Below are 122,145 nucleotides of genomic sequence, written 5' to 3'. Positions count from 1 at the left end.
AGCAGATGGCAAAGGAGACTACTGCTGCTCGTAAAACCTAAAGACCTGTTACTGGCCGTACTTCGCAAGACCTGGCCAACTCCTAACTAGTACCTGGGGAAGCTATTTAAGAGCTGCTCTTAACCCAGATGCAATGGAGAAGCAGGGAGGGCTCTTCACCCTTTAGGGGGCGGGAAGAGACCCTGGGCTCCAGGGAGGGACGAGGGGGAAGGTCCCTCCCGCCAGCAAAACCTTCAGGGTGGTGCGGCCAGGTGGGCGGGACGGCCCGGGGGCGGAAGGGGGGCTGGAGGGAGGGTCCCGGGGCAGGTAGGCGGCGTCCCGCACGGAGACTGGGAGAAGGGGCAAAGGGGACGTGGGCACGCCCGGGTCCCCGGCCCGCCCGGCCTCCCGCGGCCCTCCCAGCCGGCCCGCCGCCACTCACCCCCAGCAGACACACTTTGAGCTCCCTCAGCGCCATGGCCTGGGAGCCAGGGGCGCGGGCCCGCCGCCGCCCTAAGTTAAGGAGGGAGAGGCCCGGCCCAGCACGAGCATCCCCCAGCGCCGCCGCGGCAAGGCCTAGCCCCGGCCGCGGGGCGCGTAGAGGCGGCGGCCGCCCGTTCGCCGGTCCTCGGCCTGGCCCGTCCGTCACCAGCCGTGCGGGGCCCGCCTCAGCAGCCGGGACGGTGCCGCGGGTTCCCAGGCGCCACCGCTGCCGCCATCTTGGGACGCCAGCCGGGTCACCTGACCTCCCCGCCCACCTCGGCAGCCACCTTCGCTGCGAGGGCGGGGCCGGCTGGCGCCGCGAGGCTCGAGGCGGGGGCAGGGGGGCGGGGCCGCCGATGAGGGGCGGGATCCGAAGCCAGATACCCCGCCCCTCTTCCTCTGGCCCCGCCCCTCGCGCGCCGGGCCCGCCTCCAGGCCCATTCCAAGATGGCGGGTGAGTGGGGCTGGACTCCCCTACCCCCTACCCCCAAGCCGGGACCACCCCCTCGAGGCCCGGGGACCGCCCCCGCCCGCCCCTGAGGCCGCCTGCCGCAGCCCCCTTGTAACTCCTTATGTGTCTCGGTTTTCAGGGATCCCCCTGTACTTTGTGGACTTGCAGGATGACTTAGATGATTGTAAGTAACAGTTCGGGCGTCCCGCCCCTCCCTGGGAACCTCTCATAGAATTCGGGGTGCACGAAAGGCGGGGGTGGGACCTACGGGCTGGCCTCTCCGTGTTGGGCCCAGAATAGCGGGACCCCCAACTGCCTTAATCACTTGTGGTGGTCCCTCCTCACTGGGCGGGGCGGCCGAGGATGGGAAGGATTTTTGTTGCTGGGAAACTTCTGACTTCCTGTCACTTTCTTTCTCTTCCTCCTCCTCCTCCTGCTGCGGCGGCCCGGGAGGGGTGGGAGGGCTAGGCTCTCCTCCTAGTGATTCCGGGAGGGGGGAGGCGTGGCCACCTTGGGGGCCGGGGGCTTCCCCCCAGGGCCTCCACTTTTTTCCCTGGGACTTTTCAGAGTGCTGGGGAGTTTAGGAGGTTCGGCTCCCCGTGTGGCCGGCCACAGACTCGCACAGACTTCTCCAGTGTCCTGGCCACAAGCCCAGCTCCGTTCTCATCCCTAGGAGCCCATTGGGTGGGTATCCTTCACCTGTCCCTTCCTGCTCTTTCCTTTAGAATCACGTTAAGGACTGATGGCTGGGGAAGGTGTTCCTGGAAATGCAGGTTCGCATTTGTGGTGACTGAAGCATTTCCTTTCCATTCAACAAACATTTCTTGAGCACCTGCTGGTTCTGGGCCGGCCATGCGCGGAGCCCGGGACCTACAAACTCGAACCCGAAACGGTGACGACTCTCAGGGAGCTCACAGTCCAGGGAGAGAGCCGACAGATAATCACCAAACGCCGGGTTGCCTGCTGATGAAGGAGGCCTGTACAAAAAATCACAATAGCCAACATTAATGGGGGCTTACTGTGCGCTTCCCTTCCCCATCTACAAGTTTCCTACTAACAAGAACTGGTGTTTACAGAAAACACCATAGGTCAGGCGCAGTTTAAACCCTTTATACACATTACTTCTTTTAGAAGGAGGCAACTTTATTAAAGTAGAATGACACTTGAAGTGGCCAGTGTTTAGGAGCATGGGTCCTGAAGTCAGATGGCCAGAGGGTGAAGTCCTGAGCCACTCTTTACTGGCTGTGTGATCCCGGCCAAGTCACTGTACCACTTGGAGCCTCATTGCCTCATCTGTAGAATGGGCATAATAGAAGTCCACCTCAAAAGGCTTCCGCGCAGGTTAAATAATAAAAGGTTTAGCGTGAAGCCTTGTACATAGGACACGCTGGGTAAATATTATCTGCCATTATTATTGTTGTGATCATTATTCATAATTATTTAACACTGTGGGGCAAAGTACAGTGTTGGCCCCAGGTTTACAGAGCTGAATGTTTCGGCCAGCAGGCATCTTCGAATGGAAGGAATGTAGCCTTTCTCTTGATAAACAACAGTAACCTGCTGTTAAGGCACCTCTCATTCATAGATTCGATATTTGGCCTGGCTGGAAAAGCTGATTTCTAGCTATATCAGTTATCTAACAAACCACCCCAAAACTCAGTGGCTTAAATCAACAGCATTTTGTTATTTCTAACAATTCTTTGCATTGACTGGGTGATGCAGAAGCTTCGTGTGTTCTTTTTGAACTCTGGGAAGATAAGAAGGTCCAAAATAGCTCTCTTCACATGGCTCTTGGACAGGAAATCTGCTGGGACTGCAGGTCAGGGCCTCAGTTCTCTTCCAGGAGGTTCTTCCACTTGGCTAGCTTGGGCTTGTCACAGTGTGGTGACGGCAGACATTTGGACCTCTTTTCTGGCAGCTAGCTTCCTTTTGTCTTTTTTGTATATGTGTTCAAAAAGGAAGAGATTATATAGGAAAAAATAATTCTGATTTTCCTTTGGCCCTGTTTGTGCAAATATTGGGTGTTTGAGACTTGTGATAAAGAATGCCATAAATACTCTTTAGCAGACTGCTGAAGACTCGTCCCAGTAAAGAAGAAAACCAGCACTGTGGCTCTGAACACACCCATGCCATGGGTAGGGCAACTCTGGGAGCCTCCTGGGGCTTTTTTTTTGAGCAGGGGTGGGGGCTTCAGGGTGCTGTTCCTATGAAATTACAATATAATTGGTTTGATTAATAGCCATAATAGGAGGGCCTGTCCCCCCAGTCATTTATGCAGCCCTGGGTCCCACCTTTGCACTGTACTGAGGTGGTATTTGGGAAGCATTATCGTGCTGTGATTGATAGCAAGAACCCTGAGGTCCTGTATCCCACTTCCTGCCTTTAGCTGAGTCAGTGTGAGCAGATCACTGACTCTGTTCACATTCTTCATCTGGAAAATGACATAAGAATTGGAGATGCTTCATAGGACTGATATGAGGATTAGATGAAACAATACACATAAAACATTTTAGCCCAGTGCCTGGCATAGAGTATTCTATTCAATGATTTGATTACTGTTCTTATTTTAACCATCATCATTATTGCTAGGCACTCGTATACGATTTTCTGATTCGGTTTTAAGGGCTGCTACTCTGTGAAGTAGGTGGGATTATTCCTGTTTTACAAATGATGAAACTGAGAATCAGAGAGGTTAACTAACTTATCCAGTGTGGCACAGGTCATAAATGATAGAACTAGCAATCCAACTCTGTTCCTCTGAGTCTTGTTTTTTTTATTCCATCACACAGATTGACCTCACAAATATCCTTAAGCTAATGGCAGGAGCATGGATGTTGGTTGCGGTGGTTCTCCATCTGTTGTCCTTTTTGGGCATTTTTTGTCTAAACGATGGGATAACCGCTCCATTTAGGCTCTAAGTCACTTTGGGCAGGAACATAGGTCGTCCTTTTTCATCACCCAGTGTCCTCCATAATCTAGGTGTTCAATTAATGTCATTACTGGTAGTGATAATGGATGACGAGTCTTGTCCGATTTACTTTGTGATTTCTTGATTAAATTGGCTAACTTCAAAACGAAGCCATAATGAAAGGCTGCTCTGTCTTTTAAAATCATTCAGAGTCTTCGGGTCATTGCAGCACAGAAAAGATTTAATTTTAGTGAATTAGCTTGCTGAAGCAATCTAAATTCCTTCTCTTGAGAGCAGAAAGTATGTGGGATGGTCTGGCACAGTGGTCCTGGTGGTGGATTGCACGTAGAAAGTGGAGCTGGATGCGTCTGTGCCTCAGGGGCTTAAAGTCCTGTGACCGTCTGGGTTGCTTAAAGCAGGTGGAGGCTGAAGAGGTATTACTCCTGGTAAGGTTTGCTTGGCCAATTGGAATTTAAGTGTGTACCAGTGGTGGGTGAAAAAAAAGGGGAATCTGTTGCAGATATAAAGAGACCTAAGAGACCTATCAACAAAATACAATACGTGGTCATATTTGGATCCTTAGTTGAACAAATCGGCTATAAAAAGACATTATTGAGACAGTTGGGGAAAATTAAACTTGGGCTGGGTATTAGGTTATATTAAGAATCATTATTTTGTCAGATGCGATAGTGGTGTCACAGTTTTATTCAAAGGAGAAGGACCTTATCTAACAGAAACAAATAAGCATTTATGGGTGAAATGATTTAATGTGTGAGGTCTGCTTTGAAAATGCTGCAACAAACAATAAATCATAAAAGTTGGGAAGAAGGATGAGTGGGAGAAATTGGCAGAATGTTTACACTTGTTGAAACTGGTTGCTAGGGGTGTGGGGTTTATTATACTATTCTATTTGTTCACGTGTTTGAAAATTTCCTTAATAGAAAGTTTTTAAAAATGAGGAAAGTTTCATATATGATCAAACGTCTACATGAAGAGTTTAAAGCTGGATTTCAATTCTGAAGTCAGCTGCCATGTTATTGTAAGATGCGTTTAGCTTCAAAAGACAGACTTGGAGAATCTGTTAGTATTTGAGGGACTGTGTATTTCTTTTCAAATGTTTAGTTTTTGAGGTATCTATGAAAGAAGTTGGAAGAAAGTATACTTCTGTTGATGAGAAAAGCTAGGTGCCAACAAGTAATATCTGTTGAAAATGGGATTAGCTAAGTCAGAGGGATACAGATAGACTCTTTGAATCTTAATGCTAGAAGGAGTGGTGTATGTTCAAGCTTGAATAAAAAACATCCTCCAGAGCAGAATGCATTCCATTTCACCTGCCCACATTGGTCCAGGTTTGTAAAAATGTTCTGCTTGAGGACCACAGCCAAACAGAGAAAATAGATTAATTTTAGCCCCAAACCAAACCATTGAACCTTCTCTCTGAACTATTATATAAACTCAAATCAAAGATTGTCAATTTTTTTTTAAGGTAATGACCTCCCTGTTGAGTTAAATAGTTTGAACAGCAACTTGAATGTGCTTATAGTTGGGAAATAGAACAAAATCCAAACATCAGACTATTCTCCAAGTCAGAGATGGGCAAATTTTTTTTTCTGTAAAGGATCAGATAGTAAACATTTTAGACTTTGTTGGCCAGAAGGCCTGCTATAACCACTCAAGTCTGCCACTGTAGCCTGGTAGCACTCACAGATATACATAAATGAATGAACATGGCTGTTTGCTAATAAAACTTTATTTACAAACACAGGGCTGGATTTGGCCCTTGGTTCTAAACCAAACTTGATTTCATTTCTTTCCCTTTTTTTTGGGGGGGGGGATTTTTTTTTTTTTTAATTGAAGTGTAGTTGATTTACAATGTCGTGTTAGGCTCAGGTGTACAGCAAACGGATTCAGTTGTATAGCAAACGGATTCAGTTGTATATACATATATTTATATTCTTTTTATTATATATTTATTATATATATATTCTTTTTTCAGATTCTTTTCCATTATAGGTTATTACAAGATATCGAGTATAGCTCCCTGTGCTCTACAGTAGGTCCTTGTTGGTTAGTTATCTATTTTATATTTAGTAGTGTATATATGTTAATTCCAAGCTCCTAATTTCTCTCTCCCCCCTTGGTGTAACCGTAAGTTTGTTTTTTATGCCTGTGTGTCTGTTATGTAAATGAGTTCATTTGTATCCTTTTTGTAGATTCCACAGATAAGTGGTGTCATACATTTGTCTTCCTCTGAAACTTGATTTCCTTCTGTCTGCACCCAGAAGTCTGTCAATTAGCTGAGCCACCCTGAAAGGCTGCCTTTCCCACTGGGCTCAGTTTGAAGAGCTGACTTTTGCCTGCACAGCCCCTGCTTTGCTGAGGAGCCCTTGACAAGTTGTTCAGCCTTCACGTCTCCTTTTTCCTGTTGGCGTGTTGGATATTAAAAGCCTGTACCTATCTCCTCCCAACAGGATGAGGGTGAGCAAGGAACAAAAGAGTCAGCATGGTGTGGGCCGAGGCAACTGTGCTTCCCGGCTGGTAATCGTAATGCATTTTACTTTGGTTGTTCTGTATTTTCCATTTCCTATGAGACAACCAGATGAACATTAGAGATTCCCTGAAATTGTCTCTGTTTAAAAAGAGAGTTTTATATGGCTTTCTACCTCACAAATGAAGATTTTTTTAAGCAGAAATTTTGCAACAAAACCTAGCTAATGAAAGAGAAAGTGGTTTTGAGCTTCAAAACACCACTTAGCCTAATGAGGAGAAAAAATAAGAGATGAGAGCAAGTGGCTGCTTTCCCTGTTTGGAAAGTCGTTCATCCATGTAGCAGATGTTTCTCCAGCTCCTCCCAGGCACCAGCCTGTGGGAGGCACTGGGGACTGAGGGATGAAGAAGCCCTGGGCTCCATCCCAGAGCTGCTCCCACCTAGAGGGAAGGTGTGCGTAGAGATGGCACAGATGGGAGGTGCCGGTTGAGTTGGGTCAGGCCAAGGAGGGCAATGGGTGAGTGACCTCAGTGAGAACTTTTCCAGTGCAACCAGGGGCCAGAAGCCAGGCCAGAATGAGTGGCATCGAGAAGTTGAGGATATGTTGCCTGTAGTCCATGCATCGAGTACCCACTGTATTCCAGACACTGGCTGCCCATTGGGCATTTTGGGGAATGGTCACTGTTCTTGGGAGCTCCCAGTGTAGCCAGGAAAACAGACCCTTTTGAGAAGAAGCAGCTGGAGGGGTTGGAGGGGTTGAAGTCAGTTGCTTTTCTTCCTGGATAAGAGAGCCCAGAACACCTTTGCATTATTTATATCTACTCTGACAACCTCAAAAAAAGAGAAAAAGGATTTGGATGGCCCAGCCTTTCCACTCCTGGTTACTTGCCCACAAAACGTGAATACATATTTTAAAAAAGACAGGGTCATAGTTGCACTATCCTTAATAGTCGAAAACTAGAACCCACCCAAATGTCCATCGTGAGTGAAATGGATTATAAATCGTGGTTATGTTCACACGATGGAAAACTATGCAGTTATAAGAGTGAATTATCTACAGCGTCACTCAGTACTATGGATGAACTTCACAAACATAGTGGTTGGTGAAAGAAGCCAGACACAAAAGGGTATAGATTGGATGATTCTGTTTACACAGACTATGGAAACAAGCACAGCGATCTAGCTGATCTGATGTAGAAGGCAGGAGAGTGGTCCCCTTTGGGTAAGGCAGTAAGTGGAAGGGAGCATGGGGGGCTTTTGGAGATGCCGGTTCAATTGTCTTTCTTGAGGTGAGGACTCGTTTCACAGGCATATTCAGTTAAAAAATTGGTCACTTACTTTCTGTGCACTTTTCCGTGTGAATGGCATACTTCAGTTAAAAAAATAAGAATTGCTTTTTAAGATCAAGGCACAGGGGAGAGCATAACCGTGGATGGGGGGAAGGAGTCCGTGCAAAGGGGAAGATGGCAGACAGCAGGAGGGGAGGGTGATGGCGGGGTTGGACTGTGTAAGACAGGCATGGAACTCGGTGCATCTGCGGAGGAGTTTGCTTCTTTCCAGAAGGAGGAAGGCGACCTTCCTGGCAGTTTGGCCAAGGTGGTCACTAGAAAAGTGGTGTAATGTTGGCCAGCATTGCTTGATTGTCTCAAATATTTTGAACAGTAGGAAAATAGAGTCCCCCACGCGCATACACTCACCCCAGGGGCTGTGGGTTTTGTTCTGCAACCTTTTTTTCCTTTTCGAATCTGCCTCAAGTCTGAGTGGAGAAGTCGCTGCATTTTTCAGTAGCACTCTTCCGTCCATCAGACTGTGTAGAGTCTGGCCTCCTCACCCACACCTCCTCCAGCTCTGTCGCCAGCTGGGTGGGTTGGCAGGAAAATTGAGATGTATAATATCACAGTGGAGCCCACGAGCGGCTTGGAGCTGCAGAGTGCTTGCCTATCAGGTGACCCGAGTCAGTGTTTCCCGTTGACCGTCAGTGTAAAAGTCAGAGTCATAAATAATGACGGGTTTTGGAAGCCGTGATTAAAGCCACAAATCAAAGAGGAATTTCCATGTATGCATGGCCTAGAAAGGACGGCTGCTCATGAGCTGGGTTGGTCTCTTCAGCCAGCAAACTGCGTAGTGCTAGTAATAACCATCAGTAGCCCTCAAAGATTTGCGATAGAAAACATTATGCACTGGACGGGTCCGCTCATACAGGAGCTAATAAATCAGCGTGGGTCTTGTTAGAGAATGGCATTTACACAGAGAAAGTTTGCCTGCGCAGCTTGCCATTGAAATTTAGTTAAGTCAACAAAGACCTGCCATGGGGAGGGGTCAGTTCCACCTTCCGCGCCCCCCCCCAAAGTCAGTGAAGAAGCAAGAACGTTCTTTATCATTCGCCTGGGTTGGGTTTGTCTGGTGTAGCTTTTAGAAATAGTCCCAATTTAGGAATCTGCATTAGTATTTATAAGCCTGTTAGCAAGAAAGATGAAGCCACTTTAAATAATACATTAATGGATGGTTTACTCTAGTGTCCCCCCCAAATCATATAAGGCCTTGCAGAGACTTGGTTATTGTTCATCGAAGAGTGGCTAATGAGAAGCGCTAAGAATGATCAATTACATAAGCTCTACATTAATACAGATTTCTCTCTCTCTCTCTCTCTTTTTTTAAGTACACATTTTGCAAATAAGGCTAGACTCCTTCTCAGCCACCATCAACCAATCTTCTAACATTTTGAAGTGGACACAGACAGTGGGTCACATCTGTCATGTTTTCTCCCAACCAATGTCCCCTAGTGCTGTGTTAGAGACAGAATATTGGATCTTATGGATAATTGGGCTGGCCCAGGGTGGCGTATCTCACACAGAGTTATAGTGACAGGATGACATGTTGAATGGAGAATCGTAAATATTGGGAAAGCCTGGAGAACGGATTCTTAATGAAAATGCTTGCCGGGATAGATGTGCTCTAACATTCTGCCTCCGTCTCTACCTCTGTTCATGTCTGGGCCAATAAAGTTATCTCACTGGACATGTTTTATTGTGTTTATTTTTTCTCACCTTTCCACTTCAGACCAGTTCTGGGGTGGCTGCTCAGCTAGGGCTTGGTGGCTTCATGAGAAATCTCTGGCTTCCCGAACCCCTCGAAGGCAGCAGACAGCCAGTGCACTTTCCTCTGCTGTGTTCTTCCCTTCCTCTGGAATGTTCTTTTTCCCTTTACCAGATCCTCTCTCTCTTCCTGTGTGGTAAACTCCTACTCGGTCTTCAAGGCCCAGCTCAAATATTACTGCTGTTGTAGGGAAACATCTCCCACCCGCTCCTTCCTCCTCCAAGCAGAGCTGGTCTCCTCCCTGTCTTGTTTATACCTGTACCCTGTGGCTCTTGCCACCGGGGTATTGTGGGTTGTTATGTGTGGGAAGATCTTTGTTCCCTTGGGAGCTATTGGAGTCTGGGGACCATGCCTTTGTCATCTCTGAACCGCCAGTAGTCTGTCAAATGTTGAGTTATGGTTTACTGTTGTCACCTGAAATTAACCCTTGTGGGTGGGGAGAGGACGTTTGAGATGGGTTTGCTGTTAACACGCCTTCTGTTTTTTGTACTAGATCTTCTGATCCTTTTTGTGATGCAAAATGACCTGTAAAATTTCTTTTCTTTCTCTCTTTTTATTAGATCGTATCTATTGTATTTTGAACCTGTAAAGCACCTTCACCTAACATTATACTTAAAGCGTTAATTCATACTTAGCCTGGTTTAAGACAGATTGGTGTCTTGTGAAAAGCACTGACACACAGGCACGTGCTCAGGGTCCCCTGTGTGTTTTCGCCAGAGCAACCTCATCCAACTTATTTTGCGCCCCAGCCCGTTTTATTTATTTTTTATTTTTTATTTTTTTATGTATTTTTTTGGCTGTGTTGGGTCTTTGTTGCTGCGTGCGGGCTTCCTCTAGTTGCGGCGAGCAGGGCCTACTCTTCGTTGCGGTGCATGGGCTTCTCATCGCGGTGGCTTCTCTTGTTGCAGAGCACAGGTTTTAGGCATGCAGGCTTCAGTAGTTGTGGCTCGCAGGCTCAGTAATTGTGACACACGGGCTTCGTTGCTTCGCGGCATGTGGGATCTTCCCGGACCAGGGCTCGAACCCATGCCCCCTGCATTGGTAGGCGGATTCTTAACCACTGTGCCACCAGGGAAGCCCCCCCCGCAGCCTGTTTTAAATGATGACTCTACTGACGGTGTGCATTTTGTTTGGTAGATAACCCTTGAGTAACCAGTTAGTGTTGAGGAGGATCTGGGAAAGGGAAAAACGTTTTTTACCCCACAGTTGTAGCTTCCAGAAACACATTTAATGCGGGAAGAGGTTTTTGTTTGTTCGCCTGTTTTTTACTTAGTCACCTAGCATCAGGGTCAAAGGATAATAATTCTGTTGTACTCTGTAAACTGATCAGTATCATTGAAGTAGAGGCAGCCTCACCTTCGGTTGGGTGAGCTTAAGGCTACTGCTTCAGGACCACTCTGGTTTTGGTTGGATGGAGGTGAGCTTTATATCTCTTAGCTGGTTAGCTGGGTTTTTTAACTTGGACCATCCCCCTGGAGGGTAGGCAGCAGCCACAGCTGCTGCCTGAGATGCACCAGGGCCACGGGGACGTGGACCCTACGGTTCAGGGAACATGTGGATACATGGGTGTGCAGCTGGGGACAGGGTGCTGAGCAGAAGGTGTGGCCGGAGGGGACCCCTACCCCTACAAGTCAAATAGCACTTCTCAGCCTTTCCCTTGCTGGTCTTTGTTAGGTTTAAATTATTAGTCATTTTTGGTAAAGGGTCAGTGATGTCCTGTGCAAACTTGCCAAGGAAGCTCATACGTGGCAGAAACTTAGAAAGCAGCTGCTGCCAAAAGTCCATCATCGCGGAGATAGCAAATGAAGCCGATCATGATCAGTATTGTTTTTAAAATATTTTAAGTGAGCCAAGAAGGCTTGAAGGTATTAGAGACTATTTTCTTAAGAAGGCTTTGCTTTTCTGTATTATATTAAGCTTTCTTGAGTGGAGTAGGTAACTTTTTTTTTCAAATGTAAGAAAATATAATGAAAAAATTTGAACAAGGCATTATTCATACCCTACTTCATATTTCATTTCTAGCTTGAATGCTTAAGATTCCTGATGTTTGTGGATGACCTGGACTTGTGGATCCTCAGGATAATCCACTGCTCCTGATATCACCGTGTCCATAGACCTTTGTTCCTTATTCTGTGAACAGTTGCCTGTTTGCCCTCTTAGCAGTGGCTAGAAATGTAAATTCTAGATAATTCTTTCTGAGAGCAGGAGTCATTTTATGTGTTGCTGCCACTGCCAGGAGGCATAGCAAGCTAGCTTGACAGATCTTTGCCATTTATTCATTCAGCAGCTCTTACTGATTGCCTGCTGTGTGCCAGGCATATCAAGGAGTCAGTAAAAGGTTTTTGCCCTGGGTGCGATGGCGGAGGATTGGGGGTGGGCCCAGCTGATAAACAGTAGACGTGGGAAGAAAACGTTCTGTGTGTCAGAAGGTGATATATTCTCTGGAAAAATAGAAAAGTAGATCAAGGTACGGTGGGGTGTAGGTGGGAGGCATGCAATTTCAAAATCAGGTGGTCAGGGTGGACCTCATTGAGAGGATGAGTGAGCAAAGCTTTTACTGAGAAGAAGGAAGTTATCAAAGGGGACGTCTTGGGGAGCAGCGTTCCAGGCAGAGGGAAGTGCTGGGCTGTGTGATGGCCCTCAGCCAGGGAAGTGACTGGGGTCATGGGGAAGCAGCAGGGAGCTGCATGGCTGGAGGAGAGGGCAGGGGTGGGAGATGAGGTCAGAGAGGCCACGGGGGGGCCAGGTCATTCCTGCCGACGCTGACATGAAGCCCCTTCCCTTACGGGACCATCCACTCACCAGGGGCTGCTCAGGTAACACCTAGCTTTTATCTTCACAGTGGTTCCCAACTGGGGACCGGTGGCTGTGTCTGGAGACGTTTTTGATTTTCACAAAGTGGGGAGAGGATGCTCCTGGCATCTAGTGAGCTGAGGCCAGGAAGGCTGTGGAATGTCCTGTAATGCACAGGACAGCCCTGCATCGGGCTGTTAGAATGTGGTTCAAGGGCCAATCATGCTGAGGCTGAGAAACCCTGCTCTGTTATTATATAGTTCATCAGCTGTTGATCGATTTAGTTTGTCTTTGAAGACTTAATAAAAAAAAAAAACAACATTAAAATGTCATGGGAAGAGGTTATTAATCATGGTATCCGGTTAGAATACTGTCGGAGTTGACGTTGAAGATAATGCTGGCTGTTTTCATTCACTTTGTGGCAAGGGCTTCCAAATCGGCCTTGGATGTACATTTTAGTAAACTCTGGTGCTTGTATGGAGAAGTTCAAAAATTTAATACATCATTTACAAGGAAAGAGTAATAGTGTCACTGATAATCTCATCAATTTGGATTCAAGTAGGATTTTGAAAGGGGCCAGGATGTTGATCCACACAAAGGACAGTGTTTACCTATATTTGGAACTTGGAGTAAAAGACACTGTTATTCATAAATGAATGGGATGCTCTTAGTGGAGCATATTGTCCTTGGATTATACCAACCCAGTGTTTTTCAGAAGTCTGTCATTTGTGTACCGCTTTTCCTATGTCTGCTGTATCTATAGACCACCTGTATTTTTCTTTGTATCAAATAATTTCTTTTATTTAAACACATTTTGGGGAACTTGTATGAATTGCTCAACATGAAACTTAACCAAACTATCATAAGACAGAAGTAAAATAACATGATAAAATTCTAGGTAGACACAGTTGTCTGCTGAGGATTCTGAGTGTGAGCCCTGCTCTGTGTTCGAAAGGAAGATGAACTAGTTTTAGGGAAGTGTTGAAGACACACTAGTCGAAACGAAACTTTCTTTGATTAATCAGAGAATTGAGAAGAGAATAACTTTCCCACTGTGTGGTTTAGTGATATTTAATGTCCCTTCCCTGTGCCACACTGGGGGATGTGCCGTCCTGAGCTGTCCATAGTGAGGCCAGGTGACGGCTGTGCATTTGCAGACACGCCGGTGAGGTCAGAGCTGCAGTTGGAGAGTATGTGACCAACCAGGGATGTAAAGGAGGCGGGTCCTCTTTGGCTCTGACTGGCCACCAGCGGTCTATTAATGCAGAACTCTCCCAGAGAGGTAGCCGTGAGGTAACCTGGTTCTTTGTTCTGTACAGGACTAAAACTGTAATTCCATTTCTTAAAACAAAACAAAAATCCCTGTAATTCAGATTTCTTACTATTTCCAGTGAATTTTATACGTCTTTCTTCCCTCTGCCCCTCTTTACCTACTTAATATGAATTACCAAAATTTAATTCTACTGTATTCATTGTTAGGATGGTGGAATACTTTTGAGGAACTATGCGCTTTGTATTGGATGTTGAAATGTATTCATTTTATCATAGCAGTTATGTGATAGTTTTGACCTGCGTTCTGTCCTGAAACTAAGACCTCTCATTTTTGCAAGCAGAGGCGAATGAATTAATGTCTTGGTTTCTTGATAACTTGCTGTGCGTGCGGCTCCAGGTGGCTTTAGGCTAGTTGCTGCACCTCGTGTTTCTTTTGGTGGAAGCTAGATTTTCTCAGCTTCTCAGGGGCTGTTAGACTCTCATGAATTGAATCCAGGTAGTCAAAGTCTTGGGAGACTGACTTCTATAGAAACTGCTATGTATTAAGTGTAGGTTATGTACCAGGCATTATGTGACGTGGTCCCAGGGCATAAGGGCCTCCAAGTCTAGCCGTGGAGACAGAAGCAGTCTACTTAGAGTTAATAATGCACCACTTTACGTAAGATGTGGAAAACTGACAACTGTATAGTTCCATTTCTTACCCTCCTACTTTATGTTGCCGTTTTTATTGCATAGTACATCTATGTGTTATAAATTCTCCAATACGAAGTTACAAGTTTTGATTTGTATTGCTTTAAACCATTGTGTGTCTTTTGAAGAAATCAGGAGGAAAAATCATTTTTAAAACATTTACCCACACATTTACTGCTTCCAATGCTTTTGATTCCTTTTGAAGGTGAAGTTTCCAAGTGGTACCGCTCCTCTTCAGCCTGTAGGACTTCATCGAGCATTTCTTTCAGTCCACCGTTGCTGGCAATGTTTAAAAGGGTGTGTTAGAAAGTAAATTCTCAGTGTGTGTGCTTTTTTGGTTTCTTTTTAGTCTGACAGTGTCTTTCATTCATCTTTCTCCCTGAAAGGTATTTCACTGGATGTCAAGTTCTGGATTGACGTTTTTTTCTTTCAGTCCTTTAAAGGTGTGCTTCCACGGTCTTCTGCTTCCACTCTTTCTGCTGAGGAGTCAGGGGACATTCAAATCATTACTCCTTGTATGTAATTTTTGTTTTTCTTTGCTGCTTTCAAGGTTCTCTTTGGTTATCAGCAGTTTGACTGTGATGTGTCTAAGTGTGATTTTCTGTGTACCGTTGACTCTTGAAGAACTTGGACTTGAACTGTGCAGGCCCACTTATATACAGGTCTTTTTTCAGTAAGAAATACTTCAGTGCTACATGGTCTGTGGTTGATTGAATCTGTGGATGCAAAGGAACCACGCATTTGGAAGACAGACTATAAGTTATACTTGGATTAACCCCGGTGTGGTTCAAGGGCCAACTGTATTTATCTTCTTGAGGTTTGCTGAGACCCTTGATTTTATATATTTGTTTCTTTCACCGAGTTTGGGGAATTTTTGGCCATTGTTTTGTCATCTCCATTCTGTTAAGTCTGCTCAGTGAATTTTTAAATTTCAGATAGTGTTTCAATTTTAGAATTTTTATTTCGTGTCTTTTTATAGTTAACATTTCTTTGCTGAGATTTCTTATCTTTTCACTCATTATAGGCAGATTTTCTTTTATATCCATAGGCATTTTATAATAGTTGTTTTAAAATCCTTGTCTGTAATTCTAAAATTTGGATCCTTTCAATATGCTTTGACATTTTCTCTTTTAGCTAGTTCAAGTTTTCTGTTTCTTTGTTTACTGAGTAATTTTGGAGTGTAACCTGGATATAGTGAATATTATGTGCTGTAAAAATCTCTGAATTCTGCTATATGCCTCCAAAGAGTGTTGATTTCTTTGTTCTGTTTTGTTTTATTTCAGTAGGCATTTAAATTGAGGTCCAACTGTTCCCACTGTCTCTCCTGTAGTGGATAGCACCCCAAATCTCATTTCAGTTCTAGCCTCAGCTATGCTGGAGTTTACCACACAGGGGCATGGTTTAGGGGTCAAGCCAGAGTTTGGGCTGAGTTTAATACGAGGGCTTCCCCTCATATTCCCCCCGCCCCAGCAACACGCTTTCTAGTTGCTGTGGTTGCCCTGAACTCTGTGGGGGGGGGGCGGGTAGAAGCATAAACAATACCAGTGACATAATGCGCTCAGTGGCTTAGACATACGAACAGCAGCAGCTGACATTTCTAAAGCGCTTATGTGTGTCGCATGCTGCATAACTACATCTATCTGTCCATCTACTGTCATTTAACCTACCCTACAACAGTCACCTGAGGTAGGCATCCATTTTACTAGAGTGAGAAACTGAGAATCAGAGAGGTGAGACATTGACCTGGAGTAGGTACCTTCTAAGAGGCAGAGGTGGATTTCAGAACCAGCTCTTTCAACTCATACATTATGCCTCTGACATCTTTTAAGTGCGAGGTCTGAGATTTAATCTTTAATTTTTCTCCCTTTTCTTTAGATGCTCTTCTTTGCCATTGGTGTTCTACAGTGCTTCCAAGTATGGATTTGTTATTAATCATTCAGTTCAGGATTTGTACTTCTTCAAATTGAATAGTCATCTTTTATATTCTGGAAACTTGTTAGCCATTATCTCTTTGAATATTGCCTCTTCCTATTTTCACTAATCCGTCCTGGAATTCCTACTGAACTTGTCTTAGACCTTAGCATTCCATTCTTCATGTGCCTCAATTGCTGTCCCGTATTTTCCAACTCTTTAGTTCTCTGTGCAGTGTTCTGGGTGATTTGTCAGATCAATCTTCCAGCTCACTAACTCTCTCTTGAGCTGTGTCGAAACTGCTGTTTAAGCCAGCTACTGAATTTTTAATTAAATTGTCTCTATTTTTCATTTCTGCTTGGTTCTTTTTCAAATGTCCCTGTTCCTCCCACCCTGCACTCTCCTCTTTTTTCATTATGGTGTCTACTTTAAAAGTCCTATTCATTCTATGCATAATTATGTGACAGTGTACTTCAGATTTTTTTATGATATCTCTAATCTTGGGGTGCAAATTCTCATTTGTTGTGTCTGTTAACCCTTCCTCTTGATGGTTTGTAACCATGTATAGTTTGAAAATTTTTACTGCATATTTATCTTCAGCAGGGATTGTTTTATGAAGGTGCATGCTTATTGGATTGTAAGTCTCTTTAGAACAGCTTGTTTGCTTCAGCAGGGATGCCTGGAATTGGAATAAATCTGGATAGTGATCCTCCCAGTTGCTCAGTGTGAGGCGCCTACACTTTGCAAGTCGTGTAAATCGGTCTCTACACCCATAGGTCATGCAAGGCTGTGGTTTTGATTTCTCAGGAGTGAGCGTCCTTTACCCTATTCCCACCTTAACTGTAGACCCCTTTCCACAATTGTCTTATATTGGGGGCTTGGTTTCAAATTCACCACCTGTATTTTTTATCCCCGTATAAGCATCAGAAATCTAGTGCCTTAGCCTTAGCTGTATGTAGGTCTTAAATGTTGACCATAGGGTGTCAACTTCTGCTAAAGCAGTTGTTTCCTAGCAACACACAAGTGGTTTATCTTCCGGGGGCTGCTGTGCTGATCTCTGCGGCTCCCTCTTCTCCCCTGGCCTCCTCACGCTTCCTGCTCTGCAGCTGAGAACCCTCTAGGCGGTCAGCCGCTGCCACCTCAGGGCTCTCCTTGTTTGTGACAAGGAGAGATCTTCTCTGGGAGATCCTAGTGCTGGGCTGCTTGTTGTCCAGTGCCTGGAAACTTTTGTTTCATTGATATTTTTCCTGGTTTTCTAGTTGTGTAAACCTTGCAGGTCTTTTACCTTCTCGGCTGGAAACGGAAGTCTCTCTCGCCTTCCTTCAGTTGCCTCAGGGGCCATAACCCTTGCCTTTGGCTTTGTTGTGCTTTCAGCCTTCATCTCAGTAGGTCTTTCTGCACATCTCTTGAAAGAGCGCTGGGCTGGAATGCAGAACATTTAGGTTCTAAGAATTCCAGTTTTTGCTGCTGGCTTTGGGGGCTCTGAATATAAAATGAGGGAATTTATCAAGGCATGTGCTAGGGTTCCTTCTTGCTTCTTTATGATTTTATATTATAACATTCTTTTTTTTTTAATTCAGTATTTTCATTCGTTTCTTTTGGTGTTCCTTCACGGCACTACTTTTTATTGAGCACCTGTTACTTGTCAGGTGCTCTACTGGGTGCTGGGGTTACAGCCCCTCCGTGGAGCGGGCAGAGCTGCTGGGAGACAGACATGAGCAGCCACAAAAGCTGGTGCCAGCACCTCTGTGGCGGCGTCAGGACGGGAGAGCCACAGCTCCAGGAGAGGCTGTAGCCAGGGACTGGCCTTCCGCCAAAGGTCAGGGAAAGGCTCTTTTGGACAGTGACACCCAGGCTGGGGTAGGGCGGAGTGATTAAGGAGTGATAGTGTCCCAGGCAGTGGGAACAGCACGTACAAAATCATCGAGATGAAGGCTTTTGGTGTGTTTGAAGAACTAAGGGAACGCCACTGTGGCTGAATCCCGGGCAGGGAGGAGGGAGGGATTTCTTTGAAAGTTAAAATTAAAATTTCGGTTTCCTTTCTGGCAGGACAGCATAGTGCAACATCTAGAGTCTGACTGTTTGCGTTCAGATTCTGCCTCTGCCACTCTGTAGCTGCGTGACCTTCGGCAGCCTTCTTAGCCTCTCTGAGCTGCAATTCCCTTAACGGAAACATGGGCTAATAGGGTTATTGTCAGGGTTTAGTGAACTACTGCTGTACAGAAAGCTCTTAGCACAGTTCCGGCCTATAGGAAGTAACCAATAAAGTTTAGTTATTATCCAATATTTTATGGCTTATGGCTTTTATTTCCATGTATATAGTTAGTGTAGTTTTCTATAGTTAGTGTAGTAGAATCATTCATGTTCTCTAATAACAATTATTCTTTTGTAGAATGAATTGCTAAGTTCTTTAGGTCTCTGATAAGCAGAGTTTTTGTTTTGTTTTGTTTTTGGGTTACGCAGGCCTCTCACTGCTGTGGCCTCTCCCGTTGCAGAGCACAGGCTCCAGACGCGCAGGCTCAGTGGCCATGGCTCACGGGCCCAGCCGTTCCGCGGCATGTGGGAACTTCTCGGACCGGGGCGCGAACCCGTGTCCCCTGCCTCGGCAGGCGGACTCTCAACTACTGTGCCACCAGGGAAGCCCATAAGCAGAGTTTTTTGAAGAAATATTTTCTTTTACTTTTAAACAGGAGTTCTTAACCCATGAAGTACACGGTTGGGCCTCAGAGGATGTTTTGAAACCTGATCCTTATGAAAGGTTGTATATGTGAAAAGGGCATGTATGTCTGTGGACATCATCAGGTCCCAAAGCTGTCTGTTTTGAACTCGGTGTTTTAAAGCCCACTCCAGGCCGGGTCTGCAGTGCTCCGTGACTGTCTGTGGGTTGGAGATTGCATATTCTTCCTGGGTCCCGAAAGGTACTGAGAATAGCCCATGCCACGTGACTGTGGTTAGGGGCCTGGTGCTCCCAGGAGGGACCCTGCAGGAAAATGACGTCGTTGATCGTGGCACACACATTTGTTTCTAGAAATGTCTAATTATGTGTAAGAATTATCTGGGTAACTGTTATACAGTGTACATTTTTAATAGGCTCTAATTACTAGCCTAAAAGAAATTAGTTGAGAAAAAAAATGTGGTTAATGTTTCAAAGAAGAGTAAGCACCTAGGTGCAAACTTGTCATCTCTTGTTTTCAACTATTATCAGTTACTGCCTAAATTAACCGTGGTTTTTCTATCTGCCACGTAGGAACCCTCTTGCTTTTTTTCAGTAGCGCTTCTCGCCCAGCTATTTCTGTTCAGGGGATAGGAGGGAAGCCTTTCCACCCCTGACGCGTGGGTGCGTAGAAGGTGGTGGCCAGGGTCAAGGCCAGGTCATGAGGGGCCAGATCCCGTTGGTCTTGCCGTGCACGAACTCATTTGTTCCAACATCTGGACTGGGCAAGGGTAGGGTTTTGTATGCACCCTACATGTTAGAATATGGGAGCATAGACAGGTGAAGTCACTTACTCTCGTCACGCAGCTAATACACAGAAGTTGGGGGATTCATTCCATTCCAGGGACGTATGGCGTTACGTTGGAGGGAGGGGATGCCTGCCCTCAGCTGGGGGTATGGGGGAGCAGGCTTGGAGAGGAAGAGGCAGTGTGACAGCTGGCTCACTTTTGGCCAGAGTGAGTTGGAGGCACCCGTTAGACATCCATGTGCAGGGGTCTGGTTGGGTGTTGCCAGGCCAGGGCTGAGGGTTGATGGGACTCGATGTCACGGAGTGGGTGAAGCTGCATAGTGAGGACGTTTAGGCCACGACAAGATACGGCGCCGAGGACTTGCCGTCAGATTCTCGCTTAGGGGTCAAACTTCTTTTTCTTTCGGCCGTTTTAAATGTGTTTGCGTAGAGCTCCGTGGCCAGTTTTCATAGGGGCGAGCGCTTTGTTCACTTGCTCCTGTGTCCCAGAAGGCAGAGAGGGTCCTATCCACGGTGGTGAGAGTGCATCAGACCAGCAGCCCTGAAGGGAGGGCGTTTGGCCCTTCTTGAAGGCTCTGGTCTCATCACCCTTCCCTTGGTTTATTAACCTGCCCCCTGCATTTTCCATGCATTGTCAAGTCTGCCATACTCAGAGGCTTCAGCCGGGAAGGCCTGTGAAAGTAGAAGGCGTGCGACCAGCCCCGTCTTGCCCAGGTGTGACCAGTCCCAGTTGGTGCGCACGTACGAGTGTGGTTCCCCTCTTCCCCTCTAGATGGATTTGAGGACTACGGTCCCTCATGCGACGGCAGGGGGATGACAGCCTTCTTGGACGTTCTGGGCCAGGAAAACCTGCCTACACTTGCTCGCCTGGAAAAGTACACTTTTTCAGCGACAACATCTTCAACTGGTAAGCTGTGCCTGGCCTGCGTACGGTTAAGGGGCCACTGGCGGCCACCTGTCTGTGACAGCCTTGCAGGATGCATGGTGGAGGTGGAATACAGGCTGTCCCCTGGATGCTGGGAGTCTGCCCGAACAGCACTGCGTTATTAGGGTTTCCCATTATTCTTGTTGTTGTTTTACTGACCACCCGGTAAGCCAGGAAGGAGACGGTGGTGAAATTTAATGGGATTTAAATAATCAGGATTGCTAACTGGCTTTCCTTCACATGTACGGTGCTCAGAAAAGTAAAACGTGTCCCGCAATTGAGAAGCATCGGTTGGTGCGTTGCTCGCCCGTCTTGTGTCTTGACGGCACTGGGCTTCAGGGACCTTTGTGCCACTTGTCCTGCACATCCTGCTGTCACACCTCACGGTGCTGGCAGGACCCTCCTCCGGGCTCAGCCCACGCCTCTTCCCTTCAGCAGACGACCTTGACTCTTCCTTCAGGAGGAAAGCAGAGACTAAGGCATCCCTTTGGGTTCCCAATCCGCCCAAACCTCATCTGCCGGCACTTCCCTCCTCCCTCAGAGGAGAAGGCGCTCTCTCGTCTCCCGTCTCCCTCCGTCTTCTTGTCTCTTCCTTGTCACCCCTTCTACGGGCCCTTTCCTTCCACTTAAAAACCCTCTCTCACTCTGACAGTCCTGCGGACTCTACCCGGCCCTCCCCGCATCCCTTCCCTGAAGGACAGGTTCTGCTAAGACTGGTTCCTACTCACTGTCTATTCTTATTACTCCTTTAAAAAATTATAGTCTCTGCTTTTACATCTGTTAAATCATAGAAGGCTCACAGCAAGTGCTACTGAGCGAGCCCAGTTAGTATCCCAGAGCTACAGCTGGGGAAGTGAGGGTGCTGCGAGCGGCGTCTTTTGATGAGCCGCTCTTCATTGAGGCAGGTAGTCCACGGTTTAGCAACTTTCTCTTTTAGGGTCTCTGCTTTTCATGTCCTGTGTAAGAGATGTCTGCCTCCCCCCAGGCCACTAGCGTATTTTCTTACACTGTCTTCCTGAAGTTTTGTTGTTTCCCGTTCACACTGGGAGCCACAGTCCACTTGGAATTGCTTTTCTTGTTTGGTATGATGTGAGGGACAAGTTCAAGTTTCATTTCCCTCCTGTGGTCTCCAGTTAACCCAGGGCCATTTATTGAGAGTGCTTTGATCTCTGCTCTGCATTGCCACCTTTGTCTTCAGTCAGGTGTCCGTTTCTGGACTCTCTAGTCTGCTGCATTGGCTGTGTATCTGTCGTAGCACCAGGACCCCACCGTCCTCATTACTGCAACTTTGTCATCAAAGTCTTGGTATCAGAGAGATTACCTGATACCTTGCTATCCCACTTTGTTCTTCCAGATTGTCCTGGCTGCCGTTGGCCCTTTGCATTTCCAAGTGTATTTTAATACCAGTTTATCAGTTTCTAGAAAAAAAAACCTGCTGGGATTTTCACTGCAATTGCATTGCATCTATAAATCAATATGTAAAGAATTGATATCCTTACAATATCTAGGTGTCTACTCCTTCCATTTTTTAAGATTTTCTTCACTTTCCCTGTGTGTGTGTGTGTGTGTGTGTGTGTGTGTGTGTATACACATATATACATATACATGTATAAACATACACATAAGTAACTATAAAACTATAATACATGGTTTTCTGTTGTAGAGATCTTTTGTATCTTGTTAGATTTAGTTCTAGGTATTTGATCTTTTAGGCTAATGTAAATTGTATCATTTCTTTTTTTTTTTTTTTTTTTTGCGGTACGCGGGCCTCTCACTGTTGTGGCCTCTCCCGCTGCGGAGCACAGGCTCCAGATGCGCAGGCTCAGCGGCCATGGCTCGTGGGCCTAGCCGCTCCGCGGCATGTGGGATCTTCCCGGACCGGGGCACGAACCCGTGTCCCCTGCATCGGCAGGCGGACTCTCAACCACTGCGCCACCAGGGAAGCCCTTAAGTCTTTTTTTGTTTGTAGTTGTTTTCCTTTTGATCTTAAATCTCTTTTACTCTCTAATTGATTCTCCCTGTCATCTTCCTCCTACATCATTTATTTGTTGAAGGGGTCGTTAGTCTTTTGTTTTGGCTGCATTGGGTCTTTGTTGCTGTACACAGGCTTTCTCTAGTTGCAGTGAGCAGGGACTACTCTTCGTTGTGGTGCATGGGCTTCTCATTGTGATGGCTTCTCTTGTTGTGGAGCACGGGCTCTAGGCACGCGGGCTTCAGTAGTTGTGGCATGTGGGCTCCGTAGTTGTGGTTCACGGGCTCTAGAGTGCAGACTCAGTAGTTGTGGCTCGCGGGCTCTAGAGCGCAGGCTCAGTAGTTGTGGCACACGGGCTTAGTTGCTCCACGGCATGTGGGATCTTCCTGGACCAGGGATCGAACCCATGTCCCCGCATTGGCAGGCAGATTCTTAACCACTGCACCACCAGGGAAGTCCCTCTTAAAGGGGTCATTAGTCTTGTAGAATTTTCCACATTCTGGATTTGGTGGTCATTATTCTCATGGTGTAATTTCATGTGTTCCTTTGTTCTCTGTATTTTCTGTAAACTGAAAATTAAACTTGGAGACTTGATTAGATTCTGCTTCAATTTTCTTTTAAACAATACTTCATATGTTGTCTTGTGTACTTTTTATTACAAAACATCAGGAGGCAAGGTCTGGTCGAGATGTTAATATTGAGCAGTGGGCGCAGGTGTTCGATTCTTTCACTACAAAATTCCTTACCAGCCTTTCTTCTAATGATTTTAATGGTCACAAATAATCACCACTTAGATCTGTTATTTCATTGTCTGTTGGCAAATGGTAATTTTCTTTTGTGTGTTGGAAAATGGTAATTTTCTTTTTATTGTCTGTGAAATCTGTAGTATGGCCCCATTTTCCATCCTGTTGTTGGCACTTGTTGCCTTTTCTCTTTTTTTTCCCTAGATGATTCTTACCAGAGGATTATCAATTTTATTAGTTATTTTGAAGAATCAAGTTTTGTCTTTGAATTCCTCTGTTATATGTTCATTTTCTAGTTCAGTAATTTTTACTCTAATCTGTATTTTTTTCTTCCTTGGAGTTTTCTTTTGGGGGGGAATTTAATTGCTGTTCTTTTTCTTACATCTTGTGAGGAATGCTTAACATTTTACTTTCTTGGCCTTTCCTTTATAACATCTGCATTTTACATTTTAAGATTGCTATTAAGTACTATATTAAGTATTATAAATACTTAAATATTATATTAGTTGCATCCTCAAGTTCTGATAGGCAATATTTTTCATTACCTTTTATTACAGAGTATTTTTAACATCCATAATGATTTCTCCTTTGACCAATGAGTTATTTAGAAGTATATTGATTAATTTAGAAATATTTGATGATTTTTCAGGTATCTTTCTGTTATTTGGTTCTTAGTTTAAGTCTTTTGTGGTCAGAGAACATACTTTGTATTATTTCTCTTCTTTACAAGTCGCTGAGATTTGTTTTGTGGCTCAGAAATCTACTCTAACTTGTTGCCTGTTTCATGTGTGCTTGAAAAGAATGTGCATCCCAACGTTTTTGGGTAGAGTATCCTATCAATGTCAACTTGGAAAGTTGTTTGAAAACATTATTCAGGTCTTCTTTATTCCTGTTTATTTTCTGTCTTCTTGTTCTGTCAATTACTGAGAGAGGAATGTTGGAATCTGTGACTATAATCATGGATTTATCTGTTTTTCTTTCAATTCTAACAATTTTCATTTTGTGTATTTCGAAGCTGTGTTCACACTTAGTATTGCCCTGTGTTCTTGAATAAATTGATCTCTTGATCAGTGTGAAATGTCCCTCTTTATCTCTAGTAATATTCCTTTTTCTGAAGCTTACTATGTTTAATATTAATATATATACTCCCGCTTTCTCTTGATTAGTGTTTGTATGGTATATTTCTGCCTATACTTTTGTTTTTAACCTTCCTATGTCTTATATTTAAAGCCTGGTTATTGTAGAAAGCATATAGTTGGGTCTTGCTTTCTTATCCAGTTTAACAATCTGCCTTTTAATTTGAATGTTTAGCTCATTTACATTTGTTACTTTTGATATGGTTCAGTTTAAATCTACTGTCTTGCACTTTGTTTTCTGTTTGTCTCAATTTTTCCTGGTATTTTCCTCTTTTCCTGCCTTTTTAAGAAAAATCGAATGAGTTTTTTAATAATTCCAATTTATCTCCACTATTGACTTATTAGTTATACCTCTTTTAAAATTTTTTATTGGTTGTTCTAGAGATTATAGTATATTTCTTTAGCTTATTCCAACTGTTCAAATAAAATTATTCCATTTTATAATAATAATTATGATTCATAATCCTGCAGTGCAGGATGCAGTATAAGAACCTTACAGCAGTGGACTTCTGTTTCCTCGCCCCCTATTGTCTTCCTACATTTTACCTCTGCACAAGTTACAAACCCTACAATACCTTGTTACTATATTTGCTTCAGATAGTCAACTATCTTTTTAAAGCAACTAAAATGAGAAAAATATTTTTTATATTTGCTATCATTTTTACCATTTTCATGCTTTTTAGTTCTTTCTGTAAACTGTCCATTTCTGTCAGATATCCTTTTGCCTCAAGAACTTCCTTTAACAATTCTTGTTAGCACAAGACCACTGTCAATGAATTCTCACAGTTTTGTTTTTTGGGAGGTTTTTATTTCACTTTAATTTTTTCTTTAATTAACAGACTTTATTTTTGTGAGCAGTTTTAGGTTTGCAGAAAAACTGAGCAGAAAGTACAGAAAGTCCCCGTATTCCCTAACTGCCCCAGCACGTCCAGCTCTTCCAGTGACCTGCAGCACGTGAATCAGACTTATTTTCAAGTCCTCGTCTGATTGTTCCCACATCGGCGGCCGATGACCTCACCCCTCCGCGTCTCCCTACCCAACACCTGCTCATCCACACGCTCATCTCCCTGCCTCGTTCCTCCACGTCCTTCTTCTCTGTCTTTAGAATCGCATCACTGTTGGTCATCATCGATTTTCCTGCCTCCTTACAGGCCTCGACTGTGAGCTCCTTCACAGCAGGACCTGGAACTTGCTGGTCTCTGCACCCCAGGCTTCCTGCCCCTAGTCCAGAGCCAGTGGGGCTAAACTCATGATCGTAACTGCATGAGTGGGTGAGGGAAAGAAGGGACAGAGACACCACGGGTTCCTTCCGTGGTGACATTTCCAGGGAACATTGCCATGTGAAATCAAGCCACCCTCTTTCTTCATGTTTAAAAAAAATTCACAGAAATAATACATGCTCTTTGGAATTTAGCAATTTCAGGAGTTAAACAGTGAGAGTCTCCCTCCCTTCCCCCCATAATCTTAGATAGTAACCATGAGCCGTTCAGTGTATATCCTTCCACACACTTCCTACATGAGTGTATGTATATGTGAGTGTGTTTATATGTACATGTATTGCACACATATGCATAAACATAATTTTTAAGAAATGGGTTCATACTGTATGTAAAATTCTTCCTCTTGTTTTTTCATTTCATGTATCATGGGCATCTTTCTAACTCAGTGCATTTCTATAGGTACCTTTAAAAATGGTTGTATGGGGGCTTCCCTGGTGGTGCAGTGGTTGAGAGTCTGCCTGCCGATGCAGGGGACACGGGTTCATGCCCCGGTCTGGGAAGATCCCACATCCTGTGGAGCGGCTAGGCCTGTGAGCCATGGCCGCTGAGCCTGCGCATCCGGAGCCTGTGCTCCGTAACGGAAGAGGCCACAACAGTGAGAGGCCCGCGTGCTGCAAAAAAAAAAAAAAAAAGGTTGTATGGTATGCCAATGTATAGCTACATCATAATTTATTTTAGCTTCCATCTTTTGATAGACATTTTGATTGTGATTCTTTGCTTATATCGTAGTATGGTTGATGGCTGACGCACTAGAGGACTCACTGTGTGCCGGGTGCCATGCTCTGAGCTTCACGTGCATGATCTCATGATCTCATTAAAGCTTCCTCACACTTTCCTGAGGCGCACAGTTGTCCACTGTTCTTTCATGTCATTAGCACAGCTGACAGAAGTATCGACTCTGATGCTTCTGGACTCTGCTCATCCGCTTTGACCTCTCCAGGTCATTCCAACATCAAGCAGCCAAAGTGTTGGTGCCAAAGCGCCAACCTGTTTGCGTCTTTAGCTCTCTCTCATTCTGCATTCACAGCGGTGGATGTGTCCCTGCTTCAGGGCCCTCTCTTACCCCTTTCCTTGCTTTCCTTAAGAGGGCAGGCCTCCTGTGACCACTTGAGGCTGGATGCAACTCTGTCTATCCGTTCTATGGCCCTACAAGCAGATTGGGGATCTTAGTTGCTTGATTTCCCCTGGGAGGCTGCCATGAATGTGGTCCAGTGAAATGTAATCAGGGACTTTATAGTGTCTGTTCCGGCTTCCCCAAACCTCCTGGCTGCCAGATCTCGACCTTTCATCCCAGGGGTGGTATAAGTCTCTCCATGGGCAGGCTCGAGCTGATGGATTTCTTCCCGTAGTATGCTGGGCCAAAAGATGCCTCTTTGAATTCCACGTTTCTAGTTATCTTTTTCTGAAAATCAAGGTGGGTTTTTGACTTCAGCTCTTCTCCGGATGCTTGGCCAGAAATGACACAGAGACGTGTATTATTTCTAGATTGTCAGGTACCCAGAGGAGCAGACAGAGGCAGACAGAGGCTCCTTTCCATTTGCTCCAAGACACCCATCAGGAACGCCAGTCCCTCTTTGCGGGCACACCAAGGCCTCCAGGCCACCGTTAGCCACTGTTGATCCCACTGACTTTTCTCCTCATCAGTGTCTTTGAAACAAACACCTTTATCAAGGCATACTTTTCATGCAATAAAATCCACCCACTTAGAGCGTCCAGTGAGGTGAACTTGGGGTAGACGCATGCGCTCGTGCAGTCATCCCCATGGTCAAGTTTGAACATTTCCATCAGCCCCTCGTTTCCTTGTTGGCCTCTTTGCAGTCAGTCTCCCCCTCTCTCACCACCACTGGCCCAGGCAACTACTGACCTGTTTTTTGATGCTAAGGTTTTGCCTTTTTAAGAATTTCCTATAAATGGAATCATGTGGTATGTAGTCTTTTCTGCTGGCTTCTTTTACTTAGCAAAATGCGTTTGAAATTCCTCCCTGTTGTTACCAGAAGTTCTCTCCTTTTTATTGCTGAGTCATATTCCATTGTATGGATATTCTGTGTTTTGTGTGTGCATTCCCCAATTGACAAATATTGAGATTTGTTCCATCTTGTGGCTATGATGAATGATGCTAATATGAACCTTTGTGTACAAGTCTTTGTGTGGACATATGTTTTTATTTCATTTGGGTACATACCTAAGAGGGAATTGCTGTGTTGAATGATAAGTGTGCATTTAACTTTTTGAGAAGCTGCCAAATTGTTTTCCAAATAACAAGTTGCATTCCAAATAACAATTGTGCTGTTTTGCATTCCCACAAGCAAAATCTGTGAGTTCCTGTTGCTCCATATCTTTATCAGCACTAGGTATTGTTATTATAATTTTAGTTCTTCTAGTGAGGGTCATGTTACCCCATTGTGGCTTTTTTTGGTCTTTGTTTTGTCTCTGAACCTTATTTTGAAGTAACTTCAGATTTACAGAATTGCTGTAAAGATGGTACAGAGAGTTCCTTTATGCCTTTTGCCCAGCATCCTTTAATGCAGTGGTTCTCAACCAGGGGTGATTTTGCCCCCAGTGGACATTTGGCAATATATAGAGACATTTTTGATTGTCACATCATGGGGAGGGGGCAGCCAGGGGGCTGCTACTGACCTCTAGAGGGTAGAGGCCATTTGAGATTGAGATGGCCATCAGATGTCCCTTTGGACCATTTCCTTCTGCATTTTATTGGTCACTTAATTCCCTCCCGCTGTCATGGGACCTCTTTTCCAAGTCTATCTAGGCCTGAAGACTCAGTCAGAAAAGGAGAAAAAGGTTTTCTTTTGTGCAGGTGGACAGTTTCCACCTCCAGACTGGAGGATATGGGTCCTCTTCTTATAGGATGTTCCTTGACTGTGTCTTCTCCCTCTGGGCGGAGGTGGCTGACTTTCCTTTCCCCCATGATTGTATTACCTGCTCGTAGCACATGCCGGAATTAGCACACATAACTGTATGGATCCTTTCTCGCTTCCACAGTCAGGTTATTGCCAGAGGGCTGCTTGATATCTTCCGGGACTTCAGTAACAATGAAGAAGACTTCATAACGGTAATGGAGATCGTGGTCAGATTGTCAGAAGATGCAGGTTTGTACAAGGATTGTATACTTTTTTTTTTTTTTTTTGCGGTACGCGGGCCTCTCACTGTTGTGGCCTCTCACGTTGCGGAGCACAGGCTCCGGATGCGCAGGCTCAGCAGCCATGGCTCACGGGCCCAGCCGCTCCGCGGCATGTGGGATCTTCCTGGACCAGGGCACAAACCCGTGTCCCCTGCATCAGCAGGCAGACTCTCAACCACTGTGCCACCAGGGAAGCCCTGTATATAAGCTTTGATAGCTGATTGGCTTGCTTTAGATTTTGATCATTTTAACCGAAAATAGAAAAATAAGCCCTTCCATATAGCTCCCATATTAGTTTAAAATATTCATATGAGTATGACACAACGCTTTTAAAAAGGCCCAAGTGGATGTTTTGAGTCCTTAAATGGGTACTCTTTGTAAATGAGTCACCATTTACAGTGCTGAAGCAATTATATATTTGTGTTAAATTTAATGTGGTATATTGGAGGTAGAGCCGCTCTTTTGTTTGATGCTTTGCCTTAGAAATAATTGGGGTGCATGGATTGTGGGGGAGTGCATTTATGAAAGAATTATTTATAATGTATACATTCTGGCTGGAATTTAAATAAGCACAACCCATAGGTCTCGCATGTATGCCGTTAGTTGTAGTGGGTTTTGGACGCTGGCCCGGCATGCAGACCTCTTGCTCCCTCCTTGATTTATATATGGCTTGTTATAATAGAGTTGTCATTCTCTCTTCTTTTTATGTTTTTATATTGCCGTATAGCTTATCAGCTTTTTAAGCTCATCTGTGGCATAAATACCCTAAATGGGAAATGATTTTTAACCTGCATTTGTCTAATTTCCTTGATGAAGTATTTTAGTAAGAAAAGCTAGAAACTATCAATATATACTCTATAAGATGCTTGGCTTATTCTTATATAATTCTTTGTCTCATTTTTTTATTGCTGCAGAGCCCACAGTGCAGGCTGAGCTGCTGGAACAAATTCCTCCTCTTACCATTTTTCTACAGGAAAACAGATCCGATTTTCCTGTGGTGCTCTCTGAACATCTCGTACCCATCGTGGTGCGGTGCCTCACAGATCCAAACAACCAGGTGTGAAACATTATAACCTTAGGGTCTTTGTAGCAAATTCTCTTTCGTCTTATCTTAGCTGACATTCATAATTCAGAAAACAGCTGCTTAGAGTTAAGTGACTCAAGAACAAAAGGTCTTTTTGTGCCCACTTTCTTTAATCACATAGGAAGGTAGATGGCGCGCATTCTTATTATCATATTTCTTTTTGTTTTTGCGGTACGCAGGCCTCTCACTGCTGTGGCCTCTCCTGTTGCGGAGCACAGGCTCCGGACGCGCAGGCTCAGCGGCCATGGCTCACGGGCCCAGCCGCTCCACGGCATGTGGGATCTTCCCGGACCGGGGCTCGAACCTGTGTCCCCTGCATCGGCAGGCGGACTCTCAACCACTGCGCCACCAGGGAAGCCCAAGGATGGTTTTAAATAAGGAAAGAAGTCATCCTACCTCCACTGTCCTGTCTTCAGTATTTTGATTATTTTCGCATTTTCTTCTCCGGGTGCTTACATGTTTTCCTACATAGGTCTAATCATAATGCGATGCAGTTTCCTTCATCCATTCATTTGTTCAGACAGCTTCTGAGTGCCCATTATGAGCTGAGCATGGCGCTTCGTGCTGGGGATGAATAGATGAGTAGGATGGATTTTTCTACCCTAGGAAGCTCGTCTGTGTGTCATAGACGTTGTACATCTTCATAATCTTCATATTTTTAATTTTTTTGAATGCTTAGCTTCCTTTCAGCTTTTTTGTTCTGTAGATGCAGTGAGCTTCACAAAAGTTGCAGTTTTATTTTTCTGTCGGCTTTTCTTTTTCCTTTGGATGCATTCTTAAAAATGAAGTTATGCTGGGTTGGGGGACGTGACACGTCCTTTCTTGAGCTCTCACGGTGTGACGTACCGTGCCCTTGTTTCCTCCTCCTGACCATCTTGGGAAGAACGGGCATGCTGGTGAGTTCATCCTTGTTTTAGAAGTGAGGAAGCCGAGGTGCAGAGAAGTGTGGTTGTGTGTGTTGGGAGCCCGGGCTCCTGAGGCTCATCTGGTGTATGTATGTTTTGGGATTGCCCAGGTCTACTGGACATTGTAACCAATAGTTTCTCTCCCATTCTAGACCCTGAGCCCCTGACACTAGGACCTGGGTCTTCTTTATTTATCTCTGTGACCTAGCAAAGGGTCTGGTGGCTGGTAGGTGTTTGGAACTGCACTGGCTGTAAACTCTCCCTTTGGTAACGTAGCTGTCCTGAGCTCCTTGCCTCTGTCTCAGGGGAACGGCCGTCCGACCTCTTTCTCCAGTCTGATGTCTTCCCTCCCCTCTTTGGTCCCATCTCTTGTTCATAGCTTGCTTATTTTCCAGTCTTTCTCTTTTCTCTTTCAGTTATAATCATGCCTAAGTCTCCCTCATCTTTGGTTCCCTGGCCTTGACCCTGAGCGCACCATCACTCCTTTTCCAACTGTCTGCACTGTGGCCTTGACCCTCTGTGGGCTCCCGTTCAGGGGTCAGCTTGTACTGCAGCTGGTGGTCCCGAAGCCAGTGAGAGGTATCTTGCCTGGACTCAACTAATCTCATTGTGAAATCTGATGTTTTGGTTTTTTTCAAAAATAGTTTTAATTTATAAAATTTCATAAAATATTTTAATCACATGGGAGGATTATGTCATAAACACCCATATCCCTAACCGCCTATATTTGAGAAATGTTTAACCTTTTGAAATTTTGCTTCAAACCTTTTTATTTTTATTTTATTATTTTTTAAAGTTTTCTACATACAACAGCTTTCTTTTATTAATTAATTTATTTATTTTTGCTGTGTTGGGTCTTCGTTTCTGTGCGAGGGCTTTCTCTAGTTGTGGCAAGTGGGGGCCACTCTTCATCGCGGTGCGCGGGCCTCTCACTGTCGCGTCCTCTCTTGTTGCGGAGCACAAGCTCCAGACGCGCAGGCTCAGTAGTTGTGGCTCACGGGCCTAGTTGTTCCGCGGCATGTGGGATCCTCCCAGACCAGGGCTTGAACCTGTGTCCGCTGCATTGGCAGGCAGATTCTCAACAACTGCGCCACCAGGGAAGCCCCAAACCTTTTTATTTTTATTTATAAGTTGCAGATATGGTGAAAACTGCATGGGGCCCCTCCTCCATCCATTCCCCCTTCTCCCTTTTCTGTAGGAACCTGCCACCCTGGCTTGGTGTGTCCCTTCCATGCCGGGTTTTATAGTCACACCGCCAGTGTAAGTGGCCCTGAATAAGAGAGTGTCTTGTTTCAGGTGCTTTAAAACCTTACATAAATGACATCAGGCTGTATTTTCCCTTCTGCCACCTACTTTTATTCTCCCCGTTTTTAAGATCTATCCCCGTTGATCCAGAGAGCTCTTGGTCACTCACTTGAACTATTTTATGGTGTTGCATTTCTATTTTTTTCACCATCGATTTGTCCAGTGACTTCCTTTTTCCTTTGTTTGATCCTTTTGCCCCATTTGCCACTGTTAACTACTTTTGTGGTTTTGAAGAAACCTTTCTTGGACGCCCACTCAGCAATTATTGTTGCTCCATCCCGATATGCCCCAGACACTGTCCTTTATGTATATGAGGTCGTTTCATCCCCACAGCCACCTGTGAGATAGGTACTATCATTGCCCACTTCTACAGGTGAAGAGATTGAGGCTCAAAGAGGCTGATCCCCTGCCCAGGAGGCCCCACTGGTCATCATCGCACAGTGCAAGTCAGGCACAGCATTCGCACCACTGCAGTGTCACCTGCTGGGCTCGGAAGTGTCCCCCCCGCCTTTCCCTCCCTGCCTGTGTCTTCACCAGTCTCCATCACCAGCCCTGGTCCCCGCCCACCCTTCAGGCTGTTGTCTGGTCTTTTTCTCTTGTGGTGCCGGGTCTCATCTGCGCCCCTGGGCCTGGGGAGGTCCCTGTGCGTGCGAACACCAGGACGCCGCGTCTCAGCTGGGCCTCCGGAGTCGGTGCGTCGCTGACCTCCTCCCCCAGAGCCCAGTGGCTGGCTGTCCCTAGAGATCTACTGCATCAGATCCGCAGAGTTCAACTCTTCCAGCACCCAAACCTGGTCTCTTTACCTTCAGTCTTATTTTCTCTGTTTTATTTACTGGTGCCTGGAGGCAAAGATCCCGAGTCATCTTTGATTTTCTGTGACCACGTGCATGCAGGGACCCCCTCTCCTCTGTCCCCTGCCCCCAAGCCCATGCCTGGTCACAGCCGGAAGCGTCGCTGCGCAGGAGCCCCTTGCCTGCTCTCAGCATTTAGAGCCCTTCGAGGTTTCTAAACTGTCACCCTCACTGAGGCCAAGACGATCTTGTCACTCCTCTGCTTTTCCACCCTGGGGCTCCCACGGTGCCGGAGTAGCTGCCAGAAGTCTTAGTGGGACCTGTAAGCCTTTCCCACTCCCACCTCGCTGGCCCTTCAGGCTCGCACTCCGCCATCCACCCGCCGCCCCCATGCTGTCACCCGGGACTTCTCCCCAGAGTTCATCTCTGTGCTCATGAGCACGCTGTCCTCTCCCCTTTTCCTGCTTGCGGTGTTAGTCTCCTGGGGCTGCCAGAACAAAGTACCACAAACTGGGTGGCTCAGAACAACAGCACCTGTTCAGAAACTTCTCTGCTGGCAGGCCTCCGGGGTTCCAGTCTCCCAGGCTCGCCTCTTTATAACCAGTTCCTGTCTTATCACCTGCGACTCTGCCTGCACATTTCTGGGTCCCGTTGCTATTCCCCTGCATCCCCATCACTGCGATGAGCTGCCAGTCTCATTACTTCCTCTACAGATTGGAATTTCCTGTGCTTTCACTTCCCCAAAACGTTCTCTCTCTAGCCTCTTAGGAGCCCTCGAGCTCCGGCGGTTGCTCACCCGGTGCAGACGGTGAGGAGCAGGCAGCTCCCCAGCTTTCCGCCTCTGTCCCCAGGAGCCTCTGTGCGCGTGTCCCGCCTCGCAGGGCAGGTCCTCCCCGCCAGGGCTCTACAGAGTGTCGGGAGGACAGCGCCGCGTTTTCCCACCCCCTGCCTGCGTGGTACCCGCTCTCCAAGTTCACTCTCTGCGGTGGGAAGACAGACAGCAATGTGTCATCATACAGGAAAAAATGCGTGTATGTGTGTGTGTGTGTGTGTGTGTGCGTGTGTAGAAATCTGGGGTAGGCTTTGTGAAGGCAAAGTGCAAGCCTGGTTGCGCTGTCAGAGTGTAGATGGGGAACCCGACCCGAGTGGGGAACGGGATGTGTGGCCTGAGCGCAGAGGAACAGTCGGTGCCGTTGGTGGCCTCATCTAAGGCCTGGGGGAGGAAGTGACCGGAGGGCCAGAAGATCCGTGTGGTGGGGCGGGCGGGGCCGGGGGAAGGAGGCAGGGGCCGGCCTGGCACTCACCGTAGGGAGTTTGGTCTTTGATCCTGAAAGCACTCTGGCTCATTCTGTGTTTCACCTTTGGCCTTTTCCAGGTTAGAAAATCAAGTCAGGAGGTGCTGTGGATTCTTCTGAAACAAGATCTAATTTTCCAGCACGATATTGAAAACAAAGTGTGTCCAGTCCTGCTGGCACTCTCTGCCCCTGACAGTGATGATGAGTACAAAGCAGAAGCCGTGAGTGTAAGTCTGTTGGGGAGTGACAGCCCCAAGCCTCGGCAGACTGTCCCATAACTTGACGTGTGCGGGACTCGGAGCGTCACTTGCGTTCAGTGCTGATCGGCACTGTTCCCATAAACAAGGCAGCTGGTGGTGTGGCCTCCATCGGAGAAAGTTCTCAGTTCAGATCCAAGCTTGTCCTGGAAGTGATTATCCTTATATCCAATTGTTTCAGGAAGGCAAAGCTTGGGAAATCAGAGTGATTGGGGCAGAGGTGAGGCAGCTGGCATGGACTTCTGCTGGGCAAGATGCTGAGATCTATTAGGTAAAGCCTTGAGCCAGCTTGGGTCATGGACCCTGTTTCCCAAAGTAAGGAACCAAGTGTGGTATGGGAGCTGCTTTTAGGTGGTACTTGGACAACTAGAAAAAAAAAGTCGAATGGACACGTGTGTCTGTTTTATAAATTAACATGAGACTAAACTAGGTATGTCAGCAAATAAGAGAGAGTCTATGTGAAGAATGTGGCCATCACGTTTACAGCAGTTTGGGAAATGCTGGGTTCAAGTCTCTGTGCTCTTGTCAGTTAAAGGTATATGATGAAAGAAAGAGTGTAGGTACTGAATGTCTTCTACTTTTAGTAGTTAATTTTATGGTATCCTTGGGTCTGTAGGATTCTGTACCCATTATGAAGTGATTATGCAAGCAAGGACTTCCTACTTGCTTCTGGAACCCTTGTTCACAAACTAGCTGTTGGCGAGCCAGTGCCGGCCTTCACGTGCTGCCCTTAGACTAAGACCCAGCTTGTCCTCGGGCTTCTCCTTCATGGGTCAGGGGAAGGTCATCCAAGGCCACCTTGTGTTCCGTAGCTGCTGCTCCCTCCCCAGGGACCGAGGCAGGGGTTGCTGCACCGGCCGGCCCTTTGTGTTGGCATCACAGAACTAAACAGCTCCAGGAATGTTCCAGCATTTTAGGAAAATACATAAGGATTTACAAAATCTTAAGCCTTAATTGTGAGTACAATAAGATAGAGTTGTTTTCTTGGTTGAGAAAGAATGATGTTCGAAAAAGGAATTCTTTTTCAAAGTGGAAACATTATACACCATGGAGCTAAAAATTTGTAATACAGCATCAGAACATTTGGTCATTATTCTTCATTTATGTAAAAGTTGTCCTCAACTATGAGTTAAAGGTCTGGCTTTTTTAACTAATTTAATTTTTTGCATATTCCTTATGTTTATAAGATGAATCAGGCTGAAGAATAATTGATTATTAAAATTCAAATTCTCCAGGGTTCTTTGAGAAATTTCAAGTTTCCCTGTAAGAAATTAAATTCATTTTGCAGAATGAACCTGGATAATATCATTTAGTTGGGATACTTGGCAGTTGAGTGGTAAACTTTGCCAACTAGATCTTCTTTTTCATTTGAAAGTTGGTTAGGCTAGTTTCCAAAGCTACTACTGACAACTAAATATCTTATCCCTAAAGACTGCCAAATACCATGACAAATAATTTTAAAGGCGTTTTTGCATGATTCTTATTTTGTTTTGTTTCCAACCACTCCATTCTTGTCAGCAATATTCTTCTTTTCTTTTGGTGAAAATATTTGGCAAATATAACAAGTCTTCAAAAAGCTCTCTTCACATTTCACTTGCAGAACAAATTAGTTCACGTAAATTGTACTTTTTATTCAAAGTGGGTTGCCGATTTCATTACTTGAAATGCGCAAGCTTTTAAATGTGGCTGCAAAGAACAGAAATGGTCTTGAACCCTCCCCAGGTAGAGGCACATCTGCGTTTCAGGGCACTTCTGGAAGATTGCCACTTCTCCTCCCTTAGGGCCCCGAGGGAAGCAGGATTTGGGGCTCCTTGCCTGGCCCGTGTGTGCTTGGGTCAGACCCAGAAGCTGTTCTGTCTTCCCTGATTTCCTGGAGGTCAAGGAGTCTTGGAGGGGGTCTCACTCCTTGGGCCCCCAGAGTCCTGGAGTACAGAGGGTGCTGTTCTCTTTTCAGCTAGGAAATGACAGTACGATAGGGAGTGGATTTCATTCTTCAAGGGACAGAGGCCACGTGTGGGATTGGCAGAGCTTCCCCAGGAGGACAGCGCTCTCATTTAGCTGGTCTGAGTGACACCCCAAACACTGTGGCTACCAACATGTATGTGTGAGGAGGTGACAGGTGAGAAAAGAAGCCAATTGCACTGCTCCGATGCCCTTGTATTTTGGGCTTTCTTTGCAGCCATATGGTGTGAATGTTGCTACGTCCATATGTCCATAAGCACACACTCTCGGAACAGTGCTGTTTTGAAGGAATTGCTTCTTGCTCCGAGGAAACGGCGTGCCTCTATAGACAAAATGTGCATCTATTCATTAGCCTTTGCATTCCCTTTGGAAGTTACAATCAGTTGATTCTGATGCCAGCCACCCTAGTGTATACATGATTGAGAGAATCGGAGCTAGCCAACTGGACATGTCCTGGACATTTTAAAATTGAGTTATGCAGTGCAGGTTATGTGTATTATGTGTTGGTTTCTTATGTTCTGGTTTCTCAGATAAATGCAGTTTGTTCTGCGAAGTCTGTCTAATATGCCAGGCGACATTAGCGACTCCCTCCTTCACGCATCCCGGAGGCTTGGTTCATAGCTGTCTTCTGTCATTTAGCAATCGAACTGCGAACTTCATTTGTTTGTTTATTTCTCTTTCAAAATAGTGCGCTTCTTAAACAACAGGTGTCTTTCTGCCCTCGGCACCCAGCACAGTGCCAGGCCCAGAGTCAGTACTAAATAAATGTTAGTTGTTGAATGAATGAATTGGTAAAACCTGGAAGCGCTGTATCCTGTAATTATATCTAGACAGCATAAACAGGCCACCGGAGACCAATTATAATTCCTCTCGCTTGCAGGAAGGCCATTAGCATTCTGAGATTATAACTAATTGTCAGAAGCCTATTTTTCTCTCACAACAGGTTTTCACATTAAGGCTTCCTCATTTTTTTGTTGTCATTCCTAGTTTTGAGCTCATTTTTACTTGTGCATTTATTTAAAAAGAATGTTGTGGTTGTGTGCTATAAAGAATAGTTGGCCCCCAGCAACCGAGTGAAGATCGTCATTGCATACAAGTGGTTCCCAGGGCCACGGGAACGTCATTTCTTGTCGCTCGGAGTGCTGACTTTTTAACGATTCTGGATTTGTTGCACACGGGTAGTAATAAGGTCGTGTGGGCGTGGCATATGGAGAGGGTGGATAGAGATGCCGGGCCCTCTTTAGTTGCCCGTCACCGTGGATACGAAGCCTCGTGGCTCATTTATGTGGCCGTCACTCTATGCAGTTCTGCCGAGCATCATATCAGAAATGTGTGTCTTCTAAATTCGGAAGACACAGCCTTTCCCTCATTTGTGTTGTGGGGATAGTTTCCTTTTCCCCCACCCCCGTTGGTTCTCTTTTCCCTCTTGTCTGTGATGTGCAGATTCCACGTAGAATAGTGGGTGAACTGCTAACCAGGAGCTTGCTCTGCTGTTTAAAAAAAAGAAAAAAAAGGCAGTGCTGTGCAGTGGGCAGAGTGAGGGATGGGAAGTCCTTCCTTCTTTCCTTTCTTCTTCCCTTTTTCTTTTTTTTGGAGGGGGGTGGGAGAGTTCTTTAAACATATTTGGGGGTAACTTTTCATTCTGTCTTAATTTTAAACTTGTAGAAAAGTTGCAGGAGTGAACTCCTGTACATACTTTATCCCACTTCTCCAGCGGTTTATACTTACGTCTGTCTGTTTAATCACATCCTCTCTCTTTACACATCTGCACACACACACAGATATATACATACACATATGTGTGTATATTTTTCTGAGCCATTTGAGAGTAAATTGGAGACATTGTGCCCCTTTACTCCTAAATAATTCAGTGCATATTTCTTTTTAAAAAACAAGGAAATTCTCTCCTAAACAACCATAGTACACTGATCAAGATCAGGAATTTTAACCCTGATACAATACTAATATCTCATCCATGGTTCATGTTCAAATATTTTCGTTTGTCCAGGATCACACATTGCACTGAATTGTCGCATCGCCTCTGTCTCCTTGAACCTGGGGCAGATCCTGAGTCTTCCTCTGAATTTTGTTAACATTAACATGTTGGAAGAGGGATGCCCTGGAAGTAATGTTGTGTCCTCATGTGTCATGTTAGGAGGCCCAGGACTTCAGTTCGTCCTGATATTGATGATGTTAACTCTGGTGACTTAGACAGAGGTGGTGTCTGCCAAGTTTCTCTGCACCGCTTTTCCCCTCTGGACATAATAAGGGGAGTTACTTTGCAGCTACACAAGTTTGCTGTTCATTAAATTTTCACCCACTAATATTAGCATTCACTGATGATTCCAGCTGTCATTCTACTGTGAAGAGCGTTCCCTTCTCCATTATTTGCTGACATTTTGTTGAGATTTTCACATCTATATTCAAGTGGACTATTGTAAGCAATTTGCTTTTCCTGTTATGTTTTTGTCAGCTTTTAGAATCGGGGTTATTCTGGCTTCAAAAAATGAGTTGGGAAGTATTCCCTGCTCTCCTATTTTCTGAAAGATTTTTTTTTTTAAGATTGGTGTTATTTTTCCCTTAAATATTTGTTAGAATTCACCAGTAAAACCTCTGGTTCTAGGGTTTTCTTTGTGAGATGGTTTTTGATAACAGATTCAACACAGATACGGGCTATTCAGGCTTGTTATGTCATCTGTGTTATTGGGTAAGTTGTATATTTTAGGGAATTTATTAATTTCATCTAAGTTGTTAATTTATCAAGTTGTTGGGATAAAGTTGCTTACAATATTCCCTTACCTCTTAATGCCTGGAAGATCTGTAGTTTTATCCCTTTCATTTATGATACTGGTAATTTCTACTGTTTATTGTTTCCTTCCTTCTACTTACTTGAGTTCAATTTGCTTTTAGTTTTCCCGTTTCTTAAGGAGGAAGCTTAATATTTTTCAGCCTACCTTCTTGTCTACTTTAAGGGTTTAAAGCTACACATTTAGTGTTTATATCTTTGTGATGTATTGACTCTTTTACTAAGAAGTGACTTTCTTTACCACTAGTCGTAATCTGTATCTTGTAGTCCACTGTGATATTACTGTAACCACTCCAGCATTCTTATGCTTACTGCCCATCATAGTATATTTGTTTACATCTCTTTACTCAAAACCTTATATGTCTTTACATTTAAAATGCTCCTGCTTTCATTAGCATAGAGTTTGGTCTTCCTTTTATAGCCAATCTGATAGTTTCTGCCTTTTAATTGGAGAGTTTATTCCATTTATGTTTAATGTAATTATTGATATATTTGAATTTAATTCTGCCATTTTGTTATTTGTTCTCCATTTGTGTCATTTGTTCTTCTGTTATTTCCTGCCTTTCCTCAGGCTAATTGGATATTTTTGTATACTGCACTTTAATTTCTCTATCGAGGATTTTCAAAAATGTAGGACCTTGCAACATCGTAGCTCCCTCACCCTCTCCTCTCTGTGCTGTGGTTGTCATATACATTATGACATGTACATCACATGATGATCCTGGTAATGTGGTATTATAATTTTAGATTTGAACAATTCTATCTTTGGGAGAAAGTAAGAAAAGAGAAAACATGCATAGCCCTTTATACCCACATTTTTACCATTTTTGGTGCTCTTGCTTCCTTTCCTAGGTCTGAGTTTCCATCTGGTATCATTTCCCTGCAGCCTGAAGAACTTCCTTTAATACTTTTTTTGAATTTGGTTGGCTGCTGCTGAAATCTCCCAGTTTTAATCAGAAAATGTCTTTATTTTGCCTTCATTTTTGAATGATAGTTTTACTGGATATAGAATTGAGGTTTGTTTTTGTTTTTCCTTGCAGCACTTTAAAGATGTCATGCTGTTGTCTCCTGGGGAAGTCAGCTGTCATTCATATCGTACTCCTGTGTAGAAAATATCCTTTTTTCTCTCTCTGCTCTTGAGATTTTTCTCTTTATCTTTGCAGAGTGAATGCTTATCCTGCTTTGCATTTATTAAACTCCTTGGATCTGTGTACTGATGCCCTTCACTTAATTTGGGCAGTTTTTGGCTATTGTTCCTTTAGGTGCTTTTTCTCTCTTTCTCCTTTCAGCCCGGGCCTTATAAAGTTGGGACCCTTGATATTGTCCCGACAATAAGTCTTTGAGGTTCTGTTTTTGTTTGTTTGTTTTGTTTTTTTAAGTAATTTTTGTCTCTGATGTTCAGATTTAGTGATCTTCATTGATCTGTTTTTAAGTTTGATGACTCTTTTTGTCATCTCCAATCTGCTATTAGCCCTTTCCATTAAACTTTTTACTTCAGTTATTGTCGTTTTTAGCTCTAGAGTTTCCATTTTGACCTTTTAAAAAAATTTTATTTATTTATTTATTTATTTATTTATTTATGGCTATGTTGGGTCTTAGTTGCGGCACACAGGATCTTTCATTGTGGCAGGTGGGATCTTTCGTTGTGGTGTGCGGATTCTCTAGTTGTGGCGCACGGGTTCCAGAGCGCATGGGTTCAGCAGTTGCGGCGTGTGGGCTTAGTTGCCCCACGGCAAGTGGGACCGTAGTTCCCTGACCAGGGATCACACCTGCATCCCCTGGATTGGAAGGCAGATTCTTAAACACTAGACCACCAGGGGAGTCCCCATTTTGACCTTTTTTTATAGTTTATATATCTCTGTGATGTAGAGATTCCCTATATGTTCTTTTTTTTTTTTTTTTTTTTTGTGGTACGTGGGCCTCTCACTGTTGTGGCTTCTCCCGTTGCGGAGCACAGGCTCCGGACGCGCAGGCTCAGCGGCCATGGCTCACGGGCCCGGCGCGCTGGCATGTGGGATCTTCCCGGACCGGGGCACGAACCCGCGTTCTCTGCATCGGCAGGCGGACTCTCAACCACTGCGCCACCAGGGAAGCCCTCCCTATATGTTCTTTATGCTTGTATTTTCTTCTCATCCTTGAATATATTTATAAAAACTCCTTGAAATTGATTGTCTGGTGGTTGCAACATTTGGATCATCTTGGTGTTGATTTCCGTTGATTGCTTTTTTCTTTATTATGGGTCACTTTTTCCTGTTAATACATAGTTATTTTTAATTGAATACTGGACATTAAAAATGATACACTACAGAGATCTGGATTCTGTTTTATTTCTCTAAAGTGACTTTTTACATAGCAGGCAGTAATCTTGTCTGATCTCCAACTCCCAGCTGTCTCCTTTGTGGTGAGCAACAGCTGACGCCTCTGCTCAGTTTGTTTAGTTTCTGGCTGCTGCTTTTCTGCTGGGCCCCTGGGGTCTTCCCCATATATGTGTAGTTTAGCAGCAGCCAAAGATCTCAGCAAAATATAGACCCAGATTTTGGACCTTACTTGCAAATTTCTCCTGTTGCAGTTCATCTTTTAAGGACAGCCTCCGCTCCAGTTCCTGCCTTTTGGTTGCTCTCCAGTACTCTTTTTTTTTTTTTTTTTTTTTTTTTTCGGTACGCGGGCTTCTCACTGCTGTGGCCTCTCCCGTTGCGGAGCACAGGCTCCGGACGCGCAGGCTCAGCGGCCATGGCTCACGGGCCCAGCCACTCCGCGGCATGTGGGATCTTCCCAGACCGGGGCACGAACCCGCGTCCCCTGCATCGGCAGGCGGACTCGCAACCACTGCGCCACCAGGGAAGCCCTCCAGTACTCTTAAATGATTGTTTTTTTTATGTTTTTTTCAAGATTCTGTAATTGTTATCTGTAAGAGTGTAAGTCTGACCAAGCTACAGTGTTATTACCAGAAGTCTTGATTCTTTTTTATAGTTTCCATTTCTTTGGTGAGATTTCCTATATGTTCATTTGTTATGACTCTATTTGCCTTTTAGTTCTTGAACATATTTATAATAGCTCTTTAAAGTCCTTTTAAAGTCCACTAATTCTAACATCTGGATCTTCTGTGGATTTGTTTCTAGTGATTGAGATTTTCCTTGAATATAAGTCACATTTTCCCATTTGTTCTCACGTCTGTGACTAATGTATCTTCTCGATGAAACATTGCAGAAACTCTGGATTCTGTGTTTTTCCTCTGAAGCGTGTTGACTTGTTCTAGCAAACAGTTCAGATTCTGCTTCCTTTGCAGTTCTCAGCAGCTGAAACCACACAGATCCTTCTGCCTTCAAGCTATTGCTTTGCTCTGTGAAACTCACCATCTCCCCTGTGCCCACGTGGTGCTGAGATCAGCCAAGGATAAGAGTAGGATTTAATCAGAGGTGGGGGCTCTCCCTTCTTTAGCTCCCTTCCTCCATCCTTCCCTCCCTCCCAGGATTTCTACCCTCACTTTCCAGCCTTCCTGGCCACTTCCATCTCTGTCCTCTGACTTCTCAAGCCAGTAAAACGGTACCTTTTACTTGGAAGTCCAGCTACCCCACGTGGCTGTACAGAAGGAAGGATGCCCCAGGCAGAAAGGCAGCAGCAAGCAGTGCATGTTGTACCCAGTGTGGTTTCCCCTCTCAAGGGTCTGCTTCCCTTTAGTCCCCACCAGTGTTTGGTTAGTCTTTAGAGATCGCCTGTGAGCCGTCTTTTATGCTTTGTCCAGCTGTTACTGTATGTCCCACCTCACTACTCTTTGGTTTTGGTAACATGACTTAACCTCTTTGAGCGTTAGTTTCCTTATCTGGAAAAATGAAGATAAGTGATACTCATGTCATAGGGTTTGAGGAACATGAAAGAGGTAATGCACATAAATTGTTCATTCACGTGTTGGGCACATGGTAGGCACCTGGCAAATGGTAACTCTTCAGCTTTAGACAAACCATATCTGAGTAAAACTTGAAAACTATTGGCCTTCTATTGATATAACTTGACAAAATGCAAAAGAAGGTGTTCTCTGTTTTGACCTCTTGGGTATTTTGGGAATATTTTTGATACTAGCTTTCGGAATCCAGTTAGTGATACGTGGGACATTTATGCTTTGGTATTCCAAGTGACCCAAGTTTTCTTGTTATTTGTAGATAATCTGCAAGCTGGCGTCAGTGCTGAGCAAAAGCACAGTTGAATGCCTGCTGCTCCCTCGATTCTGTGAGCTGTGTGCTGATGGGAAGCTCTTTTAAGTTCAGAAGGTGGGAATGTACAGTTTCAAAACTTGAAAAATTCAAAAGGTTAAAAAAGATTCGGGCTTCCCTGGTGGCGCAGTTGTTGGGAGTCCCCCTGCTGGTGCGGGGGACGCGGGTTCATGCCCCGGTCCGGGAGGATCCCACATGCTGCGGAGCAGCTGGGCCTGTGAGCCATGGCCGCTGAGCCTGTGCATCCAGAGCCTGTGCTCCGCAACGGGAGAGGCCACAGCAGTGAGAGGCCCGTGTACCGCAAAAAAAAAAAAAAAAAAAAAAAAAAAAGATTCAAAATTGATTCCTTTAAAGTGCCTGGACTTCCTCAGTAGACACAGTCTGGATGAAAAATGTGGCCAGTGTGAACTGTGTAAGGAAAACAGTGAACACTGTTGCCAGTTTTCCCTGCCATCCGGGCATCTGTGGAGACGTAGGGTTAGGCTCCGTGAGGGTAACCCTCTCGGGCACAGGAGGAAGAGACGTTGCTGGCTTGTGCTTCAATGCTGGGGCCCAGGCGTGCAAGGCCTTTTCATCACTGGGGCTGACTGGCTCCAGGACCCTCGCATGTTTGCTGTACCTTCCAACTGCACCCCCTGCACTGCCCTCCCCGTTTATCGTTTGTCACTCTGTTGTCATATTCTTCCTTCTGAAGACCATTGCCAGCCCCTCCCTGAGCAGCCTCACCGTCCACCTTGCTGTGCAGCTGCCCATCTTCCCTGTGGTCTCCCCTCGTGACGCAGAGGCAAGGAGCTGGGTCTCATTTACCTCACAGAGGACATTAAGGGTCTCTTTTGCTCTAGTGCTAACCAAAAGCATTATGTATTGAGATGATTAGGAGCCACAGTGTCCTAGCGTGTGGTGCTCTATTGTAAATCTTCTGTTTCCAGTGCAGTGGAGGCACCCGGGTGGTGCTGTGTGGGCATCGGGCTCAGTAAGTGCTTGTTAGCTGCCCGACCAGAGGAGTCGTTGCTCTCAAGGCTCCTGCTTGTTAGTTTTCATGATTTGTTAAGACAAAAAGAAATCGGAGGATGATGAGTATGCCTTTTGCCTTTTTAAGGTATGTGCCACAAATTTTGGTGATATTTGTCATGCTGTCAGACAAGAAGCCACTGAGGAATTTTTGGTATGTGACGTTTTGCCAGCTGTACTTGCTGATGCAGTTCTTAGGGCACTTTTGAAATTAGTGGTGAAGTTTTGTACTTATGAGTCTGTTACTTTGGAATGGCAGCTCAGTTTTGCATCCATCAGTTTCAGGTTTCTTGGCTCCCGAAGTAACATTTCTTATAAGCCTCAGGCAGCTGGTGTGTGGGATGCTGCGGGAGCAGCCCTGCCCTCTTCCCTGGGGACTTCTGCTGTCGCTTCCTCGCCGCTCGCTTTCCCCCTGGGCTCTTCTCACTGTCTAAGCCACCCTCTGTCCCTTCTCGACTGCTCTTTCTAGAACACTGCTCCACCACCTCCTCGCTCCTGGGTTTCAGAACCTGTGGGATTTTTTTCTTGGTTTACAGATTAAAATCCAGACCCTTGTTGACCCCTCAGTTCCCTTCACAAGTACCTTTCCTGCCTCACCTCCAGTCGCCTCCTTCGGGTCTGAACGCCGCCCTAACCTTCGGTCGTGCATCTGAACTGCAGGGAGGGCGGAAGGGGGCACGGCCGGGGTCTGTATTTTTGCTGACGTCCCTGGTGGTTCTCGGCACAGCAGTCTGGAGAACGACGTCACCAGGCAGCTGGGGGCTCTTCAGGGCCTCGCAGCTCTCTGCTCTCGTGCACCTCCCTGCCCTGCTCATTACTGCCCGTCTCCTTCCAGAGGCTTCCCTGCCTGGCGGGAGGACCCTGCTCACACTTCACACCCAGCTTGCGTGTGCATTTGTCTCTGTCAAGTTCCTTCCCTGTCTGGACTCACCTACCCGCTGGGTCAGAGAGACTTAATCTCTCCCTTTTCAGCATTCCATGACGTTCTGTTCAGAGTACTTGCATGTCCCCCACCGCACCTCATTGCGGCGTTGCTGACGGGCACTTCACTCCATCACGTTCATCTTTGCTTCTCCACTGCCCACCCAGTACCAGGCCCCCAGAGAACTGTGCTAAGTAAGCACTTGCCACTTTTACATGACAGGGCGTACTACCTGTGTGGCTGGAATACAACTAGTTTAACTGAAGCGCCGCACATTTACAGTCACACCGAGGAGGGCCGATGTGAACTTGTGAATGGACTCACAACCGTGTATATCCAGGGTGATGACAATCCATTGCATTCCACTGCACACAGTTTGCGTTCGTTCCGTGGACTGGAACTGTTTGCGGTACTATCAGGTTTTAACAGTATGCCTTCTTTCACTAAAGTACCCCAGCCAAAGACTGTGGCACTTGGGTGGGGCACTAGTTGGGGAATCCACAATTTCAAAGTCATTCACAATTCTTCTCTACAGTTCACAGACGCATGTCAGTCATTCAGCCTTTGGGGAGGTTTTCTGTATTATCTTGTTGAATTTAATGCAGTCATTTACTAGGATTAAGAGGTAAAGGAAGTTACTTATCCTAATTTCTGTTTGTTTAGACGATCCCTTTTGGACTCATAGCTTTTGTGTCATTAACTTATGGCTCTGCCTTAACTACGTCATTGAAACAGGTCTACCCTTTCTTTGGGTGACCGAGTCTGAGTGGCATGGTTTTGTTTGCTTTGGTAGTTCCCGAAGTTTTTGGAGCTCTGCTCAGACAACGCGTGGGCGATGAGGAAAGCCTGTGCGGAGTGCTTCATGGCCGTGTCCCACAGCACGTCCCCCGAGGGCCGGCGCTCTTGATCACACTGATCAGCGACCCCTGTCGATGGGTGAGTGCGGCCACTCGCAGGCCTCGGTGTGGCTTTGGACTTGGCACTGTGTACTGTGTCTTTTCAGTAACGGGTTGGCGTATTTAGACTTTGTGAGGATTATTAGGGCACCTAAAATCTCAGAAGTCTGGTGTGCAGTAAGAAAGTGGCACACACCTCAGCATTCATAGCAAACGAATATCACAGAAATGAGAAACGAGAAGGAGAAAGCTGTAACTGTATTGTTACCTTTTCTGTTATGATCATAAACATGCCCGTAATGATGAATAAGGTTTGTTCAGACGCTTGACAAAGTCTGGAATTATTTGAGGTAGAATTAATATTCTGGAAGCATACAAACTACATGGTGGCACTAAATTTTTCCTGATTTTCTGTTGAAAAATAGTTTATTTGGAACTCAGCGACTGCCTTAGAAAGCAATACATCTGCTTAGACATAATGTGGCGGACAGTAAATTGTCTGGTGATCAGCCATCTGTTCAGCCTGGGATCAGACCTGGCCGACACCGCGTCCACCGCGCCCCTCGTCTCTGGTTTCAGGTGCGCCACGCTGCCTTCCAGTCCCTGGGCCCCTTCATCTTCACCTTTGCCAACCCCTCCAGGGCTGGCCTTTATATTCGAGAAGATGGCACACTGAGCATCCGACCACCGGCTCCGGATTTGGACTCGGATTTCACCTCCGGGTCACCGGGTGCAGGCAGCCATGGTAACATGTCCTCAGCCTGGTAAGTTTTGGCTGGGATAATTATCAGGATCCCGGCTTCACCTCAAGCATCCACCTAAAATTCTAGCAATTATCTTGTCTGGAGTTTTAGTAACAGTGACCTTCTGGGCAAGATGGATTATTAGAGCTTTAATTATGTAAAGAAGCAAAAAGTAATTGCAATAATGATTTTGAAACATGACTACTGGGTTATAAATAATGAAGCTACTGTGTCTCTTAAATTTAGATAAAATATTCATTCAGAGTTGTGATTAAATAACCTATAAAGAAAATTTTGTCTTACTTTTTGATTAATGAAGTTCTTTGGATAATTTACACAGGGAAAATGTGACGTCTCCCCAATAGAATTTTGTGCCGTAGGATTTTTCATGCACATGAAGGTGACATTTCCTGACTCACCGTTAGTAAGCCCACACTGTTCTTCTAGTAAGTTCTAGTGATTGATCTAGAGTTCTGAGTTTGAGTTCTTTCCTGTTTCCTCAGAAGACGATGGGTACGTAGTAAGCAGGCCATTCGAGGTAGTTTACAAGCATCTCTCCATTGCGAATGTTCCTCCTCAGCAGTGTGGGAGGAGGTGATTCACGTCTCGGATGGCACGGATGCTTCGTAAGATGGGTACATCCTTCTCTCCATCTTTCTCCACCAAAATTCATTGAGTTCTTGCTGAAGGTCAGGCCTGTGTGCCACATCTTCCTCCTCAAGACTTTCCAAGTGGTTCACAAATAGCCAGTTCTTAGCGGCTCTAGCACCTTTTATTTTCTAATGCCTCCACCCCCTGGTGGAGGTACTGATGGGCAGTTAGTGCATGGAATCTCGCCACGGAAGGGGTGCCCGCATAAGCCGGGGCTAATGCCCCACTTGACTGTGATGGAGGGATTGGGTGAACCTTCCTGTGGCATTTTCAGTGCTTGTAATACTCCCAGTGGGGCAGAGGGCACTGATTGGACCTCTTATCCTCTGTGAGGTTATTAACTTCTGGCACCGGAAGACATGGGAGGTCGGATAGCCAGGTAGAGAGGAGGACCGGGCTCGCGAGGATGGGGATCTGATGTTTTCCCATTTTACTTCCAGTCTATTACACGGTGCTAAAAATTTGCTTCCCTCAATTTAAACTAGTTCAACAAAGCCGGGCCACACAGAGCCAGCTCTACCCATGGTAGGCACATCCACGGACACCAGCAATTTCCTGTGTGTCCGTAGCTCCTCCAGTGGCCTGATGGAGAGCCCAACGGAAGACTCTGTCTTGGCTGGAGCCGAGTTGACCAGGCTTTCCCCCGAGGCCACGAAGCTCCCCAGTGTTTACGACCTGCCCGTCAACAGCCATCCTGGACCAGACTCCTGGGCCCACACGGGGAGTCCTGAGGACGTTTTCAGTAATTTCCTTTATTGGCGAACTCCTCTCCCTGACATAAGCAAGGACTTAGAGCTGCTCCTGAGCGAGGCTGGCCCGCAGGAGGAAGGTGGCAGCACACCTGAGGCCGTGCATAGGAGCTTTGTGGCTAGGAGCGAGATTCAGAGAGTCCTGGATGGTTTGCAGGAGCATATGATGAACGATCCAGATGTGCAAGGTAACTGTTGCCCATGGTAATGAAAGAGAAAACGGGATCTTTCTGGATTGTGTGTCACCCGGGCCCATGTGGCTGTCCACGTGTGCGTACTTCCCTCGATCGACCCTGCGCACCCACCACGGGGGCGCCTGGCCCAGTCTCCCCACAGCCCTCACACCGGGGATCCTGCTGTTGCAGGTCTCTGCAAGGGTTTTGCCTCCTTGCTTTTCAGCCGTGTGACCTGGTTCTCAGATTAAAGCGGCTAGTTCTCGGGCGTGTCTGGAGCGGTGGAAGTTTTATTAGCTCCTTGGACACGGTTCTGTCTCTCGCCGTGTGACAGTGCCCTTTCTAGTTATGGACAGCCAAGGATGGTGCTCCTTTTGGAGCCTGTTAACTTGCCTAAACCTTAAGGTTTTTGCCTTGTACAGCTAGGAAAAGCACAACTTCTTCTTTGGGGTCTTTTTCATTTTGTGACTAGTGTTCCCACTGAGTGCCTGATCTGGGAGCCAGGTCTTGCAGTCCATATCCATCACCATGCCTCTTCTTTCTCTAAACAGGGCTATATTTGTATTCTTCCTTGAGTTGGGGAAATTGGAAAAAAAACAACACTTGCTGCTGTTACCGGGCAAAGATTTGTGAAGCTTTCGGGAAAGGAAATGTGAAAATCCAGTTAGCCCTGTGATTATTCTTTGTCTTTAAATTTGTAAAGGAAATTAAGTCAGTGTTTGCTGAAGGAATGAGCACATGTAACATATCGCTTCTAATTGTTATAGACAAAGGTCTGTTTTTGGAAAACACATTTCTAAAGCTGCATTATTCAGTGCTTGGACCCGGGCTGGGTGCCGGGGCAGTAATGCCCAACATGTGAAGCCCTTAGGGTCTGGTTGAGGGGATTATGGAAACAACCACCCAGCATAGGGAGTGGCACAGGCTGGGGCAGGGGTGGGCGCACAGGGCAGGAAGCCGGTCCCTCCTGGGGGCGGAGGAAGCATCTGGGAGAAGACCTCTCAGAGCGGCTGACATTTGACGCGGGCTTTAGGCAACGGCCAGGACCCCATCATCTTGAGAAGTCGAGGGTTGAGTTTCAGAGGTTTCTTCCAGTTTCCTGAAATCGTTGTTTGTAAAATCTTGTGTGCATATGCAGACTTAATTTCTTTGTAAGGAAGGACCCGCAGCTTTCATCAGCACTCAAAGGGATCTGGGACCCCAAAAGATTGAGAAATAAACTACCCGTTGGGTATTTGTGAACTGGCCATGGCTGAAAATGTCACTCAGACCCCTGGGAAGGGCCTCGGGTGCACTGAGGAGGTGGCACCTTGCCCTGGGCCCAGTGGGGAGCCCTCGCAAGCTCTAAACATTTTAAGGACTCTTGTTGAATTGAACTAGTAGAAAACAGGATGCAGGCAGTATTGTGTGTGTGTTTGTGTTTGGAGGCTGGAGACATGGAAACATCGGTTTGTTTTACAGAAAGACATGTGAACGATGTCGTCTTCACTGTTAGGAGAGTCTCGAATAGCCGTGCTATGGACAGAAAGAACGGATAGTGCTCAGGGCTGGGTGAACGCGGTCTTTACTCGTCGGTGTGGATGGGGATGGATTGATCCCAGCACGCACGTGCGTGTATGTGCGTGTGGCAGAGCATCGGCCGCCCTGGTTTATAAATGGGGGATGGGACCCCCCCCCCCACCATGTCGCTAGGCCTCCCAGACAGCAGCGTTCAGGAACATCGTGTTGTCTTTCTGTGAAAGATGATGGACTTGAACTCTGATTTTCCTGACTGAGGCTTTTCGAGTTCAGGTTTGATGCTCTGTGTGTGGCTGGCGTTTAGTTGGAATCAAGTTAATGGCCGTAAACATCAGCACCTGGGTGAGAGCTCGCGCCCGGCGACCGACGTCCGGGAGGGGAGGGCTTGTGCGATGCGTCCACGTCCAGCCCGTCTTGTTGGGAGTGAATCCCCACAAACCAAATAAAGTTATTAAAACTCTTGGAACTTCTCTTCCTGCAGCTCAAGTTCAGGTATTGTCAGCTGCACTGATGGCTGCACAGCTCGACTCTGTGACTGAGCCCGAGCGCCCGCCGACAGAAGGGCTCAAGGAGGTGTCCATTTCAGACCCCAGCCCAGCCTCTGGCCGTCGGGCGGCCCCGTCGGCTTCACCCCCGCACAATGAGCTCGCCGCGCCAGGATGTTGCAAAGCACGGTGAGTCTTTGCCCTCTCCCTCAGCCACCGAGGAAGTGACAGAAATCACGAAGCTGCGTTTTCTTTTATTAATATATCCTGGCAGAATTGATAAATGGCACATTTAATTTTATTCTTAAGGTCATGTTTCGGATAACTAGACAGCGAATCAATCAGGTGATTGATAACCCCGACTCTCCTCCACAAAACAAACGTGGGGAGACCAAAACACCTTCCCTCTTCTCCAAAGACAGCCTGGTTCTTCGTGGGGATTAACCGTCTGAATGCTCTAGTTCACTGCTAAACCTACGCTTACATCTTTCAGTAGCAAGGGGAGGTGAATTCATGCAACTCCTAGAATGTAAAGTTGACGGTGACCTTTGAGATTGCGCATTACCTCCAGCCCGTCCTGTGGGCCTCCTTTAACCCGTGCTTGCTCAGGAGTGGTGCTGGATGCCGTTTCTAGGAGGGGAGCTTTTGAGAAGACAAGTAGCTCACTACTTTTTCTCCTTTAGTCTGGAACCAACCCCCGTGAGGCTGGGACTCCGTGTTTGGGGTGAGAAGGAAGCCTGGCACTTATTTCTCACCTTGAGTTTCTCTAGCTTTCCAGCTCGCTCGTGGTAGGAGGCTCTGATGCCTTCCTAATTCCTACTAAACTTGCACATGGACCCCTTTGAGCTGGGGTCCTTCACAGGTAGTGGTGAGACTAGCGAATTAAAATTCGCTAGCAAGGGGTCTGTGCTCATAAAGTCATGATGTGCGGGCACCCTCTCATTCTCATGTGCCACGATGGAGAATCTCTTCAAACTTGTGGTCTCCAGGGTCAGAATACCAATTGTTTCTCCATTCACACAGTTTACATTCTGATGTCCGTGATTAAACTAACTTATCACCTCCTTTTACCCCTTGGTCTGCTCCAGTGAAGCTAAACAAAAGACGAATTAAAAAAGCCTGAATATAAAATGTTCAAGGGTTATTAAGGTTGCCTTTGATTAGTAGGGAATGAGATGATATCCTGTTTTGCTGATTTGCTTCAAAAAATAGGCAAGAAAGCTCACGTTGTTACCTTTGTTACCTGGAGTATAAAAACCACCCGTGTTAAGTGGGAAGGTGTGGTCACGTTTACCTTGGTGGGAGATGTGATGGTATTCGGGCTTCTTTGTCATATACAGAAGTGAAAAAGGAAAAGAGAGAACAGATTCCTCCAAGTCGGCTGTCTTGAGTGAAGGACCTTAAAAGGGCCTGTATAATTGGGCTTTTGGTTTATGGCGGGGGATGTCAGGGCTCTTGAATTTGACTCTTAGGTTCCTAAGGGATCAGTCAGGATGCTTCTAGTTGCAAAAGAAGGAAAAAGTAACAAAACAACTCAGAGCTTAAGCATTGAGGACAGAAGAGGAGGTGAGGAGGCTGGTCGCCCTCGGCCCTTGCGTTGACCTTGGTCCAGCTCCCACTCTGCCATCTTCATGCACCAGCTTGGTCCCGAGGTGCCCAGGGGAAGGAGGGGCCTGTTTCTTCCCACTTGTCTCTTTTGACTGCCAGGTAGTTTTCTGGGGAAAGGCCTCCCAGTTCCTTCTGGGGTTGCCTTGACTTGGGGTGGTTTACTTAAACCTTAAGTAAACCTTGGTCCTGGAATAAGTGCTGTATGTAACTATGGCACTGAAGACTTTGGAATAAAATTAATTCCTAGAAGAAGAATAACGATTTATTATTTATTAATCTATATGAATTTATTAACTTGGAAAAATTGGAGTCTTAGGTTATCATACCAAAATATTTCTGTTTTATCATGTCCTCTGTTAAAATAAGCAGTACATTTCAGTGAAAACCTTGGGAATTGAAGGTTCTGGTAGTGTGCCTCAGAGCAAACGAAGCATCTATCGGTGTATTAATCGACTTTCCCGGATCATATATTGAGCTGATTTGTCAGAATCCATTAAGCTGGTAGACAGTATGACATTTCAAGTGCAAGTAGGAAAATCCATGTTATGGTTGAAGGAGAAGGTCAGGTCCATCTCAGTTAATGTTAATCAATGACCAGAGACCAATATGTCACCGCTGGATGGTCCTGCTCGTTTTAATTGTTAACCTAATGTAAAGGTTCATCAGCAAACATTAGAGGTATTTGTACATGTGAAAATTGAGAACAGTTTTCTAAGTAAATACCCTTTCATCAGCCATATCTTTTCACTCAGATTAAATGGGTCCCCCCACCCCCCCGCCTCTCCGTCCTCTGTCTGGGGTCCAGGGCGCTGTCCTCTCTCGTCCCTGAGAAATGCTGGACGTGCTCTTCAGCGTTTCTTGCAGACCTCGCCCTGCCTTCGGGAGTGGCCTCTGCTTTAGACATGCGACCGTTACCTAAGGGCATCAGCTAGCCACACCGGGGACCCTGGGGCCTAAAGAAGGGTAAATACAGACTTGAGTTGTTGGTACTCACCAGCAAGCACCTGTCTTTTGTAAGGGCCTCAAGCAGCCTTGAAACTAAAATGCACTTGAAATGACTGACCCATACGGTATCATATACAACTGTGCAAATGGATTCTTTCACATCTGGAGGGATACCATTGACTTCAGGGGAGCTCTGGTCTTGGTCTGCAGAAGTCATTTTTGGCCTTGAAAGAGGATTCTTTGAAGGGGGAGTGGTAGGACAGCTTCCTCCTTTGGACTACGTTGGTAATGTGCCTGATCAACTCTGCAGGGTCCAGGCGAACCTGGCGGTGGAACCAGTGACCATTTGGAGACCGACCAGAGAGGCATGGCTGCAGCCCACTTGAAGAGGATAAATCTAAATTACAGGTTCGTTCCTTGAAAAGAAAAGCAACTCAAAACTACGTTTTCTGGAAGTTAAATTTAAGAACGGCTGTTGGAACCAAATGTTTTTCTTCCATCAATATTAATGACATATCTTAGTTCATAATCTGTGTTGCTGATATTTCCTCTCTAACTTAAAAAAAGTAAATTCTCAAGTATTGTTTAAAGTCTTCTGAACAATCTCGAAGGTATTTTAATAAAGCAAATCAAATATGAGAAAAGAATTTGGCATGTATACATTCATATTTAGTGTCTGTTTATACAAGCCATTTAGCTCCTTTTTTGTCTGAAAAGTTTTCGACAGCTTCCTTTATTGAACTGTGTTTGGTTTTGTTCTGTCTTGTGGATTAGCTTCTAGTGCTATGGAAGTTCTCTTAAAGGTTTTTAATTATTGTATCCCCTTGTCCTTGCAGAGAAAAAGGTAAGTGGGTGATGTCTTATGAAGGCAGTGTCCCATCAGTTGGAAAAAGGTAGTAGTGAGCAGAATGTAGGGGCTCCGGCCGTAGGTGCTGGGGGCAGTTAAGAAGAAAAGAGGAGCTAGTTTGCATTCTCCAGAGCTGCGTGTACCAGACCAGCCAAACGCTGATGTTCTAGACTGTGCTCTGTGATATCCAGTATTGGACCAATTTAGAAAAGATGAGCGTGGCCACTGCTTTAACTTTAGACAAAGCTGACTCACTACACGCCGAACAAGAAGTTCGTGCACTCCAGAGCCCCGAGCTTTGGGAAGCCTCTTGTTCCTCTTATACTCCCGCTTTGCTGTTTTCACCTCCAAGTTCCAATGTCCTCGTCTTTCATGAGTGTTCTCCTTCTCTACTGCAAGCATGATGGTCCTCTTTCTCTCCTGTTTCCCAGGATATAATACCTCAGCCCCTGCTAGATCAGTATGTGTCCATGACCGACCCAGCTCGAGCCCAGACCGTCGATACCAACACAGCCAAACACTGTGCCTACAGCCTACCGGTGGTGGTGCTGACCCTGGGCAAGCAGAATTGGCACTGTCTGAAAGATATGTACGAGACGCTGGCTTCCGACGTGCAGGTAAAAGGAGCCTTTTCAGGGCAGGCACAGAATAGGATGGGTCATCTAATTAGGGAGCAAGGGAAGCTGCGGCAAGGCTGCTCACTGACCTGTATTTTATGTGGCCGCCATTGGCTTGTTTACTGGTCTCTGGTCAAATGAAGCTTTAAGTGGTCAACCCCTGGCAGTATCAGTTTGGCTCCACAAATGCCACTTACGCTCTTGATAACACTGAATTATGCTTGCCTTTTGTGGTCCGTATGTCTCTGCGCACCCCCAGTGGAAGGTCCGTCGGACCCTAGCCTTCTCCATCCACGAGCTGGCTGTGATCCTTGGGGAACAGTTAACGGCTGCCAACCTGCTGCCCATCTTCAATGGATTTTTAAAGGCCCTGGATGAAGTACGAATAGGAGTTCTGAAACACCTGTATGACTTTCTAAAGGTAGGAAGAAGGATGAAAACAAAAAACAAATCTCCCCTCTTCAATACAATTTTTATATCTTTATTTGGCTGTGTCGGGTCGTAGTTGCGGCACACGGGATCTTTCTTTGCGGCGTGTGGGCTCTTTGTTGCAGTGCCCGGGCTTCTCTAGTTGTGGCACGTGGGCTCCAAAGTGCGCGGGCTCAGTAGTTGCGGCGTTTGGGCTTAGTTGCCCTGCGCATGTGGGATCTTAGTTCCCCAACCAGGGATCGAATCCATGTACCCCTGTGCTTGAAGGTGGATTCTTAAACACTGGACCACCAGGGAAGTCCCAATACAATTTTTTAAAACCCTGGATATGTAAAGTATCAGTGGAAAAAAAACCAGAAACAACTGTCTGGGTTTCTTCAGTTGAAGCATATCATCCACAATCTTAAGGTGAGCGTTCTTTCAGTGATGGGTAAATATCTTTATCTTTCCTCCTAATCTTCCTGTCCCTTAGAGTTCTAATTGCATGGAGGATGGTAGACAGATGGCCCAGCACACTCTGAGAAGGGAGGAACCGGGCTCCCGGGTGGCGGTGGCTTGTGACTTGCCTGGGGTCACCTAAGGGAAGAGCCCAGCTGAAATCCAATCTCAGTTCTGCATGAAGGGCTCTTTCTTGCAAGATGTTGCTGCTTCCCGTCTTGCCTTCCCCCCGCCCACCCCCGCCCCAGAGGAACGATGAGCGTGAAACTAAGAGTTTAAACATGACCTAGAGAAACGAATTGCTCACGTCCACATGACCAGGAGCTGTCCTTGACGGAGTCTGGCGCATGCCGCATCGCTGGAGATTTTCCTGTCTGGTGCAGGAGCACACGAGCAGTGCCGCCTCCCCGGGAGGCAGCCGGGGCATTATCTTCCAAGCACACACACGCTTGGTTTTTTTTTCAGGCAGGAAACCGTGCAAGAAGGATGAGTAGGGGGCGTGCAGAAACACACAAGCACATCCACGAACCAGGGGAGAGAGTGTGGAAGCAGGCAGGGACGCGTTGGATGCCTGTTAACAGCAAAGCTAATTCACAGCCACACTGGGTAATGGAGTACAAGGCATCAGGGAAATGAACGGTTCTGGCCGGTGACCAATGTATAATAATCTGAAGTGTAATAAAACAGTCTCTTTGGGGACATTTTGAAGGATTATATATTTTTATTTATATATACATTTTAAAAAAATAGTTGCTTCCTGAAGACAAGAGGAGAGCATATCTTTTCTCAGCTTCCAGAATTTGTAGTGACCGATAGCAGCAGGCATTGGAGGTTTCGGTATGGACTGGCAGGGTACGTAAAGCCTGTTTGGGGTTGTGAGAAGGCCAGCTAGGTGGAATAGTTCTTCATGTCCCCACCTTATAATTGATTTCCAAAGTAGCAGTAGGAGTGTTCTTTTGGATAAAGAGATTATGTTTTTATTAAGGGATAAAATGAATTCCAAAGCTCTAAGTTACAAATACCACTGTCTCTGGGGAGACATTCATTTTCAGAGGCAGGCAGGGCGAGAGTCACTTTGGAATTAGAGTGTTGTGCTGTTCTGTAAGCCAATTTATCTGAACCAAATGAAAGATGAATCACCCACTCTTCAATATTTTCCTATTAATCGGAGCAGTTTTTGCCAAAGCTTTCTTGAACATTCTGAGTGTAGCCCTTTGTGTAAGGGCACAGCGCAGTTTATACACTTCAGCCTCTAAGGAAAATTATGTTACAGTGAGAGATATGAAAAGGTCTAACCCAGATGAAGCGATTATTTAATAAAAACGTCCCCCAAGGTGGCTCAGATCTGTACATCATTTTGTGTGTGAAGGCGTTATTTAATTCCCCATTTTGTGCCAGCAGGAGGAATGTTCAAGGTTTTAGTGATTCTAAAAGAGTGAAAGTGTCACTTTAAATAATTCTCCGTCCCGAGGTGTATAATGTGCTTCCCGCAGTATTGAGTGGATTTGTTTGTGGTGTTGTTGTTTGGGTTTTAGTTTTCACCTTGTCGAGATTTATTTCAGTATCTCTAGTTTTCATTTTTCTTGCTCTCAACTGGAAATCTCTCAAATAATTGTCTTCCCTGTAGAAATCCATCAGGCTTTTGCGGCTATTCAGGATATGATTTGGCCGATGCCAGGGGCAAACTAAAAGATTTTCTCTTTGCTGTGATCCTTAATCATTATGCTTAATTTGAGAGATTGAGGTTTCAGTCATTATGCCATGTTCCCGGCGTATATTCTCAGAGAACCGAGGAAAAACAGGCCCACGTTTTTTCCATGAAGGCATCGCGCCCTCTAGCGGCTGAGTGCAGGAACTCGGCGAGGTCCGTCTCGGGCCGGGCTGACCTGCTTCCCGGGGATGGGGATGGGGTCGGGGTCGGGGTCGGGGTCGGGGATGGGCATGGAACCGGGGACTGGGGACCCCGGGGTGGGGTTGGGGCCGGAGACCGGGGATGGAGTCGGGGCTGGGGACCGGCTGACTGGCTTCCCGGGACCGGGGACCAGCGACGGGGACGGTGTGGAGCCGGAGCCGGAGCCGGTGCCGGCTGCGATGACCTGCTTCCCGGGGCCGGGCCGGGCCGGGCCGGCTCGGCTCGGCTCGGCTCGCTTCGCCCGACGGCGTTATCCCCGAGCGCGGGCTATCTAACTAACATCTCTGCGATGGTTATTGAAGCCAAAGCCACTGATATGAATTCTGTGCTTCCATGCCCACGATATTGGTATCACTTTTCTAAAAACAGTGCTTTTTGATATGAAAGTATTCACCGGCACTCCTGGCTTTTGGTTCTAGCTTCCTTCCAATCTCTTTTTCATTTCCTTTCTTTGCCAGTGTGGAAATAATGCCATTTATTTTCATACCCTTCTCCCCTTCCCCGTTTAGAAAACAGTGAAAGCTTTGGTAGTAGGTTTTTCCCACCAGCCATCTTATGAATTTTTCCCTGGGGTTAAAGAGCTCGTGCTCCCGTTCTCCAGGTGGACCTTGTTGGGTTGAGAAAGGCTCGTGAACAGTGCGTGAACCGGCCAGCAAAAGCAGAAAATTTAATTTGCAGCTTCAGGAACACTGTGGAGACAGTGGAATCTCATTTGTTTTCCCTTGATCTGTTGATCTTTGGGAACTTCAGCGTCCTGGCTATTTTTATGTTATCTGATTTTTAAAGTTTTATGTGCTTTCGAACTGATAACCTAAAGTTGAAATATTAAATCCCTATTCATAAATTTCTCAGCCTCTATTTTACAAAGTTTAATTTATTTCCTTTCTGTTTGATTTGTGTGTGAGAGAGAGATGAAGAATTAAGATTTTTTCCCCCAATTTTCTTTGCGCGGCCATTTTCACTCAGCTTTCTGCTTCCGTTGATCTCCCAGCCTGGCTATTTTTATCTATAAAATGAGATGAGAATAAAGAGAGGTTGATAATGTGTTTTTCACCCCCCAAACAATTTCTTTCTTTCTTTTTTTTTTTTTTTAATTTCAGACAGCTGATGTTGATTTTGGAACTCTATAATCCCAATGATGTTTATGATATTTAGTGCATATTGCCTTAAAGTTGTGTGCAGATAAAGTTTCTGAAGTTCGGTGGATCTCCTTCAAGCTAGTAAGGAACCATGAACTTTTCTGTTTATGAGTTTTAGAAAAAGGAGTATTTATGTTTTTTCCATTTTAACTTCTTTATTTTTTCTGGGCTTAATTTCTCCATTTACCCATGAAAGCAGCTTTTAAGTTTTTTTTTTTTTTTTTTAAAGAAGATGTTGGGGGTAGGAGTTTATTATTTATTTATTTGTTTATTTTTGCTGTGTTGGGTCTTCGTTTCTGTGCGAGGGCTTTCTCTAGTTGTGGCAAGCGGGGGCCACTCTTCATCGCGGTGCGCGGGCCTCTCACTATCATGGCCTCTCTTGTTGCGGAGCACAGGCTCCAGACACGCAGGCTCAGTAGTTGTGGCTCACGGGCCTAGTCGCTCCGCGATCTTCCCAGACCAGGGCCCGAACCCGTGTCTCCTGCATCGGCGGCGGACTCTCAACCACTGCGCCACCAGGGAAGCCCAGCTTTTAAGTTTTGAAATTAGGAACTGTATTATAGTTTTATCAATATGTAAGATAGCTCTTTTGTTAAGCAGTATGCTTGAGTGATGAAAATTGTGGACAAATCACCTTATGTATGAAACTCTTTAAACAATGGCTTAGTGTTTCTTTTCAACAGAGATTGGGTTGACTCTCCAGCACAGTTTTGTAGAAAAGTAGTTAGTGAGCAAAAACTCCAGGAAAGAAAAGCCGATCCTGTTTTATGTGGGCTTGTACCAGCTGAATACTGAGGAAAAAAAATCTCATTTGAAAATATTTACTAAGGTACTCTGATGGTGCTAAAATTTTATAAAAATGACATGTTCTGAAAGGTAATGATTTAGTTGTTATGCAAGGGGACATTTTCTAAAATTTGGAATCTTAAGGTTAATAATGTATTTTTCTAATGCCAGTCCCTTTTTACATTTCATTTTATGAAGGGTTTTATGGGTGTGAGTGTGTGTGTGTGTGTGTGTGTATCACCATATATTTAAACATCTTTTTTCCTCTGTGTTCTAATGATCACTGTGACAAAAATGACTCTCTCCCGTGCTTATAAATTCGTTTTAAAGGTGGAAGGGTGCATCAAAATGTCCAGTTTCCGTGTAGAGTAGTATTCATAATCCAAGTAGATGGCAGCCAGCATTCTAAATTCGCTCTTCTAATATTTTTCACAGGTTGTAGCAATTCTGCAGAAGTTCTATTCCAACAGTGAAAGTGCGTTGGGGTTAAATTTCATCAATGAACTCATCCTAAGGTGCCGGCACTGTTCTAAGTGTGTCGGAAGGCAAGCGTTTGCTTTCATTTGTCAGGTTAGCAGGGCCTGGGGGGAGCATCTACCCTGCGCATATGTTTGCCGTGTGATATCAACACACAGCACCAGGCAAAGAATCTCAGCCCCAGAGGACTAGCCAGGAGAGAACAGAGGACTGAACCCCCTTATCTCCCAGGAGACTGTGACAACACAGTTTGGAGAAGGGACTTGCCCAGGGTTACCCAGCCCTTCTGTGCAGTCATCCTATGGATAGTGACTGAGCACCTGCTGTGTGCCAGGCCTGCCCTAGATGCTGGAGACGGAACAGGAACAACCTCCCGCTCTCCGGCACTTTCCGTCCAGGGAGGTGGGGGCCAGGCCCAGCCCGTGCTCCCGTCCTGTCCAGTGCAGGGCTGCCCACCGCAGTAGGGAAGGAGGAAGGTGGGATGAGGAGCACAGCAGCGGGGCGGCTCAGGGACCTTTCGTCTCTTTCAGGTGAAGGTCAGCCCCTCAGGTCGCCCTCTCTACGTAGCATCTTGGAAACGAGGGCGTGACTTATGTTTGGCTGGGGAGGATGGCTGACATTTTTTTTTTTTTTTTTTTTTTTTGCGGTACGCGGGCCTCTCACTGTTGTGGCCTCTCCCGTTGTGGAGCACAGGCTCCGGACACGCAGGCCCAGCGGCCATGGCTCACGGGCCCAGCCGCTCCGTGGCATGTGGGATCCTCCTGGACCGGGGCATGAACCCGCGTCCCCTGCATCGGCAGGCGTACTGTCAACCACTGCGCCACCAGGGAAGCCCCTGGCTGACATTTTTGATGGCCTCTGTGTGCCGGGCCTCTCATCCTACACCTGCTCCCAACAGTAAAGTCTGCCAGGCGTTGAGCTCGGGCACCCGTGTATCAGCCGCTGTTGTTACCCTGTAGTGGGAAGAGCTACAGGATGTAGAATCCACATTCCTGCAGTGGAATCTCCACCTTGCTGCTGCCTGTGGGTCTTGAGCCTTTGGGTATCACCACAACACTGGACTCACCTGCAAAACTAGGCTCAGTCTGATTTCCATGGCTGGCTATGAGAATGAAATGGGAGAATCCACACACGACTCTTTGTAAGTAGAGCAGCAGTAAATGCTGCTTGTTCACGGAGGGCCAGGCACTGCATTGGGGTCTGGGATTTGGCTGTCATGTGATAGGCGTGGCCCCTGTCCTCAAAGCCTGAGCTCTGGTGAGTAACAGGCGTGAAGGTTCCCAACCCTTGTTGGCGGGCGCTACGCTAGCCTTTGCAAAAATGATCTGCCATCCCCATTGCTACTCCATGGTACAGGTGAGGAAACCGAGGCCCGGAAAGGTGAAGCCACTTACTCATGGCCACGAAGCTAGAAGTGACCAGGTTAGGTTTTGAACCTGGACCTGTCTGACTCCAAAGCCTTTGCCTTCCCCATCAAATATTACACCACTTGTACCCCAGTGCTTGGTAATGAATTATAAAAGTGTTGACTGTGTTTCTAACCAAGTTCGGTGGTTGAGATTTTAAAATTCAGACACACACACACACACACACACACACACACACACACACTCCTCAGACCAAAAGATCCTGAAATTACTTCTTTGGAATTACAGAAGTGTATGTTTTTAGAAAAACCGTGCTCATCACTATTGAAAAAGGTCCGTTTTTTGGCTCTGGCTTTCTCTTCATCACAGGCAGTGGTGAGCGAGGGGTGTATCCCTGTGGACCAGTTTGTTGAACACTTACCCCCCAGCCTTTTAAGCCTTGCATCAGATCCTGTGCCAAACGTAAGGGTTTTGCTCACCAAAGCTCTAAGACAGACACTGTTGGAAAAGGGTATGTGGACCATTTTTCTGAGCTTACAGACTTGAAACTTCATCAGGCAGCAGCTAAATCTCCTCTTTAGGGAATTGTGGCAAATTGTGTGGTAGTGTACTTCAGATCTATTATATAAATTGATATGTTAATTTTTATGCATAAATTATGTTATTTATAAAATGACTAAGAATTAAGATAGCTCAGTTTTATATTTAATAAACATGCTGAAATGCAAAGTATTACATAGTCTTCTAGAAATGCGGGAAACTTTTATAAACTTTAAGTTATGACAGAGAAAGATTATGAAAGGTAGTCAATTTAAGCATTAACTATGGTTAGGTTTTAACGGTATTAATTTTGTAGTCAGTCGGAAAAAGTTTATACCCCAACCTAGTCAGTTATTTTAAAGCTGAACAGGACTTAATATAAGACTGTGTCCCTTGTATAGTTCACTTCTACACCACATATTCAGGAGAACATCTTATCTCCTGCCCTGCATATCCCTTTGTTGCCACTTCCCTCCCATCCTCCACCCCATCTGGCCAGCAACCTGCTCCCCCCTTCCTGTGTTCTATGTTGCCAATTCTTTTGTACTGGAGGGAAGAAAAGATAATATTAAAAGATTTTTAGTTATAGTTGAAAAAATATGCATGCCTATTCTTAGAAGTTTGTCTTTAAAATTTAGGAAATACTCTTTGATTCAAGCAATTTTATCATTTTAAAGGACTTATTCTATGAAAAATGGGTTGTGGTTAAAAAAAGACAACCCAAACCAGAGTATGTTTTTGAACACAGTTCACGGTACATGTAATTCAATTTCATGTTTTTTTCCTCTTTAGTGTGTTTTAGAAATGCCGGTAACCCTCATCTTGAAGTCGCTGAAGAGACTGTCTTAGCTTGGCAGTCCGACCGGGACCAAGATGTTTCCTTTTTTGCCACCCTAGAACCAAAGCGGCGGAATAGTATAGACGCTACCATGCTAGGAAACCAGAATCAACGAGTCTGTGATCGCTCACAGTCTGGTCATTTCATGTGTGGCATATGCTGCTCACCATACCTTGAAGGGGAACTGATTGTATCATACCTGCCCAGGGAGGACAGATTCTGAAACTCTGATGCTGTGCGTTCAGATGACCCCGTTCCCGTCTGCACTCACGGGAACTACTGCTGGGACGGGCAGGAGTCCCAGGTGGCTCGGCCTGTGCTGCGCTTCTGGGCCCCTGCCTGCCTGATCAGGAAATCTGTGAAAAGGCTGTAGAACCAGGTGGGTCACTGAGCGGGTTGGGGTGGGGGGACCTCCATGGCATCAGACTGCCTGTGAGTGGTTTGTTTTCTCTATTACAGACTATATTATTTAACCCCCCAGCCAACACCTCCCCCCCCCCAAAATAAAGTACATTGTTGGAAGCTTTTAAGTCTTTGACAGATGTGTATATTTGGCTTACCTCATGCTTTCCTATAAAATATAGTTTATGGTATTTTATTTTTAACTGAAATACTGTACATACGTAAATAACTCGTGACAGGAAGAAAATATATTAATGTAAGATAAGCCTCCTATCAGTGAACAGAACAAATACATCACTTAAATTTATGCTCCACTTTGAGTTGCTGCAAATATAGCCCAATCTGTTTACTTTTGAAAAATGTGATAGTTAAAGAAATCTACTAAAGACTGATTTATGGCAGTCTTTCTAATATTGTACTTTTGTTGTAAACTGTACTCGGAACTTTTCCTCAGGCACTCTCCCCCTCCTCTTCTTGCAGGAACTGTTTCCATAAAGATAGGTACTGGCCTTTGACAGAGGCATAAATAGCAGAAAGATTTTCATTCTTATATGGATATATTATCATTTGTTTAACAACTTGGGGGTGGGGGGAAATTGATCACTGAGACGCATGGATATTGACTTTATATCTGATGCTTTAGAATCTTAACAAAAAATAGGAACTCATAGTTCTGATCCCTCTATATAGTTGGCCACAAATGCCAGTGATTTGGGAGGTTAAATTATGATACTCTTCAAATCTAAGTACACAGAACTTAGATTTCGTGCTTTTAAAATTCAGACTAAGGGAAAGATACTCTAGAATATAAACAGGTTTTGCATTAATTAATAACTCAAGGCTCTATGAACAGTTGATTAAATTCTGCGTACATGTATGCTGAAGTTATTTTTCTTGTTTCTACTTGTATCTTCTCAAAGGCAAGCATAAGGGAAGGAAAGGGCAGCCCACATGGGGTCCCAGAGCTATAGCTGCAAAGGGCGCGCCAGCTGGCTTCACTCTTCCCTTGGATCTTTTTCTTATCTTTCTTTTCTTTTTTTTTAAAGATAAAATTTCTGGAGCTATATATTGAATTTCCTGGTATACAGGATGTTTTCCCCTCCCCCAAATTCCACTGGGCTGACTCTTTAAAAAGAAAGGAAGGAATCTATACCGTGCCAAAGAAAATAAGGCACATGTATGAGAATTTCACATTGCAACCCAGGATAGCATTTTGACAACTTCAGCAAAGAGTGAGTTAATACATTGGAGACTACATATTAAGAAAAAAAAAATCAATCTATCTTGTATTTAGTACTTGCCTAAAGTCAATAGATGGAGGTATTGTTTTGCTTCAGTAACAAGCAATTTTTAATTTATTTTTATTGCCTAGAAATTGAGATTATCATGTTGTAAAATCTGTTGATCTAGCAGCAAGTAAAATTACTCAACTGGAATCTTGTATTCTGTGCAGAGCTTCATTTTCCATTAAGGAAAAAAACAAATCAGTTGGTGTTGTGATGTGTAGGATTTGCCTGCTGAATCAGATGTGATGGTAGAGATTTGTTGAGACTCTTTGGTAAATAAATAATCTAACCTTTAAATTTTCAGTTTATGTGTTAAAATTCTTCTATAATGCCTTTCCAGTGGAAAGCTATTTTTATGATTAACTTCTCTGCAAAAAGTATGTTGAAAGTTTGCATTTTATTCTTCATTGGTAACAACTGAGATTTTTCTAAGCTTGTTCTGGTTGCCCTTGCTGTCCTCTCCTGTAGCTTCTCCATCAGTTTAGGTCTTCACATATTAATTGTTCTTAGGTGCAGTGTTGAGTGTCTGTGATTTGACCACTGAAGGTAAGCTTCCTGTTTTCTTGAGCACTCGGTCTCCTCCGGTGAATTAATGGAAAAGCACGAGATAGTTTCTCACAGGTACAGCTGCCTTGAAAGGCATCTCAACAATAGAACCATCTCATCTTTTCCCCAAGTGGACATTTCCTCCTTGCTAAGTGTTTTCATTAGCACCTTTCTCACTTCAAGAATTCGAGAACGTTTTCAACATGGACGGATTTTGATGTAGCTTTGCAAATTTTCAGGAAGGTCTGTCTCCCACTTCCGGAGTGGCCAAGTATCAGGTTTTTTCACTGTCAAGTTGGGCCCAGATCGGCTTGAAAGGGGTCATATTTCTGCAATGTTGGTTTTTTTCCTTCATGCTAAGAAATAACGATTTTTAAGCATGGCTAAAGTCTGCACTTTACCACCCTCTGTAGACGACGCATGCAAAGATGATTTAGAGCATTATTCACGCATAATTCCTATAGGTAGTTGGCCCCGAATTGTGCAATGATTGTATTTTAAACAGACATGGAGAGGAGGTCACAGTTGCCTAACAACGGCCACGAGCCGCCTCGTCTTCCAGTTTCAAGGAGCTGACGGTGAGAGCAGCTCGGAAGCGGCGAGGAGGAGTCGGGGCTGCGGCCCAGCTGGGTCTGCGGGGCGCGCGGCCTCGGCGAGGCCGCTGGATGGATCTCAATACATCCTCCCAGTGTTTTAGAAGCGCCCGGGCCCTTTCCCCGTATCGCAGACGCGTCACCCGCGTCCACGTGGAGCCCCGCCTTGGTTAACGGCGGGCCCGTCGGCCCACTGAGGGCGCTGGGAGCTCGGCCGTCCCGGAGGGGCCACCGCGGCGGGGGCGGCGATGACACGCGGCAGGCCAGGCGGCGAAGGCGGCCAGGCCGCCGGGGGGCGCCCTTCGCCCAGACGCCACTGCGGGCCGGCCGGCCGGACGGACGGACGGACGGGGGGCGGGCTCGGCCGTTCCGCGGCCCCTCCCCGCGCAGCCCCGCGCCCGCGCCCGAGGCCGGAGCCGCGTCGGGGACCCGCAGGCTGTGATCCTGGCGCTCGACTTGGCCTCAGACGTCTTCGTCATGCGGGTGCTGCTGGAGGATTCCTGGGAGATGGTTCCGAGGGACAGGCTGCCGCAGCGACATGACGGTGCGGGAGCTCAAAGAGGAGCTGGACCTAATAGCCGGCATCCCCTTCCACCTCCAGCGGCTCCGGTACCTGGACCAAGGTGGCTCCTGCCCGACCCCTTTCCTGGCCCCGCGTACTCCCTCGACCCGGGGCACCCAGTCCCCTCTGAACCCGCAGTGGGGGAAGGGAAGCCCGCCCTGAGGAGGACCCCCAGATGTCAAAATAAACCCCACCCCCGTGAAACCCTGGGTGGAAAAGCTAACCCTGGACACATAGGGACTTCCCAGCTCCAGAAAAGCCGAGCTTCACGTTAGACCCCAAATCTCCAGGCAGACCCTGTCCACAGCAAGACCCTAATCTGCAAACAAATCCTGCCTGTGCTGGGACTCCAGGCCCAAAGCTAGCTGTCTAGTTTGGCCTGCCAACCTAAGCCCAGCCCTGTCCACGTCAGGACCCCAAATCCCGAAACAGACGGTGCCACCGCAGGATCCTCCAACACCAGACCCTCAAACTCCCACGTGTTCATCAGGGACCCAAGTCCCAAAGCCAGCAGTGCCACACAAGACCTCCAGTCTGAAACACCTGTCCTCAGCGGGACCTCACAACCTCGGGCAAAGCTGCTCGTGTCAGGACCCCAGATGGAATTAAACGTCAAGTCCCTGTGCTGGGCTGTGGGACACCAGAACCCCCAGCCCTCCAGCCAGCCACGTCCGTGCAAGGACCCCAAGTCCAGAACAAACCTGCCCAAGACTGAACCCCAACTCTTCAGGGTTGCCATGACTACCTCAGAACCCTGAATCCTTTACAGCGGTGTCCATGCAAGGACTCTAGAGCTCGGAACAAGCTCTGCCCACTTCAGGGCCCCCAAACCAAGAACAAACCTGCCCAAGACTGAACCCCCCAATCCCCAGGCTAACCATGTGACCATCCGAACCCCAAGTCCTCCCAGTAGTGTAGACTCAAGGACACTAAAGCCTTAAGCAAACTCTGCCCTCTTCGGAACCCCATATCTCTGCACGAACCATATGCACGTTTGAACCTCAGACACAATCCTCAGGTGACCTCGGCTCACGACAGAAACCTAAGTCCCAGGGTGTGAAGCCTACTACCCAGATCATGACCCTAGATCCCAGAGCAGGTACACCCAATTCTGAGCCCCACTCTCTGCTTAACTATTTGTGCATCTGAACCCCAATCCATCAGCCATCTCTGTCTACGTAAGGGTGCCAGGGCCCAAAGTGAACTCCTCCCACATCTGGACCCCCAAATTCAAAGTTAACTCTGCCCACACCTGAAAGCTAGTTCCCAAGCTCACCATGACGACAGCAGAACCCAAAGCCAAGTGTCATCAGAAGGGCTCCAAGACATGAGACAAACTCTGCCCACACTAGGACCCCAAACTCAAGTCCAGTCTACCCATACCTGAACCTCCAACCTCTACAGAAACCACGTCCACACTGGCACTCCAAGGTTTAAGCCAGCCGTATCTGTGTAAGGAAGCCAAAGTTCAAAATGAGCCTTGCCTACATGAGGGCCCCCAAACTCAAAGCAAACTCTGCTTGTATTTGAAAACCCCAATCCCTCATCAACCTGATCCACACCAGAACCCCCAGTGCTAGACCAAACCCACCTATATTAGGACTCCTAATCTCAGAGCCGAACCTGTCACTATCAAGACCCCCGAACCCCGGGGCAGACCTGTTTGATTCCTTACCCCCAGTTGCCACACTACCCAGGCCTACATCAGACCCCCAAACCCCAAAACAAGTCCTGCCCACAGAAGGACTCTGCATCCCAGAACAGACCCTTCCCATACCAGGACTCCCAGACAGAAAGCAAACCTTGCCTTCATCAGAACCCCAATCCAGAGCAAACTCTGCCCTCATTGGGACCCCAAATCTCAAACCCTGTCCACGTTTGAACCCCGAATACTGGCACTGACCCAGTCCGTATCAGAACCTCGAATCTCAAGCTGTGCCCTTGTGATGTCAGGAGCTCAAAGCTAGCCCAACTGGAATCGAAACCCAGTGCCCGAAGCTCACTGTGATTGAATCAGGACCTCAAGGCCCCCTGTCCAGACAAATCCCATGGGGGAGGCACCCCATGGTGGGCAAGGGCCCTAGAGCCCCATCTCTCCCTCCATCGGTCTCCTTCCCTCAGCCTGAGGACCTGGCTGTCCCGATCTGATCCCTACAGTATTTAGGGTATGAGAACAGGATCAAAGCCCCCAGGCTCCAACATCTCCCCACCCGGTTGAAATCAATGCAAAAACACTTCGAGAAAACGAAGATATAAAAAACTCTCTGGTCTGCTGCACAGAGAAAGTGAACAGCCGATATTGCAGAGAGACTGCAGTTATACTGCAGGGGCTGGGAAGCCATGGAGACAGAGGTCTGATAGCAGCCAGTCTCCACGAGAATCGTGTTCCCAGGCCCTGTGCTTCCGGGGCTCAGTTTCCTAATCTGTAAAGCAGAGCCCCGTTAGCTCTAGGATTCTCAGTGCCGTGTCCCCCTTTAGGCAGAAGTGACTCGGGAGACTCAGAGGGTATATTGAAGGCCAAAATCCTTTCCTTTGCCCTCTTGGAAATCGGTTAAGCATTTTCCATGATGTATTTGCTTTGCTATAGGGGTATTTGGAAGATGCTTTGGAGCATTTTTGAGGCTTTATCGGGAAAGAGATGTACCTGTGCTTAATGTGTTAAAAGTGAAGTGAGCTATGGAAGAACTTAGTAAGAGTTCCAAAACAAGTACTTCGAAAATTACGTGTCCTGAACTACAGATGTCTGCCACCCCTTCCGTTAATTTATTTTTGCCGATGAGCTATGCTGAGCAATAAATTCAAGAAAGCTAAGAGGGAATGAAAGGGATGGAGTGCCTTAACACTGATGTCACAGTCCTATCACTCAGCAAGCACTTAGCAACTATTAGGAGCTTGACCTCTCTCAAGCTTGGTTGCCATCCTTACTGTTGACGCAAACAAGGAGAGAAGGTACACCACGTCAGTAGAAGAAATTTGGGCTTCTGCGGATAAATAACCAGCCTGATGCCTCTTCACCCACCTCAAAGGTTGCCAGCGAGGATCAATGGGATAATGTGTGTGAAAACCCTGAGAGACACGAGTCTAAAGGGGGGTGAACATCTTCCTGGAGGCGGGTCACCTTTCCATGTCTGTTGCCAACTCTAATAATTTATTTAGCTGATGATAATTAGTATTTGTCTAAGCTGAAGGCAGTTGCTGCCTGCCTGTAAAAGGAGAATGTGCTCTGATTTCTCTAAGAGCTGTTTAGCATGTGTGAATTGTGCTCTTGTCTTTCTCAGGGAAACACACAGCCTTGCTCCATTTTTTTCAAAGTTGTTAGGAAGTCTTCGAGTTGTCTTACTTAGACTAATTACTGATTATTCTCTGTGTTCGAACCACAAATAAGACCCTAATTAACAGATTTGCTAATCACTATTCCGCGTTTACATCCACCATCTGGAGTTGCTGGGGACCAAAGGGTGCCAGCAAAATCTAGAGTGAGCATCACATGGTGCCCGAGGAAAGGCAGGTCTGGAGTCCCAGCGTTGCCGTTCGCTGGCCATGCGAGCCTGCGTCCGCTCCTGCAGCAAACGGAGAGGACGAGCTTGGCCCTTCGTGAGGTTTAAAGCATGTGGGGGCTGGGTACAGGCACTTAGTAATCACTCAATCATGAAACCAAAAAGCTCATGAATTCTACTCGGAATAAATGATAATCCAACCTGGGCAGAGTTGAGAGGTTCCATTCTGGGCACTGCTTATTGGAGATAGCAAATGACTCTGTTAGCCTTCAGCCAGGTTACAGGTGGCCACGTAGGAAGAAGTGTGTGTATTTTAAAAAGTAAACTAAAAACAACTGCGTTTTTCTTGCAATTTTCCACAATCCTCTTCTACTAATTCTGATGGTCTTCCCCAAAGGGTCTGAATTTAGGAAGTGTGAGTGGATCCACCCCCCGGCCCCCATTCTTTCGTATGAGGAAGGGGCTGTTTGGGGAGAACCTCCCAGAGAAAGGAGCTCTTCCGTCCCACGTCACTGAGATGCTTATGTTACCATAGGGTCTCCACTGGGGCAATTTTGTCCCCCAGGGGCCATTTGGCAACATCTAGAGACATTTCAGTGGTCACAGTTAGGTGAGTGGGCGACTGCCATCTCGTGGGTAGAAGCCTGGGATGCTGCTAAATGCCCTGCAATGCCCAGGACAGACCCCACAGCAGAGGGTCATCTGGCCCCAAATGTCAGGAGCGCCAAGGTTGTAGTCTGCCACAGACTACAATTTGAAAGATCCAACAAATTTTTGTCATTATTACCTCTTTAAGCTAACTAATGACAAGATTAACCAGAATTAGTTAGTATTTTAGTTTAACATCTATCACTTGTATAACCGCATTGCACCACATCTGTAAATATACAGTCACTTCAAGTTCAAGTAACTCTACTTAGGGTTTGCCTCCTGAAATGACTTTTATTCACTCATGTATTTTTTTGCCATAGGTCAAGTTACAATTACAGAATCTTATAAATCGTTGCCTTTTTTTTTTTTTTTTTTGGTTTGGCTCCTCTTTGAGCTAAGCCAAATTAATTTTCTAAAAAGCATCAATAACCACAAACAGGTGGATGCGGGGTCATCAAATGAGAGTAGTGCTCAAGGTTCTCAAATTATCCTTGTGATACCCAAGGTCAGGTAATCTCTTAACTAAACCAATGTAACAGTTTATCTTTAATGCCCGATTTTTCTTTTTAGAGAAAAAATCATTCCCTGTAGGAATTTTTTTTTTTTTTTTGCGGTACGCGGGCCTCTCACTGTCGTGGCCTCTCCCGTTGCGGAGCACAGGCTCCAGACGCGCAGGCCCAGCGGCCACGGCTCGCGGGCCCAGCCGCTCCGCGGCACGTGGGATCCTCCCGGACCGGGGCACGAACCCGTGTCCCCTGCATCGGCAGGCGGACTCTCAACCACTGTGCCACCAGGGAAGCCCCCCCTGTAGGAATTTTGATGGATGACGCTCCGCTGAAGTTCCACGATGTTGTTCCTGGTGGAATTATTTCATTATGTATCTGGCATTATGATGGATGGACGGAACTGGTTTTGGCGGCTGTGGAAGAGGATTCCAGTAAGGTGTTTTCATGCTTCTTTAAATGGATATTATACTTCATGAACCAGCTGTAAATTGTGGGCGTGTGTGTGTGTGTGTGGGGGGGATTCGCTTAGTCTTTAATATGAATATTTGGGTAAAAGTTTCAGCGTAGAGGAAAAAGATAACAAGGACTCATGTCATCATGATCAAGTCGAGTATTTCCATTTGCTGTTTGGCTTTTGCGATTTCACTGCGTCCACGTAGCTGTGACTTGTAACCCACTCACCGTGCCCCAAAAGGAGCCAGGGCAACGCGTTTTCTATTCATGTGTCTATCCTGTAAAGTTGAAAACCTAAGTTAACAGTGGAGGATGCCAGATCACTTGGAAACGTGTGGCCCAGAGTGTTCAATGCTGCAAAAAATCCCCTGGGGGGTCTGCCCTCATCCAAGGGGGAAAGACTTGGAAACACAGTGGGTGCCGTTAACTCTTGGCCAGGCCTTGAGCTGGGTGCTCACCTGGGCTCTGGGGTGGGAGTTGGAAGGCAAGAGGAGGAAGGGTGTCTACCCAACAGTGAAGATGGATCATTCAGACACGAGGGGACAAGTGCACGTTCTTTCTGGAAAATAAATTCGGGTGAGAAGCTATGAGCTTGTGGAGGAGAGAGTTTACTTCTGGCTGGGATGGGGATCAGGGAAGGCTGGGTGCGGGAGGGGCGTTGGGATTAGGTCTGGGAAGGGGGAATGGGCTCGGGGGTGGCGGGGCCAGGACCGCAGCCAGGACCTGCTGCCCTGGAGCCTGAGCCTTAGAAGGAAGGGCGGGGCCCATCCAGCTGTTTGCATAACCGTCTGGTTCCTTCCTGCTTTTCTCCTCTTCCCCTGCCTTCCCTTGCTTCCCCTCTGGCTCTGTGTCCGTGCCTGGACTTTCTGGCTCTTGCTCTGGACATGGGTGGTGGGTGAGTCCCTCCTCTCTTGAGCCAGAATTGCTGTCACCCCGCTGGGGGCCCCTCACATCCCGCTTCACCCCACACCGGATGCTGCACATCTGCGACCAGGTTCCTCTCTGTCGGAGCCCGTAGTCATCGTCCTGTGCTCAGAGCCTTAATTGTCCATGTGATGATTATATCTCGGGGCTGTTATTCACCTGGGAGCAGAATTCAGAGTGTCCCAAAAGATAACGGAGACAATGGGCCCAAAAATAGACCGGAAGGCCAGTATCCATCACATCTCCAGAGAAGCCTGTGCCCCTCTGGGGAGGCCGTGCCATGTCGGCTGGGGTCTTCCTTCAGAGTCGTAACCCCCTTCCTCTGGACACCCAGAAAAGCTATTTTCTCTCTTCAAAACATGGACAGGAAGAATTTCCTGCCTCCCAAGCCTGCCTGATGGTAAATTCGTATTTCCTGGACGTGTAGAGAGAGTTACATGTCTTCCCCTGGCGCGTTTCCAGCTTCTCCGCTCTCTGATCCCATCACCAGCCTGCATGTGGCATCCAAGCAAACTTTCCCTCCAGAGTGTCCCGTCACCCACCAGCCAGGTGTATCTGCACTTCTGAGATCACCCAGACTCACGTGCGTAACTCTGTTTATCTCGCCCAGCTGTCTTGCCTCGGTGTCGCCGAAGATTCTTCCTACCGAACAACAAATTCACAGCATTTTGATGACAAGCGGTGGAAGAAGTGGATTTCTCAGAGAGCGTTCATGGCGCTATACATTGCCTCACACAGGGGTCACTCAGAGGCTGTTCAGTACCTTCTAGAACACGGTAATTCTGATAGCAGCTGAGGACGTTCAAGAGGGCGGTTCTTTTGATGGCAAGGGGGACAGTGGCTTGCCTCCTGGTCCCTTCGGTAACGGTTTCCTGGACCCAAGTTTGTCAGCCACCAATCGAGGTCCCCATCGGGCCACTCAGTCCCTGTCTGAGGGGGTCTTTGGACACGCTTATTGGAGGCTGTGTCCCCTCTCCTGGCCGGGGCTCAGGAAGATGGACCTTTCAGGACACCAAGTCACAGGGCTTCCTGGTTTACTGCGTCTGACCAGACACTCCGCTGGGGATATTCCTATCCTGTTTGTTATTTCTTCCCACCCCAAGTCCCGTTTCTGCAGTGGTCCGAGGGGTCTAACCCCAAACCAGCATCCCCGCCTTGGTGGTTGGCAGGCTAGCCAGTCTCCTTTCTCGAAGCTCTTTGAATTTGCCCCACACCCTCTTTTCATCTCTCTTCCACCAAAGGGCAATTACTCTCACTCTCTCTCTGTCCATAGACATAGACGCCTTAGCCTGCCTTGTCTCCGAGTTAAAGGGCTTTGCATGAGGTTCTGTGGGAGTACGTTTTATCTTCCCTGGATGTAGAGTATTTTTGGGAAAAGGGGCCCACTGATTGAGGTGTAGACCATTCACCCAACAGTAGACAGTTGCAGACGTCCCAGGCCACTGGCTTCCTCGGGACAAAGGAAGAATGTGGTATTTGGTCAATGGTTTGGGGCTCAGGAGGGGGCCTCATCTGAGGGTTTCCCATATCAACTAGCCTCCAAGTTAGACCCCTCCTTCCCAGCCTTCGGCCTTGAGCCCAGGCTCGCTCTGTTGTTTCCCCCACTTCCACCAACCAATCTGGGAAAGCATCTCAGATGCTCAGGCAGGATGCTGGGGCTGCACGTCTGGATGGGCAGAGGTTTTTCTGACTCTCCTCCTCTCCTTCCTCCACTGCTTTCTTCACTTCTCCTGTTGTAAGATGAAATATGGGCTTTTCACAACCCAGCCATCCGTTAAGCTCATAAAAAGTCATTTTCCCTCTGATGGAGCTGTGATGTATTTGAAAGCACCAGTTAAAAACTTACAGGCAGCTTTGCAAAGTTTTCTGTCCTTTGCAGACAGTGGCTGTGAAGAGGCACCAGGGCTGAGGCTAAGTGTTGTGAGAGCCTATTTAAAACTTCCTCACCGACCAGCCATAGCTCATAAACACTGGCTACCGAAATGTCAGCTGCATGTAATTGAATTGCCTTGTTTTCCGTGTCATGATATTTGTTACCCGCTATTTGATTCAATTCAACAAGTCCGTATTGGACACCTGTCATTAGCCCATCCATCTGCAGGAGGCAGTGAGGAATTCAGTCGAAGTGAAGTCTGTCCATGAGTCAGGCGGCCCATCATCTGTCATTTCCCAGGCGCCTGTCTTCTCCAGGCATCGTGCTACGTGCCGGGGATGAAAACAGCAGTGATCAAAACAAGCGTGTTTTCTGCCCTTGTGGAGTTTATGAAGGGAAGTCAGCAAATTATTACAAATAATTAATTCCATGGTCAGTCGTGCATGGCGTGTTCTGGAGACGCAGAATGTCTGCTGAACAAATGCAGGGAGATTTGCGGGGAGGAGGGCTAAGGAAGGTTTTCCCGAGGAAGTGAATGAAACCTCAAGGAACATAGAGTTAGCCCAGGAGAAAAAAAAAAAGAAAAAAGGATGAGAGTGTTGTTAGCAAAGGGAATGGCATATGCAAAGATCCTGGGGCAAGATAAGGGAGCAGGTATATTGACGGGATAAAGCCAGAAGGCTGGTGTAAGCGGAGCATGGGTGGGGGGAGGAAGATCATGGGCGGGCAAAGAAGATCACGGAGGGGGGTAATGCTGGAGTGATAAGGGTGGGTGGGTGAGATAGAGCAGTAAAGACGTAGATCGTCGCCCCAAGGGTGGTCGATGCCAACAATGGGATTTGAGCGGGAGATTGGTACAGGCATTGTAGGAAGGTCATTGGCTGCCGTAAGAGAAGCATGGGGTTGGGGGGGGAAGGCAGTGCTGGATGCTGAGTGGGAGGGGGGAGATGCAGCAGTGCCCCGCTCCGTGCACTCGGTTGGTTATTCGTTCTTCCAAGCATTCCTTTCCCAGCCTCGGCCCTTCCCATGCTTCTCTTCTTGAACGGGTTTCCAGAAGGTTGGCTCCTGCCAGCAGGGGGCCCTCAGCTAACTTTCTTATTTCCCAGGTGCCAACTGTCAGGGCAGATCCCCCGTGGGCAGGACGCCCCTGCACGTGGCTGCAGCCATGAGCCCGCTGGACTGTGTCAGCCTCCTGCTCAAATATGGGGCCTCCATCGACGACAGAGATGCCAAGGGGGAGACGCCCATGTCCCTTGCCTGCCGCCTGAGCCGCAGCCAGAGTAGGCGGCGGATGTTCCTCTTCTACTGGATGGTGAAGCTGGAGACAAAGGACCCGATGGACCCTGTCGTGAACAAGGCTTTTCAGAGAGTCAATGCCGGGTTTGGATCCAAGAAGGAGAACAAATCGTAGCTCCACCTGGGAACGTTTGCATGTCAGCTCTGACTTGGGGTAACTTTCCTGAGTTCAGATCCACGGCGGCCAGTGGCTTTGGGTGAGGAGGAAGGCCGGGAAACGTGGCAGTTCCTCTGAATCAGATACGAAACCATCTGTCCTATTTGTAAATGACTTGAGGAGGGTATTGATGGAAGTGGGTGAGTTTGTGTTCATTTCCTAAGTCCATCACACACCTAACGGGCTCCCATGCCAGCCTTTACTTTTGAGCTATTTGTTCATTGCATCCAGTAACGCTGCTTGGGGTGATGGGAACCAATTACCTTCTCTCCCGTCTGGACACCAGCTAACGCATTGGCGTAATAGGGGTCATAGCCGTGATGAGAGTAGCTCTGTTGTTACGGTACAAGACCAGCACAAGCAAACGTCACCAGGCCGTGGGCAGTGTGACCTGTGAATTTCAGTTTGTAAATTTCATGGCACTAGATGCTCCCTAAGCTAGCAATGTTCCAGAAGTTTTCCTGAACCTTCCCGGAGGGGTCTGCTGCCTGAGTCTGAGGTGGGGCTGGGCGAGAAGCCAGGCTGACCCGGGGGGCATCTAAGAGCTTGGTGCTCCACAGGGGCGCCTGGTTACTCTTGGTGAAAGGTGATAAGCTGGCACTGGATTTGGAGGAGACGGTGTAAAAGGCGATGAGGAGCTTGTAAGGGGAAGGATTCGAGCTGGCAGCTTCCTTTTTCCTTTTGGCCCATCCCCAAAGGTCCAAGCACCCCCCTCCCGCTAGCTTTCTCCTTTCCTGCTAGAACTGGGGTAGCTCCAGCATCCCTCCTGTGGGGCAGCGTCTATGCTGAACTCTGGGCTCGACACCCACAAAAGCTGCCCTGTGGGTGAGTGAGCTGGGTGTGGGAGCCGAGAGGGAGGGGTGAGGACTGGGGCGGACTGACACGCACACCCTTGTCTGAAGGGGGCACTGTGACTCAGCTGCAGCAGAAAGGTGAGCCAAAGGCAGCTAGATCTTTGCAGAGCTTCCCAGAGCTGGAAACCTAGCTTGTTGATCTAAGTCCTGATTTTTTTTTTTTTTTTTTGCGGTACGAGGGCCTCTCACTGTCGTGGCCTCTCCCGTTGCGGAGCACAGGCTCCGGACGCGCAGGCTCAGCGGCCATGGCTCACGGGCCCAGCCGCTCCGTGGCATGTGGGATCTTCCCGTACCGGGGCACGAACCCGCGTCCCCTGCATTGGCAGGCGGACTCGCAACCACTGCGCCACCAGGGAAGCCCTAAGTCCTGATTTTTAAGCGTTGGCTTGAATTATGTTAAGGTCAGCATACGGAACAAAAGGAGTAGGAGACTTGAGGCACACGGCTGGGACCGCCGACCATGGTTAAACTAACTCATTTCACTGGGGAAATGGGTAGAAGCAACCTAAGACTCACTGGAACTTTCCCCGGCTCTGAAGCCACAGGGCGGGAATGGCCACGAGTGCTGGAAAATGGCACTGTATCCCAGCCACCCTTCTTTCTGACTTACATCCCAAGAACTGGATTCCGCTTTTACACGAATTGGCCGCATTTCCCGCTGTTGTGGCAAGTAAGAGCCGTGCTGGTGACGTGGCTTTACACTCAGTGGACGTGGCTGGACCCAGCTCAGCAATCTGTTTGACAAATAATAGGAAAAAAAACATACAGCTCAGCATCAACAATGTCAAAACTGAGATCTTGTTTGTGGCAGACGTTCTCCAAAGTCAATAGGCAGATATTAAATAACCTTATCCAGCAGGGTCAGTTCATTTAGCTAATGAGGTGTGTTGGCAGGGGGACCTGGGCACCCTTTTAACTTAACAAGTGGTGTGACTCAGAGTCATGTGTTTTCCGGGAGCTTTGCTCTGCTGTCTTTATTGTTAGCAGAGCCAGCTGCCTGACATTTGTCCCCAAAACTTTGGAGGGAAGCCCTCTGTCTTTGTCACCCCCAATTCAGCTAAACACTTGGCCGGCAATTAGGTGAGTTCCATACTCTCCATGGTGACATTTTGCTCGGTGTGTGGCGGGGTCATTAAAACAGTCCTGTAGGTCCTGGGGGCTCTTCCTTTTAGACAATCTTAACATTCTAGCTGTTATATTCAAACAAGCCTGTATCACCTATTCAATAAAATATGTCCATAGCCTCAGAAGAGTTGATTTGCAATTGGTTGCCATCATCTTACACTTTGCAGAAAATTTCATACAACATTTGAAGTTTTTTGGGGTCACACTTTGGAGCCAACAGGAATTTTTTTTGAAATTTGGGGTATAGTTGTTTTACAATGTTGTTTTAGTTTCTACTGTACAGCGAAGTGGAGTTCCCTGTGCTATACAGCAGGTTCTCATTAATTGTCTATTTTATACATATTACTGTCCATTTTTTTAAAAAGGGGTTGATCTCAAATGGTTTTGTAGGACCCTGAAATCCTTTTAGGCCCGAGGTATTGGGGATGGTCTTTTGTGGTGAAGCAGCGGTGGTTGGCCATCACCCAGGTGGGCCTCACCTCTGTGTGGAGAGGGACAGCCTTCCTCTTGGAAAGGAGCTACTGTCAGTTGTCTGAGTATAATAGCCACCTCCCTCCTCCTTATTGTGTATCTCCCATGAAGCTGGACTCTCAGTTGCCAGAGTGGAATTGCTACTGGGGTAGCGTGGACATACAGGGCTCGGACCCCAGATTGCATCTTGGTGGCTCTGCCCTGTGGCCTTGGGCACATTCCCTACTGCTCCGAGGTACAGGAGGTTGGAGGGTGGTCATGGTGCCTGGTCCCTAAGGTTGGTGGGAGGACCTGGGAGGTAGGAGGTACTCAGTACATGCTAACTCTTCTCGTCTGAGAGCTTGACTGCAACTCCTTCTGAAGTCATGGGCTCAATTGTCGATGATCGACGGGGGGTGGGGGCAAATAGGAGAACCATTTGGTGCCTTTCTTGGGTTCTCAAGTTCTGATCACCATGAGACTGATGACCTCTGAGCTCAGTGCCCCCGGGAAAGTGCTGTCCAGCGTCCTTGGATTTCTTGGCGGCCGCGTGAAGAAGGACCCCTCAGCATCCCCTCCGTCAGGGACACTGCGTGCACCTTATGCCAGCCTGGAAAACAGCCTTTGGAAACCAGGGAGCCCCTCTGGAGAGGCCGACCGCTCGCTCAAGGAGGACGGTGACAGCTGCACCTCCACCGTGCTTCCATCTGCCTTGGCTGTCCCTCTGGACCCCTGGCTGCCTGGGGTCTCTCAGCTCCGCCCAGGGCTTGGGTGCGTGGCCGTCTCTCTCCAAAGACTCGTCCGGGGGGTTTCAGCTGCACTGAGTCCTTCCTCTGTCTCAGGCTTGAATGCTTCCTTCTCTGAAGCATAGTCACCAACCAGACTTTCCCAGGGAGGCGAAGGGCACCCACTGGTGGCACCTCAGGGGACTTTAGTTGGCCCTGACGCTGCAGTAAGTGCCACTGAAACACAGGGTGAGGGTTATTCCCTTTTCACATCGCTCTCAATCCTTTTAATTCCGACAAGAGGAAAGTCTCCGCTTGGTGTTAGTAAGTCCGACGCCCCCCTGACCTTTGCGAAAGGGGAGCTTTTATAAGATACACAAATAGAGCAGCCTTCCGCAGGCAACAGTGTTTTGCCAGGATTTAATAACATCGTCTTGTTTTCAGTATATTTGTGGGCTGGGATTCTTTTCCTTTTTCCACTCCTAACTAGTATGTGACCTCGGGGCAAACTGTCACCTCCAAAAGGACCCCCGTCATCTCCCTCTCAGCCCAGTTGCGATGAGCAATGGGAATTGTCCTCGGGAAGGGCCCGGGCTTGGCGTCCAGCAGATCCCATTTAGTATTTTCCTCCGCTGCTGGCTAGGTGGCATTGGGCCAAGCAATTGCATCTCTCAGAGCCTCAGTTTCTTCGTCTGTAACATTCGGGTAATAAAATCTGCCCCTGTCGTCATGGGAGGGATGAAATGCCTGGCATAGAACAGACTCTTGAAAAATAGTATCCATTATCATTATTATTACTACCACCAATTAATTTGCTTAAAATGTTTACTCACTGGGAATCAATACACTCCCGGTGTCCAGAGCCTCATAAATTTTCAGCAAACCTTATACAATGAGAGTCTCCGTCCAGAACTAATCATTCCTAGAGCGGGAGATAAATAATTTCCCTGAAACTTGTGGATTTTAGTATTAAGTACAGGGTCCAGAAAGTCGTTCTGAACTTAAAAATCCAGGGCCAGTTCTGCAGGAAAGAGAGAGAGAGAGAAAAGAAAAAATAAAGCTCTAAGGTGAGAGGAAAATTCCAGTCTCTCAGCTCTGCCTCTGCAGTGCGTACTGACTACACGAGCATCCAGCAGAGGGCACAGAAACCCATTAACATTTAGAAAAACACCGCTGTTTGTGTTCATCGGAAATGTCAGAGCTGCGGCAGTCTGGGCCCCACTGGAAACTCAAGAGAGGGGCTCAGCCACAGGGGCTCCCGGACAGCTTCCGCGCCTGAACCCCTGAAATTGTCCGCAAAACACACATTTTCTGGGGAGAACACTCATCATGTCCTGTGGGGGTCCATGGATCCCCCAAACCTGGGCACATAACAGGGAGGCCAACCTCCCCAGTTGTCAAATCAAATCAATGCATCAACTCAACATCCCTTTCTACCCCTTGGGTGGGTGTGCATTGTCAATTTGCGATTGGAAAAAATGATAAATACTGATAACACCTGGTGCTGATGTGCCTGTGTGCGTGTGTACACGGGTGTCTGGGACACGGCTCTCTCTGGTGCTGCAGAGGGGAGCTTGTAGAGTCCTGTAGCCTTGCCGGACTTCGATTGGACAGTAGGTATTCAGAAGGCCCTGCTACCCCGCTTTGTAAGTCCATCCTACAGAGATGAAGCCCCACTCCATGATGGTACGCGTGTGCAAATGTTTGTGGCAACTGTTTCTGGTGGCTAGTGCCAGGAAACACTCCAAATGCCCACCGCTGGGAAAGATGGTGGCACATTTTGCAGCTATTAAAAAAAAATGACTTGATCTGTATGTCCAGGCCAAGGGACAGCCGCGAGGGGTGTCTGTGATGTGTCATTAAGTGAAAAACAGCAAGTTGCCTAGGAAATATGTATGAGCTCATGGAGTTACAATTCTAAAAAGGAGGCAAATCCAATAAATGTGCACATAAGCACATTTTTATTTGAGCAAGAAGAATGATGTCAAAGATCCTTAAACTCTTAACATTGCTTACTTTGGGGCCGCGGGGTTGCTCTACACAGCTCTGAATGATCACAGCCGGCCTGTCTTGTCTTTTTTTTTTTTTTATGGTGGTAAAATACACATAACAAAATTTGCCATTAGTGACATTTAGTGCATTCACAGTGTTGTGTAACCATCACTCCTATCTAGTTCCAGAACATTCTCATCACCCTAGAAAGAAACCCTGGACCCAGTAACAGTCCCCCTGACCTTCTCCCTCCCCCCCAGCCCTAGACAACCACCAATCCGCTTTCTGTCTCTGTGGATTTGCCCCTTTCTGGATACTTCACATAAATGGAATCATACAATATGTGGCCTTATGTATCGACTTCTTAGTGTGATGTTTTCCGGGTTCATCCACGTGGTGGCGTGTATCAGTGCTTCATTCCTTTTTATGGCTGAAGAATATTCCATCGCTTATCCATTTGTCAGTCGATGGACATTTGGATTGTTTCCACCTTTTGACCGTTGTGAATAATGCTGCTATGAACATGGGTGTATAAGATTTGTCTGAATACTTGTTTCTTTTGAGTACATACCCAGGAGGGGAATCCCTGGGTCATAAAGCAATTCTGTGTTTAGCAGCATGTCCTACATTTGTAACTAAAAAAATAGGAAAAAGGAAAAGAAGCGAACCCACCTCCCACCTGAGCTCTTCAAAGTTTGAGAATCACAACTATCATTTATTGAGCAATTATCCCGGGCCAGACATTCTGCATGAATTATCTCATTTAATCTTTTCAGTAATCCTGAGGGCCAGAGGTTTTCAACCTTGAGCGCAAATCAGTCCCAGGGAGTGCTTATTAAGACACAGATTGCTGGGCTTTGCCTCCCGAGATCCTGGATTAAGAAGTTTGGGGGCAGAGCCTGAGATTTCTAACAAATTCCCAGGGATGCTGGTGCTGAGTGGCACTGAACACGGTCTAGTCCATCCATGCCCGTTTTTCATTTGAGGAAACTGAGGCTCAGAGAAGTCAGCAACTTGCCCAGAGTCACACAGCATGTAAAAGGCAGAGTGAGAATGCCTGACACTAGACCATGGTTCTAAGAAGCACCTGACAGTATTAAACTTGCCTGATCACAGACCACGATCTTTCTCCGGGAGTGAACCAGCCGGCCTGGGAGGACTTTCTGGCGGCTGTGACCTCGGTTACCTCTCTAAGGGCCCCTTTCCCTGCTTGTAAAACGCAGAAAATACTGGCACTCTCTCAAAGCACCGCAGAGGTGCCCACCCAGAGCCTCACCAGGACGGACCACTGGGCTGGGCACCACCAGGCAGCACAGAACGCAGGATGGAGAGCAGGTAATCAAACCCCACCGACACCTCCTCGTCCACCTCCTCGTCCGCTCGGCTTGTATCAGAGCCTCAGCAGGACAGGTCCCTGGGGGGCCTGAGCATTTTCTTCCAATCTCAGTCTTTGGTTTAGACAAAAGACTCTCCAGGCCTCCCAGGGTCAGCTCGAGGGCGCCCGCCAGGTGGCGCTGCTGAGCGCTGCCGCCTCAGGTGGGCGGACGCGGCGGCCACCAGGTGTCGTAGCGAGACCGCGGATGGACTTGGTGCACCCGAGAGTTCCTTCCATCCAGACGGGAGTACGTCCAGAGGCCCCTGTGCAGGTTGTAGATCCTGCTGCATTTAATTTTCTCCTCTCCCTTTAGACATTATACCCCAAGGACTTTCCATTCGATTCTTTTATGCTGTTTTGATCTTGGCATAGTATAGGATATTTTAAAAAGTAACTATGTGGATAGTATTTTCACATAAAATTAATGGTACAAGAATTTTAGAAAGAAATACGGCCCCCCAAAGATTCTTCCTCTAGGGGCTCACCAATGGTCTTAGGGTCAGGAATAAGAGCCAGCCAGCTTTAGAGATAAATTTTATTTTTTTTAACCCCCCCAAAGGGAGGAAAAGTCTAAGACCTTCCTTGCAACTCTCATGAATGTTTAAATTAATGTCTTATCACCCAGGAGGGTCTGCAACAAGAAAAACAAGAAAGAATTTTGCTAAATTAAACTCAAGATCCTCCATATTTTCCCCGAAGTATAAGCCATGGCACCCAGAGAAGGGCTGAGATTAAAAATGAGCACTCATCAGAATTGCTATTTTTACCAAATTACACCTTCAAAGAACTTCATGATTTATCTCCACCTTTCAGCAGACTGCAGTATATTTCATACCTGGTTCATCTCATGATGGTTTAGAAATTCTATTTAAATGATGAAAAAAAATGCATCAGGTCTGCTTAGGCCAGCCTATAAAGTATCTCATTTGCTTCTTGTAAAGACCCCATGAGGTGTTATTATTCCTGCCCCACAGTGACAGAGGCTTGGGAAGCAAAGCCACTTCCTTTGAAAGGAAATGAATCGGTCCCCTGCAGCTTGGAGCCCTGGACTTTGAGACAGATGGCTGTGCTGGTGATGAGGCGAGGTGACTCACCTGCCATCCACCCCTGCGTTCAGCAGGTGCCGTGATTGAGCCCTCACGTGTGACAGGGCTCCAGGCCGCTCTGATCGCAGGCCATCGGGAATGGTCTTATTGCTGCTCCGCTGTCGCCCTGCACACCCACCCTGTGGGCTTCCTCTCCCTGCCTCAGGGAGTTACTAGATCCTTTGGCTATTTACTTCTATAAATCAACAGCCATCTTTTGCAAGTCTTAAAAAATCCAGCCTGGGCCCTGTAGAAACCACCATCTCCTCCACTGTCCCTCCCCCAGCTCAGGGCTGTCCCCGGCTGGCTGGTGGCCTTGGGCCTTTGGCCTCTATGTCCTGTCCTCCACAGCTCTGCACTTGCCCAGCTGTTTCTGTGTCTCCGGGGGGTGGGCCTGGGATGCCGGGGGAAGTTAGAGGGGCTGTGTGTGGCTCTCCCCTTACCCCCAAAGTCTCTCTGTTGGGGGTACCAGGCACTTGGTGGGTTTTGGAGATCCCCCGTTGGACCTCTGCCAGTGGTGATTTCCTGCTGACCCCCTAAGGCCTGCCCTCCTCGTCCGTCGGACTGTTCCCTCGGCCTCTGTGTTGCGGGTCAGCTGGTGCTCTTGGGAAGGGGGAGACGGCACCGGCCCCTGGCCTGCCCTCCGTGTGCCCACTTGGCCTGCAGGAAAATGGTCTTGCCCTTGGTCTGTAGGGGGCAGCAGTGGGAGCCATCAGATCACTGGAGGTATTGCCGGTGTCCAGGTGCCAGAGGACAGTGGCCGAACCGGTGTGGTGACGGCAGGGAGCATGGAGCAGGGCCGGCAGGTGCTGGAGGTGCGGGGGTAAAGCAACCCTTTTCCCAAATAAGCGCACGTCCACAGGCTCCAGCGGGACACATCTTTCCAGGGGCACCGTTTCACCCCCTCCAGCGGGTATGTTTGAGGTGTCAGCACCCACGGGGATGCTGTGGGTAGGCTCACAGGAGAGAGACTCGCCGGACCCCTGTTTTGGGGGTTGTCGGCAAGCAGGTGATCTGAGAGGGAAGCAGGAGGGAGAGGGCTGTGGATGGAACAGAGGAGGGAGGCCGGGTGTCTCCTCTGTTTTGGGCTCAGGAAAAGGGGAGCCAGCAGACAAGGAGAGGAGGGGCTGGCGAGGGAGGAGGGAAAGGCTGGGGGTGGGCGGAGGGCGTGGGCATCAGAGCTGAAAGCTGCTGAGAGCCCATCCAGCTTGGTGACACGACTGCCCTTGGCAAGGCCAGTTTCCTTGGTGTCTTTTAACGTGTCCCCTGTCCCCTGCCTTCCTGTGAACTGGATGTGGGACCTCCAGGGGGGATCAGCTTCAGGCTGGCCCCACCATCAGGATGCCAGGTTCAAGCCTGGGGTTGCGGTCCTGACAGCTGCCCCCCTCACTGGGAAGCTCTGTTTCCTCCTTTGGACTAGAGAGTAATTTTGAGATGACCCCTTCTCACCCTGTGAACACCTGTTCCCGCTACCTTTTTTTTTTATTCTTATGGTAAAGGAAGCATAACCTGGAAGTTATCAGTTGGACTCTTTTTAAGTGTACAGTTCAGTGGCATTAAGTGCATGCACACCGTCGTGTAACCATCACCCCCGTCCGTCTCCAGAACTTCTTCATCTTCCCCAACTGAAACTGTCCCCATTAAACACGATCTCCCTCTCCCCCTCCCCCAGCTCCTAGCAACCACCACTCCACTTCCTGTTGCTATAAACTTGACTCCTCTAGGCACCTCACGTAAGTGGAATCATCCCAAATTTGTCCTCCCATCTGCTTTTTGAAAAAGCAGCTTTATTGAGATGGAGTTCTAGTTCACATCCCGTACACTTCACCCATTTAAAGGATGCAGTTCAGTGGTTTTTATTATATTCACAGAGTTGTGCAACCAACACCTCTCTGTAGTTCCAAAGCATTGTCATCATTCCCAAAGGGGACCCCAGACCCATTAAATGCTCACTCCTCATCCCTCCATTGCCCCAGGCCCTGACAGCCACTTATCTTTCTGTTGCTGTCGATTTACCTATTCTGGACCTTTCTTATCAATGGAATCATACAATACGCGGCTCTTTGTGTCCGGCTTCTTTACTTAGCTTGATGTTCTCAAGGTGCGTCCACGTATTACACTGTCACATGTATCAGTTCTCATTCCTTTTTATGGCTGAAGAATATTCCTCTATATGGATGGACCACACGTCGTTTATCCATTCATCTTTTGATGGTCAACTTACAGACTTGTGCAGTCATGACCCCAATCCATGGGACTCACATTTTATTTTTTTTGTTTTTATTTTTTAAAGTTTATTTTATTGAAGTATGGTTGATTTACAGTGTTGTGTTAACTTCTGCTGTACAGCAAAGTGATTCAGTTATATATATATTCACATTCTTTTTCATATTCTTTTCCATTACCGTTTGTCACAGGATACTGAATATAGTTCCCTGTGCTGTACAGTAGGACCTTGTTGTTTATCCATTCTATATATAATAGTTTGCATCTGCTAATCCCAGCCTCCCAATCCATCCCTCCCCCAACCCCCTCCCCCTTGGCAAGCACAGTCTGTTCTCTGTGTCTCTGAGTCTGTTTCTCTTTCGTGAATAAGTTCATTTGTGTCATATTTTAGATTCCACATATAAGTGATATAATGTGGTATTTGTCTTTCTCTTTCTGACTTACTTCACTTAGTAGGATAATCTCTAGGTCCATCCATGTTGCTGCAAATAGCATTATTTCATTCTTTTTTTATGGCTGGGGACTCACATTCAAACATGGAGATTTTGTGCTTTTTCAGTTACCTTTAATTCCAGGGTGTGCAGTTCTGGAGAATGCACCAGAAGCACACAGTGGGGCGGCCTGGACCCCCTGGCCAGCACTCAGGCCTGTGGGCAAACCCCTGTGATTCTGCCAGTGGATTCTGGGTCTTCTTTTAGCACCTTCTAGGAAGTAGTTTTTTTTTTTTTTTTGGCCATGCCATGCGGCATGTGGGATCTTAGTTCTCCGGACCAGGTATCGAACCCGCACCCCTTACATTGGAAGCGTGGACGCCTAACCACTGGACTGCCAGGGAAGTCCCCTTTAGCACCTTCTAGAACCTCCTTATTGCAGCACAGTCCCTGGACAAGCATCATCGGCTTCACCTGAGAGTTTGTTAGAAAAGCAGAACTCAGGCTCCACTCCAGACCTATCTGATCAGCATGTGCATTTTAACAAGATCCTGGCGGGGGGGGTGGTTTGCAGGGCATTGAAGTTTGAACTCTGCGGTTCTTCTTGAGGTTTCCATCACGTTCACACCAAGGCAACATCACCCTAAGAAAGCCTCAGCACCGCTGGGTGCGTGTCTGGTCCAAGTCCTCCAGCTGCATGAGATGGAGGAAAACTTTACTTTTCATTTCTGTCCCAGGGCATTTGTGGCATGCCTGGGCATCAGGGCTGGGCAGTTGACCTCTGCTGGGACATGTGGTTCTGTCTGACCCTCAGACTCTGGTCCGTGCAATGACTGCTCAGCCTTTCCTCGTGATGTCTGCAGGGTCCTGTCTACTCCTGCTCTCTCTCGGCCATTTTCCTTCTATTCTCAGGGGCAGTGGGCACATGGAGCTGGTCTCACACCAGTTAGGGCAACTTGGGGGCTCAGGAAGCTGTAACACCCCACCCTGCTACTCCCGTGACCTCCTGGGCTTCCAGTACCCCTCTGCTACCCTTCCTTGGCCATAGCAGCCCCAGGAGGCTGACTTGCATCCTTTCTGCCTAGATACTCCGGGCAGCCATATCCTCATGGGGGGCTTGTCCCCTTCCAAGGGGACTCCTGGTAAAAGGGACCCTCTCCCTGTACACCCCCTTGTGGGTAAACTTTGCCCATGTCAGGGATGGATGAGGTGGGAGGGCAAGTTTTCTAGGAAGCTTTTCTCTCCTTCAGACCTGCTGCCAGCTCCATTCTCCCCGAGTTCACGCCCTGCTCTGTGGATGAGACTTTTGAAACAAAAGCAGAGAGAGAACCGACTCCAGTTTTCCTCTGCTTCCTGGGGCATCCTGCTTGCTCAGAGGCAATGGCACCAAATGCTTGGTTCCCACACTAGGAAAAGGGTCACGAGGGAGAAAGAAGAGGGAAAACGATTATTTTTATGCAAATTTAATTTGGACCCAGAGCTTTATCCCTTTGGGGTGGTGGTAAATTGAGCTTTGGTCAGTCTTATGGACTCTGCTCCTCTGGTGGGGGGGGTGGGATTATAGTCACTGATCAGATACCAGTGGTCCCAGGACACTTGGTCCTTACATAGCCTAATGGCACAGGACGTATGTGCCTGTTTTGGGGGCCACTAGAGTCTTTGGCAAGGCCAAGAACCCTGGTGTCTGGAGGTCCCCTCCCGGGCAACGACTGGCATAGGGTAGCAGCTGCCGCCTTCCTGATTCTGCCTCGGCCTCTACCACTCCCTCTTGCCTCTTCCACCCGGCCCTGCCACCCATTTACACGGCTTGCCAGGCCCCTAAAGGCATTTATCTAGTACTAGATGTACAGTTCTCCCTGCCTAAAGGCCTTCCTAAGTCTGTGTAAAGAGAGGGGAAGTGAAAAGCATGGAGATGTCAACTAATTTCATGTTTTAATAAATACTGCTGCCGTGACCTGCTGGTGATTTATTTTGAGAAAGGCTATAGATTGAGCAGGCCCGTCTGCTGTCCCTCGTCCAGGAAGTTTAGAATTAGAACCAGAGGATGTGATTCTATTGAACTTTTGCCAGAGCAAGTTCAAGAGGGAAGACCTTCACCTCTTATATTTGGTTTCAGACCCCATGACCCTCCGTTTGGAAGGGAAAAAGATTTCTGGCATTTTTTTTTCAATTTTTTTTAAGCAAAAGTTTTGCTAAATCCTTGGGAACAAGAAACCCCACATCCTGTTTTTATATGTCCAGAGCGAAAGATAAGGATCTAATTTAAACCCTGACCCTAGTGCAATAAGACCCAATTCATACAGGGCACGTATGCCTTCCCCCTTCCCAGAGTCTGTTTCTGTCCAGATGAACGCAGAGCCTTCGTAGTTTGTGAAACTTTTCTTCCCCCAGGGAGTCCTGAGGTCAAGGCCGGGCCAGGGCAGTTCAGGCACAGGACTGCAAGCCCCTTTGGGTAGGGGGAGGGTGTCTACGGCATTTGGAGGGTCTGACAGATCTCAGGTTGGTCATTTGGACGCTGGTTAGCCCTGCGGGGCGGCAGGCCCATCAATTTGGCGGATGGGGGGCACCGTGATGCCGGGGCAGAAGCTCCAGTGGTCCCCAGAGCAGCTGCTCGCACAAATCAGACGCCTCTGCGGGCTGAATCCCTGCCAGTATTGATTGAATCGAGCCCTGGCAATAAATTGGGTAAAAAAGTCATTTGGGAATTAAAGAAGGCCCAGGGTGCGCTGGTTATAGAAAACACTTAAGTTTAATGCATTGGCCGAGAGCAGAACATCATTTCACAGTGGTGCCCGTTTGCTGAGGACATGAATAGCTGGGTGGCCACCGCCCGGAGGAGCGGGCTAGTTGCATTCTGAATTAGCCGGCAGCACGGAGGAGCTGGTGGGCAGCCTGGGAAAGTTCATTGCCAAGCGGCGTTAGATAAAGAGGTTGGGGCCTGAAAGCCACCCGCTGCTTTGGCCAAGAATCCTGCGGAATACTGATCCGATGGTGCCCAGCCCTGGACGCCCCGCTGGCCGCTGCAGCTCCCCCTGCCCCGACTTGGGATGGAGCCCCACTCACCCCTTCCTCTGTCTCACCCCTACGTCCAGCCTGCCTCCGAGGCCTGTGGCAAATCATCCCTCCCATTCCACCGCCGAGCCTCTCACCCAGCCCTGCCTTCAGAACCATCTTGCAGATCAAATTTGTGATATCTCTCCTCTGCTTTGAACTTTCGATGGCTCCCCATTGCTCTTCAGATAAAGCCAAAGCTCCTGATGGGGGGTTTCAAGTCTCCCCCCACCCCTACCCCGTGACTTCTTTTATTTTTTAATTTTTTTGCCTGCGTTGGGTCTTCGTTGCTGCGCTCAGGCTTTCTCTAGTTGTGGAGTGCGGGGGCTTCTCTTTGTTGCGGTGCGCGGGCTGCTCATTGCGGTGGCTTCTCTTGTTTCAGAGCACGGGCTCTAGGCGCGTGAGCCTCAGTAGTTGCGGCACGCGGGCTCAGTAGTTGTGGCTTATGGGCTCTAGAGCGCAGGCTCAGTAGTTGTGGCGCATGGGCTTAGTTGCTCCGCGGCATGTGGGATCTTCCCAGACGAGGGCTCGAACCCGTGTTCCCTGCATTGGCAGGCAGATTCTTAACCACTGTGCCACCAGGGAAGTCCCCCCTTCCCCACCCTGTGACTTCTTGTGGATCTCATTCTGGGCCACGTTCCTTTCTGCACGCGTATCCCAGGCACGCAGCCTTCTTTTATTTCCTTCCTGGAGCAGGGCCTTTGCACATGCTGCTCCCTCTGCCTGGGGTGCTCTTCTGGCCAGCTAATCCCACCCACCCTCCCGTTCTGCAGTCTCCTGGCGGGGAGGCCTGCCTGCTGCTCCTCACTGGCCTGGCACATTCCTGGGAGTACCCCTTGGCTCTCCTATCAACACGGTAGTGGATTATTTGGGGTGTCCTTACTGTCCTGTCTCTGTCTCCTTCATAGAGGGGAGCTGCGTGAGGGGAGGGCCTCATCTTGCCTAGTTTAACACCGCAGCCTTGTGGGCGGCATCTAAAAGGCAGAACCTCAAAAACATGTTGCTGAGTGAAACACGGTCATAAAAGGCCCCATCCTGTAGGATTCCATGGGCACGAAATGTCCAGTCTAGACAAATCCACAGACAGAAGACAGATCACTGGTTGCTTAGGGCCAGAAGGAATGCAGAGTGACCGCTAATGGAGTTTCTTTTGGGGGTGATGAAGATGTTCTAAAGTGAGATTATGGTCATGATGGGTGATTCTGTAAAAAGACTCAGAACGATTGAATTGTGTACTTTCTGTGGGTGATCTTTATGGTATGTGAATTGTATCTCAGTGAAGCTGTATATTTTAAGGCATCCAGCAGATATTTAACAAATGAAAAGTTGTGAAGTTCAAGAGAAGGGGAAATTCTTTTCTGTAGAAAAGCAGTCGACTTAATCTGTGAATATGCAGGGTAACGTGCTGATGTCCTCGGAGATCCACTGACCCAGCGGGAGAGAGGAAGAGGTGGGAGGAGGAGGGTGGGGGTCGGGAGCAGGTGCTGCTGATGCGCTGGGCACGGTGGGTGGGCAGCGGTGAGCCGCGTGGGAGGGCGAGGGTGCTGGGCGCCGTGTGGACGCGCTGAGTTTCAGGCCGGTGGGACTTGGAGGAGGTGGCACCCACGTTGGGTCTCTGAGGCACAGGGGTCTCGGCACCACGTGAGATCCTGCAGGGGTCCTGGGGGTGAGGAGGAGGAGGCCGAGGAGAGGAACGAGGAAGCAGGCTGGGGAGGGAGGTAGAGACAGGAGCCGTGTCTTGGGGAAGCGGAAGGTGTGCTCTGCTGTTCTCTCTGCTCCTCCACCCGCTGTTCCCGGACCCTCGGGGTCAGCGCCTGGGGGCGCGTGAGAAGGAGCCGACGAGGCTTAATCTGCAGCTGGTGCCTTTGCCCACCATGTGGCAGGGATCGCTCTTTCTGGCTGTGGGGTGCTCTCCCCTGGTGGGCACTGAGGTCTGCTCTTGACCGTCCAGGCATCCTCGAGACCTGCCCTTGTCACCCGGGGCCCCGGGAAAGCCCCTGTGCCCTCCAGCCCCGCATTTCTGGGTTGACACACATGTGCTCCTGAACTGGTGTGTCCGCTGGCTGTCACTGCCCTCTGCTGGTGTCTCTGGGCACTGCCATGGAGCCACCAGCTCTGGACTGTGGGTGGCGGGGGAGGGGGCGCAAGACCCCGACCCCTGCGATGCTGTCAGGGGGAGAAGGGGGTCCCCAGCTGACGGGGGCTGACGGGGCCCTACGTCTCCCCATGTCTGCTGTGACTGTGCAGCTCCCCGTCCCCTTTCTCTGTCTGACTCAGACATGGTGTTTCTTTCTCGTTATTAACCTCTGGGGCTGCTTCTAGCCGCTCCGGACGCCTCCTCGCTCCCTGCCAGATGCTGTGCTCACACTTTCACGTCCAACACTTCACGCACGGCTCATCACGCCACCCCCAGTGAGCGTGGCGCTGCCATCTCCACTCGGTACAGGAAGGATCAGGGGGCTCGCGGGCTCCGGGAGGAGCTGGGGTTTGAATCCTATTTGTCCAGCGCATCCAGAGATGGCTGAAGCCTGGTCTAGTCCGCACTGGGGGGCCCCAGTCTCCTCACCCCACCTGCTGAGCCGAGGTAACACCCGGAGCCGGTGGCCATCATGTCCCTTTTCACCTCAGATCCGCTTTCCTCTCACACCTCCCCACCCTCCATGCCCCCTCTGCTGTGTGTCTGTGTGTCTGCGTGTGCATGTGTGTGCACGCATGCATCTGTGGGTGTGTGTCTGTGTATTTGTGTGTCTGTGTGTGTCTGTGTCCACACATGCATGTCTATGATTGCACACACGTCTGTGCATGCATGTGCATGCGTCTGTGTATGTCTGTGTGAGTGTACTGTGTCTGTGTGTGCACCTGTGTGCAGCTGTGTGTATATGTGTATGTGTACGTGTATGCATGTTTGTGTATTTGTGTTTTTTTTAAATATATTTGATATACAAAAAAGAAAAACTTTATTACTACCTTTAGGGATTTTTTTTGAAAAGCAAAAATCAAATCTTTATTTTTTAAAAACATTTTTAAATTTAATTAATTTATTTATACAGCAGGTTCTTATTAGTTATCCATTTTATACATATTCATGCATACATGTCAATCCCAATCTCCCGGTTTGTTTTTAATTGTGGTACTTCTATGGCAGCTTCTCCAACTTCTTTTGATATATCTACTCCAAGAGGCCATTTCGGCTCATAGCGGATGCCTTCTGTATATGCGTGTGTGTTTACCTGTGTGTACGTGTGTTTCTGCTCGTGGGTACACAGTCTGTGTTTGTGGCCTCTGGTGAGACTGCTGTGTGGCTGGCAGCAGACTTTCACCGGGAGGTTTTCTGTGTGGGACTGTGGATGGTGGGGGGAGCTGGTCACGGGCGCAGGCCTCGAGGCCCCAGTGCAACCTCCTGGGAGACACACAGCAGTCGGGTCTGGAGGGTGGGCTGTGGAGAGCGCGGCTACCTCCACACACTGTTTCAGCGGCTTCTTTGTACCGTCCCCCCAGCGACCCGCGCCTCTGTGGCACTCAGGAAGGTGCTTATCTCTGTACGGGAGGAAGCAGAGGTTTCCCTCAAGAGAGAAGAATGACAATGTTTATTTTCCCCCAGCGGAGTTAGTATCCATGATGACTTTAGAACTCAAAAAAGAAATCCTCTGACACAAAAGCAGAGAGTTTAGGAGCTGTGGTCGAATCTCCTGGGTCATTCCTGGGGGAGGGCGCCCAAGTTCCCCGGTCAGGAGTGGGCCCTCCTTGGCACGTGCCCTGAAGACCCCAGTTTCTCCTGGGTGGCCCTCATCACCCCCATCAGGGACCAACTCTTGGCTGTCTGACGGCTTCTGCCTCTGCTCAACCTGCTCCCCAAGTTTGGGATGATGTCTTTCTCACCTGAGTGAGTGAGTGAGTGAACGAATGAATGACAAAAATTCTCTGTATTACTCAGGACACGTTTGTTTGGGTGTAACTGACAGAAAATCAACTCAAACTGACTGTAGCCCAAATTGGACATTGTTGGGCTCATGAAACAGAAAAATTCAAGGTACCACTGGGTCGAGGGGCTCCAGGGATCAAATGATGTCACCAGGTTCTCTCTTCTGCTTCTTTTTTCTCACGTTTGTGTCCCTCTCTTTTCCTGCAGTCAGGTCCCTCCATGTATCAGGGGAAAGTGGTGCCAAGAAGCTCCACCTTATGTGGTCTTCATGGCTTGAGAAAGAGGATCCACCTCCCCTAGCATGAAGTCCCAAGGAAGCCCCTGATTAGCCTGTTTGGGTCACATGCCCAGTAGAATGGAGTCTTCTCATTGGCCAGCCTGGTTCATGGCCCGCCCCTGTACATGTGTTGGGGCGGGCTACCATGACTGACACATGATTGTGGATTCATGGGACCGCTGGAGTGTGGGATGTGGTTTCCTGAAACAAAGAGTGTTGAGCAGAAAGAATACATTTTTCTATTCAATACATTCTTTGATAATTAAACAAAGGCAGCATCTCTTTTTTCCCCTAGATTGACCTAGTTTGGAAATCAAACTTGAGGTATGGCTTTTTATCTAACTTTGAGAACTTTCACAGCTCTTGTGATACATGGAACTTAAAACAAAACAAAATTAAAGTAAAAAAGTAGAATTTGACAGTAAGCTTCTAGCTGCTGCATTTTTGCTTTTAGCTGTCCATCCACTAAATGAGTGTATATCATCAACTCAAAACGTGGCCCCCAAATGGGTTCTCCCTGCCATTGTAGCCTCAGAATTAGGTTCCAGGACACATTACCCCAAGTCTCACTGGAGACAGTAAATGAGCAAGATCCATTTCCCTATGGGCTGGCAAACGAGAAATGTACAACTGGTCATTAAAAGCTTTAGTTCAGGGTATTTTTTTTTCCATTAACATGACTGAAATTGTACTGAAAACCAAGCAGTTATCTCTGGGAGGCGAGGGAGTTTCAGGTAGGAGTTGGGGAAGAGGTGAGTTTTAGCACATAAAGTGGGAAGTTTGTGGGAGCCTGAGGGGGACCCCGGCCGTGCTGCCCGTGACCGCCTATGATTCCAGTGAAGGGTCTTGGCCAGCCCCTTTGGCCTCCACAATGCCCGCAGTCAGCTCGGCGACTCTGTCATCATCTGCGGATTCCTGGGGTCCTGGAAGCTTTCTTCTCTCCATGTTTGTCTGGGATCGTCTGGAAGGGATGGCCTTGGGGTCAGATGTGGCTGTTTGTGTCCTGGCTCCTCTACTTCCAAGCCCTGCGACGACCCTTACCCCCACCGCCCAGCTGGGAAATGGACGCCCGTGAATTTATTTACAACACACACCATAGACGCCTGCGTATATGGGGACCCAAAACAGAAGGAGATTCTTCCCGCTTTCCTAATAAGAATTAAAAACAAAAAGACCATATTGGCCAAGATGTAGATGAAATCATCAAAAGCCTAGTTATAATGTTTCTTTAACTAGTTACACACGTGTATTTAAAAATCACATAATGCAGAGGTATTACTCTGGAAATATGGTTAATCCCCTCTTTCACATTTCATGGATCGGTGTTTTTTTTTTTTGGAATTGTATTTTATTTTTTATACAGCAGGTTCGTATTAGTTATCCATTTTATCCACATCAGTGTATACATGTCCATCCCAATCTCCCGATTCATCACACCACCACGCCCCACCCCCGCCACTTTCCCCCCTTGGTTTCCATACATTTTTTTCTCTACATCTGTGTCTCTGTTCCTGCTCTGCAAACTGGTTCATCTGTACCATTTTTCTAGGTTCCGCATATATGCATTCATATACGATATTTGTTTTTCTCTTTCTGACTTACTTCACTCTGTATGACAGTCTCTAGATCCATTCACGTCTCTACAGATGACCCAGTTTCATTCCTTTTTATGGCTGAGTAATATTCCCTTGTATATATGTACCACATCTTCTTTATCCATTCATCTGTCGATGGGCATTTAGGTTGCTTCCATGTCCTGGCTATTGTAAATAGACCTGCAATGAACATTTTGGTACATGACTCTTTTGAATTATGGTTTTCTCAGAGTATATGCCCAGTAGTGGGTTTGCTGGGTCATATGGTAATTCTATTTTTAGTTTCTTAAGGAACCTCCATACTGTTCTCCATAGTGGCTGTATCAATTTACACTCCCACCCACAGTGCAAGAGGGTTCCCTTTTCTCCACACCCTCTCCAGCAGTTGTTTTTTGTAGATTTTTTGATGATGCCCATTCTAACTGGTGTGAGGTGATACCTCATTGTAGTTTTGATTTGCATTTCTCTAGTAATTAGTGACGTTGAGCAGCTTTTCATGTGCTTCTTGGCCACCTGCATGTCTTCTTTGGAGAAATGTCTATTTAGGTCTCCTGCCCATTCGTTGATTGGGTTGTTTGTTTTTTTTAATATTGAGCTGCATGAGCTGTTTATATATTTTGGAGATTAATCCTTTGTCCATTGATTCATTTGCAAATATTTTCTCCCATTCTGAGGGTTGTCTTTTTGTTTTGTTTGTAGTTTCCTTTGCTTTGCAAAAGCTTTTAAGTGTCATTAGGTCCCATTTGTTTATTTTTGTTTTTAGTTCCATTCCTCTAGGAGGTGGATCAAAAAAGATCTTGCTGTGATTTATGTCAGAGTGTTCTTCCTATGTTTTCCTCTAAGAGTTTTATAGGGTCTGGTCTTACATTTAGGTCTCTAATCCATTTTGAGTTTATTTCTGTGTATGGTGTTAGGGAATGTTCTAATTGCATTCTTTTCCACGTAGCTGTCCAGTTTTCCCAGCACCACTTATTGAAGAGATTGTCTTTTTTCCATTGTATATGCTTGCCTCCTTTGTCATAGATTAGTTGACCGTAGGTGCATGGGTTTATCTCTGGGCTTTCTATCCTGTTCCTTTGATCTATAATTCTGATTTTGTGCTAGTACCATATTGTCTTGATTACTGTAGCTTTGTAGTATAGTCTGAAATCAGGGAGTCTGATTCCTCCAGCTCCGTTTTTTTTTTTTTCCCTCAAGACTGCTTTGGCTTTTCGGGGTCTCTTGTGTCTCCATACAAATGTTAAGATTTTTTGTTCTAGTTCTGTAAAAAATGCCATTGGTAATTTGATAGGGATTGCATTGAATCTGTAGATTGCTTTGGGTAGTATAGTCATTTTCACAATGATGATTCTTCCAATCCAAGAACATGGTATATCTTTCCATCTGTTTGTGTCATCTTTGATTTCTTTCATCAGTGTCTTATAGTTTTCTGAGTACAGGTCTTTTACCTCCTTAGGTAGGTTTATTCCTGGGTATTTTATTCTTTTTGTTGCAGTGGTGAATGGCATTTTTCAGATTTTTCATCGTTAGTGTTTAGGAATGCAAGAGATTTCTGTGCATTAATTTTCTATCCTGCTACTTTACCAGATTCATTGATTAGCTCTAGTAGTTTTCTGGTGACATCTTTAGGATTCTCTAGTATCATGTCATCTGCAAACAGTGACAGTTTTACTTCTTCTTTTCCAATTTGTATTCCTTTTATTTCTTTTTCTTCTCTGGTTGCCGTGGCTAGGACTTCCAAAACTATGTTGAATAATAGTGGCGAGAGTGGACATCCTTGTCTTTCTCCTGATCTTAGAGGAAATGCTTTCAGTTTTTCACTATTGAGAATGATGTTTGCTGTGGGTTTGTCGTATATGGCCTTTATTATGTTGAGGTAGTTCCCCTCTGTGCCCACTATCTGGAGAGTTTTTATCATAAATGGGTGTTGAATTTTTTCAAAAGCTTTTTCTGCCTCTATTGAGATGATCATATGGTTTTTCTTCTTCAGTTTGTTAATATGGTGTAACACATTGATTGATTTGCATGTATTGAAGAATCCTTGCATCCCTGGGATAAATCCCACTTGATCATGGTGTATGATCCTTTCAATGTGTTGTTGGATTCTGTTTGCTAGTATTTTGTTGAGGATTTTTGCATCTATATTCATCAGTGTTATTGGTCTGTAATTTTCTTTTTTTGTAGTATCTTTGTCTGGTTTTGTTACCAGGGTGATGGTGGCCTCATAGACTGAGTTTGGGAGTGTTCTTTCCTCTGCAATTTTTTGGAAGAGTTTGAGAAGGATGGGTGTTAGCTCTTCTCTAAATATTTGATAGAATTTACCTGTGAAGCCATCTAGTCCTGGACTTTTGTTTGTTGGAAGATTTTTAATCACAGTTTCAATTTCATTACTTGTGATTGGTCTGTTCATATTTTCTGTTTCTTCCTGGTTCAGTCTTGGAAGGTTATACCTTTCTAAGAATTTGTCCATTTCTTCCAGGTTGTCCATTTTATTGGCATAGATTTGCTTGTAGTAGTCTCCTATGATGCTTTGTATTTCTGTGGTGTCCATTGTAACTTCTCCTTTTTCATTTCTAATTTTATTGATTTGGGCATGGATCAGTCTTATGTCAATGTTCCACTGGGGTCTCTTCCACCCAGGCCTTTGAGGGTCCAACATTCTCCAGGGCTCAGCATCTTCACTCCCATCTAGTTGCATGAGACACAGCACTTTTCAAATTCTCTCCGTAAGGCTCTTACTCTATATTCTATGGTAAGGTACATTTGTGTGATGTTAGGACAGTTTTCCCCATCTGGCCGGTAGGTGTAAGCAGGTGATCTTCATAGGGCAATCATTTGCTTTATTGCATTTTAAAATGATCTAAATAGACTCATTCTGTTAGTTTTCTATTGTTGTGTAACAAAGTAGCACAAAATTAGTGCCTTAAAACAGCACACACCTATGATCTCACAGTTCGTTGGTCAGAAGGCTGGGTACAGCTTAACTGGCTTCTCTTCTCGTATCTCACAAGGCTGAGACGAAATGTCTCATCTGGAGACCTGGCTAGGGTGGGATCTGCTTCCCACCTCTGTCAGGTTCTGACATTTTCTTGAAATCCCTTCACCTTTGCCATAATCTGTCAGTTAGAAGCGGGTCACAGTTCTGCCAACATTCCAGGGAAGGAACCACACAAAGGTGTGGACCCCAGGGGCAGGGTTGTGGGTCATCTTAGGATTCTGCTTGTGACACTTGTTTACAATGAGAACTGTGATCTCCTTTGTGAAGACACTTTCCTGATAATGACCAAATCAGCGGGGGTTTCTTTCTCCTCTCGTTGATAACATCAAGGGAAGCCTCCCAAAGTAGCATTTATTGGCACCCTTCCCCCCTTTTAAGATTTGTCTTTCTCTAACACAACTTTGCTGTTAGAAGTAAAATACTTGTGAGGACATCTGATGACATAGAAACTCAGGGAAGTTCCTTCTTTTCTGAGAGACTTGGTCTTGGCAGATCTTCTTCCCCAGATCAAAAGAGGGAGGAGAAGGAGAAGTACATGGGCAGGGGAGCGGTGGGGGGTGGGGCTGTCTGCACAATGGGAGACCGACTTCTCTTCCCACCTGGGTGTTTACTCAGCCCTGGTCCTGTGTTGAGGCAAAAGTGTTGGGGAGAAACTGCCGGTATGATCAGCACGCCCATCCCCCCTCCAAGCTCCATGCCCTGACAGCAGTGGGGTATGGAGCCCACCCGTCCTGTACCCCCCAGGACCAGGTCATGGAAAAGCAACAAAGTTGGGGGTTTCACCAACAAGGATCCCTGCAGCATGGGGCACAGGGGCAGGTGTTGGAAGGATGTGGCAAGATGCCACCAGCTGGCATCAGACAAGAGGTATGGAGCGGACCCCCTCCTGCCTCAACACCAGACGGGGGAGAGCACAGAAGAGAGAGGGGGATGAACCCCAGAATTCTATTCCCCCCACACTGCAGCCAAGGTGGGAGGAGGGCTGGGAATGGAACATTTGTTCATTTATTCCACAAATTATTGAGTGCCGGGCACTGTTTAAATAAGATAGCTGTTTAGAACCAAATGGGACTAAGTCTTATTTCTTAATTTATATTTTAATCGAAGTAATTGCTACACTTAGAGCCAAAGAGTGCCATAAAGTTCGTTAGGATGAAAAAGGCAGTACCCACAGTGCTCACCTGATCGGGGAAATTCCATCCAGCACTTTTACCTGATTATTTCAGGGATTTTCCTCGTTGCGTCTAAATCATAGGCTTGGACAGCTTCTCCTGATCTTGCAGTTTTAGGTGTTATCCACAGACTTCCTACCATGGAAACACGATTTCGCTCTCTTTCTATTCAAGGCTCTCAAGTGCATCAACCCAGGCAGCGCCATCTGTGTCTCAGGGAGCAGTTTCCAGGAAGGGGAGCAGCAGATGCAAAGACCCTGAGGTGGGAACTGGGCGTTTCTGAGGAACAGGAAGGGGGTGAGTGAGGCTGGAACAGAGAGTGCGAGGGCGAGAACGGTGGGTGGGGGGAGCAGAGAGGGGGCGGGGGCCGGGTGGTGGAGGATCCTGTGTGTGTGGAAAGATGTTATTCAGAGTGAAGGGAGCCATTGGGCGCTTTGGGCAGGGGAGAGACGTGGTAGGATTTGCTCCTGTAAAATCTCACTCGGACCAACTTACACCCACCGGGATGACTGTCATCCCCTAAATGGAGAATAACAAGTGTCGGTGAGGATGTGAAGAAATTGGAACCCTCGTGTGTTGCTGGTGGGGATGGAAAATGGTGTGGCTGGTGGACAGCAGCCCGGTGGCTCCTCAAAGAGTTAAGCATGGAATTACTATGTGATTCAGAAATTTCACCTCTGGGTATATATCCCAAAGAACTGAAATCAGGAACTCGAACAGATATTTGTACACCCATGTTCACAGTAGCCTTATTCACAACAGCCGAAAGGTGAAGCAACCCAAGTGTCTGTCGATGGATGGACGGGTAAACCAAATGTGGTCCATCCACACAACGGAATACTGTTCAGCCATAAAAAAGAATGTCATTCTGACACCCACTACGACGTGGATGAACCTTGAGAACATTATGCTAAGTAAAATAAGCCAGACACAAAACGACAAATACTGTATGATTCTGTTTATAGGCGTCAAATTCAAAGAGACATTGAAAGTAGATTGGTGGTTGCCAGGGGCCGGGTGGAGGGGGGAATGGGGAGTTATTGTTTGGAGATGGATGCTGGTGATGGTTGTACAACATGAATGTACTTAATGCCACTGAACTGTGCACTTAAAAATGGGTAAGATGGTACATTTTGTATTCTGTGTATTTGTTGCACACACGTGCACACACACACGCACACACAGCTCACTCTGGCTGCAAGGTGGAGGGACAGTGGGGGGCTGATTAGGGGCTGCAGGCATTCAGGTGAGCAATGACGGTGACCCTGGCCAGGGCCCCGGGAGGTGGTGGGAAGTGGCTGGATTCTGGAGAGACTTGAGACAGAACCGATCAGGATTTGCGGTCTGATTGGGTTTGGAGAGTGAGATGAGTCCTAGCTTGAAGGCCTGAGCAAACTTCTCGGTCCTGAGAGTGGGGTCACGGGGAAGAGCTACCTTTAGAGAAGGTTCTGGACACGTCCCACGTGGGACACCCACTGCTCATCCCCTGCCACGTGCACACCACGCGTCACCTTGTGTAACACTCTCCACCCCAACTCACACGTGCACTCACACACGGCACGTGAACAAGGGGGCGATGGCCTTGGAGAAGGCAAACCAAGGCTCAGATGCACCACTTCCTGCTCGTGGCCACGCAACACGTGTGTCCTGGGATCTCACTCTAGGCCGACCCCAGAGCTGGTGCTCTTTACCGGATGGAGAAGCTGGCCGTGTCTCAGGCTCCCCTGTGCTCATCAGAATAAAGAAAATCAGAAAGGAGGTGAGAGGCGTTCATTCTCTCTCTCCAGAGGGGAAGGGGGACTTGCCCCAGGGGTAAATAGAGAGACCGGATTTTCAGGGTTCAGGGAGGTGGGGAGGAGAGGATGGGGGAGGAAGGGCTCTGGGAACCGGGTGAGCCAGGCCCTGGGGGAGGGACACGAGCTTCCCCGTTCCGCAGAGAAGAGGGTCTGGGGAGCAGAGAGTTCCAAGCTGAAATGAGGAGGGGGAACTGGGCAAGGCGGGTGTGAGGCCCGTTCCTCCCTCCCTTGCCCCCTCCTTCCTTCCCCACTCCTCTCACCCTCCCCAGTTAGGGCCCAGCTGGATAATCCAGGATAGTCTCCCCTTTTTAAGATTCTTAACTTAATTACACCTGCAAAGTCCCTTTTGCCCTCTAAGGGCACGTAGTCGCAGGTTCTGGGATTAGGAGCTGCACATCTTTGGGGGCCCTCATGCAGCCTCCAAGAGCTGCCCACAATGCACCCCGGCCCCGTATGTGCCCGCCACTCCTCCCATACAGATGGGGTCTGTTTTCCCTCCCTTGAATCCAGGCTGGCCACCATCTGCTCTGACCTGTAGGATGCAGCGGCAGTGACACTGCCCCAGTTTTGGGCTAGGCCGTGAGAGGTTATACTTTCTTGGGTTCTTTGAGATGGCATGGAAAGAAACAATTCCATTTGACATGTTTGTACCAGATCTTAGCTCAGGAGCACTTGGCTGCTTTGTGAGTTGTCATTCTCCAGGGTCCTTGTCTCAGTCGGGGTTCAACCAGAGAATAAACCAGCTGCAGGTAAATATCAGGAAAAGGAGTTGGTTTAGGTGACTGTGGGGCCGGCTGGGCAGGCCTGGAATCTGTGGGATGGGCCTTCAGGAAGGGCTGGAACTCCCTGGCACGGACTCAGGCTGCCGTCCACGAGCAGTTTCCTCTTCGCCAGGGAGCCCCAGCCCTGCTGTTAAGGCCCTTCCACTGATTGGACCAGGCCCACCAGACCATCTAGGGCAGCCTCCCTAACTTCAAGTCAACTGATTATGGACTGTAATCACATCTACAAAGTACCTTACGAGCAACACCTAACTTATTGTTTGATTGAATAACTGTAGCCTAGCCAAGCTGACACATCAAACTGTCCTTCACAACCTTCCTTTGAAAGTATACTCTCAAATCCTGGGGGACTGGAGGTGGTGGGAAAAGATATAAATATATGTATCTATAGATGTGTATGTGTATGTATACGCACATATACATATATGTATTTATGTGGGTATATATATACATATATATAAATCAACGTATGTCTGTTTGTATAATATAGATATATAAAATCTCTCCTGGGCCAGATGGGCCCATTGACTCTCTTTTGTTTGGAAATCAGCTCTGCACAAATGATTGAGATATTGTTTATATGCTCCCTTAAGTGACACGGGTTTGCCCATATAATTAGCAATAATGATGAATAAAAATAAAATGTGGGCTTCTGTATGGCCAATTATACATAATAAAGCTATCATTCCATCTGTAGGGATAATAAGCCACAGAGAGTACGTGGGGAGTCCCATGAGGTTGGCTCCCGTGGCCAGAAATTGCATGAAATGACAGCTGACCATGTAAAAAATGGGGTGAACCTCATGTTTGAGTGGTGAGGTGGTGCCTGGGGTACCGGGGGTTGGGGGTGGGGGAGCTGAGCCACTGAGGAAGAGAGAGGCCTGGACCTTAGTTCTCCCACCAGTTCCCCTGGGGATGTTCTCCTCCTGTGGATGGTGGGGTGGCAGGGAAACCCCTCCAAGGGCCAGGCCGGGGGCACAGCTTTCTACGTGCCTCATCTCACTTAATCCCCTAATGAACGTGTCATGTGGTCATAGTCATCACCCCATTTCACAGACCAGGCAGTCGAAGCTGGGAGATGTGAGGTCACGTGTCCAAGGCCACAGACCTGCCCTGACCCCATGCTCTCATCCATCACCATCAACGATGATTCTACTACTAAAGATAATATTAGCTAGTATGTACTGAGAGCTGTCCCGGTGCCAGGGACGCTTCAAGCACTTGTTCCTGGGACCTTACGAGACACGACCAGCATTCCCATTGGATAGAGGAGGAAACCGAGGGTCTAAGAGTGAAAGTCACTGTCCCAGGGGTCCCAGTGAGGGAGGGTAGAGCTGGGGGTGGCATTCAGGTCTTTGGGACTCCCGCTCCCCAGGGCCAGGTATCAGGGATTCAGAAGGGACAGGTGTTCAGAAGGGATGGATGTTCAGTGACCTGTCAGGAAAAGCAGGGATGTTTTGCCGTCTCCGTAAGCATCCTTGGCAAGTGGAACGTTGTTCCTTCTGCTAATGGGCTGCACGCACACATCCCTCTAAACCATTGCTAGGTTCTGAATCGTGTACTGTAAAAACAAAGGCTGTCACAGGCTTTTGCAAAGATGCTGGCTCGAGGCTCATTGCTTCACACGCAAGGGTAGCTCATTTAATCCTCCCAGCCACCTGTGTGGCGGAAAAAACTGTGATCCTATGTAGCAGATGAGGAAGCTGAGGGTCAGAGAGGTTAAGTAACTTACCCCAAGTGGCACAGATGGTAAGAAGCCACAGTGGGACTCCACCAGCTCTGCTGGCCTGCAGAGTCCAAGGAGAGGGGCCCCAGGGCCCAGGAGTCGGACAAGGGCCAAGCAGGGCCAGGACTAGGGTGAGGCAAGTGCGACAGCCCCTGTGGTGCAAAACTTACGGGGACGCCAGAAACAGGAAACAAGATAAATGATGTTTTCATGCGATTTGCAAAAACTCAAAATTAATGCGAAAATCCATGATGAACAAAATATCAAAGCTTTAAAGACAGATAAGTAACAGGGTTGTGCTGAGCCATATTGGAGCCTGAGGCAAAGGGAAAAATCAGTAATACTGATCCTGTCTTCACTTAAAAATTTCCACGTTTTGTTCATCATGGAAATTTTGAATTTTTAAAATAGTATTTATCTTGAACACTGTTTTTTGGGAGCGTCCCATTAAAATTTGCACTCCATTTGCCCTACTCTCGGCCTTGGGGGAGCAGCCCCCAGAGGCCAGTTAACATGAAAGGGTGGATGTTGGCATTTCCCATGGCCACCAGCGGGGCCGTTTTGACCCAGTGCCACCCTACTCGCCTCTCTGGTTTGGGGCGGTCCTTTGCCTGGATCCCCTCCATCACAGCTCCCCAGCCTGTCAGCTCCCAACCTCTCTTCTTTAAGGCATTAGGTGTCCTTAAAGAGACCCCAGTGCTCCGCAGGGGAGACGTGTCACGCCACGCTCATGCAGGGGGAGGGGAGGACCCCAGCTCAGCGCCTCTCTCCGCAGGGACCCCGGCAGCGGCCAGCCTGGGCGCCTAAGTCCCCGCAGCCCGCACCTCCGCTCCTGTAACTCCACATCTGCCCAGAAGGGGGCGGCGTGGGCACGTGCATTCCCAGCCTGCGACCTGGGGGCGTTCCTTCTTCCCACTTTGCTGCTTTTCCTTCTTCTTGCCAGCTGTCCCAAGTGACAGCCGACAAGGCCGCTCTTTCACCCCTGGCTGACAGTCCCTCTCCTGGGGAGGGATGACGAGAGGGAGGAACCTCTGAGTGCTGTTTTGATGAGCAGCATTCTTTCCCTTGGATTTGAACTGAAAAAAATTCACACGTTCACACAGACGAAATGTGTATGAATGTTTACTATGTGCCAGGCTGTTCTCCCACTGACTCTGCACAGCAGCCCTGAGAGGTGGTCGCTACTGTAAGCCCCACTTTCGTAGATGCGCGTGCTGCCCAGGCTCAGTGGGACAGGGTCTCCTGGGAGACCACCAAGCGCAGATCTGATCCCGCGCTCGATGGCGTCAGTGTCCTGTCCACTTCCTCTCGACGCTTACCATTCCAGTCCAGGATCAAGTGCCAGGGAGTTAACGTCCTCCCAGAGCAGGCCCCAGCCAAGGCAGTGGGAGTGGAGGATGAACGCCCAGCTCCCTGCCCGCGGGTACCCTCTGGTACCCCTCCCCCAGTTTTCAGGTGGGCTCGAGCCTCTGGGGCCCAGGGTGGTGGTTTGCCTTGATAACACCTCCCCTGTCCCATCATCACCCCCACCAGCAGTAACATTTATTTTTGCTGTTTATTGAGCACTTACTGTATGCCAGGAGCTGTGTCTAGGGCTTTGCAGGGTTTACCTTATTGGATCCTTTCAGCGGGTCCCATTTTACGGATGAGGAAGGGGGCCAGGTCACAGGGTCACAGGATTCAGACCCAGGTCTGATGGCCTTAGCTAGTTGAACGAACCAGAGACTGAAGAAATGGCGGGTCGAGGTTTTCCAGGTGTGAAGGAGTGAATGAATGCTGGGGCCTGGCTTCCTCTCAGGATGGTCATTTTGGACAGGATGGTCATTTTGGACGGCTCTAGGCAGCCTGACGTCATGGATGATGGTGTGTAGCGGGGAAGCTGGGGTACATTCCAGTCTCTGCGAGTCACAGCTGGAGAGGGAAGACTCCACCCCCGCTCTGTGCCAACTGGGGTGGAGGGCTCGTTGTTCATCTCTCTGCAGTTTATATTTTACTCATCTTTCTCCCAAAGGCGAGTGTGCATCGCTTTTCATAATTTGAAAAGAAAACCATAAAAAAATTAAGACTTCAGGTAAAAGCACAGTTAGACATAAATTAACTGAGGAAATGTAGCTAAAGTGAGCTCTTAGCAGGATGCTTGGTCAAAAGTAGTTTCTGGAATGCAGGCAAGTGGATGGCTGAATGGTCGGATCTGGTTGGTAAGTGTCTGCCCACTGTCTGCTCCAGAAGGTCATGGTGCATTGCCCCCCTCCGAAGAGCCCCACCCTCAGGAACCCAATAGTTACTGACATGTTGTGGTGACCATGTGTCATTAACCCTTTCAATCTCCACAGTAACCCCATGAAGTAGGTATTGCTATTATTATTATTCTTCCCATTTCTCAGGAAAATGGAGGCCCAGAGAGGTTAACTAATTTGCTGAAGGTCACACAGCACAAAAGGGGTGAATCAGGAGTCTAGTCTCAGAATTTGGCCCCAGACGCAGCTCCTAACCCCTAGGGGATGCTGACCCCCCCTGGCTCCCTGACCCTCCCACCTTGACTGGGACTCCAGCATGGTCTGCATAAAAAGCAGACATTTCCAGAGCTAGTGAATTCCCTCTGGGCAAATCAGAGACTTGAGTTCCACAGAGAGAGTGGTGTCCTACAAAGAAGGAATTCAGGGTCAGCAGACCTCGGTGTGTGAGGCCCTGCAGCTCCACTGAGGGGGAAACTGAGGCACAGAGATGCCAAGCCCTTGCCTAAAGCCAGCCGCCAAGGAAGCAGGCCTCCTGCACCCGCTGGGTGTGGACTCTGTGCCTGCCCGCAGGTGGGTGCTCCGTGGTCTGTCTCTGGGCGGCGGGGACGGGAGCCAGCGGGGTGGAGGCCGTGATGCCGTGCCAGCCCCCCGCCTCTCTGGAGCGCCCGCCCCCGCCCCACCTCTACCCACTCCGTCTGCTCCAATCCCTCACCCCCCCGGCCAAATTCTCAGCTTCACCGCGACCTTCTCGGGTGCCTCAGAACGCTGGTCCCAGCTTCTCTCTGGGTCTGGGGCTGTTGGAGTGACGTCTTGATGAGACCATCAGCCCCAAGGGGCCGGGACACCCGGCGGCCTGGCTCAGTGCATCACAGGCACAGAGCAGGTGCTCAGCCAAGTGCGTGCCGATGAAGCAAAGAATGAACAAATGAATGAGCGGACGCCGGTGTGCACTCAGCCTGGAGGTGTCAAAGGGTGTCTGGGGGAGCGGGGGCACAGCTGTCAGCTGTGGCCGGGCTCCAGTCCCGTTTTCTCATCCAAGAGAAACAAAAAGCGGTGATGATCACGGAAGGAGCCCTTGGCTTTCCCTCCCAAGGGAAAGCGGCTGATCTTTATATTTGGACTGTCCTATCCCATGTCTGGGAGAAGAACTTTCCTCCCTCTGGTGGGTGGGGGCTGGCCGTGACACTTTGTCTTAGATGCCCGCCCTCCCTCCCTCCCTCCTTCCTTCCTTCCTTCCCTCCCTCCTTCCCAAGCACAGGGTGGCGGTGGCAGTCCTGCCTCCCAGCCCAGGGCCCTGCAATTGCAACGGGTGGCCGGGCAGTGGGGCTCACAGACTGCCTGGGGAATGGAGCCGGGCTTGTGACAGCCCCTCTTCCATTTCTGTGCCAAAGGGAGGGGGTAACGGGGTGTGAGCAGGGCCCAGCTAGGGAGGGGTCTGCACTTGTTGTGCTTTCACAGAGTTTCCTCTCCAGGGTGGGGACTGTCACCTGGCCCAGGGTCCTCAGCTTCTCCAGGGACAGGGAAAGTGCCTCTTAGGGAAGCCCATCCTGTCGGACCCCAGGCAGCAGGGGAGGGTGCTGGGCCCAGGGGCCTCCTGGTCCCCAGGTGAGGGCACAGGCACCTCCTGCTGCTGCCTCCTGAGGCAGGTGGAGGGGGTGCCTGGAGTCTGAAGGGTGACAGGTGACGGTCCTGGCAGGTAGGGGCCCTGGCTGGTGCCCTCTTGCCTGTGCTGGGCTCTGCAAGCCAGACAGATGGGGGAGGAGACGGTGGCGGGGAGGAGACAACGGATGGCAGGGGCCGCTGGGTGGGTGGTGGCAACGGCTGTGTTTTCCGTGGGTGTCTGGCTGGTGACCTTTTAGAGGAATGGATTCAGAAGTGACTGCTATTTGTCGAGGCCCAGTTCAGAGACATCCTCGGCGTTAAATGTCAGGCCCCCACTGTCACCGGGAAGCAGGAAGTGCATCCCAGCAGGATGCAGGCTGGCTGACACCTGACAGGGTGGATGGACACCCCGCAGGCCCAGGGATGGGGGTTTGAGGCGCTTCTGGGGGATTTGAGGAGAGTGTGGGATGTGAGTGTCTGGAGGACCCAGGAAGAGTGGGGCTCTTTGCTCTGCTTTGCAGGAAGCTGGCCTGCCCGGTGTCAGGGGGTGTCTCCAAGGGTGACCTGGTGACAGCTGCTCCCCCCTTGAAAGGAGCCCCTCCTGCATGTCACCCCAGTGGGTCTCCTCACGTCCTCTGAGCGGAGCTTCGTGCCCCCGTTTTGTAGTCGGGAAGCTGGGACTCGGGGCCCCCAGGGGGGATGCCCCTGCTCGTGGCTGATACGCCGAGGATCGGGGACCCTCAACATTGGGCTTAGCTGCCCTTTCGGGGCTCCGACTTCCCAGGGGAAGGCTCTGGTCTCTAGTGATGAAAACAGCTCAGCCCTGGCCCAGCGATGCCCCCCCGGCCCCCCGCGGCTTCTGGCCTCTGAGCTCAGGGCTGAGCCCTTCGTGGGGATGGACCCCCTGCCTCTTCTCTCCCTGTGAGCCACCTGTGTGCTCAGGAGACAGACGACAGCTCTGTCACTTTCTGGCTGCCTGACGGGGGACCCAGAGGGCGCTCCTCCCACCCCAAGTCTCAGTTCCCCCGTCTGTAAAGTGGGGGGATCTGCAGATCTGCCCCGCGGGTGCCTGCCGGGAAGGAGAGGCAGGGCCTGGCGCTCCCACTGCGCTCAGATGCTCCCCCGTCTCTTCCAGGAGCTTCTGCTCTTTTCTCCTGGGCAGGGACTGGGGGCAACCTGCAGTTTCCAAGCCTGACCCTCGTTCTGAACACCCTCCCGTGTGGGGGCAGGACTCCCCCAGGAGAGCCGCTTTCCCCGGGGAAGCCTGGCTGGTTCCAGGGTCATTTCTAGGAACGGGGACCTGGTCTCCATCCCGGTGGTGTGTCCTAGCTGGCCCTGTGCTGAGCCTGTTCCTGGCCTTGCTTGTGCAATTCAGCCACAAGGCCACGGGCGTGAGCCGCCCTGGGGTGCTGGTGCTGGGGGTCAGCTGGTGCCGTGGCCAGTAGGGGGATGTGGCTTTACGTGATGGTGGGAGGCCGTGGACTTTGAACCAGAGCCCTGGGCGGCGGCTGACTATTGAGCTTTGCTGGGCGTCAGGTGCCATACCTGGAGCGCCAGGTAACTGCAGGTGACACGTGGGGCTTCCTCTCAGCAGGTTAGAGCCGAGCACCCCCAGAGTCCTCTCTACACTCGGGGGGTGCAGAGGTACTGTCCCCCCCATAGCCGCCTGCCCACCTGAGACATCCACTCTATCAGGTGTCAGCCAGCCTGCATCCTGCTGGGATGCACTCCCACGCTTCCAGCTGGAGCTTCCATCTCAGCTGGGCTTCTTTGGTCTTCGGCCTGAGGACTTGGAGGCCCCTGGGGGAGCCCGTTTAGCCTCAAGCTGGTCCAGCCTGCAGTGCGGGGAGTTGGGTCTCCCTCAGCGGGTGGAGACTGCTGGTTAGGCGCCCACCGTCCTGGTCCTCGCAGTTCCTTAGCGGGTCCCCAGCGGGATCAAGCCCAGGGTCCTCCCATCAACACGCCCCCCCGCCGCCTTGCTGTTCTCGCTCCCTGAGCCCCTTCCTTGCTTGCATGTCCTGAGACCCCTGCTCCCAAGTGCTCCTCAAGGGCTCTGCTTTTGGGGGACCCCGGTCAAGACAGGTTCCTGAGGTGCCCCATCAGGTACAAGGCCTGTGACGCTCAGGGCAGGTAAGGGTACCCGCGGCTGCAGCGCTGAGACGGCTGAGCTTTTCCTGCCTCGTCAGCGTTGACCCTCAGCGCAGCCTCTGGCAGGAACCCCTGATCCTTGATCTCACACGTCGGGGTGTCCATGTCACATGGAGTAAGGGATGGAAGTGGGGCTTGGACCCAGACTGGCCCCAGCTGGTGACCAAGGGTGACAGAATAAGTGACCAGACCGCGATGCTTCCGTCTGGGACAAATGCTGAACTGGACAATGGGTGTCACCAGGGACTGTCCCTGGGATGGGAGGCTGGTGTTGGAAGAATGGGCTTGGGTGGCGCTCAGCACAGACGTGGCCGGCCACCCTCGCCCAGCTCCCCGGGAGCTCACAGGTGGACGGTCACCCAGAAGGCAGCTCATCCCCAGGGACTGTGCCACCAGGGGGGCCCAGCTGGGATTCGAACCCGTGCTATCTCGTTCCTGGGCTGGTTGCCCAGTGCACACCGGCGGCTTCTGGGGAGCGGTCCCTTTCCTGGGAATGCAGACTTCCCTCCCGCTGGAAGTTCAGAGAAAGAAAAATAAAGAAACGGAAAGAAAAGAAAACAAACCTGCTCTCTCTGCAAGCCCTCCCCTCCCTCCCTCCCTTTTCCCTCCTCTGCGTCTCCATTTCTCTCTCTCCTCCTGTTCTTTGTACATCTCCCTACCCCCTGCCCCCCGCCCCTATCCACCTTTTATCTGCTTCTGTCTCTCGCTCTCTCCCTCCCCCTGTCTCTTTTAGTCTCTGTCTCTTTGTCTCTCTCTCCCCCTCTCTTCCCCAGCCCCCCACCCTGGGGCAGGCGCTGGAGGTGTGGGCTCTACTGGGCTCTGTGCCCACTGTGGGGACTTGACCTCCTCTGTATTAAGGGGAAGGGACAGGATTAGCTCCTGTAATCCCCGGCCAGCTGTTGGCCACGGACGCGGACAGGGTCCGGGCTGAAACTGCAAGACCTGTTCAATGGGCCAGGTATGCGGGGCCTGGCTGGGCTTGGCTTGGGGTTGGGGGGGCTCTGAAAGGCCATTCTGGGGGGCACAGGCCTTTCCTGGGCTCCCTCCTAGGTGTCAGCAAACCCACGGAGGGGAGGTGGGCGCCAGCAGCTTCTCCAAGGGGTTAATAACAGACCAACGCATTCGGATTCTTGCTGAAGAACATTAGAGGAGTGTGTGCCCTCCGCAGTTCCACGTCTGTGCTCCTGACTCTAAGCCTGAGAACAGTTTGCTCGGGGTGGGTAACGTTCCGGTCCTCCGTTTCCTTTCCCACGTCTCAGGGTCCACAAGAGCAGCTTCGGACCCTCTGCTGGGTGGGACTGAAGTTAGAAATTGCAGGTACTCCCCTCTTGGTCTCCAGAGGGGACCCTGAGCTGGGATAAGGCAGTTCTGTTTGCACAAGAAAGAAGTTGTAATAAGCAACTGTGATCCACCTCCTGTGCGCTGATTTTCTTAAATGGCACCTGAACCCCACATCCCGAGATATGGAGGGCTGGAGCCACCAACTCGCCCATCTGGAGGTTTGCCACCTGAAGCCAAGCTCTGAGCCAGTGTTTCAAAGGTTTGGCAGGAAATTAAATGTATCCAATGGAATTTTGCATTTATTCTTTACTTTTAAACTTTTTAATACTGAAGTCTAGCATAATACAGGAACACGCACACGTCGTAAATGTTCAGCTGGATGCGTTTTCACCGATGGAACATGCCTGTGTCACCAGCATCCAGACTGAGACCTAGAATGTGACCTCCCCCCTCCGTCTCTGCCCCGAAAAGATCCCACCATCCTGACTTCTCTCAGCGTCCATCCGCTTTGTCTGTTTTTGTGCTTTTTGTAAATGGAATCATACAGCATGTTCTCTTTTGTGTCTGGCTTCTTTGGCCCAGCATCCTGCGGGTTTATTTTTATCTCTGACCCCACCAGAACAGTCTTCCTGAGGCCGGGAAGGATTCTGCTAATCAGGTCCATGGGGTAGTGATGGCTGACGGAGGTAATGACCAGATGGCCACCATGGATGATTGAGATCTGACGTGGCAAACTGACAGCTCAAGGGCGGATCATACTTAACTTGCCCTCTGCAGCGGGAAATATATGTTTCCATATATATGTCAGATGTAGAAAGAACATATAAAAGAATAATTTCATGCACATTACCCAGAATCGACAACTTAATAAACTTCCGGTCATTTAAAAAAATTGAGCTGAAATTCACACTGCACAAAAAGAACCATCTGCAGTGTATAGTTCAGTGTTGTTTTGTATATTCACAATGTCGTGCAACCATCATCTCTATCTGGTTCCAAAACTTCTTCATTGCCCCAAAAGGAAACCCTGTACCCATTAGCAGACAATCCCCAGACCCCCTTCCTCCAGCCCCCCACTAGCCACACATCTTCTGTGTCTATGGATTTGCCTGATCTGGACATTTCAGACAAATGGGACCATACAACAGGTGACCTTCTGTGTCTGGCTTTTTTCAGTCAGCATCACGTTTCTGAAGTTCTTCCATGTTGTAGCACGTCTCAGTACTTCCTTCCTTGTTATGTCATTTTTTCTTTAAAGCAGAGGAAGCAGCTTTTATTGATGAGTTATCTCCAGAAACCAAAAAGACTGTGTGCCCATTTTCAGTTACCCACTATCCCTCCAGGATCTCACAGCTCCTCTTGGGGAGAGGATACAAATTGCCTTTTGGTTTTCCAAAGCCCCAGTCCTCTGATGAGGTTTCCTCTCTTTGTACATAAACGAAGAAAATGAAGCCATCACAGCTTTTCCATCAACATCTGATTTAAGGATGGGCCTCTATCCTGAGATGACATCTTCTCTTTCTCGGCATTAAATTGTTCTTTTATGAGATAATTGTGATACTAAATGGTGTAGTCCAGGGGTAGGCAAAGCTTTTCCGTAAAAGGATGGATAGCAAATATTTCAGCTTTGTAGGACATACAGTCTCCGTGGCAATGACTCCTCTCTGCCATGTGGAAAGCCGTTTTATCAATGTGCAAACGAATGAGGGAGCTGTGTGCCAATAAAACTTTATTAATAAAAGAGGTGGCAGGCCAGATTTGGGCACCCCTCATTTAATAGATAGTGGCACTGTTTATACATATTTTAAATTTTCTTAACTTGTAAAAATAAAAACTTCGCAAGGGTAGAGGTGCTGGTCCCTGCAGCAGACATGATTAACGGTGAGGTGATGAAGATTCCTTGCCCCTTGAAGCTCAGCACGATTGCGTGACTTGCTTTGGGCAATGAGATGTGAACAGAAGACACGTGTTCCCCCCCGCAGGATGAAGCATTTCCAGGCCAGTGTTCATGGACCACAATACCGTTTGTCATGGACCACGCTGTCTACCATCACTGTCACTGCCACAAAAGGCGAACGTCACGGTGTTCCAGGCCTGTTCTATTACAGAGATGCTGCTGGTGGCGGAGGTGAAGTAGAGAGTTACACTGACCCATAAGCTGAAGGATTGCTGGGCTGGGGGAGACAGGGGAAGCCAAGATCCCCGGCGGCAGGGAACACCCTGGTCACTGTGTCTCATGGGAACACTGGGGAGGGGCAGAGATTTATGGGGGGAGCGGGGAGGCGACAGCCGGAATCAAGAATTTAATTTCTGAATGTCAAGTTAGATGCCTTTTAGACATCCACATGGAGATGTCAGAAAAGCAGTTGGAAGTAGGAGATAATTTTAGAAATTGTAAACTGGGGCTGCTGGCATATTTGGTTTAACTTGCATAGTATTCAACAGTAATTTAAACATTAGAAAAATCAAAAAAAAAATTTAAAGTGTAAAAATTTGGGAAACTTTACATTATAAAATTCAGATTGTTTGGACTCCTTTGACTGATTAGAAGGTCTGGCTTTCCTGGCCCCGAGTTCCCCAGGGCGAGGCTCTGCCTGAGCAGAGGGGCAGCTGCTCCTTACACAGGACCTGGGCTCTGCAGCCTGTGGCCCCTCCTCAGAGGGTCCTTGATCCAGAATTTGTATGCCAGTTGCTATTCATCATTTTGCTCAGGATGCTGTGTTCTGTGCAGTGAAGAGGAACTTTAACTGTGTCTCTACACCCATGTCTCTGTTGAAACTGGGAAAACAAAGGATAGTGCAAGAGAGTCAATTTTCAAAGAAATTACGATGGTATATGCTTTTTCTTACACTTGGTGCATTTCCTTGTGTGTTGGAGGGTAACCCTTGCCATATCAGCCAGCAGATGAACTTGAGCTGTCCTGTGGAGGTACAGCCTGCACACCTGAGATCAGGATGGGCCCCAGCACCATATTGGTAGCTCCCTTGGCTTTCTTTGGTGCAAATATTTGAATGTGGTCCTATATTTCAGTATAATTGTTTTATAAAAATGAGTGGGTAAACAGGAACTTGCTGAAACCAGGGATGAGAAGTAAAGGTCTCCCACATTAATGCCATCGCAACCAAGATGGGTATTGTATTAGTTAGTTGTGTTTCCAGAGAAACAGAACTAACAGAAGATCTATCTATCTATCCATCTCTCTCTCTCTCTCTCTCTCTATCTATCTATCTAACCTATCAGCTATCGATTTATTATGAAGAAATGGCTCACACAATTATGGGGACTGAGAAGTCCCATATCTGCCATCTGCAAGCTGAAGACCCAGGAAAGCTGGTGATGTAGCTCCAGTTTGAGTTTAGCAGATGGTGTAAATCCCAGTCCAAGGGCAGGAGAACATGAGGCAAGATGTCCCAGGTTAAGCAGCAAGGCTGGAAGGAAAAGGCGCGAATTCCTCATTCCTCCACCTTTTGTTCTATTCAGGCCATTGGATGGGTTGGAGGATGCCCACCCACACTGGGGAGGGCAAGCTGCTTTACCAAGTCCACCGAAACAAATGCTCATCTCATCCTGAAACACCCGCACAGACACACTCAGAAATCATGTTTAATCTGGGCACCTCTGTGGCTTAGTCAAGTTAACATGCAAAATTAACCATCACAGGTGTCTCAGACACCGTGGCGCATCCCTGGCCCAAGTGCGGGCTCATGTCACAGGAGGCAAATCTGAAGGCTTTCTATTTAGTCTTGAACAAAACAAAACAAAACAAAAGAGCTGGTGTCGAATTTGAAATATGGCACTAAAAATCACCTCTAAAAGACAAAGGGTAATTAGGGATTTTGTAAAAATGTTTTCACTCTCTAACAAGGAGAATTTTCCTAATGGCATGTAAAGCGACTGCTAAGAGTTTCAACATCTAACTTTCATACATGTTTTCCGGAAATCTTTATATTTGGACCTTTGAGGTGCCTGTAATTTTATGAGAGTTTTATACTGTGAAGATTATATTGAGCTGTGAATGTTTCAAGGGCTGAGCAGCTATGACTCCACCTCAAGCAGCATCTTTCTTCTTTCAGCAAGTATTCAGCACCTATTATGCACTGTGTATTGTTCTACATACTGTGTGTGTAATGGTGAGGAAAGCTGGACATGATTCCTGGCCTGCCAGGAATGTCAGGCTCTTAGAGGAGTAAAATATTAGTAAAAATATTACACAGATAAAGGCGGACTTGCTGGGTGATGAGCTGTCGCGAGTGGTGTGTGTTGCCCTGATAGCGTGGAGGCTGCGATGGGGCAGAGAAGGTCGCTCTTAGGCAGGGGGCCGCTGGCAGAAAGCGGAAGGTGAGTTGGAGTTGCATAGTGAAAAGCGTGCCCAGGTGTGGGCAGAGGGGAAGAGGGAGGGGTGAGGCTTAAAAGGTGTCAGCAGTCAGACATCGAAAAGTGGGGTCTGACTATTACACTGGCGCTTAGTAGAGATCCAATAAGTGCAATAAATGTAGTCAGACATCGAAAAGTGGGGTCCGACTATTACACTGGCGCTTAGTAGAGATCCAATAAGTGCAATAAATGTAGTCAGACATCGAAAAGTGGGGTCCGACTATTACACTGGTGCTAGTAGAGATCCAATAAATGCAATAAATGTAAGCCCTTATTTTATCCACTCCCCCCGCCCCAGTGGCTGTCCAGCCCCTCTTTTCCTATAAGGGGCACTAGCCTGGCTCAGCCCTGGCCACGCACCCCTTCTGCAGCCTCTGGCTCCGGGGCTGGTTCAATCCACACCTCTGTGCCCGCCGTGCAGCCTGTGTTGAGCCCAGATCAACATTCTATGTGTATCCCAGTGGGAATGTTATAGTCAGACATCGAGAAGCAAGATCTATTTCCTAATTAAAAGAGAGCTTCCTGTACAGCAAATCAATCGATCACAACCACGCACACACACACAGACAACAGTTGCTTACTTACACTCGTGCCTAATTCCTCTGGGGAACAAGCAAGCTGCTCTCTTCTGATGCCTGGGGTTCCAAAAGCTGTGGCTTAACCAGAAGTCATGGGCTGCATTTCCTCTAGTCAGAGTCGTGCCCCAGAATAGGCAGAACACGGCCTATTAAGCCCATGACTGTGTCCTGAAACGAAAACCCAGTCAGGTAGCCTGCTGGTACTACAATTACGTGCAACGAGTGTAAAATCCACAGTTATCCTGGCCTCCATTTTTAAAGCTTGAATGAATGGCTCCAGAAAGATATTAAAGTTTTTTTTTCCCCATGGGGGGATTGGGGAGAGTTTAATGGATTTGTGGGTTTTTGAAGGAGCGCCCAGCTTTCTCTAGAGCCCTGGCAACAGGCGGCTCTTAAACACGGTAGGTGCTGAGTAAATGCTGTACACTTAATTGAAAAGCCTGAGGACAGTCTCGCTTTATGGAAGTAGAATTGTTTTCATTACCAACAACAGCAATAAAAGTAGCACCAAGCGCCCTTGGCTGAGTCCCTTGGCCAGGCCAGACGTCTTAAATACTTTATCTTCACCCTGTTTCTGAAACGTCTATTCTTTTGCCGCCAGGGATGGAACAAACATTTTCCTCCTCTGTCTCCTCTGCCAACCCCTTTCCACCCTAATCCCCGTTAATCCTTACTCACGCCCCCGTGAGACTGAATCTGTGTCTTCATCTCGCAGCTGAGGGGGCAGGGGTCTGAGTGGTCCACCCACCCGCCCAAGGTCACAGGGTCTGAAAGGGGAGTGGCTGGCTGGGAGGGCAGGTCAGCCTGACTCCTGAGCCCAGCTCTTCACCCAGCCCCCTGATGCAAGGGCAGCTCTACCTGGCCCTTGGTGGACCTGTGAGGACTGTTTTTTTTTTTTTTTTTTTTTTGCGGTACGCGGGCCTCTCACTGCTGTGGCCTCTCCCGTTGCGGAGCACAGGCTCCGGATGTGCAGGTTCAGTGGCCATGGCTCACGGGCCCAGCCGCTCCGCGGTATGTGGGATCCTCCCGGACCGGGGCACGAGCCCGTGTCCCCTGCATCGGCAGGTGGACTCTCAACCACTGTGCCACCAGGGAAGCCCTGAGGACTGTTTTTACATTGTCGTTGGAGCTAGAGGGATTGTGAGTTATTTTTCTGGCTTTGTCCCCCAAACTTAAAACGACAAGCGTCACCTGGAATGCTGGTCCAGCTTCTGCGATTTGAAGGAAGAGCTTCCTGAAGGATATTTCACGGTATTTTCTTGCAAAAGGGCTCTGCTTCTTACGGGACACTGGTGATGTCAGTGTGCCTTGAGGGAGTGTCCCCGAATCCCGGAACACTGCAGAGCCTCTGGGGAATTCTCTAGGCTCTCCTGAAAATGGGGTGATCGGGTGGGTTTGCTATTTATTTGCTATTATAGCCTGTATTTGTTATTGGCTTCTGCATAACAAATTAACCCCAAACTTAGTGGCTTAAAACAGCATTTGTGATCTCCCAGCTTCTGTGGGTCAGGAGCCCAGGTGCAGCCTAGCTGGGTCCTCTGGGTCGGGGTCCCTCCCAGGCTGTGACCATCGCAAGGCTCTGCTGGGAAGGATCGGCTTCCAGGCTTGTTCACATGATCACCAGCAGGACCCAGTTCCTTGTGTGCTGTTGGATTAAGGCCTCCTGAGCTGTTGGACAGTGGGTTCCCTCAGTCCAGGGTCCGTTGGGTTGGTACCCGGGTGTGTTTGAACAGGTAAGAGCAAAAGTTTTGTTCTCCACTAGTTTTATCTCGTTCGGTCATGTCACTTTTTTGAAATTCAAGCACCGGAGTTTCTACTTTGTCTTAGACTGAGCTGTGCTTGTGACAGCATCCATCCTGAGTCCTCGGCCCGATTACGTTTTGCTTCATTTCCGAGGTCACTCATTTAGACCGAGGCCCGTTTGGACGTTCACTGCTGTGATGTATTTCAGCATCGTGAACCCAGGTTCACCAGCCTCGTCTCGACCTTGGAAATGTTGTGGCATTTTACAGTGTGTGGTGACATTTATGAGCCCATTTGGACACCCACAAAGAGGTTGATTTCCCTAGATTAAATGTCAAGTTTGAGACGGTCCAGGGTGATGGAATCCTCCAGTGCTGTCCACTCCCATTCTCAGCGGTGGCCTTTGACTGGACATTTGTTCTCTATTATGAGCCCACGAGTGCAGCCCAAATTACTTAGGTCATCTGAGTCCAGGGGGATTGGTGTGATGGGGAGGCTCCTGGCAGTGTAATTGGAGACCTGCAGAAATGTCTCATTTTTATTTTTTTAAATAAAACACATACATGGTTAGTGAATAAATTATTGGAGGCAGAAAAAAATTCCACCAGCTGAGGTTTCTGAGATGTTGGTTAGTTTATAAAACCATCTGTGTGTTGGGCTTCCCTGGTGGCGCAGTGGTTGAGAGTCCGCCTGCCGATGCAGGGGACACGGGTTCATGCCCCGGTCCGGGAAGATCCCACATGCCGCGGAGCGGCTGGGCCCGTGAGCCATGGCCGCTGAGCCTTCGTGTCCGGAGCCTATGCTCCACAACGGGAGAGGCCACAACAGTGAGAGGCCCGCGTACTGCAAAAAAAAAAAAAAAAACATCTGTGTGTTGACCAGAGCAAAAGGGTAAAAAAGAATCTGTGCTTCAATGTTTTAAGTAGAAGTAGTTTTACGGGGCATTAAACTCATGAACATAAAATTGGAGTAAGTGTCATCTAAATTAAGGGGTGGCAAAAAGCATCAAATAGTTTCCTAGAAGTTTAAATGTATTTGTGTTCTTACCGTCTAAAGGATTTGTGTGTCTTCAGATTTTGATCTGACTCCCTCTCTCTCTCTTTTTAAAGAAATCTTAGAATTTACAGTCACCATGCTGTCCATTACATCCCCAGAATTCATGTATCTTATCACTGGAAGTTTGTACCTTTTGAATCCCTTCACCCATTTTCCCCACCCACACCTCTGACAACCATCGATTTGTTCTGTTTCTATGAGATTTTTTTTTTTTTTAGATTCCACATATAAGTGAAATCATATAGTATTTGTCTTTCTCTCTCTGACTCATTTCACTTAGCATCATGTCCTCACTGTCCATCTGTGTCATTGGGCTGGCAGGATTTCCTTCCTTTTTATAGCTGAATGATACTTAATTGTATACAAATATACCACATTTTCTTTATCCACTCATCCATCAATGGGCACTTAGGTTGTTTCCATCTCTTGGATACTGTATGAAATGCTACAATGAACATGGGGGTGCAGATATCTCTTCAAGACAGAGATTTCATTTTCTTCAGATAAATACCCAGACGTGGAACTGCTGGATCATATGATAGTTCTATTTAAAATTTTTGGAGGAACCTCCATTACTGTTTTCTATACAGGTTGCATCAACTTACATTCCCACCAACAGTGCACAGGGTTGATCTGGGTCTCTTGAATTTTTATTCTCCCAAGGACCTGAAGTTAAGTAGATCTAAGTATGGATGTACCCATTGCCTCCACTGGTCTACGGTGGGTACCAGGGCCGGGACAGCCCTGAAAACCTTTACAACCTGGACTTCTAGTCTTTCTGAAGTTTCAGCTGTTGGCACTGCAGTGTGGCCTGCTCTGCTGCTCTGGGCATTTCCCTTGACAGCACTGACCTACAGCCAGGCTGCGATGGACACAGACCAGCCAGTTAAAATCAGAATTAAAGTCAACCCACCAGCAAGTTTCAGGAGAGTCAAACTGGGCATGTTGAATTCCTGTCCAGGCTTGGGGTCCAGACAGTCAAGGGAGCCCATCTTTTTTTTTTTTTTTTTTTTTTTTTTTGCATTACTCAGGCCTCTCACTGTTGTGGCCTCTCCCATTGCGGAGCACAGGCTCCGGACGCGCAGGCTCAGTGGCCATGGCTCATGAGCCCAGCCGCTCTGCAGCATGTGGGATCTTCCCGGACTGGGGCACGAACCCGTGTCCCCTGCATCGGCAGGCGGACTCTCAACCACTGCGCCACCAGGGAAGCCCAGAGCCCATCTTTTTTGCTAGACTTTTTTGTTGCCAAACTGTTGTGGAAGATGATGCACAGATTCATTTTATGATCAGGAATTAGAACAAAAAGCAGCACCTGACGTTGGAATTGTGTCCCAGGCCAAGGTGTGTGCTGCCTCATGCCTAGCAGACAGAAATTCAACCCTGGCGGGGTCGAGGCAAAGCTTGAAGACAGAAGATTCTGGCTGCTCTGCTCAACCACAGTGGCGGCATCTGATCACAAGGGACGTGGGTTTCTTCAAGGGTAGATGCCTCGCCTACAGCGATGACTGAGATGCCAAAACATTAGGATTTAAGTGGGACGAGTCTGGCCAAGCATCCTGTTGTTTAGTCTATATCAGGCTAAACATCTGGGTGATTGGAAACATCTTTGGAGTTGAATGAGCCACGTGACCTTGTCTCATGCAGGCACAGCCTGAGTCAAGACCCATGAAGGACATGTGCTCAGAGAAGGGTATTTTCTGAGCGGGGGGAGAGGGAGGCAGCAAAATGTACTCAGTACTCTGCTCCTGCACAGCCAGAAGCAAGGACCACAAACCGGGCAGCTTAAGTAACAGAAGCTGGTTCTCTCACACTTCTGGGGGCTGGCAGTCTGAGATCAAGGTGTCGGCAGGGCCGTGCTCCCTCTGCAGCCTGTAGGGTAGAACCCTTCCCTGCCTCTTCCTGGCTCCTGGTGGTTTGCTGGCAGTTCTTGGCATCCCTTGGCTTGTAGATACATCGCTCCAATTTCTGGCTCTGTGGTCACGTGGCTTCTCCCCCCTGTGTCTTCACGTGGCCGCCTCCTCCCCGTGTCTCTCCTCTTCTTACAAGGACACCAGTCACATTGGATTAACCCCACACCCCCACTCCAGTATGAGCTCATCTTAGCTCATTCCCTCTGCAATCACCCTGTTTGTAAATCAGGCCACATTCACAGGTGCTGGACGTAAGGACTGGGACAGGTCTTTTTAGGGGGGACACAGTTTAGGCCATAATCCCTTGGTCCTCTTTTTTCTCAGGACCTAAAGAGCTGTGACATTTCTCCTTTAAATGGGTGGTCTGTGGGTGGCAGGTGGGATGTGAGCATGACGACCGTGGGATTTCCTGGTGGCCGTGGCCCATGTGACCCATGTGGCAGGTGATAAGTGTAGGCTCCACACTCAGAGGGAATGACAAGGCTCCTTGAAGGGCTGTTTCTCTTATGTTCCGGCTCTTCCAGGCTGGGCAGCCTGTGAGGACCTGAGTTTCCAGCTCTGGGCTGGAGGAGGGCTGTGTGGGGCAGAGAACCAACGAGGTGCCTGGGAGGAGGCTTCGCCCTGTGGCTCTGTTCTCAGCGCCCGACCGGCTCCCTCTGGAGCTGTCGGCAGTCAGCACCCCCACCCCCCGGTGAGAAGCCCAGTCACTCAAAGCACATCCTGCAGGCTTTGTAGAGAACGACATCCCTGAACAAGAGGAGCTCTTCAGCCAGGAGCCTCTGGCATTTGGACACTGAGCCCAGAACTTGCAGGGGTGGCCCAGACTCGGTAGGAATTCTGTCCCCCAGTATTTGGTGCCCCCAAAGTCATGGAGCCCCTGTAGAAGTGCGCTAGAGGAGGCCAGTGTCCAGGGTCGGGGAAAGGTTCTAGATAAGGGATTCTTGCATTGGTAAAGCACTCCCACCCACACCTGGACAGGAAGGTGAGCAGGAAAGGTTTGGATGGGTGGGGCTTGTAGGTGGATTCCATGAGATACAAGCGCCTCCAGCCCCCTCACTCAAGCAAACCCAGGGAGGAACCCATCCCATGAACAGTGACACTGGACCAACCAGAGGGAGGAAGGAACGTGACTCCGTGGAGGGCAGGTAACTGACATGGCTGCCCCCCACCTCTGCCCACCCCAGGTGTGAAGGAGGCACCACCCTCTGCTACTCTGAAACGAAACACCGACCCGCCTTCACAGGCCACCTACAAACTCTCTGCTTGCCTACTGCCTGGGGTCCGGTTGGTGGGGCCTCAGGGCCTGCTGGCTCTTCCTTGCTGCCCTCTTTCACCAACTGGACACGGCACTCTCCACCCCCAGCCCCATTTGTAGGAGGTGAAGCAAAGCCTCAGGGACAGGCAGGGACCGGAAATCAAATGCTGACCAAGGGGTTAATGTCAGACGTCCATGGGGGACGGACGATGGCCTCGTTGCCCAGCTCGGCTGCTGTCTGCGTGGTGATGGGGGTCGGGGGGGTGGACCAGGTAATCAGGGAAGGTTTTCTACGGAGCGCTTGGGAAACCCATCCTCTCCAGGAAATCTGCACTCAATGGCACATCTTGTGCTCGTTTTTGCTTTAAAGCTGTTGACGTATTGCAGATATCCTGGGGAAGGAGTGTCGAGGGATGCTCAAAGCACTTTATTCCTCCTGAAAAGCAGGCCCAGGGGTATTTGGGTACAGAAACACCTGGCCAACAACCTCATTACAACGAGGATGCTGCAAAGGGGGATTGAAGGTGACATGAAAGGGTTTAGACAAATATTTAAAAATGAAATCACATTGTGTTTTTAAAAGCCATACCTAGAAATTCCCATGGTATTAAAAAAAATCAGAGAGTCTATTTTGCTTTATTCATTGCATTAGCCAAGAATGAATATGTTACAAGAATGTTCCGGAAGGGAGGCATTGATGAATTGAAAACGTCTAAGGGCTGTTTTGTGTTCTTTGCAACAATATCCCATGAGCAGATGTGGAGGGGAACCCTGTCCTTGCGGGGAGGCCGGGGAGCTCTTCCCTTCCTGGGCATGGGCACCGGCGTCTGGCGGTCCACCCTTCCTTGCCCCAGGGGCCGGGGTCTCTGTCTGGACTCAGTGGACACCTTGCTTTGGCCAGTTTAGCTCCTTGGCATACGCCCCTTTGCAGCTTCTGATCTCATAATTGTACTCCAGACACTTGTGCAGGCCTGGCACCCCGGATCTCCAGCCGATGAAGCCCTGTGTCGTCTTTGGGACTGGGGGGGATGGGAGCACCTGGAATAGAAAGGCAGGAGGTTGAGTCGCCTTGGGCCACAGCAACACGAGGCGTGTCCACAGAGGCATCAGGGTCGGTACGCCTGGTGTGGAAAAGACAGGAAGAACCACGGTACTGGCCCCAAAATAGACACATAGGTCAATGGAACAGAACAGAGAGCCCA

At 48.0% G+C, this 122,145-nt stretch overlaps 2 protein-coding genes and 1 pseudogene across 3 annotated transcripts in view; 2 read left to right on the top strand and 1 right to left on the bottom strand.

The window, feature by feature from the left end:
- Nucleotides 1-455: 455 nt before the first annotated feature.
- On the top strand, nucleotides 456-62,805 carry LOC307063356 (serine/threonine-protein phosphatase 4 regulatory subunit 1-like; annotated as a pseudogene). Its single transcript has 20 exons — nucleotides 456-916; nucleotides 1,053-1,097; nucleotides 20,305-20,439; nucleotides 28,589-28,695; nucleotides 29,642-29,784; nucleotides 34,188-34,334; nucleotides 43,290-43,397; nucleotides 44,440-44,505; nucleotides 46,067-46,209; nucleotides 46,749-46,933; nucleotides 48,049-48,500; nucleotides 50,485-50,677; nucleotides 53,352-53,449; nucleotides 54,320-54,505; nucleotides 54,765-54,926; nucleotides 56,123-56,224; nucleotides 58,385-58,504; nucleotides 59,645-59,779; nucleotides 61,423-61,564; nucleotides 62,386-62,805. The product of its transcript is annotated as a serine/threonine-protein phosphatase 4 regulatory subunit 1-like (transcript).
- A 41-nt stretch (nucleotides 62,806-62,846) lies between these two features.
- Nucleotides 62,847-75,135, top strand: ANKRD60 (ankyrin repeat domain 60; the record flags this gene model as incomplete). Its single annotated transcript, XM_079719112.1, is given in 7 exon segments — nucleotides 62,847-62,863; nucleotides 65,228-65,427; nucleotides 65,569-65,768; nucleotides 65,770-65,881; nucleotides 70,780-70,910; nucleotides 72,462-72,627; nucleotides 74,831-75,135. Coding segments are annotated over 7 exon segments (1,131 nt in total).
- A 46,684-nt stretch (nucleotides 75,136-121,819) lies between these two features.
- CIMIP1 (ciliary microtubule inner protein 1) overlaps nucleotides 121,820-122,145 on the bottom strand; it is a gene marked incomplete at both ends in the record, with an annotated part of 8,312 nt that continues 7,986 nt past the window's right edge. Inside the window, one exon of the mRNA XM_079720337.1 lies at nucleotides 121,820-121,981. Within this exon, the coding sequence (XP_079576463.1) occupies nucleotides 121,820-121,981 (162 nt within the window). The remainder of the gene's footprint in view (nucleotides 121,982-122,145) is intronic.

This window comes from Hyperoodon ampullatus, assembly GCF_949752795.1.
Source record: "Hyperoodon ampullatus genome assembly, chromosome: 14".
In the NCBI taxonomy this organism is placed as follows: Eukaryota; Metazoa; Chordata; class Mammalia; order Artiodactyla; family Ziphiidae; genus Hyperoodon; species Hyperoodon ampullatus.
This window is presented reverse-complemented; position numbering and strand designations above follow the sequence as displayed.